Raw genomic sequence first — 144,179 nt, 5'->3', positions numbered from 1 at the left:
CGGAATATTCAGTGTAGCTTAATCGCCATATATAGTTTATAAATTACTAACTAGCTCTACCTACGTATTGAGCACTTTTGAAGTAAATACTTAAAGTTTACGCATAAATCTATACTTTCGTATATTAATTTTATGTGAGTAAATGAAGTAGTTCTCAATATGCTCAACTTAAGATAAGGAGCATTATAGTCATCCACACGACATAATCGCATTGACACACTGGTGAGATATTGAGTAAAACCCTTAAATGCAGAGACTAACACACGTGAGCTACAGGCAAAAGTCGGATAGACAGAAATTGCTACATATGTAAAACACATAAGAACATCATATGGAATCATATCATATGAACATCATATGAAAATTGGAACTATATAATTGTGTCCCTGCCTTTTGCTCCCTCCATTTTGTGCACGTGCCAGACCAAATAAGTTAGGACAGTCAAGGAGGATGGAAAGACCGAGGAGAGAAAGCCCTAGCCAAACCTCTGCTGGATGAATGCAAAGAGGACTGGGACATTGGGGAGGTTTATTGCCACTCAAATTTCAGTGCATATCAATGGTTGTTGCCGACAAAAAATCAATGGTAAGCGGCTGTTTCGATAACGCAAATTCTTCTGCAAAGGTTATTGAAAGAGGTGGAGAGTACTTGAAATCTGGGGAGACATGTTGTTGCTCAGACTCCAGACAAGATCACAAGTTATTCTCATGGAGAAATCTTGGATGATGGCCTGTGTGACTACTCCTAGTGGGTAAAAAAAAAAAAAATTTTTTAAATATATATATAAAATGATGATGATGATGATGAAGAAGAAAGAAAGCAAAATAAGAATTTATTAAACTTTGACGCAGTTCAAAATAAGATCCTCTTGCTGCTCCTCCTGCTCCTCGTAATGACTTACCCCACCTACTGTTCAAACGGAAAACTATTTTATGGCCTTAATGCCTTTTGCCAAAAATGAAAAAATAAAAACAAAATGGAATTTCCAACGACTTGTCTCAGCAAGACTCTTTTCAACTTGTTTTGTTGTATATTACCATGGGACATGAATGTAACAAAGCTTCCATACGCAATTGTGTGTGTGTGCGTGTGTGTGTGTGTGTATATATATATATATATATATATATATATATATATATATATATATATACAGGGTGAGCCAAAAGTAGGTGGACAACATTTTGAATAGGTTCATGTATCAAGTATAGTAATACAATTCTTTATTATAACTATGTTGCAGCTATGTTTTTACTGTTCATCTACTTTTGGTTTACTCTATATATCGATATGTGTATGTGTGTGTGTGTGTGTGTGTGTATAAATATACAAAGAGAGAAAGAGAGAGAGAGAGAGAGAGATATAAAAAAGGAACAAACCAAGTTATGTGTTCATCAACGTTTCCTCTTTGTAATTACATCAAAAATATATTTTCAAATATTTGTGATGGTGTTTTATTTTCTTAATTTTATTCATCCAGAGGAAATCTCGCAATAAAGGCGAAACGTTGATGAACTTGGTTTGTTCCTTTTTTTTTTTTTACCTCTTTATTTCGTCTGAATACTATTTCCATTATTCTCATCATCTCTCTCTATATATATAATGAAGGAATGAATGACAAAAGTCTATATTCTAAATTTTATGATGTTAACCATCTTGCAATTTATTCCTTTAATTCAATTGACGCTTACAATTCTTGACAGTATCTGTTCCATAGCAGAAAATCAATCACTTAATTATTATATCAGTCAAAATGGCGTAATGTAAGCAAACTATAAGCTATTTGCAGCTTCTCTTCCAATTTTCGGATTTTTTAATTATGTCCAAATGCATTTTATTATTATTATGATGGAACCGTAGGTCTTCCTAGATCATCTCTCTAGGAGAAGGAAAACTCTGATGCTAAACCTAAGAGGAGGAAGGCGTCTCCAGTCCTGGGTGACAACCATCCTAGAACTGGTGACTCAAGCAAATTACCAGTTTGCAAACCTAAACTGCTTAAGAAGTAGATAGGCTCTGTCTATCACTCAGTTTTCATACTTCTTCTTTGCCTATTAGCCAGGCGCAGAGGTGCTATCACAGGGACTCGACAGAGACATCCAGTGGTCAACCTTGTTTCCTGAATGCCATTTTCCCTGCTCACACCACATCCATTCCCTAAAACTGGGCACTTTGAGGGTACTTAAGTAACCATATATGCCTGTGCAATTGGATTGGGTTGACTTTTGTCTGATGGGCTGAGGGTACTGGATTGACAGTTTCTGGCTGCTGTTTATGACTGATAGTACAGGAACCCTAACTCTTTGGTAGCGCTTAGAGCAGCTGCTCCATCAACAGTTGTATAATATTGGGATGATTGTAGTGCCATGTTGCGCATGGAAAGGGGCCCTGCACCCATCTCTGGTGGGCTTTCCTTAGGTCACAATCCTGTAGATGAAGAGTCAGCTGATGGCCTACTTGTGCTGTATGTCTGGTATTCTGACTTGTTCAGCACCTCTCACCCTAACTGAAACTTTTAAATAAAATAAAATGAAATGACAGTTCAAGCAAAAATTACGTTTAAACCAGTCTTAAACTCCAACAAAACCAATTTGCCTCCTCCCTTGAGGCTTACATTTACGAATATCCGCGGGCTTAGAACTAATTTAGATGATGTTGAATCATTTCTTCTAGCAAACAGCCCGGATATCTTAGCACTAAGTGAAACTAACCTACACTCCGCCATCCCCTCTAACCACTATAACATGCCTGGTTATTTCCCTCTTTGTTGTAAGGAATCAGACAGACATATACATGGACATGAAGTCTCTATTCGAAATACTTTTCCCTTGACTAAAGAAACAAAACTACAATCAGATGAACAGGCCTTTATGTGCTTTAGACTTAACATGTAACATAACATTAGCTACTTACATTTTTTCTACCACTCTCCCTTAATCTAGGACTGTATTCTAATAAACAAAATCTCTGACAGCATAGATACAGCACTCTCCCTCGATACTAGCACACAAGTTCATGTATTTGGTGACTTCAATGTCCACCACAGTAATTGGCTTGGATTCTCTATTTACACAGACACAGCTGGTAGCATAACACATAGCTTCTCTATATCTCATTCCCTATCACAGACGGTTATGTTTCTGACATATTTTTCAGATCAGCATTATCAATATGCCTCACTTCTAGATCTATTTCTGACAACAGTTCCTGATAATTGTGGAACAAATGCCCACAGCACACTTGGGAATGCTGATCACGCAGTGATAATGGTAGAAATCGCCCTAAATTCTCTACCCAAAACTGAAGAGCCATTGCTCAAAACAACAAGGTATTATAAAAAGGCTAACTGGGAAGCTATCAGGGATCTCATCAGAGATGCCCTGTGGGGAAATATCTTTTCTCTTCATGCTGAACATTGCGCAAATGAGTCCACTGAATGATTCAAAATGGCAATTGAAGCACATATTCCCATATATATATATATATATATATATATATATATATATATATATATATATATATATATATATAGTCTTTGAAGTTTTTAACATTTGAAACCACACAAAAAATTATTTTTTATCATTCATTAAAAAAACATCTAGTCAGTAAGTCATTTAATCACCTGCAATCACTGCATCAACTCTCAAATTTACTATAATACCAATTTTTTTTTTATTTTATTTTTTTTTTTTTTATATTTTTCAAGGGATCATCAGTTGTTTACCATGAAACACTGTTTCGGGGATTTAAAAACAAAACAGTGTATTACATCATGGCTCCCCAGCAGTGTTGATCAAACACCACCACCCTTAATCTTAGGAAGAAGACAAGTTACAAAAATTTTTTTCCCCAATTTCCTATTCTTAATTGTAATTACTAACCTTTTCATAGTATAAAAATGAATTTCTTACCTGTGCGATTCATCAATTTCCACATTTAAAATGGATACATTTTTTAATTTTTTAATTTATCAGTCTTGTATTTATAAGATTTGGATTAATCCATTTAACTCTATATAAATTCTATAGCACTCTCCCCAATGGTTTAGTTCTATTAGTGCAGCTGCCATTGATCAAAGGCAGCATGCATACTGTAGATTTAACAGACATTAGTCCAGTTCAAACAGACAGAAGTTTATAGAAGCCAGAAGTGATAGAATAGCAGGCTGTGAAAATTCTACTGTGGGTAAGTTGATAGCATGCTTTTTTTTTTTTTTTTTGCATGATGTGGTCTCTGCACATAAATTTCTTAATTTTTTTTTTAACTACAAAGAATTTTATAAGATTTGAAAATTTGTGTGTTTTTATTTTATTTTATTTTATTTTTTGCATGACGCCGTCTATAGATTCAAACCCGGCACATAAATTTCTTAATATTTTTTTTTGTTAACTGGAAAAAAGTTTATATAAAATAATTTTATACAAGAAACAGTAGGTTTTCTAGAGTGCAACGTAGAATAACATATTTTGGACTAAGTTACTGCATGGAGGCATGTGAAGCTTCCTCTCAGATGATTTTGCGGATTTCATTGACAATAAAAATATAGGAATGTGAAATATTCGTTGATCATCATTAAATCCCGGGCAACGTCAGGTCTCCCTGCTAGTATATTTATAATTTATATCTGTAATTTATTATATCTGTAATTTATTATAGCTGTAATTTATTATATCTGTAATTTGCTATATCTGTAATTTATCATATCTGTAATTTGCTATATCTGTAATTTATTATATCTATAATTTATTATATCTGTAATTTATTATATCTGTTAAAAGAAAACGGTTGTTTTTTTTTTTTCAGGAAAGTTTCAAAGTGGTGTAGAAAACAATGCCTGAAGAAATAGTGAGAGATTTAGCAATAAAGTACATGCAGAGTCAAATGGCAAAACCAATGCACAATCGATTGATTCATGAAAGGCTAATTCAGAACCTGAAAAGATGTATACACGAAGCAGACGTGTCACAATGGATGACCCGGCATAATGTTATGTAATACATCAAACACAATAAAGTATTTATTAGTTAATAATCTGTCTGTCGATCTATCTATTTATCTATTTATGTATTATCGATATATCTCTCAATCTAGTTATCTATCTATTTCTGTATTTATTCATCTCGATCTATCTATCTATCTATCTATCTATCTAACTGGAGAGATAAACAAAAGATGAATATGAAGAATATTTATAAAAACTGTCAAAATATAACAAAGCTAGATCATAGACAAGTTTAGCAGAAGCATCTGGTCAGCTGACAGAACTATGTGTATGTTACATGGGTCAGGTTAGCTGTAGATCATAAGGAGTTGGAATTTGGACATTGAGCAGAGCGGACGGTTTAACAGGTCGTCCCCCCCCTCCTTTACTGGGGAAGGAGCTGACATGTGTCAGAATAGAGACCTAGAATTAAGCACGCAAGCAAAGATATTCACTTTCCATTCTTCTGTGATGAACACCTGGAAAGTGAATAAAAACTATATAAAACCAATCAGCGTTCTTGGAAGTGAATGAATATTTGTCCAAAAAGGCTCGAGCCTTCCCTTCAAGAACAAGATGAATTCCAGGTGGACAAGATCAACAACGCATGAAGGTATGTCCAGAATATATCTATCATATGCACACACTCGCATATGAACAATTAGATATAAATATAACATAAATAGACAGCAATAACATAATTCTAGCAGGTGTGTTCCAAACGGAACTTAATGTCAACCCAGGCAACACCAGGTATCCATGCTAGTATAACAGAAATAGACAGCAACAACATAATTCTAGGGTTCAGATAGTGAAGAATCAACAATAGACATTTAGCGGCACGCATACACATCATAATCAACCCAAGTACGCATATCATTGTATCTTTTTTTAGTACCCCATAATACAACAATAATCTAGATTAGATAAGATTATAATTAAAAACCCTGTAAAATTTTCATATACTCATTAGCAGTAAAGTATCTAATTTCAAACAATTTATTAATGTGATATCATAGAAGGAAATAACGCTAGAGCATACATAGGATCTATTGATAATAATTTTAAAACAGGGTATAGAAATCACATATTCTTATTCAAAATAAAATCGATGGTTGACTCTGATGATAACCCAAAATCACAATCTAAATATGTTAGATTACTATAAAATAAGAAAGTATTATATTGATTGAAACTGTCCATCATTGATAAAGCAAATAAATATGCAGCTGGTAAATTAAAAACATGCAACTTCTGCACTCTTGAATCTTACCATATAATAAAATCTATAAACAATTTGATTTATATAAAATGTGAAATCCTACAACATTGTATGCACTGTACTAGATTAGAATTTTACTGTTTTAGGCATGATTAAATATATTACAAGTAAAATTAAATAAGCCAATTAAAAGCTAAGTAAATATATTTAAAATAAACTGGTCATTGGGAGCATGCTGTCATGAAAACAGAATATAGAGCAGAAAAATAGAGAAGGTAGTCCTAAGAAAACAGTATCATGATTAACGAATGTATACTTTACTGTATCCTTCCCAAAAGTGCTTCAGAGGAATCATGACAAATGTTAACAATAAACAGCAAAAAATTAAATAAGAATAAACAGTTTTAATGTTAATATACCTTTCGTATTTATTCTTTTAGAAACATTAATAACACTAGATTATGGTAATTTAATTGTCTATGTGAAATGCCGAAATTGAGATTGGTCAGAAAAATATAGTCGCCGTCTTTATAAACATAGAGAAATATGCTAGCTAAGGAAGAACTATAACTTCCTTTCATAATTTTGTAGTTAAAAAAAAAAACATGTCTATAAGCGTGAGTCTTCGTCCTTCCTTAGCTATTTTTTTCTCGACTTGTTTAGATGGTACCTTTTTTCAGACTTAATTCTTACTCCTGCGTTAAACTTGGCATAATAAAAACTTGGTATAGCAACAAAAGAAACATTAGTTGCTTTTATTTTTATTTTTACTAAAACATGGTTTAAGTAAAAAAAAAAAATAACTTGTTTATGAGTAGTATTAAAACCTATTTCACTTTAAATAATTACTTACCTGTAATAGGAATGAATATTTTCAAACTATTGTTGATTATTAATAGAATATTATGTTAATTATTAATAGAATACTATGAAAAAATACTCCTTTTCTCATTTTATTCAAAGAAAGTAATAGTGCCCCACAAAAATTTATAGTACACATTTGAAACTGTCTGTTTTTTGTATTTGTAGCTTCCAAATGGTAATGAAACTTTTTATAAACATAGAAAATGTATTGAAACTAAGATAGGAGCAGTGGGAAAAATAAAAAATAATAATTTAACACAATGCGAAAAGCAAACTCATTAATTAGCAATGCAAAAGTTTACAACTTATTTACAAAATAATATCTAGTATTTTGTAGCATAACCATTATTGTTGATTACAGCATGCAAACGTTTTGAGTAATCTTCTACGAACTTCGTACATGTGTCTTGTGTTATTTTATTCCATTCTTCCACACAAATTCTCTTCAATTCTCACAGATTTGAAGGTTCTCTTCTATGGACCCGTAATTTCAATTCTCCCCATAAATTCTCTATAGGGTTGAGATTGGGAGATTGATTATGCCATTTTAAAACATTCACTCTATTTGAATTAAACCAATTTTGTGTGAGTTTCGCAGTGTGTTTTGGATCGTTATCATGTTGAAAGATTCAGTCCGATTTCAATTTGAGCAACTTCACACTTTCTTTAAGGTTTTTCTCCAAAATACTCCTATAAAGTGCTCCATTCATTTTTCCTTTTATCATTTCCACTTTTCCTACACGTCCTGCACTAAAGCAACCCCAGATCATAATGGATCCTCCTCCAAATTTTACTGTTGGAATGGTGTTTTTTGACTGGTATTCAGTACCTTTCTTTCTCCAAACTTTTCGGTATTTTTGGAGTGCCAAACAAGTAAATTTTGGTCTCATCTGACTAAAGCACGTTATGCCAAAACTTTAGAGGTTTGCTTGCATACTCATTTGCAAAATTAAGCCAAGCAAAATTAAGCCTTCTTTGGCTTAAGAATTTGAGTTTTCCTTGCTGATCTAGTGGAGATGTCTTTAATGTGAAGGGTTTTACTGATTATGTCCTTGCTAACTTTAATTTCACTGTTTTCTAAGTCCTTCTGCAGCTTTCCAAGAGTAATTCTAGGCGAATTCATAACCTTCCTTGTTAATAACCTTCCAGCACGTTTGGTTATTTTTTGAGGACGACCTGATCTGGCCAAAGGAAGGGTTGATTTGTGAGACTTCTAGTGCCGAATTATTGTTCCAACAGAATTCAATGGAACCATCAAATGTTTGGAAATTGTTCTATATCTCAATCCACTTTGATGAAGATTTACGATTCGTTTTCTGAGCTCTTGACCAATCTGTTTATTCTTTTCTATGATGTTGTTGCTTACAATACGGTCATTAGAAAAAGAATGACGCAATACTTTTACTAATTGCTTACTTCGATATCTATTTGTTGTGGGGTTCAGTTGGATCCACAGGAATGACACAGGAAAACATGTAGTAGGTGGTTTACAAGTGTATTAAGGAAAGGTACAAGGATATAGAGAAAGATGAAGAGAACAGTAGTAGTTGCAGGTATCAGTAAGATCTTGCTCTCCAAGGTACAATATCCATCGCTCCAACGTACCAGCCTTAGGAATTGATTATATAGGATCTGGGCGAGTGCATTATCGGGTGTGATCCGATATCACAACACTGTTGCGTATTCCTGAACATTCTAGAAGCTTCTAAGCATTTTACCATGATAAACCGTCATAAAATTATTGAGAAATCTAATGAATTTGATATGTGTTGTAAATTTCTGCGTTGCTAATTATTGAGTTTTGTCTTTGCGTTGTGTTAAATTGATTTTTTTTTTTTATTTTTCCCACTGTTCCTATCTTAGTTTCAATGCATTTTTTATGTTTATAAAAAGTTTCATTACCATTTGGACGTTAGAAATACAAAAACTGACAGTTTCAAATGTGTATTGTAAACTTTTGTGGGGCACTGTATATATATATATATATATATATAGCCAATAGAGTTTAGTTTCCTAGAAGTACATCCAATGAAACAACATGTGTCTACCAAAGAGTGCTCAATGAGTGAGCAGAGCAGGTATATTAAATTTATTTATACAAACATAGGATAGATAAAAAGAAAGGGAAATAAAAAAGAAGATGTTTATTATCTTCAAAGACCTCACTGGTCCCCCCACCCCGCTTATAACTCCCACTCAGGTTACATTCTAACTTTGTTAACGAAATAAGAAAATGTTTTTGTTTGAAATATCAGTTCTCAACGGTAATTCTTGGCCTGAAGACGTAATCCCCCAACGCGGGTGATTACAGAAACATGTATGCACATATGTAGCCATTAATGTTTGTATAAATAAATTGTGTGAGTATATATATATATATACATATATATCTCTATATATATTGTGAAAAAGGTTATAGACTATAAGATGACCAAGCATAGAATGGGATTTAGAAGCTGCTTACTAATTTTTATGAAGAAGAAGAAGAAAGAGAGAAATACATATACAGTGCCGCCAAAAAGAAAGTCTGCACTGTAATTTTTCAAAACCGCAAATTTAAGCTAAATTGAATGTAACTGTTTAAACAACCTATACCTCATTTGATTCGCTTTTTATTCCTCTATGATTTCACCTGTTCATATTTGAATTTTTTATTGAAGTATTCTAGTAATCACGTCAATTTAATAAATTAACTTCAAATAGAGAAGGCAAAAAGAAACTCTGCAGTATCTCTAATCATAAAATATCCACCTTTTAATATCTCTAATCGTAATTGCTGTCATTCTCAGGTTATACAACGTAACATTTAGTCCATATACCTCGAATCGCTTTTAGTGATCGTCAGGAGGTCATTAGTCTCTACCTTTCTGGTTTATTCAATCAAGAAATTGGCCGCAGATTGAAATTCGAGGAGAAATTGGTATGAATGACTGTGCAAAAGCACCAAAAAACCGTCAGTGTTTGTGATGCCCCTAAATCTAGAGTTACTTCTTACTGGGAAGACAATGTTATCAAGATCTGCAGCCTCAGAAACAGATTTGAAAAAGCAAAAAACAAAAAAAAAACACCACCACCACCACCACCACCACCACCACCACCACCAACAACAACAACAACAACAACAATAACAACAGTGTAATCTTGTTAAAAATTGCTCTCTTTCTACAGTTAAGAACAGATTGAAGGAATTTTATTTGCCAATCTGTGTTCAAAGATGCAATCCAACGATTTCTGTAAAGAACAGAAAGCATCATGATGTAATGAAGATCATGACTTCATATTAATCGAAAGATATTTTTAGTGATGAAAGCAAGTTCAATAGGCTAGGCAGTGATGGTAAGCAGTACGTCCGTCAAAGGAAGGATGAAGAATTTAATCCTGGGTGCACAGTTTCAATACTGCAAGGTTGTGGAGGTTCAGTTTTGGTGTGGGGCGTTATTAGTGCCAATGGTCCAGGGCCTATAGGGTGCTTGCAATATCAAATTAATTTGACCAATTACAATAATATGTTGACTAAGCATTTTCTACCCTACTTTGGTCGGAATTTGGATGATAATCTCATCTTGATGCAGGATAATGCTCTCATTCATACAATGAATACACACTCTATCAGTTTTGTTTCACTTTTATGGCAATGTAAAAAAGTTCCTTAAAGAGCATGATATTCCAGGTTTGGATTGTCTTGCACAATCTCCAGACCTTAATCCTATCGAAAACGTATGGCATTACATTAAGCAACAACTATGCAATGATAAAATTTCAAATCTGGAAGAATTTGGGACAAAAATTAAAGAGAATTGGGATGCTCTTTCACCAGAGTATTGTAGCTGACTTATTCAAGAGAATGCTCCAATATTTGCAAGCTGTCAAATTGCAGAAGGGCTATGCTACTAAATATTAACTAATTTATTGTGTTCCTGTTGTATTTGTGTTGCATTAATGTTTTACAGTTACACTTAAATAACGATTTTTCATTGTGTGGAGTTTCTTTTTGCCTTCTCTATTTGAAATTAACTTTTTAAATTGACGTGAACACTAGGTTACTTCAATTAAAAGTCAGATATGAACAGGTAAAATTATAGAGGAATAAAAGGCCAATCAAATGAGGTATAGGTTGTTTAAACAGTTACATAAAATTTAGCTTAAATCTGCGTTTTTGGAAAAAAATGACAAGTGCGGACTTTCTTTTTGGTGGCACTATATATATATATATATATATAGCTGATGATCCCTTAAATTAACATTAGGACTATTGTGAATTGAGAGAGCAAGTTGATGCATTGATTGCAGTTGATTAAATGGCTTACTGATTAAATAGTTTTCTAATGAATGATAAAAAATTTAAAAATTTAATAAGTTTTTTTATATATAGTTTTAAAGGTTCAAAGACTTATATATATATATATATATATATATATATATATATATATATATATATATATATATATATATATATATATTTCTTTTTCAATCATAACTAGTTTTCATATAATGCTGTTTCAATTAATGGCAATACCAGCCAATGCATAGCTTTGCTCTAATATTTATTTGCTAATATCTTTCCTCTGATAAGAAAAACGCATTTCTTTTAAACTCTGTGGATTAAGGAAATTTGGATAAATCTGTAAAGTCTTAAGTTTGTGTTCTTCTACACACACACACACACACACACACACACACACACACACACACACACACACTCTGTGTGTGTGTGTGTGTGTGTGTGTGTGTGTGTGTGTGTGTGTGTGTGGTTATCATATCCTGAGAAAAGGTGAGAAGCCTTGCTCTTAATAGATATATACTTAAACGTGCAACTGGCATATTTAGAGGCTTGGTTTTGAATAGCCATAAGAAGAAAACTAATATGAAATGTCAAAGACCTGCATATCATTTCCTAATAATTCAACCTAAATAATTTTATTACCTTTGATTGTTAAGAGAGTGAGAGAGGATGTGGGGGGGGGGTCGGAAGCGAGAGTAATAGAAACTGTATAACAGGATGGGGGAGTGTCAAATAATATAAAAAGGATGGAGAATTGTCCGATGATGATAAATAGAACCAATAAAAAACACTAAGACGTTGACCTTTCAGAACAATGCAACATAAGAATTGCGTTTTCAAACCCGGTATAACAATGGCACAATTGTATTAGTAGCTTTTTTTTTTTTTATTGTATTGGACATCAGTCATTCAAGTAAAGTCTTAAGAGATTTATATGTAATCCCAAATTTCCCGTCTAAAAATAAAAATAAAAACAGCTTATAAAAATATTCATCATTTATATCTATCATGTTAAACTAGCGCAATACTCGTCCCAGGACAGGTAAAATGAATTCCCAGAACAGAACAGTTTTGTTTCACTTTTATGTTCGCTTATGAAGATTAGCATTATTAGGTAAGGGTCAAGGGTAAGTGGAAACAAGTAATGGCCTCCCCTACATCTTGGTGTAATAGTTTATGAAAAAGGACTCTTCATATCATCATCGATTATGGTCGACCACTTTACTTAACATGTATGAGCCCTTTTCTAGTCTCGCACAAAAACACGCGTTCACATCTCAAGCCATATTTCTTGTCATACACATACGCGCATACAAACATACGTGCACATGTACACACATGTAGATATATTCAGGTTCACGTACATACACTCACATTCACGTGCATACACACGCTAACGTACACACATGTACGCACACATGGGCAACGTCACTTCCCCTTTGAAGGAAATCTACACATGTGCAAAGAACACCGGAAACAACTATAAAAGCAAGAAACCTAAGCTTTTACTCCCTTTTCGAACTAGCTTCTGACCTGAATGGTCGACGGACCAACCGAAAGGGTGCACGTCACATCCCCTGCTACTGTATGTGGGGCAAGAGCTAACAGACAGTACGTACACTTTATACGCTTTCTCTCTCCATGAACTGGATTGACTTTCTCACTCTTTTTTCCCTTTTGCTTTGGTCTATCAACCAGACAAGTTCGCGTCCACAGCTAGTGGCCTGAAGACATTTCCACATGGACGACTGCTATCATGAATGCACGGTTTGCTGAGGCCAACACACTCTGTCTCTCTCTTTCTCTTTCTACATGCGGGACTGCCATTTCTCGTCCTCTACTTCATTTCTTTCTTTTCCACGCGTGTAGTCGTCAACGGCTGAATGAACATTTGTTACACCTAAACCCTTTATTTTCGACAGAAAATAAACGACATGTTTATTTTATCCAGCAATTGAGTTTTGTTTCCTTCTTTCCATTCGTTTCATTATTTTCTTTTGTAGCGAGTTAGGATTATTATATCCTGGTCCGCAACAAACATTATTGTTGCTAATGAGCCAGGACACAAGACTCCATCGAGTTGTACCAAAGAGTTAACAAATAGTAGTTGATGTCTCTTTGCTAAACACTTAGCGGCGCTTCTACATTATTGGGACGAAATTTCGGAAATCGTAATACAGAATTTCACGTGAAAACAATGGTCTATAAGTGTTCCTTGTATTTTTAAAATGATTATATCCAAAAATTACAAAAATCGATAAGGTAGAAAATTATTTATTAAAAAAAATAAAAAATAGAATTCGATGAAAACGATCATAAGACACAGGAGAGTTCAAAAGGGAGATAATTTTCCGTTTTGATTTAAACAAGATGGCGGCAACTTTTCACCTGCTAACGCGATTAAAGTTGTTTTTTTTTAATAATTCAGTAATATTCAGGTAATTTCGACTGCATAATTTGGATGCTACCATTTAACTTTTTAGAATTGACAAAAAAAAACAAAAAAGTCAGTTGAAACCATTGTTTTTATCTGAAAACTCCATTTATCGACTACAAAATCTCGTCCCAATTCTGTAGAAACGCCCACTTAGCATTATTAGGTAAGGATCAAGGGTAAGTGGAGAAGTTCTGGAAAACAAATGATGACCTCTCCTACACCTCAGTGTAGTAGTTAATGATAAGGGACCCGTCAGATCACCATTGATTATGGTCAACCACTTTGCTTTGTTTCAAAGATTAAAAACAAAACATAATGCTATTATTCTAATTTTGGACATTATTTAAATCCCAGAAAAAGTCCAAGATTTAAGACTTAAGCTTAATGGGTCTTAAGAAGAGATTGAAATTCAAGGAATCTTGCATCAGTTATTCGTAAGAAGTGTAATCATATTGGAATTATTACATAGCACTTTTGTGTATAGTCCTAAAGACTAGTTTTCATGTAATGCTGTTTCAATTAATGCCAATACAAGTAAATGCATAGCTTTGCTATAATATTCATTTGTTAATATCTTTCCTCTGATGAGAAAAATGCATTTCTTTGAAACTCTGTGGATTAAGGAAATTTTAATATATTTTATTTGAGTATTCTGTTGAACAATAAATTCGTATAAAATATATTTACAGTCTTAAATTTGTGTTCTTCTATAGAAATACACACACACACACACACACACACACACACACACACACACACACACACACACACACACACACACACACACACACACACAGAGTCCTATGTTGAATTGAGAGGGCTAAGTCAACTTGATTTTATATGTATAGACACTGAAACATCATATAAAGATACATATATATCTAGGAGAGAACTTGAATGCCTAAGGAGAAAACTTGAATGCCTACTAGACACTATCCTCGAATGTCTAAGGTCTCTCTGTACAGGGGTTTGTCAGAACAACCTGGCATAAGGATAATTTTCCCCCACAAGTAAAACCTTGACCAAATATTCAAAATCACACAGCATTCGCAGCCCAAATAATATCTCCTTTCTATGGCTAACCTTTTATGAGGAATGGTGAACCTTCTCCAAATGATGTTACTTCAAGTAATAACACAAAACTGGATACTCCACCAGATTAGATAAATTCTTGTCCTGGAATCCAGTAAGACCAAAATGAAAAATTGTTCTTGGCCTTTTGGTCAAGATCAAAGTGTAGTATCTGTTCTTCAGATGCTGCACTTCTATTTCTTGTTCTCTTTCGGTGGAGGAGAAATCCTTCACGACTGAGACAATTTTTATTTTTGTACCTTTTCTCCACGTTAAAAAACGACCCTGGTGTCTAACTCTGTCCCGTGGGGAGGCATAGTAAATAGGTACAACATATGAAAATGGTTAATTGGGGAGAGTAAAATTATCTTCCCAATTTCTTTACTAACTCAGTATATTTACGTAAGAGATAAAAAACTTAAATGGAACATTCGAATATCTATGTATTTCATATAGAGTTCAAGTGTTAGCCCCAGGTAGTGGGTCCCTTGATTTCTGAGAACTTTGACCGAAGTACAATAAAAAAAAATTGAAAAAATCAAGGAAAGAGTATGGCATGGTCTCTGGCCTTGTTAGCACCATTTTGGAAGACGATAGCATGTTTGAGTTGTGCCGAGATTCACACCGGCAATGAAGGAAGAAAATAAATATATATATATATATATATATATATATATATATATATATATATATATATATTGCATATATAACAAGTGCTAACTAAAACATAAACAAAGTTTTGTAAATAAAAAAAAAATTTGGAAAACGAAATTTAATAACAAATCATTTTTATTTCTAAAATTATGTATGAATATAAAAATTGTTTATAATAAGTTAATTTATGCACACGCATGTTTGGTTAGTAATTACGAGGCTTAGAAATATGTTAATTTCAGTCATTTATGCAAACATGTCTTTGGTGAAGAAAGTCTTAGAATTATGTAAATCAATATGTTCATTTTGTGAACATGTGTGTGTAAGTAATATACCTATGTGAGTATTTGGCAGCGTGGCATTGTGTATGTGTGTGAGTTTTCCTGGTTCTTGTTAGTGCTTGTGTAGCAGTGAGTAGCAATTAATCTCTATTTGCCTTACTCTTGTTAGTGAGTACGAATGTGCGTGTGAACTGAAGAAAGCTTGTATGTGAGTCATTGAAGATTTCTTTTTCTTTGTTACTTGACTTCTCCAGCCAAAGACACAGGAGAGGGAGTTTTGAGCGATGTTCTTGAGTTCTGTTCAAGGTGTGGTTGTCTTGAGAATTCTGGACAAAAATGATTTTGTTGCCCAAATTTTATAGAAGTTTCAAAGTTTGCACTAGTTTATTACTTTCACATAGACGTGTTACTTTTGAGTGTTGAAACGATTTTAATTCATTGAAAATACTTTGAGTTAAAATTATTATAAAATATATTAATAACTCCATTTTATTTCAGTATTTTATTTATGTATTTCTGTTTTATTAAATGCTAGCTTTTTTTTTCTCGTCCATAAATGTTTATTTATCTACCGAGTTAATTGCAAAAATAGATTACGAAATTGTACTCATTCTTAGTTCGTGAGAGGGGAATCTATCACCATACTTTCCCTTAAACACGTCTGTTGGACTTTTATTAAGTAGAATACTTAATAATATATTGTTTTTTTTTAATGGAGAGTAGAAAACGCATTGTGGATGTGTTATCGGCAGCTCCTGTTACTCTCGCTTCTTCTTATTTGTCTCTCAGTCCTCATTTTTTAATGAGGGATTTTTCTGACAAAGGGAGAAGAAAAAGCTATTTTCTAGGTTGGCAGTATTTTGCGCGAACAGTTGGCAGAGATGGCGGAAATTTTCTGTTTCTATGTCTATCCTTGTAGCCATGTCACTAGTAATGGTGCTGGAGGTAAACGTTTTGTCTGGGCTGACGTTATCCGCCTGATAGTCAGGGACCCGAACTTTGGATTAACCACTAAGGAGGCTGTCCTATCAGCAGATGCAAAGTACTGGGGCTGCTGTATTGCCATTTGGTGAATGGATTCTGGACTATGCAGTAGCTTCTGGTGGGGCCTCTCGATGCCATACTAGTGGGTAATTGTTACCTTATCATTAGCTACAAATAAAAAAAAATTCTTTGTTTCTTTTTCTCTCTTAGTTTCCCCTCTCTGTCCTGCTCTAAGTAAATCTGACGACCTAGTCCACAAATTCCAAAATTTCATCATGACAAGTTTCAAGAAAAAATACACGATTAAACCCGGTTCTCCAATTTCCAACGTAGACCCCTACTACCATGTCTCCTTCTCCAACATCAGGGGTCTACGTTCTAACCTTCCAGAGGTTGAAACCCAATTACAGGAGACTAAACCAAACCTTTTATTTTTAACTGAAACTAGCATTGGACAGGCTATTTCCCTAGAAGAGTTCGCAATTAAAGGATACTCTAACTTAACTTCTAAATCTGACCCCCAAGATCGCCATGGGCATGGAATATGTGCTTATATTAAAGATAGCTTTCCATGTGGTAGGGACATCTCCAGGGAAGATCCTAACTTACCCTATATGTGCTTCTGGGTTGCTTTAGCTCACACTACTGCATTTATATTTACTCTCTATCGCCCCCACAACAGCGGAGTTACTATCTTTAAAAGCATATCTGAGAAAATTGACCAAGTCCTATCTGCTTATCCTTCAGCTAACATTCACGTATGTGGAGACTTCAATGTTCACAACGTCGAATGGTTGACCCACTCAAACAAGACCGATGATGAGGGGAGGTTCTGTCATGATTTCTCCATTGCCTATGACCTCACTCAGATTGTTCAGGAACCCATCCGTGTGCCCAACAATGACGGCCGGTATGCGAGCCTACGAGACCTTTTTCTCACAACTTGCCCTGAACTATGTTCAGTTTCTGTTCTGTCGCCTCTTAGATCTTCCGACCACTCTGTTGTATCAATTAAGATAAAAATGAAATGTAATAAGTCCCCAGACGTACCTCTCCATTGTACAGTATATCGATACACTAAGGCTGACTGGGATAGCTTCCGTACATTTATATCTGATCTACCTCTGCATTCCATGTTTAAAAAGGATGTGTCCACTATAGTATTAGACCTGACGGAATGGTTAATTGTAGGTATTGACCGTTTCATACCCTCGAAAAAGTTTCAGCAAAAACCTAACAGCCAGCCATGGTTTTCTCCAGAATGTGCTGCTGCCATTGCGCACAGAAATCACTTTTTCCACTGTTTTCAACGTAATAGATGTATGGAAACTAAAGCCGCTTTCAGGACTGCCAGCAACCATTGTAAGAAAGTAATAAAGAACGCAAGAGAGTTGTATGCTCAATCTGTTAAGTCCAAAGTAGCTGAGCAGCGGCTTGGTTCCCACCAGTTTTGGCAAATAGCAAACAGAATCCTGAATAGAAGTGTGTGCTCCATCCCAACTATCATCAATGGACTTGAGGTAATCTCGTCAGCATCAGACAAAGCCAAACTCTTTGTCAAGAACTTTGCAGCTAATTCTACCCTTTGCGATCAAGGCCGCCAACCCCCAATATTTCCTCCTGTATCAGAAAACACGCTATGTGATATACGTATATCTGTACGTGATGTTGCCAAGCTAATCAAAAACCTTGATTCCAGTAAAGCAACTGGCCCTGACGGTATTCCAATTATAGTACTCAAAAAACTTCAACCTGAACTAGCGCCCATACTTACAAAACTGTTTAAACATTGTCTTAAGGAGAATAGTTTCCCATCTCCCTGGAAAATTTCATCAGTATGCCCTGTATTTAAAAATTCAGGTGATCGCTCATCCCCCTCTCAGTACAGGCCAATAAGTCTCCTGTGCGTCATGAGTAAGTTGCTAGAATCTGTGTTAAATACAGAAGTAATCAACCATCTTAACAAAAATAACCTTCTTAGTGACACTCAATATGGTTTCCGTTCTGCTAGATCTACAGCAGATGTGCTTACAATTATATCTCATAGGATTAGCAAATCTCTCGACGGAGGCAACCTTTCTAGGGCAATTGCTCTTGACATATCTAAAGCTTTTGATATGGTATGGCATAAAGGTTTACTTCATAAGATCTCTAGCTATGGTATAGCTGGAAATGTCTTCTCAATTATTAAATCATTTCTTTCTGATAGGTTCATAAGATTAGTAGTTGAGGAGCAAAAATCAGAAGCTCACAGTATTAATGCCGGTGTCCCTCAGGGGTCCATCCTGGGCCCAACTCTTTTCCTGATCTACATTAATGATCTTCCAAATCACATCCTTACATCATTTGTAGACATTTATGCTGACGACACTACCATTTATGGTAGCACATCTGAGACAGTAAACGACCAAGTTCTCTCCAATTCTCTCTCCTCTGATCTTGAGCACGTAGTACAATAGGGAAAGGAGTGGCTGGTTACTTTTAATGCATCTAAAACCAAGCTTCTCTCTTTACATCATCAACATTCTGATCCACATCTGGCATCAATTGAAATGAATGGCTCTCGTCTTCAGGAGGCCTCAAGTTTTGACAAGCTTCTGGGCTTGACCATTACTCCTGATCTTAAATGGAACACGTACATCAAATCTGTTGCCAAGGCCGCTGGAAAAATGGTGGGATCTTTCTATCGATCCGGTAGATATCTCACTGCTGATGCTATTCTCTATCTATATAAGAGCCAGGTACGTCCAAGGATGGAATACTGTTGCCACATCTGGGCAGGAGCTGCTAGAAAGGACTTGTCCTGCCTTGATAGAGTTCAAAATAGACTTCGTAGCCTCGTAGGAGATGTCCCTTTTCTGTTCCTTGCAACCTCTATCTCACAGAAGAGATGTTGCGAGTTTGTCTCTGATGTATCATTATTTTCATGGAAAATGTTCGACTGAGATTCAATCTATGGTCCCCCCTCGCCAAACTTTCACAAGAAACACTCGTCTAGCTGTAAACACTATCAATAATTCCCCCCACTCTTTATCTGTGCCTAAACCTAAATGTAAATTCCATGAACAAAGCTTCTTTCTTAGAACTGCATGCCTGTGGAATTGTCTTCTGTTTTCCTGCTTGCTGACTGACTACAATATGGTTGTGTTCAAGTCTAACGTAAATAAGTTCTTGATGAGCCGTTCCATATAAGTTATCAAATTTACCAAATTTTCATTACTAATGATTACTATATTGTCCAATTTCTACTGTACACTCTTTAACCCTTATCCTTGAGTGGCCTCTTGGCCTTGATAATATGGTGATACCCATGTAAAAAAAAACAAAAAAACCCGTTCATGTACAACTAATTTGCCTTTAGAAGTGAGGAGGGAAGCGAATCGATGGGCTTTTGTTATGTTAAAACATGCAACAACTCCATACAAAAATAACAAGACCGACAAAGAACATTTAACGTTGGATAGCTTTTATGCGCGATAAAAGTTTGGTTAAAATTTGAGTCTGAAAAAGGTCAGATTTTATACTTGGAAAGAAAGAGAAAGGAAAGAATTGAAAGACGAGTGATTATTTTAAAAGGTATTTATTCTTTTTGCTAGGGGAATATTTTTCTTCAGTTTTGGTGTTTTTGTAATAGAGAAGTATAGTTGGTTTTAACTTTGAAAGCAAATCTTTTTCTTGTTTGCTAGGTCCCTCTTCTTTCTTCTCTTTTCTCTTTCAAAACTTCTGCTATTTATTTATCCCAACCTCACACAACATGTCGGCTCTTCATGCTTTATTTTATGTGTACACACTTCCTATTGGTCGGATTACGTGCTACTATTTTCCTTATTTCCTGTATACTGATACTCTATGGCTGACTGGGATAGCTTCCGTACATTCATATCTGATTTACCTCTGCACTCCATGTTTAAAAAGGAAGTGTCCTCAATAGTATCAGATCTGACCGAATGGTTAATTGTAGGAATAGACCAATTCATACCATCTAAAAAATTTCAACAAAAACCCAACAGCCAGCCATGGTTCTCCCCAGAATGTGCTGCTGCCATCGCGTACAGAAATCACTTTTTCCATAACTACCAATGTAATAGATGCACTGAGACTAAAGCTGCTTTCAGGACTGCCAGCAACCACTGTAAAAGAGTAATAAAAAATGCAAGAGAGCTATATGCTCAGTCTGTTAAATCCAAAGTAGCTGATCAGTGGCTTGGTTCCCACCAGTTTTGGCAAATAAAAAATAGGATCCTGAACAGAAGTGTGCGTTCTATCCCAACCATTATCAATGGACCAGAGGTCATCTCATCAGCATCAGACAAGGCCAAACTATTTGCAAAGAACTTTGCAGCTAATTCTACCCTATGCGATGAAGGCCATCAACTCCCCATATTTCCTCCTATAACACAGAACATGCTAGGTAACATGCAAATATCCGTGCATGAGGTCGCCAAGCTAATCAAGAACCTAGATTCCAGTAAAGCAACTGACCCTGACGGCATCCCAATTATAGTGTTAAAAAAGCTTCAACCAGAACTTGCTCCCATACTTACGAAACTGTTTAAGCGCTGCCTTAAGGAGAAGTGCTTTCCAACTCCCTGGAAGACCTCATCAGTTTGCCCTGTATTTAAGAATTCAGGTGATAAGTCATCTCCCTCTCAGTACAGACCAATAAGTCTCCTGTGTGTTATGAGTAAGTTGCTGGAATCCATATTAAATAGAGAAATAGTCAACCACCTCAGCAGAAACAACCTTCTTAGTGACACACAATGTGGTTTGAGTTGTCCCCCTTTGCAAATTGGCTGTTTGGAGAAATGGAAAACTAGATGCCTCTGGTTGATAGTCAATTTGCATAAGTGGAGAAATGGGCAGCATATAAACGGTACTTTTTTTTAAGCAGGGGTGAAGAGCACAGAGAGTGAAACGACGGTTGGAAGAAGTGACGGCGAATTCTTTTTGTGACGGTGAATTATTTTTGGACGTTGAAGAGCTCGACCTTTTGGAAGAGACAGCTGTGTCTTATATATATTTTTTTTAAATTTCTTTTTTTTCCTACTTCACTACAAGCTATTTCGGCGGGAACTATGGAAGCAAAGAGGATCAGTAGTGAAATGCTTAAGACGTTCTCTGGAGAGGGAGATGTTATAACCTGGCTGACCAAGGTTAAACTTGTCGCTAAGTTGCGGGACATCGCGGATGTAGCCAGCTTGATACCGCTGTATCTTGATGGTGATGCTCTGGCCCTATATCTGGAGATGCGGGAGGAGGATCGACTGTCTGTTGACGCCATTGAGGAAAAGTTGAAGGAAGCATTTACCGAAGGACCGTTTGTGGCATATGGCAAACTAAGCCGTATGGTGTGGACTGGAAAGCCTGTCGATGTTTACGCCAACAATATCAGGAGGTTGACGGGACTAGCAGGATTCAATGGAGGAGCCCGTCGACAGATGGTTAAGATGGCCTTTATCAACGGCTTCCCGGACCATATTTCTATAGCTCTGCAGCAACTGCCTGGTGTAAATACTATGGAGGTGGCGGAGTTGATTACACAGGCTAGGGTGCTGGCCAGGAAAAAAGAGAGTGAGCAGGGAATCGTAGCTGTCGCTCAACGAAGCAAACTGCAGCAGGAAATTGTGAAGGACGAAAAGCAGAGAGGACTGGGCAGAGACCCAGGTTCTCTGGCAGATGCTACCGATGCCAAGGCCCCCATATGGCGAGGGAGTGCAGGGAGCCAAAGCCAGAAGTCACGAGTTACTGCTGTGGGGAAGTTGGCCACATCAGCAGATTCTGTCACCAGAAACGAACAGGGGGAAGCCACTGCGCCGGTGGCTACCCCACTTATTCGATGAAGGCGCCTCAGGGTATGTCACCACAAGTACAGGTGACCCTAAATGGACGAAGTGCAAAAGCCTTGTCGACACGGGCTGTACTTCAACAATTGTCACCAAAGACATGGTTGACACATGCAATGGAACCAGCAGCATTACGGCAGTTGACGGCAGAGAGGTGAAGTGCAATGGCACAAGTATCGTTCGGTTGATGGTACGTGGGATGTCACTAACAATCCAGGCGATTGTTATTAACAAAATTGTCATGGGTGTCGATGTGGTGCTAGGGATAGACACAATTGCTCGACTAGGGGCGTTACGGTATATAGGAACTCCGTGAGATTTGGAGGACATCAAGGGGCTGCAGGTGTGCAATTCGAAAAAGGTGTCACAGGAACGGCCGGGTTAGACAAAAGTTGCACGATAGAGGACCAAGATTTCTCTGCACACTTTGATGGTGAGATATGGAAAGTCAAGTGGGCATGGAAGGGAGAACCTCCCATACCCCATACTGAACAACAGAGTGGAATGCTACGAGCATACGTTGCGAGGAGGCACAAGAGTTGAATTTGAGAAGGACCGATGGATCTCAGAGGGGATTTTAAGACCATGGACGGAGAAGGTGGAAGGTGTGCTGCTGTTAATGGCGGTTGTTCAGCCCACAAAACAAAAAGTCCGGCCAGTACTGGACTTCAGGGAGCTGAACGTACACGTTGCGTGTCACACGGGAGGCGATGTGATGGACGTGTGCGGAGAGACCATGCGAGAGTGGAGGCAGATTCAGAAGGCTGCGACGATTGTGGATTTAAAATCTGCATACCTACAGATCCACATTTAACAGGAATTCTGGAAATACCAGCTGGTCAGATACAAGGGCCAAACGTACTGCCTGACTAGGTTGGGTTTTGGCCTGAATTCTGCACCAAAAATCATGGCAGCGATCCTCAAAACGATGCTAAGCAAGGAGGACGCAGTCAGAAGAGCCACCAGTTCCTACAATGATGATATTTTGGTGGATGAGACGGTAACAACTACGGAGGACGTAGTAAAACACCTCAACAGCTTTGGGCTAATTGCAAAACGCCCGGAATCGTTGGAGGGAGGAGCTGTGTTAGGGCTCCAACTAAGAAAGGACCAGATAGGACGGTTAGTGTTCCGGAGGGGAAATGAGATCCTGGAGGTGTCGGAAAAATTGAGCAGGCGAGAACTCTTCTTAATATGCGGAAGACTGGTGGGCCATTACCCTATTGTAGGATGGCTATGGGCTGCATATAGACCAAGCGGAAACGGAATTGTGGAGCGGCATCACAGGACCATTAAGGCTATAGCTGAAAGGGGCCAGATTTCGCCGCCAGAAGCTGTCTTCTGGTATAATATGGCTCCAAAGTCAGGGCAAAAAGTGGAGTCAGTGCTGCAGAGGGCAGTCTTCAAGTACGAGTGGCGGCATCCCCGAACTGCACAGGTACCCGCGGAGGAAGGCGAGAAGCGAGCGACTGTGTGAGTGGGAGAGGAAGTGTGGATCAAACCGCCTGATGTTCGCTGTACCACACGCTAGGGGAGGGGCATTGTGACAAGTGTCCAGTCCCCGAACAATGTATCTATCGACGGCATCCTTTGACACATCCTTGATGTGCGGCCGGTAGTGGTGTCATCAGAGGAAGACAGCGATGTCGAGCAAGTAGCGACGTTCATGAAGAGGCTCCGTGGAGATCGCTGCGAGAGAGACGGCCGCCACGTTGGTCGAGAGACTACGTGATGGGTTGACGTGTGATGATCGTGTAGATCAAGGGGCGTGTGGTTGCAAATTGGCTGTTTGGAGAAATGGAAAACTAGATGCCTCTGGTTGATAGTCAATTTGCATAAGTGGAGAAATGGGCAGCATATAAACGGTACTTTTTTTTAAGCAGGGGTGAAGAGCGCAGAGAGTGAAACGACGGTTGGAAGAAGTGACGGCGAATTCTTTTTGTGACGGTGAATTATTTTTGGACGTTGAAGAGCTCGACCTTTTGGAAGGAACAGCTGTGTCTTATATATTTTTTTAAAAATTTCTTTTTTTTCCTACTTCACTACATGCAATATGGTTTCCGCTCTGCAAGATCTACTGCAGATGTGCTGACGGTTATATCTCATAGGATTAGTGAATCTCTTGACGAAGGCTTCCTTTCTAGGGCAATTGCTCTTGACATATCAAAGGCCTTCGACAAGGTATGGCATAAGGGTCTACTTCACAAGATTTCCAGCTATGGTATAACTGGAAATGTTTTCTCAATCATTAAATCATTTCTCTCCGATAGGCTCATAAGAGTAGTGGTCGATGGACAAAAATCAGACGCCTGCAGTATTAATGCTGGAGTCCCTCAGGGGTCAATCCTGGGCCCAACTCTCTTCCTGATCTACATCAATGACCTCCCTAAACGCATACTTAAATCATTCGTTGACATCTATGCTGATGACATGACCATCTACGGCAACACGTCAAAGGCTGTAAATGACAAAGTTCTCTCTGATTCTCTCTCCTCTGATCTCGAGCGCGTGGTTCATTGGGGGAAGACGTGGCTGGTTACCTTTAATGCATCTAAAACCAAACTCCTATCCTTACATCATCAACGCTCTGATCCCCATCTGGCATCAATTGGGATGGATGGTTCTCGTCTGGGAGAGGCCCCGTGTTTTGATAAGCTTCTGGGTTTGATCTTTACACCTGATCTGAAATGGAACACGTACATCAAGTCTGTTGCCAAGGTCGCTGGAAAGATGGTGGGATCCTTCTACCGCTCCAGAAGATATCTCACTACTGATGCAATTCTCTATCTATATAAAAGCCAAGTACGTCCAAGGATGGAATACTGCTGCCATATCTGGGCAGGAGCTGCTAAAAATAGCCTATCCTGCCTTGACGTGGCTTAGTGGGGGATGCCCTTTTCTCTACCCTGCAACCTCTCTCCCACAGAAGAGACGTTGCGAGCCTATCCTTGTTTTATCGTTATTTCCATGGCAGGTGCTCGTCTGAACTCCAATCTCTGGTCCCCTCTCACCAATCTTTCACGAAAAACACCCGTCTAGCTAAATCCACAGTGAAAAATTTCCCCCACTCTTTATCTGTGCCTAAATCAAAACGTGGATTCCATGAACAAAGCTTCTTTCTTAGAACTGCACACTTGTGGAACTCTGTTCCGTCTGCCTGCTTCCCACCTGACTACAACCTGTAGAATGTGTTCAAGTCCAACGTTAACAAATTTCTAATGAACCGCTCCCTTAAGTAAACACTTCATCAAATCTCCACACTAACGTAATGTACTTGCAATAACCCTTATCCCTGAGTGGCTTCCGGGCCTTGATAAGTGGTGACCACTGTGTAAAAAAACCCAAAACAAAACCCTGTTTATCAATGGAATAGAAGGCGATGGAACCTCACAAAATATCCAAGATTTTACTCAATAATTAAAAATAGGTTTCATATGTGATCTTGACTATTTATGTCTTCCTAACCTAATGGGAGCCAAACTTAGTTAAAAACCTGAGCAGTCAGTACGTCTGCCTTAAATAGTTTCCACTTCCTGTATATTCATTCAAGGGAAGTAACCCGTCTGTCTTCTAACATTAACAATTAGCAATTATGCAGTAAAAAGATAAAATCCAAAGGGTAGCTTATACATTTACATTTTTTTTAAATATGTAAATATGCAGAAGCTAAAATTATTTTTCTTTAATCATGCTTCATACTCAAACATTACAATATTCTTAGGAAGACCCAATGTTGCTCAGGTTTGAATGAGGATCACTACTATGTGATATTTCACTATGTACAGAACACCTATTATTTTGTTTTTATTGTCCCACCTCTCCTCCCATTTTTTTCCCCAAGTATAGTTGGAAGAAACTGAAATGTTAAAAAAAAACTCTCTGAATTAGTGATAATCTAAACAAAACTATGAGTATTTCATATATATAGGAAAAATAAGACAATAAAATTACAGATGAATAACAACAAACATTAATTTACAATGAATTGTTTAAAACGTAGTTATGCAAATTCGACAATTAAATAACTCTCTTTAGATCTTTCATCTGTATTAATATATAAAGTATGAACAGGACGACCTGGCGCTGCTTTAGATCGAATTAGAATTATTGCTGTGAAATATGCACTATACTCATAAAATCATATTATTTTTTTTGGGAGGTAATGATGGTCAAGTGGTTAACAACATCGACTGACGACCTGGGTGTTCCAGCTTCCAATCCAGTTTGCTCCACAAAAATCACTTTCATTTAGGATGTTGGCAACCTTTATGTGGTCCCACCTGTGAGCACTTGATGTCTTTTTAGAAAAGATTCTGCCTATAAAAGTATCGAGGAAACCAATGCCAACAATAGAATATTCAGATTCATCCGACAAGATGATGATTACTTTCTTTATTCTTACTGATCCGCTCTCTTCTCCTTGTATAGTTCGAAGAAGCTGAAATGTTAAAAAAATGTCAGCGGTAATAATGGTCTTACATACATGGTCTTAACATTTAATTCTAATGATAACTGGTTACCTTTTCTTTCAATGTTTTAATTATTTCCATTTTTAATATGCATGTTCATATATATGTGCTTCATTTTCTTCCTTTGCTAAAACTTTTATACCCAATTTATTTTAAATGTTGATGGTGTTCTTGGTCATACCTAAAGACGCTATTGTCATCCAAAAATGGTTCTACCAAGCCAGGGAACATGCCATAAATTTCTGTTTTCTGAGATGGGAGCTATCTGTATAATATTTATCATTTGCTAATTTTTGACCTTTAATTCGTATTTATTTTGGCGACTTACATCAAGTAGCTACATACCTTGTCTGGAACGATTTTCGTTAAAAAAAAAAAAATAATAAGTAGACCGGTAAATAATAGTTTTTTTCTTTTCTTTTTTTTTTTTTTTTTTTTACCTTAACGATAGAGGACAACACATTCCGTAGCCGTCTTAGGTGCTAATTTTCAATTTGACCAAAGTATAAATATTCAATTAATAATAAATTAAAAAAAAAAATGGTACTTTTGTAGTTTATGAATCATATTATTTTTAAAGAAGATTTTCAAGTTAAATTCAATTTTACAGTATCATTTGCTTATCAAATTCTTAGATGAAAGTACAGAATAGTTAACAACCCCTTACTTTAAGTTTTTAAATACTAAGGTTATTATTTCTGCACAGTCCATAAACTGCAGAAGTACAAAAAAAAAAAAGAAGAAATTCACTCGTTACACGAGAAACACACACACACACACACACACACACACACACACACACACGAAAATACTCACCGTTTTATTAATATAGTTTCTATTTAATTGTCTCCCTACGGGGCTGAGTTAGATACAAGAGTGGTGTGGTAAAGAAATCTTCCCTTTTTTTAATCCCTACGTTCTAATCCCTAACTTTTTTTTTTTTTTTTTTTACACAGTGATCACCACTTATCAAGGCCCGGAAGCCACTCAGGGATAAGGGTTATTGCAAGTACATTACGTTAGTGTGGAGATTTGATGAAGTGTTTAATTAAGGGGGCAGTTCATTAGGAATTTGTTAACATTGGACTTGAAGACATCCAAGTTGTAGTCCGGAGGGAAGCAGGCAGACAGAACAGAGTTCCACAGGCGTGCAGTTCTAAGAAAGAAGCTTTGTTCATGGAATCCACGTTTTGATTTGAGTTGCCATTTTTTTCATCGTGGTCACAAAGTTCGTGTTCAATTTAATACAAGGTTATAATTGAAAACAGAAGCGCCACGTGAAAAGTTATAAAAAATATTTTTTTCAATTTTTTTATAATCTGAAACTTACATCTTTAATCAAGGATATTAACAAAAAAGAAGTAAAAAAAAAACAAACCCTGGAAAATTGTGGAATTTAGAGGGGGGGGGGGGGAAGTCTCGACAACCTCAGCCCTGGATCGGAATAAAAATTGCCTAAATCTAATTCACTGACCAAGGATAGAAAAGATTAAATGCAACATTTTTTTTTTTTTTTTTTTATTATATTTTCACCCCAAACAAGGCACATTGCCACTTTGGTGTAGGGGGCTACTATCAGGGGAAACATCTACTGGGGCACTATGTAGGGATTAGGGCAGCGAGATGTTGGTTCACGTTGCACTTGAACTTATGCATGTCAGTACAGTTGGGGAAGCAGTGACCTGGAATGGAATTCCAAAGTCTAGCAGTTCTGGGGAAGAAACTACTGGAGTAGAACGATCTTTTACATCTAGGGATCTCTACAGTGTGGGGGTGGGATTTTGCAGCTTGTCGGGTCTGTCGAGGGTGTTCACGTCGTGGGGGCACAAGTGCTTGCAGTTCTTCAGAGCATTCACCATTATAATACTTGTAGAACAGGCAGAGGGATGCAACGTTTCGACGATGGGACAGAGGCTGAAGTTTTGATGCCAGTTTAGGGCCTATCAGATTTGCGACTCTCTTTTGAACCCTGTCAAGGAGAGAGAGACTAGTAGCCGATGCACCGGCCCAAATATGACAGCAATACTCCATACATGGGCGAATAGTGGCCTTATAGAGGTACAGGATACTTTCGGGTGTTAGAAGTTTTCTAGCACGGTAGAGAGAGCCCACCTTCCTCGCAGCGGCCCTGGCAATGCCCTCGATGTAATTGTTCCAGCTCATGTTTCCTGTGAACGTTAGGCCAAGGAGCTTGAAAGACGTACTCTCAGCTAAAGAGTTGTTGGCCATTGCTATAGGTGGTAGAGAAGGTTTCCTGTAATTATTGAATGAAACCAGTTTTGTCTTGGTGGCATTGAACGTTACCATCCATTTTTGTCCCCATTCCACTACTGATTTGAGGTCATCCTCCAGTGTTTCTGCCATTACTTTAGATATATGTTCATTTGTTTTCCTGTCGTGCCTGCTATAGAGTGTGGTGTCATCAGCATATATACCCATCTCAGAGGCAATTTTATCGGGGAGGTCATTTATGAATATCAGGAACAGCAGAGGACCAAGGATAGATCCCTGGGGCACTCCGGCATTTATATTATATTGTTTAGACGTACGACCGTCGAGGACAACCTGGATTTTTCTCTTATCTAAGAAGGATTTAATTATGTTAAGTATTCTACCAGTGATACCGTAAGATCTAATCTTCCTGAGGAGACCCTCATGCCATACCCTGTCAAAAGCCTTAGATATATCTAGAGCTACCGCTCTGCCCTCTCCCGCTTTATCCAGTGAATGGTATATGCGTTCAGAGATTACAGTGAGGATGTCTGCCGTGGAACGGGCTTGTCTAAATCCATATTGATGGTCGGTCAGAAGTTTAGCATCTGTAAGGTGCTGGACTAGAGCATGGTTAATTAAGGTCTCAAATATTTTGGCAAAAAGTGGGAGGAGGCTAATAGGGCGATAATTTAATGGGTCAGTTCTTTCGCCAGAATTCTTGAATACTGGTACCACAGAAGCAGTTTTCCAGCAGCTCGGAAAGCAAGATTCATTAAGGCATTTGTTGTAGAGTTTGGAGAGAACTGGAGCTACTTCGGCTGAGCACTTTTTTAATAGCACAGCTGGGATGAGGTCGGGTCCACATGCTTTGGAAGTGTCAAGGTTTTTTATGATAGCATGCACCTGAGCAGGGGTGATTTCCAGATCGTCTAGCTTGGCGTCTGTCCGCATAGGAAAGTCAGGTAGGGGGTGGTTTAAAGGGTCCAGTGTAGAGTTGGAGGCAAACCGACTGGCAAGCATGTTAGCCTTCTCGGTTGCTGAGCAAAGAACCTCGTGATTGTTGGTTAGTGGGGGAATCGTTGATTGCCCATTATTTACTACACTGTTGTAGATTTTCCAGAAGTCACGAGTTCCTAATTTTTGTGCTTCGATGCGTTTTTTAGTGGTTTCCGTAAATTCCCTCTTAGCTGTCGCTATTTCTTTCTTAACGTTACTTCTAGCTTCTATGTACTTTTGTCTGTTTGAACTGGACTTATGTCTGTTAAACCTTCGGAATGCATGCTGCCTTTGAGCAATGGCAGTTGCGCAAGTCGAAGTAAACCATTGGGGAGAGTGGGGCTTGCTATAGAATTTCCGCATGGGAACATGCGCTTCGATTGCAGTTTTGAACCATTCAGTGGTCTCAGTTGCACACTGTTCAGCAGGAAGAGAAAAAATATTTCCCCATGGGGCGTCTCTGATAAGATCTCTGATAGCTTCCCAGTCAGCCTTTTTATAATATCTGGTTGTTTTGAGCACTGGCTCTTCAGTTTTGGGTCTAGAGTTTAGGGCGATTTCAACCATTATTACCGCATGATCAGCGTTCCCAAGTGGGCTGTCGGATTTCGTTACACAATCATCAGGAATTGTGGTCAAAAACAGATCTAATAGTGATGCGTGTTGTTCTTCCTGATCAGGGAAGCGGGTTGGAAAAGTAACAATTTGCGATAGGGAGTGAGATACAGAGAAGCTATGAGTTGCGCTGCCTGCTGCATCTGTATAAGTAGAGAATCCAAGCCAGTTTTTGTGATGGACATTAAAGTCACCAAATACATGTACTTGGGCGCTAGTGTCGAAGGAGAGTGCTGTGTCTATGCTGTCAGATACTTTGTTTATTATGGTGCAGTCTTGGGTCGAAGGAGAGCGGTAGAGAAAGTAAAAGTAGCTAATGTTGTGTTGCATGATTAGTCTAAAGCACATAAAGGCTTGGTCATCCGTTTCTAGGTTTGTCTCTCTAGTCAGGGGAAGGGTATTACGAATGTAAACTCCAAGTCCGTGCATATGTCTGTCAGAGTCCTTACGGCAGAGTGGGAGATATCCAGGCATGTTAAAGTAGTTAGAGGGGATGGAGGAGTGTAGGTTAGTCTCACTTAGTGCTAAGATATCCGGGGCATTTGTTAGGAGAAATGCTTCAACATCAGCTAAATTAGTTCTAAGCCCACGGATATTTGTGAATGCAAGCCTCAAGGGAGGAGGCAAGTTGAATTTGTTTGACCCTAAGCCTGGTTTAAGCTTATTTTTAGATTGTACTGTCATCATGTTTTTTAACGAGTTTCAGTTGGGTTAGGGGAAGCCGAGCAGGAGGTTATGCAGAATATCACACATGCATCACAAGTAGACCATCAGCTGACCCACCATCAACTAGGACTGTGGCCTCAGGAAAGCCCACCGGGGATGAGTGCAGGGTCCCTTTCCATGCGCGCCATGGCACTGCAAACATCCCGATATTATTCAACTGTTGATGGAGCAGCCGCTCTAAGCGCTACCAAAGAGTTAGGGCTCCTGTACTACCAGTCGGAAACAGCAGCCAGTAACTGTCAATCCGGTACCCTCAACCCATCAGAGGAAGGTCAACCCAATCTAATTGCTCAGGCATATGTGGTACTCAAGCATTCTCAAATGCCCAGCTTTAGGGGTGGGGTGTGTCGGGAGTGGGGGAAATGGCGTTCATTGCCCTAGACAAGAAACAAGATCTACCAATGGGTGTGTCTGTCGAATCACTGATAGTATCTCTGCGCCTGACTAATAGGCAAAGAAGGAGTGTGGAAGCCGGGCGATAGGCAGGACCTATCTACTCCTTAAGCAATTTAGGTATTGCAAACCGGTAATTTGTTTGAGTCACCAGCTCTAGGAAGGCTGTCATCCAAGACTGAAGAGGCCTCCCTCCTCTTTGGTTTAGTTTCAGAGTTTTCCTTCTCCTAGACGGATGATCTGGGAAGATCTACTGGGTCCGTCACCACTGAGAGGGTTTGCTCCGCGCCTGGGTTCTAATCCAGGTATTTCTGCGACCCCGCGTGGTTAGATAATGTTATTGGGTTAGTTTGTAGAGGTTATATCTGCTAAATAGTTACACTCCTCAAAGTGGATTAGGGATATTGTTATTTCATTGCTACTGGATAAAGGGGTTGAGTAGAGCTCATGCAGTGTAAGCAACTATGATTGTAAGGATGCTTGTTAGGAGATCCTGTGGTTAGAGGCTTTCATTTTTGTTTATGAATATTTTTTTCATTTTTTTTTCTTTTTTTTATTTTTTTTATTTATTTTATTTTATTTTATTTTATTTTTTATTTATTTATTTATTTATTTTTTTTTTTTTTTTTTTTATTTTTTTTTTTTTCAAAACAGATATTGCACTTTACTTCTAGTGAAATTGTTCCTATTTACAATGCCTCCCCACGGGACAGAGTTAGACACCAGGGTTTTTTTTTTTTAATGTGGAGAAAAGGAACAAAAATAAAAATTGTCTCAGTCGTGAAGGATTTCTCTTCGACTGACAGATAACAAGAAATTGAAGTGTAGCATCTGAAGAACAGATACTACACTTTGATGTATTTATTTGCTTCCCCACCAAAGCAAATTAGGCACAAGGCCGTTTTTAATGTGGGGTAAAAACCAGCTCCCCTAAAAGTAGGCAAAAAGGGGGCACTCTGGTTACCAAAAATAATAATTGTCCCAGTATAGAAGGTTTCCCCTCCATTGACTGGTACAAATTATCTTAAGTGCAGCATCTGCAGAACAGATACTACACTTTGATCCCGGCCCGAAGGCCAAGGAAATTGTTAAAACATCAAAATGGAAAAAGTGATTATCTCCCTTGAATTACCAGAAATTAACGAGGAGACATTTCTAAATTTACACCGTTTCTTTGTTTTGGTGCGGAAATTTGAAGGTTTGTTGCTTGCTTTTAATTCTAAAAGAAACATTATTTCTTTTTTTTTTTTTTATCTGAATCGATTTTCCTCCCTTTTTCATCAACATACTTTCCTTTTAATCAGTTTTGAATGTTACTATGTGTTAAAAACACAAGGAAGACCCATTGCATTTACATCGAATTTCCCACGTGATAAACATTTGAAATTGTTTTCTGTTATATACAAAAGTCGGTACTCATGCATTTATTGATCCGTGCTGAAATAATAACGAGGGTATTTTGTACCTATTCTGTAATTTAACCTTACAATTGAATAAAAAACATCATAAAACTTTAATTAAACTTGGAAATACGATTTAAGAGTAGCGCTCTGATCAGTAAGTGCATTCATTAGCACCCAAAAGTCAGTTAATATAGACTTTAGAGGAATCCTAAAAGACCATTTTAATTTTTATAAAACAGTTATATTTGAAAATTTGGTACTTGTACAAAGAAAAGCGACAGATGGATTTAAAAAAATATGAGTGCAGAAACAATGGACATAACTCAGATTGCTTGAGTTTGTATTACTATACACTTAGAGTCGAAAAAGTTGCCAGAAAACAAATAAATAACATCAAAGGCAAGATAAGTTACTTTTCTACCTAACTGGATATTTTTTTAGTGTTTTTATTTAATGTAACATGTTTATTTAGATCGAAAAACATACAGTGTTTTTCGATGTATTGGAAAATTTAAAATGGCGCCCGACTCTCTCTTGAACACGGTAACTTTAGGAAAATGAGTTAAAAATAAAAAATCTATACAAAATACTGTTAGAAATTCGCTCAATATGTTACCGTGACATGGGCTGACGTATATAGGTGGGTTTGAAATTAGACCTTTCAGACGACAAATATCGAAAAATTTGCTAAAAACATTAATATCTTCACCTTCAACGAGGGGGATTTTCTACATCGCTTTTTTTTGCCGATATTTTTTTAAAGTTATCCTCTCCTTTCGATTATCTAGCCTTAATTTAAACATAAGTCACTTCCGGTTTGGCGGTGGTCGTAACAGCAAAGACGTCAGGTTTTTTTTCCCGTTCTTTTCCTTCTTTGCTGTATGGGTTCGAGCCTGCCTACCTACTACCTTTTTGGCTCAACATACACATCCAAACACCCGGGCAACGCCGGGCTGAAATGCTAGTATATCTATAAAAGTGAAAGTGTCTGTCTGTCTATCTGTGTACATTTCCCTACACAATATGTCAATCTTCAGTCTACAGACTCGAAATTTGATATACAGGATAGTGAGATTTGGGAAAATTTGAACATTTGAAATTTTACATGAAGAGTATTCAGAGATAAGGCAAGCTTTTTAATCGGTTTAGGTCGAAAATTTGAGCTACCAATATATAAATGTATGTTTGCCTAAAACTTTCGACAGGGGCGACGGATTTTCACAAGATCAGTATCGTTTTGAAGCTCAACCCTTCAGATGACAAATATCGAAAAATTGGCTAAAAACATTAATTTCTTCACCCTCAACTGGGCACTTTTCTACAGGGAGAAGTCGCTTTTTTCACCGATATTTTCGAAAGTCATCCCCTCTTTTCGATTGTCTAGCCTTAATTTAAACCTACATCAGTTCCGGTTTGGCGGTGGTCGTAACAGCAAAAACGTCACGTTTTTTTTTTCACATTCTTTTCCTCCTTCGCAGTACGGGTTCGAGCCTGCCTTCCTACTACCACTTTTTTTTTTTTTTTGCTCAACACACACCTCCAAATACCCGGGCAACGCCGGGCACCCATGCTAATTTGTTATATATTTGTTTTGTTTTACAACTTTTTCGAATCTATATGTATAGTAATACAAACCCCATCAATTACTGACTCAAAGATACTTCTGCAGTTTAAAGCCTGTTTTTCCGTTAGTCTCGCTCGGCAATGCCCGGCGAACGACGGAAACCGCCAGATGATACTGAGCGTACGGAAGTCAATAAAAAAAAAATCGAGCAAAAATGAAAGAAAATAAAACAGGCAACCTGCTGTTATAATTTCATATATTTTACTGTTTCATTCAATTATTTTTTATGGCAACTGTGTTTTTTTTCTCGTTTTTTTTTGGGGGGAGGGTAAAAGTTTTGTTTCTTTGAATTAGTGAACAAATTTTTTTTTGTTTTTTTCATGCATGGAAATTTATAAAGGTAGGTCAGCATTCATAGCCAACCCTGACTGACAGAGATCTACTATTTAAGAGAGAGAGAGAGAGAGAGAGAGAAAGAAACAGACTTCAGAGAGATAAATAAAAACCAAACTATAAGTAATTTAGTTTGGAAGTCAATTTCTGAAAGCTTTCTAATATAATCGTAGCCCCGCTGTCAACATGGCAAACGACGGTGGGATCTACTCAAACAGAATAATGGCGCACAGCGCATGTATGCTCTCCAACTGTAAAACCCATTTGCGCGTGCGCGGCTGTGTAAAGATTGTTTTACACCCACACAAATTTTGCGGGCATAAAAACTAAAACTCTGCCTTTTCACACGGACGTCTTACAAAACACCTTATGTCATGAAGATGTTGTTTTTATCATCCAGTCGGATTATGAAGAAAGCAAATTTAAAAAATATTTTTCTGACAGCTTTTGTTGAGCCAGTTTGAAATCTATAAAAAGGGCATTTTGCACGAAAACCAGTCAGTTGAGCCCAGCTAGTATGCGATAAACAAACAACCCTTTTCTTGCTCTTAGCTGAAGTAAGCAATTGATTTTTATGTTATTTACTTCTGAAAAAGGACTGGTTATTTCTAACCTAGAACTTTTATTTTTTCTACTTCAGTTTATTTTATTACCTCAGTCGCAGGAAGAAACTCTCAATCAAGAAAATTTCTGGTTTTCTCTTTCTACTTATTTACGATTTTGAGAACATAAATTTTGTATAAAATTTATTTTCTGCCTTGGTCATCTTTGTTTGATTGTTCAACTCCATTTTACCACATTATTTTGATTTTATTGTTTTTTGAGTTTGCGGGACTAACATTGACAGTTCTGCAACAATATAAACAAGCCAGTAATACCTAGTGTAGTATTTAACCTTGGGTAGACTATGTGGGCTTCCTCTGAAGGAGAAAGTTTGGCTTTCTTCTAACAAATCCCCGACACTTGCTGTAGGGCTGTCAGACTAAAATCAAACATAAAAAAAAACAATGAATCCAATACAGAATCATCCCCAAAAAGTTTTCTTATTTACTATTAAGATTTATTGAAATTAAAATGTATATTTTTGGGAATATTCTGTATTGGATAAATTTTTTTTTTTTTGTTGTGATGTTTGATTTTAGTATGACAGGCCTACAACAAACCTTAGAAGAAAGCTGAAAGTTTACAGAGAATATAAAATTCACAGGTGGTCCCCAGCTGCATGCATACCCCAGTCATGGAAGATGACATACAACACTTAGAATTTTTCAAATGGTGATTCAGCACCATTTATTTGGCCACTAGCGCCGATCACTGATACATGCTAGTCAGGATTCTTATTTCGATAATCAGTCCGTCAAAAATTGAGTTAATTTACTGGTTGTTTGTCTGGCAGGCTAAGGCATTCATTCTGAGTAGTCTTAGGAGATCCACCCTCCCAGGCCTTGTCTCATGTCTTTTGAGTGGACTAAGTTGATTGCTTAATGCATCAGACACCCTGACCGAGGGGATGCCGACAGTGTAACGAAGTGGTAGGCTCTCTTGGTAACATAGTGCGTATGGGTGTGTGTGAGAAAATCAGTAGTAGCAGCAGCTGTAGGATAGCTGATTAGTGTAAATATTAGTAGCAGCAGCCGTTAAAACACATATACAAATTGGCAAGTGTGTACAGCTGACGTTATGAAAGAAGGAGAGAAAAATAAAAAAAGACAGCATGTAGTCGAGCAAGAGATGTAAAGTGTATGCTAGGGCAGATGAACGTGTGAGTCTAAGGCAAGAATCACTGGCTTAGGCCGGCGTCAGGTGGTGGGGACAGAGTCTTTTAAAAAGCACATGTTATATGGTACAGTTTTGTGAAACGTATGTATGAAAAGATTTTTGAAAGAAAATGAAATGCGTTGTTTTGGAAGAATCACAAATAATTTTTTCTCTTTTTTTAATTACATTTTCACCCCAAACGAGGCACATTGCCACTTTCTTGTAGGGGCTACTATCAGGGACATAAGTATCAGGGGTACTGTGTAGGAAGTTGGGCAGCAAGATGTTGGTTCACGTTGCACTTGAACTTCTGCATGTCAGTACAGTCGGGGAAGCAGGGATTTGGAAGGGAATTCCAAAGTCTAGCTGTTCTGGGGAAGAAACTACTTGAGTAGAAGGCTCTCTTACATCTAGGGATCTCTACTGTGTGGGGGTGGGATTTAGCTGCCTGTCGGGTTTGTCGGGGGTATTTACCTCGAGGAGGCACAAGTGGTTGCAGTTCGTCAGAGCATTAACCGTTAAAGTACTTGTAGAACAGGCAATGGGGTGCAACATTTCGTTGATGTGACAGAGGCTGAAGTTTAGATGACATTTCAGGACCTATCAGATTGGCGACTCTTTTGAATCATGTCTAGGAGCGAGAGACTAGTGGCAGATGCACCAGCCCAAATATGATAACAATACTCCATACATGGGCGAATGGTGGCCTTATAGAGGTATAGGATACTTTCAGGCGTTAATAGTTTTCTAGCACGGTAGAGAGAACCCACCTTCTTCACAGCGGTCCTGGCAATATTCTCAATGTAAACTCATGTTTCCTGTGAACGTTAGGCCGAGGAGTTTAAAAGATGTACTTTCAGATAAAGAGTCTTTGGCCATTGCTATTGGCGGTAGGGAAGGTTTCTTGTAATTATTGAAGAAAACAAGTTTAGTCTTGGCAGCATTCATTTTTGTTCCCATTCCACTACGGATCGGAGGTCATCCTCTAGTGTTTCTGCCATTTCTTTAGATATGTGTTCATTTGTTTTCCTGTCGTGTCTGTTATAGAGCGTGGTGTCGTCAGCATACATACCCATCTCACAGACAATTTTGTTAGGGAGGTCATTTATGAATATTAGGAATAACAGAGGCCCAAGGATAGACCCCTGAGGCACTCCCGCATTTATATCATATTGTTTAGATGTACGACTGTCAAGGACAACCTGGATTTTTCTCTTATCTAAGAAGGATCTAATTATGTTATGTATTCTTCCAGTGATACCGTATGATCTGATTTTCTTGAGAAGACCCTCATGCCATACCCTGTCAAAAGCCTTAGATATATCTAGAGCTACCACTTTACCCTCCCCCGCTTTGTCCAGTGAATGGTATATACGTTCTGAGATTACAGTTAGGATGTCTGCTGTGGAACAGGCTTGCCTAAATCCATATTGCATTTAATTTGCATTTTTAAAAAATGCTGAGTTGCATTTTTATTTCTTTCCTTTTTTATTTGTGTGTTCATTTGTAACAGTACCAGACAACGTGCGGGTTTTAGAGGTTTGAAATGTAATGACACAGATAAAAAGTAACAACAACCTTACAACAGGACTGCCAAGACAATTTTTACAAAGCCAGATTGCTCTTCTTTTAGGAGTGCTGGCTTTACTTTCCCCATCTTTTGACCCTGTGTCATCTTCCTGTGGTGGGAAGGAAGTAAATAACATTTCTAAATAGTCACCCATCTGATACTAGCCAGGCTACACGTCACTTCAGTGATCTGACAAGTACTAGTGTGTCAACAAGATTATGCCGTATTCCAATGTAAAACAGACATTAAAGCCAATATGATGATGATGATGATCTGGCGTCTGAGATTCTGGCTTTTATTTTTTTGCTAAAACTTAGGTAATGCACATGTTGAAAGCATTATTTTTACTAGCGGAACCTGTGGAAATTTCACAACAGTATCTTTCATATGTAATGTATTGCTGCTGGTCATGCTGCGGATATTCAGCGTTAATGGAGACCCCACGATATTGTAATCCTTTTGTTAAAACTGTAAAAGTATTTATGTAAGTAATTTGGTTAATGTAGTGTTAATTTGGTTAATGTAGTGTACTGATTATTATGGTTTATATCCAATATCCTTATAGAAGTCTGTGACATATTTCCATTTTATGGACACCCGGTGTGAACAGAAACTCTGATATCATTATACCATCTTTAAATAGAACAAATGTTAAACTACTAGCCAGGAGACCTAGAAGGTATATTTTAGCCTCACGTACAGTCCAAAAGTGACACCATTTTTTTTAAATTTTAGTTTTTTTTTTTTACATTGCATCGTTGGTGATCGGGAGATCCTATTAATTAAAAAGGAAGATAGAAGGTGATAACATACTACGAACATTAAATTAGCATAGTATCTTTATACTAATTTAATGGTCGTTGTATATTATCACTTTCTATCTTCTGTTTTAATAAATAGGATCTCCTGATCGAATAATTTATAATCTGGAAACCATGACACATGTACACATATATTAATAGATTTTTTGTTTCTGTTTTGAAAATATGTTCTTTTTATTTTTTACACAGCTCTAAATACTTTTGTCTTTTTTTTTTAGTTGAGCCATGTTGGACTGTCCCGTGTGTGGTGAAAACAATTATGAAAATATTTCTGGATTCTTTTATTGTACAACATGTCAGACGCAATCGCAGGTGAGACTCTTGATAAAAATGAGTAAAATAAATTTTTTTTTTATAAGTTAAAATGTAAAAATTAATAATTAATTAGTCATACTTAGATTTGTGTGTTACATAGTAATAGTCATGTTTGTAGTGCTGCTACCGGTGATAGGAATGTCTGTGATAAGTGCCAAGGACATTGCTAACAATTTATATATGTGCATAGTTAATTTAACAATTTATATATATGTATAGTTAATTTAACAATTAATATATATGTATAGTTAATTTAACAATTAATATATGTGTATAGTTAATTTAACAATTAATATATGTGTATAGTTAATTTAACAATTAATATATGTGTATAGTTAATTTAACAATTAATATATGTGCATAGTTAATTTAACAATTAATATATGTGTATAGTTAATTTAACAATTAATATATGTGTATAGTTAATTTAACAATTAATATATGTGTATAGTTAATTTAACAATTAATATATGTGTATAGTTAATTTAACAATTAATATATGTGTATAGTTAATTTAACAATTTATATATATGTATAGTTAATTTAACAATTAATATATGTGTATAGTTAATTTAACAATTAATATATGTGTATAGTTAATTTAACAATTAATATATGTGTATAGTTAATTTAACAATTAATATATGTGTATAGTTAATTTAACAATTAATATATGTGTATAGTTAATTTAACAATTAATATATGTGTATAGTTAATTTAACAATTAACATATGTGTATAGTTAATTTAACAATTAATATATGTGTATATAGTTAATTTAACAATTAATATATGTGTATAGTTAATTTAACAATTAATATATGTGTATAGTTAATTTAACAATTAATATATGTGTATAGTTAATTTAACAATTAATATATGTGTATAGTTAATTTAACAATTAATATATGTGTATAGTTAATGGCAAAAATAATATATAAAAACATAATTGTTATAAGGTACCGGCAGTAGCCTTAAAATTGAATGGAATTTGTAAAAAAATGGCCAAATTTTTGTTATGTTCATCAGCATGTATCTCATTTGTTTGGATTCACATTTGGATAAAAGATTATCTCGTATAAAACAGTAAATCTTACTCTTGTGTGTTCGTTTTGTAATTGTTGAATAAAAATTCTATTTTACTGACGCCAACAAAGGTGATAAAAATTGTGACGCAAGCGTTTGCTTGTAATTTTTACGCTGCCAATAAAATCATACATCTTATTTAAAATCTTGTGCATTTCCGCCATTCAATCAATATAAAAATAAAAATAGCACTAAATTAAGCAAAGAATGATCTTTATTTGGGTATAAAAATTGTCGCAAATATACAAAAAGAATGAGTGTATTTCATTTTCAAAATTTATTTTTCATTTAATTTGCTACTAGTAAATTAACTATTCATATTAATCATGGCAAATATGATATCAAATTAAAGTTCATTCAGTTTCCTAAAAGATTGTATCTAGTTTTATTTGTGTAAATGTACCAAGCAAAAGAAAATACTCATACCGTTTTGAACAAAACTGAGTGAAACATGAACGCAAAGATTAGTGAGTCAATGGATGAAACTTGTTTGGCTTTGGTCTTCCGCCAAATAGATAACTCTAATGTTTCAATTTCAATATAAGTGATAAAAAACAATTCTGTACATTAATGTGTAAAAGTTATGTTTTAATATTTCTAACATTCAGAAATATTGTGCAACATGTGGTTAGCATGAGTTTAGAATGTAAGGTAAACAAAGTGAGTGATGTTCTGGATTGTTTTTGTATTTTTTTTATAAAGTGAAAAACAAAAATTCCTATCACCTATTTATCATAAGATTTAAAAACGCTGAAAATTTAATTAAATTTAATTTAATTAAAATGAAATAATTCTTAATGTTTAAAACCAACAGCCAAGAAGAAAAAAAAGCCGTCAAGCTGCTGGCTTGACAGTTATGTGTTAGAATGAAAATAGAATACAAAAAAAAACCCCCTAAATAAATGAGTTTTATATAAATACAAACAAAAAAACATTAACATTTGGGGTGGAGGGTGTTTTTTGTTTTTTTTAATTATTCTGAACTTTCAATAATAATAAACAATACCAAAAATAAATGTTAAAGCAATAGTACTTATGCAGCGAACACTAGTATTTAGTAACCCATTCTTAACATGTGGAGGAGAGTTTTTTTTTTTAACTAGTCTGTACTTTGATGTAACAATTTAATAAACAATACAAATCTTTAATAATTGTTAACTTCTGCTCATTCTAAGCAGTTTGTCTATTAGATATTACAAGAAGGGGTGTCCGGCATTGCCTGGGTGTTTGGAGGTGTAAAAGAAAAAAAAAGTTTTGGTAGGCAGGTAGGCTCGATCCTGAAGCCTTGAGGTGAAGGCGGAAAAAAAGCCTGATAACTTACCACGACACTACGAGGGCAGCGGAAGCGAGAATAGTTGAAATTAAACGATTAAAAAGTAAATTTAATGAGGTCAACCATCACGTCATAGGGGAATGAAATCCGCACTTAACTTTCGCTGCGAGGCAGTTTTTTGGTTTTGTTTCTCCAAGATGTTGGGGGGAAAACCAGCTCCCCATAAAAAGGGGAGTTTCCAAATGAATAGCAATTGTCTGATATGATAGGTTTTCCCTGCATTCATCAAAGCTCATTGCTTTCTGGACGTGCCTGGCAGGAAAGCTAACTGACTTCGTTTCAATTAGTTCCACTTTATTTATACTAAAAAGTCAAACAAACACATGTGACCATGAGATAGCGTGAATTTTATAAAATCACTCAAATAAAAGATAGACATGACCTCCTTTCGTAAATCGGGGATATTATAAAAAAGTTCTAAGAAACAATACCCCCCCCCTCCCCAAGCACCTTTGTGAAAAAAGTCTTTGCTAGACATACAAAAAAATTGCACGCACACACACACACACACACACACACACACACACACAAACTACATATCTTTGCTTTTATATAATAGACTAGTGGGCGTTGCCCAGGTGTTTGTAGGTGTAAAAAAAAAAAAAGTTTTGGTAGGCAGGTCGGTTCAAACCCGAATCCCTGAGGTGAAGGCAGTAAAAAAAGCGTGATAACTTACCTCCACGCTACGAAGGCAGTGGAATGAGAGTGGATGAAATTAAATTGTTAAAAAGTTAGGTGACAGGTGCGTGAATTTAATGAGGTCAAACATCACACCATAGCAGAACGAAATCCCATACTTAAGGCAGTTTTTTTTGGTTTTGTTTCATTTCCCTAAGATGCTGGGGGAAAACCAACTCCCCATAAAAATGGGGAGTGTCCAAATGAATAGTAATTGTCTGATATGACGGTTTTCACCGCATTGATCAAAGTTGTTTTGCTTCTGGACGTCCCCGACGGGGAAGCCGAGGAATTGCCTTCGCTTTATCAGTTTCACTTTATTTATACTAAAAAGCTGAACAAACACGTAACACAATGGAATAGCGCAAATTTTATAAAAGTTGATAAAAATAAATCTAGACACGACGTCTGTTCGCAAATCGTAGATATTATTATCTAGGGGGTATATAAACAGTTCCAAGAAATACTTATTTAAACTTAAATAACTCTGACAGATTCCAGACATTTTTATTTGAAAACTTAAAATGTTTTGGAGAGCATTTGTCATGTGCTGGTACTACAAGAGATAAACTGATAAGTCCAAGTTTGTCAAGATGACCAGAAGTAATTGCACTTACAAATGGCATCATTCTGGATTTAGTTTCCTTATAGAAGAAAGAGGTTCTGCCATCATCCTGGATATGTGAGGCTGCAGAGTATCTATCTGGATCTTCCATTCATTTGGGGAAAAGGTGAAGAAAATTCAGACAACATCTAGAAATTTCTGTAAATCTTGACATCGTAATCAAAATTATGAAGGAGACTGAGTATTCAACAAAATCTTACTGATGATGATGAAAGCAATCCAGAAAATTCACCATTGCTCTCTGGGTCAAAACCCATTCATATAAAAAAAAAGGAGAAATGTAAGATATTCAGAAAAAAAATTGAAAGAAGATCAACAGACCATGAGATATGTACTGACAGAAAAGATACATCTTCTCATGACCGTTTGAAGCAGAAAGATGAAGAGCTGAGAAAGAATAAAGATTTGTTGTTATCATTACAACAGCAATATAAGGAAAATAAAATTAAACCACCAGTTTAGACATGTGAACATGATATTAATATATATTTAAAGAATGAAAAAATTTACTTTTTTCTTTATAGACTCATGTTGATATGGACATTGAGGATGAAGATATTAGCCGTTACAGGTTTGGCCAAACGCTGAAAAAAGACAAGAATCGTGTTAAAGGTAAGAAATAATCTATTCCATGTGATCGGATCATTCAATGGCAGCAAAGGTTATTGTAACAATCCTCTGCTCTATAATTAAAAGCAATATGCATTTCTTTGTGTGTGTATATATCTATCCATATCTATATACCTATAAAGCTGATTTTTTTTCTCGCTCTGACATGAATAATAAAAGCCTACCTTTTCTATTTAAAAATTATTAAAACAAACTTCTAAATATACTCAGTTACGGATATATGAGCGACTACATGAAACGAGTGCTTGGAGATGTGCCAAGACGATGAGTCAAAGTTTTTTCAAAAGATTGATTACAAAGGATGAAACCTGGAGCTATCATCATGATCCAGAGACTAACGCCCAGTCAAAGCAGTGGACGCACTTGGACTCACTGCCTCATGAAAAGTTTTTTTAAAAGATTGATTACACAGGATGAAACCTGGATCTATCATCATGATCCAGAAACTAACGCCCAGTCAAAGCAGTGGACGTACTTGGACTCACTGCCTCATGAAAAGGTGTGTCCAGCCTTCCACTGGCAAGTTCATGCTCACAGACTTCTGGGATCTGGATGGATAGTGAGTATGGCTTTCCTGGCAAAAGGTACACAATTACAGGAGCATATTATGTTTCACTTTTGAAGAAATCAAAAGAAGCGTTGTAAGATCAACAAATGTATCCTCCTTCTGCAAGACAATGCTCTGGTCTACAGTGTGCATGTCACCAAATCAGAATTATGAGTGCTTGGCTATGAGATCCTCCTTCATTCTATCCTCCTACTCGCCTTACTTAAAACCCTCTGCCTATTGCCTCTTCCTAGCCATGAAGTTGTTTTTGAAAATAAAGCTTTTTCTGGATAATGCAGCCTTAATTTCTGAAGTCACATTGTGGTTTGAGGATGAACATAAAGGTGTTCTAGAAAAACAGTCTCCAAAGCTTCATTAAACAATGAGAGCAATATGTGACTCTGGATGGTTTCTATGTAAAGAAAATCTAATAACTGTGCTAAGTTTTGTTGTTTTACTGCTATGACAAGTGGGTTAAGAACATTACTTCTTGAACGCCCCTCATATTTTCATGAGACCTTTATTTTCTCTTTTTCCCTTTCTGCTTTCTATATTGATTTCTATGTTTTTTTCTTTTCCTATTTTCATTTTTATATCCTTTTTATTTTCTTCTATAAACATCCTTAATATCAAAATGAATTCATCCATAAGCTTGTAGAACTCAATGTACCCACTGGTTGGTGGAAGCAATGAGGTGACCAACTCCAGGCAGGGCTTGCGACTGTACAGGTAGACATGGAACTTGTATTCGTTCGAAATTCCATGCAAATTCCCGAGTTTGACAAGATACACCTGAAGACGGTCAGAGGTTACCTTAACTGAAATATGCGAATAACACTGATGAGATCAGTAGTCCAAATAATACAAATTATCAATTTATCTAAAAAATTTAGAAAAAGTTCTGAGTGCTTACTAACAATGAGTGAAGATTCACCTTTTAGAAACCAAAATGCTCCACTGAATGTTCGGAGTTACACTTGCTATTGAAAGTGCTATGACATTGCACGGATTGAGGGCAAGATGATGGAATGGTGGCTAAAATCGTTTATACATGTACTGAAGCATGTTCGGAATGACAAAATTTTGCTGATGATTTATGAAAAAATTACAAAAATTAGTTTAAATTACTGAGCCGTTAGTGACATCTTGTTGAATAATTACATGGTCTCTGAGCATTAGGGTTAGGGTTCCAGACTATGGTACACAATTTTTAAAACCAATTAAAAGTATTTTTCTTGCTCTTGTACCGTGTTGATTACAATATAAGGTGCAGATGACATGAAGTAGATTCATGAGACATAGATTCTAAATGTAGATATGAGTGATGGGATGATTAATCGGAATTAAAAAAAAAATGCCTATTTTCAGATGCCAATTTTTCTTTTTTTTTCTAATTTATCAATGCTGGTATCTGTGATAAAATGATATTTATTTTAAACTATCAGTAAAACTAAAATCTGTAGATCGCCTTCTCTATAAATGTAGTTTTTACGTTTGTGAAATATATATATATATTATATATATGGTGATCCAATTAAAAAAAACCTTTATAGCAAAATATTTAAGATTTCAAAAGAATTAGAATCGGTCATTGTATCAGAATCAGGAAAAGTTTTGGAATTTTTTTTTTTTTTTTTTTTTTACACAGTGGTCACCACTTATCAAGGCCCGGAAGCCACTCAGGGATAAGGGTTATTGTAAGTACATCACGTTAGTGTGGAGATTTGATGAAGTGTTTACTTAAGGGGGCGGTTCATTAGGAATTTGTTAACGTTGGACTTGAACACATTCTACAGGTTGTAGTCAGCTGGGAAGCAGGCAGACGGAACAGAGTTCCACAGGCATGCAGTTCTAAGAAAGAAACTTTGTTCATGGAATCCACGTTTTGATTTAGGCACAGATAAAGAGTGTGGGAAATTTTTCACAGTGGATTCAGCTAGACGGGTGTTTTTCGTGAAAGATTGGCGAGGGGGGACCAGAGATGGGAGTTCAGACGAGCACCTGCCATGGAAATAACGATAAAACAAGGATAGGCTCGCAACGTCTCTTCTGTGGGAGAGAGGTTGCAGAGTAGAGAAAAAGGCATCCCCCATTAAGCCACAAAGTCTATTTTGTACTCTGTCAAGGCAGGATAGGCTGTTTTTAACAGCTCCTGCCCAGATATGGCAGCAGTATTCCATCCTTGGATGTACTTGGCTTTTATATAGATAGAGAATTGCATCAGTAGTGAGATATCTTCTGGAGCGGTAGAAGGATCCCACCATCTTTCCAACGACCTTGGCAACAGCCCAGAAGCTTGTCAAAACACGGGGCCTCTCCCAGACGAGAGCCATCCATCCCAATTGATGCCAGATGGGGATCAGAGTGTTGATGATGTAAGGATAGGAGTTTGGTTTTAGATGCATTAAAGGTAACCAGCCACGTCTTCCCCCACTGAACCACGCGCTCGAGATCAGAGGAGAGAGAATCAGAGAGAACTTTGTCATTTACAGCTTTTGACGTGTTGCCCTAGATGGTCGTGTCATCAGCATAGATGTCAACGAATGATTTAAGTATGTGTTTAGGGAGGTCATTTATGTAGATCAGGAAGAGAGTTGGGCCCAGGATTGACCCCTGAGGGACTCCAGCATTAATACTGCAGGGCTCCGATTTTTGTCCATCGACCACTACTCTTATGAGCCTATCGGAGAGAAATGATTTAATGATTGAGAAAACATTTCCAGTTATACCGTAGCTGGAAATCTTGTGAAGTAGACCCTTATGCCCTACCTTGTCGAAGGCCTTTGATATGTCAAGAGCAATTGCCCTAGAAGCTAGCTAGGTAACATACAAATATCCGTGCATGAGATTGCCAAGCTAATCCAAAACCTTGATTCCAGTAAAGCAACTGGCCCTGAGGGCATCCCAATTATAGTGTTAAAAAAGCTTCAACCAGAACTTGCTCCCATACTTATGAAGGAAGCCTTTGTCAAGAGATTCACTAATCCTGTGAGATATAACCGTCAGCACATCTGCGGTAGATCTTGCAGAGCAGAAACCATATTGTGTGTCACTGAGAAGGTTGTTTCTGCTGAGGTTGTTGACTATTTCTCTATTTAATATGGATTCCAGCAACTTACTCATAACACACAGGAGACTTATTGGTCTGTACTGAGAGGGAGATGACTTATCCCCTGAATTCTTAAATACAGGGCAAACTGATGAGGTCTTCCAGGGAGTCAGAAAGCACTTCTCCTTAAGGCAGCGCTTAAACAGTTTCGTAAGTATGGGAGCGAGTTCTGGTTGAAGCTTTTTTAACACTATATTTGGGATGCTGTCAGGGCCAGTTGCTTTACTGAAATCAAGGTTCTTGATTAGCTTGGCGACCTCATGCACGGATATTTGTATGTTACCTAGCGTGTTCTGTGTTATAGGAGGAAATATGGGGAGTTGATGGCCTTCGTCGCATAGGGTAGAATTAGCTGCAAAGTTCTTTGCAAATAGTTTGGCCTTGTCTGACGCTGGCGAGATGACCTCTGGTCCGTTGATAATGGTTGGGATGGAACGCATTTCCTCACACTATTAGATATACCAAAGTACAAGGATTGTTCCAAAAATAAAACCTCCCTTGTTTTCTTTTGCATTTGTAGTCAGCAAGAGGTGACTGAGAGGAGGGCTGATTATAAGATGGAGAGACAGCCTACACAAAGATCTCTGTAACACAGGCCTTCATCCGAACCAAGCCTTTGATTGTCAAGTAGGGGCAAAAATCCATGATATTGCTAACTTCTGTGTAGGTCGGTATTAATGTGTAAGAAAAGAAAGATTAAAACTATAAAAAATATATACAAATAGTTTTTTTTTTCTTTGATTTTGATGCGCTAACTCAGCTAGTTTTCAATTTTTTATTTTTCTTAGAAAATAAATATGGCCGCTTGTGGACAACGACGGAGGGATTTCAGCTTATCATTAAGGAGCAGGTGAAAGCTTTGATTGGCTTGGGAGCAAACCCAAAGCTGAAGGTAAAAATAAACTTTTTTTCATAATTATATAAACTTAGCAAGGCTACCCGATGTTGCCTCGAGCAAAAATGTAACCTATTTTTATTAAAATTTTTATCTTTTTACCTCTCTCTTTCCCACTCGCATTTCTATACAGTACTGTTATTGTTTCGCCATGGCCCATACTTTGCATGAGAATAAAATGCTTACATTATGATTTTTTAGTTTGGGAATTACGTTTAGCTTGGCAATTTAATGGCTTCAAATTCAATTAAAACTAAAACCATAAACACAGGTGATTTTTGTCAAGAAATTGTTAGATATGAATTTGATATTTTAATTAAAAACATAGCATGTATTATCTATCTTTTGGTATATAAATTTGATATATTTTAATATTATAAATTTAAATTCTCATTTTTCAGATATTATATAATTTATTTTTCTTACTATATTCTTTTGACGTTTAGATTTATAAATATTATATTTTTTAGACATTGTATTTTTTATATTGACTATTTAAAAAAAATTATTTTACAAAAATTGTATTTTACATTGAAATTTTTTAGGATATTGTGTTTGATATTTGGGTGAAATATCTTCAAAAGACCGGCATTGCATTTTGCTCAAGTGACTCACAAAAGATACCTGTAATTCAAACTTATATCACAAGATCTCGGTATGTGTTTTACCTTTTTTTTATTACTCAATACAAACAAGATATATTTCCACTCACAAGGGACTACTATTTGGGATGGTGTTGAACAGAGGACTATGTGAAGTTGGACAGTACATTTAAACTTCTGCAAATTAGTGCAGTCAGGGAAGCAAGAAATAAGGAGGGGATTCCTAAGTCTAGTAATCTGAGGGAAGAAACTATTAGAGTAAAAGACTTTCCTGCATCTGTTGCGTTGCGGGGATCCATATTTATAATAGAAGCGATAGTGGAGATGTATAATAGACGTCATTTAAACAGGAGGGAGATGCATTGTTGAAGAGGAGGATACAGTCACCCTTTGGAAGGGAGTTCACATACAAAGTTCATTATACAAGATGATGAAAAACAAAACACATTACCTTGTGGTTGATGATAAATGAAGACAAAAGGCTTACATAACAAATATAAGACATTTATTCATCCAGCTGGTGATGGAAATTCAATGCCTGATAATGCTGCTGCAGTGTTGTCTTTTCTTCCCCTTCTCTTCCTAAAGAGTTTCTGTCAGAAAAAATTTGAAAATTAAAAGTTGAAAAACTTTTTATAATTTTAGAGGAGGAAATATTTTACCATGTCTAATGTGTAGCATGGTTTAAAAGTTTTAAGGTAAGACTTTTAAACCATGCTACATGTTAGACATGGCAAAATATTTCCTCTAAAATTGTAAAAAGTTTTTCAACTTTTTATAATTTTCAAAATTTTTTCTTGCATGATGGGATCAATAATGATCAAAACAGTCTGCACATTGTAGCAAGATTTGACTTTATTTATGCAAAGAAAATAAAAATTATATATATATATATATATACTAGCATTTCAGCCCGGCGTTGCCCGGGTGTTTGGAGGTGTATGCTGAGCAAAAAAAAAAAAGAGTAAATTTTTTTTTTAATTTGACCCCTATTATGACCCCTTAAAATTTATAGTTTCGGGCTCAAATCACTTTATTAAGTTAGATCCAGGTTCAAGGAACCTATATCTAAAATTTCAAGTGTCTAGACCCAAAATTGTCGGAGGAGTTTGGTAGAGTTCTTAAAGGTCAAATCGTTGAAATTTGACCCCTTAACAGCCAAATTTCTGGCTGACACCCGTCACATCGATTTTCCCAAATCTCAGTACCCGGTATTTCAAATTTCGAGTCTATAGACTAAAAATTGACAGAGTTATTGCGTAGGGAAATGTACACAGACAGACAGACACACAGACAGACAGACAGACACGTTCACTTTTATAGATATATAGATATATATATACTTTCTCTCTGCTCTCTGAAAAATGCACTAACCGCTTTCAATCCTTTTTAAGTCAGTTGATCTCCACATATGCAAATTAGTTATTCACATTATGTTTGATTTTCATGCATATTTTCTGAGTTCAAAGTAGACAATTTTTGGAGAGGAAAAATGTGCTGCGTGATTAAAAAAACGTTAAAGAGCATCTTGACAGGCATGTTCGACATGTAAGTGATATTTTGAAACACAGTGACGTGCATTGTTGGAAATTACTAGAATAAATGCTCTTTTTATTTCATCTAAAAAAAATGCTGAGTCATATTTTTCATGTCCTTTCTTGTTTGTTTGTTTCTGTGATGGTACTAGACAACGTGCGGGTCTGAGTGGTTAAAATTTAATGACACGGTTAAAGTGTAACGACTACTACACTCCTAGACTTTCGAAAGTGAGCCAATCGACCTGTGAGTCACAGAGAGATTTACAGCAACACTCCAGCTGATTGTAGCTAAAAACAAAAGACTGCTATCTGACCAGAAAAAGAAAGAAAGAGAGAAAAGATTGCGTTGTCTTTGAGTCTATTTTAAAAGTAATAACAACCTTACAATCTTTTCTTTTTGTTTAAGTCAGTTGATCTCTACATATGCAAATTAGTTATTCACATTTATGTGTGATTTTCATGCAGTTTTCTGAGTTCAAGGGAGACAATTTTTGAGTGTGAATTATCTCTCCTTAAAATGTATTCTTTGTCTCAGTTGTTAGTCACACTTTGTTTCTAAAATGAATGAATGCTACTCAATCATTCGGTTTTAATTTCTTCTTTTCCTTCTAAGATTTGAGACCGTTTTAATTTTGTTTCTTGTTGGACGAAGTTGCTTCAGAAAAGATTTTAAAACTTCTCTTTATTCACCCCCCTCCCCCCCATCCTTCTGAACATTGTTACCTTTCTTTCCTTTATAAGGTCAGACTTGTCTAAAAACTGACAAATTCCGGATAAATAAAAATAATAAACAATTACATGCAATACTTATACAAATTCCCTGAGTTCAAGGGAGATAACTTATTGCTATTTTCGTTGAAAAGATATTTTTAGTGTCAGTTCTTAGCCATGTTTAAAAACTGAATGAATATGTCATTTGACCATAAGAAAAAAGGGGTTGTCACAAAGGCATTCTAAATTTCAAACCGGTTTCAAATGCTACCAATTTCTCTACGTTCTCTGAAAATAGACTAACTATTTTTAATACGTCTATTTGTCTTTTTATATTAGTTAATCTCCACACATGCAAGTTAGTAGTTATAGTAGGCTAAATAAAGTCTCCCTACATTTTCTGCATGCCTCTTACTGAAAGCGATTGGGGCTCAGAACAGTCCCTTTTTTTTTTATTCAGTATTTTTATTTAGAAGTGATTTATTGAAATTTAAAATAAAAGCAAATTATTGAAAATTATACAAATAAAAATAACAAAATCATAAAAATAAAAGTTTTTTTAAGAAATAAAACTCTTTATTTGAAATTTTATGATAAATATGTTTATCAAATTATAAAAGTAAAAATCACGAAACTAGTCTTTATTTGCACTTACTTTTTTTGAGGTTTTTATAAATCAAACATAAAAAAAAAACATATCCAATACAGAATATTTCCAAATTTATAAAATAAAAGTTTTTTTTAAATGTGTCCAAAGTTTTATTTAATAAGTCTTATTTTGGTGATGTATAATTCCGTCACTTGCATTAACTTTATAAACTAAATAATTCATGAATTTTCAATAATTTGTTTTCAGTAATTTTTAATAGAGTAAAATAATAATTGTTTTCAATAATTCTTAATAAAAAAAAAAAGATTGCAAAAAGTTTTCAGAAACACATAATAATAATAATAATAATAATAATAAAAACAATAAAAACAATTGAAGCATGCATGGTCCCCCATGAGGACACAAATGAGGCAAAAATGACTAAGTTTAGCATTGCCCCCCACCCACTTCTATTTAACCCCAAAAGTCCCCAGAGGATGTCAAACTCTAGTGAAAATGAACAAATGGTCCAGTTTTAGGCCTTAACATATATAAATTTGAGTTCTGCACCATGCCAAAAAAAAAAAAAATGATTAAATCCATTATTGTAGAATGTTTTGAGCAGTGGCTCTTCAACTTCGGGTCAAGAGTTTAGAGTATTGTATCTCATTATAACAACATAGTCAACATTCCTGTGAGGTCAACGTGCATTTGTTTCATAATCCTTATGAACTGTGGTCAGAAATAGGTCCAGAAGCAAGGCTTGCTAGTCTTGATGATCTAGGAAATGGGTTGGGAACGTTACTGTCTGTATCAAGAAATGATATATAGAAAGGTTATGTGTATCAGTGTAGTTGAAGAAGTCAAGGCAGCTACTGTGGTGAACATTAAAGTCACCAGTTACATGTATTTATGTGCTAGTGTCTAGGGAGAGTGCTACATCTACTGATTGATTAGAGTACAGTCCTGGGTCGAGGGAGAATGATAAAGAAAATATAATTAGCTAACGCTATGTTGTAAAGTTAGTTTAAAGCACATGAAAGTCTGGCCATCTGATTCTAGTTTTGATTCTCTAGTCATGGGAGGGTGTTACGAATATAGACTCCCAAGTTTGTGCATGTGTGTATCAGAGTCCTTGTGACAAAATGGAAGATAACCAGACATGTTATAAAGTGGTTAGAAGGGACGGAGGTGTGCAAATTAGTTTCACTTAGCACTTAGATATCCAGGGAGTTTGCTAGGAGAAATGATTCTACCTTGTCTAAGTTAGTTCTAAGTCCACGGATATTTGTAAATGAGGAACTGAAGCGTTGTTCAAGTGTGTGTCTAGTTTGATAGTTATTTTGGATTGAGCTGCCATTTTTATAATTTAGGGATGCTAGGCAAAGTGGATGTGCATTGCTACCATCATGCAACACAAGTAGACCATCAGCCAACTCCTTGTCCACATTAAAATGTTTGCATGGAAAAACATTCTAAATATAACTAACTGAACAAATGGTACTTGTGCATAATTTGAACCAGACGTAACTCAGCATCCGATCGGCTTTGCTCGGAATATGACGTCATGCGCTCGGGTTTGATTGTAAGACGTCGATCAGCCAATCAATGCATTGCAAAGTAGCAGACGAACTTTTCGAAACAAAAATTGAAAGGAAATAAAAGTCATTAAATTTATTAAGCAGCACAAACCTGAACAGTTATTTTTACTAAAACCTGTGTAAACAAAAAAATGAATTTCTCCAGTTTGGAAAAATATTTGATGTCGCCAGAACAAGCGGTCCCATATTGTAAAGGAAAAAAAAATAATTAAAAAAAAAAATTTTCTTTTATTACATTTTCACCCCAAACAAGGCAAATTGCCACTTTGGTGTAGGGGGCTACTATCAGGGGCAACAACTACAGGGGTACTATGTAGGGATTTGGGCAGCGAGATGTCGGTTCACGTTACACTTGAACTTCTGCATGTCAGTACAGTTAGGGAAGCAGGGACCTGGAATGGAATTTCAGAGTCTAGCGGTTCTGGGGAAGAAACTCTTGGAGTAGAAAGATCTTTTACATCTAGGGATCTCTACTGTGTGGGGGGTGGGATTTAGCTGCCTGTCAGGTTTGTCGAGGGTGTCTACGTCATGGGGGCACAAGTGTCTGCAGTTCGCCAGAGCATTCACCATTAAAATACTTGTAGAATAGGCAGAGGGATGCAACATTTCGTCGATGGGACAGAGGCTGAAGCTTAGATGCCAGTTCAGGGCCTATCAGATTTGTGACTCTCTTTTGAACCTTGTCTAGGAGCGAGAGACTAGTAGCAGATGCACCAGCCCAAATGTGACAGCAATACTCCATACATGGGCGAATGGTGGCTTATAGAGGTACAGGATACTTTTGGGTGTTAGTAGTTTTCTAGCACGGTAGAGAGAGCCTACCTTCTTCGCAGCGGCCCTGGCAATTCTTTCAATGTAATTTTTCCGACTCATGTTTCCTGTGAACATTAGGCCAAGCAGTTTGAAAGATGTACTCTCAGATAAAGAGTCACTGGCCATTGCTATTGGTGGCAGAGAAGGTTTCTTGTAATTATTGAAGGAAACCAGGTTAGTCTTGGCAGCATTGAATGTGACCATCCATTTTTGTCCCCCATTCCACTACAGATTGGAGGTCATCCACTAGTGTTTTTGCCATTTCTTTAGATATGTGTTCATTAGTTTTCCTGTCGTGCCTGTTATAGAGTGTGATGTCATCAGCATATATACCCATCTCAGAGGCAGTTTTGTCGGGGAGGTCATTTATGAATATTAGGACCAATAGAGGTTCAAGGATAGACCCCTAAGGTACTCCCGCATTTATATCATGTTGTTTAGATGTACGACCATCGAGGACAACCTGGATTTTTCTCTTATCTAAGAAGGATTTAATTATGTCAAGTATTCTACCAGTGATACCGTATGATCTAATTTTCCTGAGGAAACCCTCATGCCATACCCTGTCAAAAGCCTTAGATATATCTAGGGCTACCGCTCTGCTCTCCCCCGCTTTCTCCAGTGAATGGTATATATATTCTGAGATTACAGTGAGGATGTCCGCTATGGAATGGGCTTGTCTAAATCCATATTGTGGGTCAGGTAGAAGTTTAGCATCTGTAAGGTGATAGACTAGAGTATGGTTAATTATGGTCTCAAATATTTTGGCGAAAAGTGGGAGGAGGCTAATGGGGTGATAATTTGATGGGTCAGTTCTTTTGCCAGAATTCTTGATTACTGGTACCACAGAAGCAGTTTTCCAACAGCCCGGAAAGCAAGATTCATTAAGGCATTTGTTGTAGAGTTTGGAGAGAACTGGAGCTACTTCGGCTGAGCACTTTTTTAATAGCACAACTGGGATGAGATCGGGTCCACATGCTTTTGAAGTGTCAAGGTTTTTTATGATAGCATGCACCTGAGCAGGGGTGATTTTCAGATCGTCTAGCGTGGTGTCTGTCCGCAAAGGAAAGTCAGGTAGGGGGTGGTTGGAAGGGTCCAGTGTGGAGTTTGAGGCAAACCAACTTGCAAGCATGTTAACCTTCTCGGTTTCTGAGCAAACAACCTCGTGATTGTTGGTTAGTGGGGGAATTGTTGATTGCCCATTATTTACTACACTGTTGTAGATTTTCTAGAAGTCTCGAGTTCCTAATTTTTGTGCTTCGATGCATTTTTTAGTGGTTTCAGTAAATTGTCTCTTAGCTGTCGCTATTTCTTTCTTAACGTTACTTCTAGCTTCTATATACTTCTGTTTGAACTGGACTTATGTCGGTTAAATTTGCAGTATGCATGCTGCTTATGAGCAATGGCAGTTGCGCAAGTAGAAGTAAACCATTGGAGAGAGTGGGGCTTGCTATAAAATTTCCGCATGGGAACATATGCTTCAATTGCCATTTTGAACCATTCAGTGGTCTCATTTGCGCACTGTTCAGCAGGAAGAGAAAAAATATTTCCCCATGGAGCATCTCTAATAAGATCTCTGATGGCTTCCCAATCAGCCTTTTTATAATCTCTCGTTGTTTTGAGCACTGGCTCTTCAGTTTTGGGTCTTTCCCGAGTGGGCTGTCAGCATTTGTTATACAATCATCGAGAACTGTGGTCAGAAGCAGATCTAGAAGTGATGTGTATTGTTCTTGCTGGTCAGGGAAACGAGTTGGAAACGTAAGCATTTTTGATAGGGTGTGAGATATAGAGAAGCCCGCTGCGTCTGTGTGAGTAGAGAATCCAAGCCAGTTTTTGTGGTGGACATTAAAGTCACCAAATGCATGTACTTGTGCGCTAGTATTGAGTGAGAGTTCGGTGTCTATGCTGTCAGAGACTTGGTTTATTATGGTTCAGTCCTGGGTCGAGGGAGAGCGTTGAAAAAAAAAGAATAGCAAAAAAACAAAAAAAAAAACTGCATTTTCTGTGGTGAGAAGTGCATCATTGACAAAAGGAGATCTGAGAAGAATGGATGTAGGTGGAGATGCACGTGCACCCAATGCATCCCATGTTAAGAAAGGCTTTCAGAATAAACATCCCCAAACTCCCCATGTTCTGAACAGCTTTCGGAATAAACATCCCCCAACCTCCTCATATTAAAAACGGCTTTCAGAATAAACACCCCTCCCCAACCTCCCCATATTTAGAATGGATTTCTGAATAGAAACCCTTCCCCAACTTCAGGGTGTCTATTTAGAAAGCCATTCTTAACATGTTAAGAATGACTTTCTGAATAAACACCTTTCCCTAACCTCCCCATGTTAAGAACCACCATTACCAAAAAAAAAAACTAATTCATTAATCTTTTTCTTGAAAAAAAAAATTCTTTAATTGTTACACAAAAACTTAAAAAAAAAACAACAAATTATTGTAAAAAACTTATATTACAAAAAAATAAAACAAAAAAACTTGTTACGGTAGGTCATTGTTTCTTGGTTCATTTTGTGTTTTGTTTATTTCTTCTGTTAAAATTATTACGTTTCCATGTTTCCTTCATTATTTAAAAATTCTTTTTTGAACAGCGTTTGTTACACTTTCATAATCGCCAAAGCTCGGCGATTAATGTTGTGTTCCGAGCAATGCCGATCAGACGTTGCGTTACGTCTGGTTCAAATTATGCACAAATACCAAAAAAAAAATTTTAAACTGTAAAAAAAAAAAAAAATGAAAATGAAAGAAAAACTAAATAATAAATTGAAAACTAGATAAATAAAAGTTTTTTTAATTAAAAAATCGTACTAAAAACTTTTGTCAAACTTGGTTTAATAAATATCTCATTACACCCTGCAATTCGCGTCACCTACTTTTCCAGAGAATTCATTGTCAGTTTTTTTTTTGTTTTTTTTTTGCTTTTTTTAAATAAAAATTAAAATGATTTATTTTTAAGAAAAAAAAAAGCAAACATACAAAATAGGAAACTAAAGTGGCCAAAAAGTGGGTGCTCACTGTCTGCTAATATCTTGGTAAAATAGTTATTTCTCTTAGATCATTGACGGCATATCCAACAGCACTGGCAAAAGTTTAGCCATTGACTTGTGATATGTGATTTCGTCAGGAGTCACACTTCTTTGTTTACAAAGCCATTCAGCAGAAGTGACGTCAGACAAATTTTAAGGTTCGGATGACCAACACTGTATATAATGTAACATTTTTTTAAGCAAATATAAAAATAGAAGTTTTGATAAATTTTTTCTTGGTTTCCACCCCAACATTTTCCTTTAAAATGACTTTTCGTTTATGCTGAAAACAAATATGGCATTTAAATTTTCTGCAAATAAGTAGTTTTCCAGATATTAAGCAATGTAATTCCTTATGTTATAAGTGTTAGCCATTGGTGTACGTGCAAGGGCGCATATTTTTGCCATAATTAGTATACTCACTATTCCATAGTTAGCCATAGCACAAACTGACCTAATAAGTCATGGGTAGTCCAGTATTAAACTAATTGCGACATGACAATTCGGTAGATAAAACTGCTTTCAGTTGAAATTGATGTAAAAAAGTAGATACCAATACTTTTAATGAAATTCATTTTTATGATTTTCAGATATCACTATTATAACAAAGAAGTGCCAAAAAAATCTGTATACGTGACAAAATAAAAATATTATATTCCAAAAATCATGTGAATTGACCAATTAGTTTTACTTTTATTAAGAAAATCATTTTTAAGCGATTAATTGGAATTCGTAGACATTGCAACATAAATCTTGCAAGTTTTGAATTATTGTTGCGTTATCTGGCGTGTTTTTATTTTTAATATTTTTTCAAAATGGCAAGTGAGACAGTCACCTCTCAGATATTCATAAAATTTGATTTTCTTGTTTAATATCGGACAAGAACCCATCTTCATTTTTAATATGATGCACAACCTTTTCCTCTCGACTTAACATTTGAAAGCTTTGGTTTTTATTGAATTTTGAAACTAAATTTTTTGTTAAGCAATTTGTGATCTGATTGAAAGAAAATATTTTGATTTTTATTAAAATGATTCTTTTGATATATTTAAAAAAAATGGTTACATTTAAAAATAAATAACATTTCTTTTGATAAATCAGTAATTAAAAAAAAGAAATTTAAACTTAATTTAAAAGAAAACATTTCTTTGGAGTATGAATGTTTTGTTTTGAAATAATATTGATGCTTCAGTCAGCTGCTGCTGATGCTAACCCTTTTTACATAAAATAAAATTAAAGTAAATATATCCGACATTTGGATGCCTTTACGCTTAGCAGCTGTGTTCTAAAATTCATAATTATTAGCTAATTAGTTAATGGGCGAATGATATATATATATACAAATATACAAGCATATCTAATTTGATATATTAAAACAAACATATAATGCATATTATTTTATTAGAAATTTAAAATTTCTGAAAAAATGTTAGCAAGAATATTTTTTAAAATATTTTGTAAAATAAAAATTAATGAACCTCTCTTTTTAATGTGATTTAAAAAAAAAATGGGGTGCTTATTCAGATTGGCACTTATGGTGGCAATAAAAAGGTAAAGAAAATACAGAAAAGGCTGAATGAAGATAAAATATTCCAAAACTCATGATATCAATTATCTTTTTCTTATTCAAGAAAATCAAATTTTAGGACTAAATCAGTTGTAGTGTTCTCATCAGCCATCTTAAATCCGATGTAATAAAAAAGAGGGGATAACTCAAATCGCAGTTGAGAGGAGAAGACTCAGCCTTATGTTCAATGCAGTTTAGTAGTAAAATCACTAAAAATCGTAAATTTTGATTTTTTTTAATTTTAAATAAAATACTTGATTAATTCATGTGATTTTTGGAATATGACATCTTCATTCTGTAATGAATACATACATCATAAAGACTTTTTTGCCTCCATAAGTGCCAATCTGAATAAGTACCAAAAATGGTGCCTGTATTTATTAGGCACAAGTGAAAATAAATGGTATACTTTGATATCAAGCAAAAATATCTAAACCAAAAATTAGGGAAAATTATTGAATTTTAATCTATATAAAACACTAGATGTATGTATGTATGTGTGTGTCTGTGGGAAAATATATAACCAATAAATTCTTAAACGCCTGATCACATAATATTGAAATTAATATAATTAACAGTAATCATACGTCAATGATGATTTTTAATGAGTAAAATCTTTGTTTGGATGGATGAATAATGCATACAGAAAAATGTAAACTATTCATATCAACTTGCAGACATATTTCTATTACTTTTGTGTCTGTGCAAATTCATTCATAGTTTGAAGTGGTTTGATTTTAAATCTTTTTTATCTATTTGGCAATAGCTCAAACAGTAGGGAATGTGGATAGAGCACTAAATAGTTTGGTTTTGATTTTAGTCAAAGTCATTTTTAAAAAAATAGACTTTGAAATCAGTAATATATATATATATATATATATATATATATATATATATATATATATATAATTTGATTAGTTTTTTTTGGAAAAAGAATTCCAGCAGAGTGCTCAATTAAAAGGAAAATCCAAATTTTAAGAGCGTACTTATATTTTGTGTACAGAAAGTTGTTAGTTGAGACAGGTCATTGGTACCGTCGGTTTCAAGCCCGATAATAAGGCCCGTTTAAGGTATCCTTATCAAGCTCTCTTCAGCCAATATTCGTATATATATATATAAACAAATAAATGACAAAAACCTATATTCCAAATTTCAAGATGTTATCCAAGTACATTGAATAAATTGTAAGATGGACAACATCTTGAAATTTGGAATATAGGCTTTTTCATTTATTTGTTATATGCACTGTAATTACATTGAACTTCATAAAATAAAGGATTGGTATAAATAAAAGATGAAATATAATTGAAAAAAAAACCCCTAATCTCCACACACATATATATATATATATTTCCCCAAAACCTCTGGCCTTAATGGAGGGGAGACTAAAACTTGCTACCATGGTATTGAATGATCTGAAATAACAACAAAGGGAGACTTGATTCCAAATATTTCTCAAATGTTATATCTCCCCTCTTTTGGAAATAAGGTACAATTATGAATATCTCCAGTTTCAAATAATCCTTACACACTGTGAAATTTACTTTATGTATGAAAACCAAAGAGGAGAGATATAACATATGAAAAATATTTGAAATCCAGTCTCCCTTTACTGTTATTTCAGATCAGTTGTAACCTTAGCAGCGAGTTTTAGTCTCCTCTCCATTGAAGCCAGAGGTTTTAGGGAAATATCAGATATTTCGTAATTCATATGCAAAACTAGGAAAACAAATGACTATGATTGAACATTTTATAGCATGTAAAGAAGTGCCAAAAATAAGCTCTGGATGGTGGATGATTCACTTAATGTGCGACCTTATGGGTAATGGTCACATAACCCTCTACATAATTCAGGCTATTACCTTTCCAACAAGCCTTTATTTGTTAAATTCTGATCAATAGTCGTTGAGATTTGGAAATTATAAAATTGCCTAAAAAAGTGGTATCTCTCCCCCCCCCTCTCTCTATATATATATATATATATATATATATATATATATATATATATATATATATAGCGATATCTATACTTGTAAAATTGAATATTGAAATGCTCATATCTTTGGTTCTATGGAACAAAACTACATGAAAATTTGCAGGCTTTTTGTAGATTATAATACTATGCTATGGTTAAAATTTTATGACTATTGGTAAAAATATTTTCAAACCAATAAAATATGCCCAAATTTACTTACATTTGTATATATAGTATACTGGGAGGCAGCTTCAGTTTTGCTGCTTCGGTTGTCTCCCTTGTGGCCTTGCCGAGCCACTAATATGTGATATTCAATAGAGAATTGGCTCTGTATCAATAAATACAAAATTTGCATGAATTAAAATATATTTAAGCGCATTTTACGACCAGGCAAGACCGCCCCCCCACCCCCTAGTTAAAACTAAAATTCAGTTTTAGTGTATTTTTGCCGATCTACCATTGATAAGAATGGAAATGTCATAAATCAAGATGAGATAAATCAGCCTGTCATTTCACCAAGTAAAAAATATGAATGGCGTGTAGACAAAATATGAAAACTGCTTAAAATTCTACTCAATAATTTTTCTTAATTTTTGGTGAGTTTGCATGATACGTAAGTATGCCAAGAAAATTTTATATGAAAACATTTTTACTTGGAATGCAATTTTCACTTGTGCCCATTGCTATTTAAGCACCAAATTTTAAAATTAAATGAAAGAAATATTTTATTTTTATTTTTTTCAGAGATGCTCACGATTTTACTTCTAAAAATCCGTACATAAAGCCTTTATGTCGCCGTAACAAGAGTAACCCAAATGAATTTCTTAACAAACTACGTTACGACCTCCATCACTACAGGAATTTGGAAAGAATGTCGATGATCAAGACAATTTCATTTTGTTATTTGGGTCTTTTATATACAAACAACCTTACCACACTCTCGGATATTATCAGGTGAGGTTTTTTTTTGTTTTTTTTCTTACAAAGGAGTCAAGCCCTGGAGGCCATTCGAGGATAAGGGTTAATGTGTGTACAGTAGTTAATGGCACAATATTGTAGTAATCATTAGTAGGGAAATTGGGTAAATTAGATTAAGGGGATGGCTCATCAAGAACTTGTTTATGTTGGACTTGAAGACGACCATATTTTAGTCATTTAGAAAGCAGAAAAATGGAACAGAGTTTCACAGTCGTGCAATTCTAAGAAAAAAACTTGGTTCATGGAATCTACGTTTAGGTTTAGGCACAAATAAAGAATGAGGTAAATTATTGATAGTTGTTTTAGCTAGACAAGTGTTTTTCGTGAAAGTCAGGCCAAGAGGGACCATAGATTTTAGCTCAGATGAGCACTTCTCATGAAAATAATGATAAAGTAGAGACAGGCTCGCAACATTGATGATGTAAAGATATGTTTAGTTTTAGATGCATTAAAATTAACCAGCCACCTCTTTCCCCATTGCACCATGTGCTTAATTCAAGCAGAGTTACTTGATGAGTGAAAGTGAGGGGACTTCTAAATATAAAAAACCTGTTTCTTTTAGAGGATGACCTCCGATCTGTAGTGGAATGGGAACAAAAATGGATGGTCACATTCAATGCTGCTAAGATTAAACTTGTTTCCTTCAATAACTACAAGAAACATTCTCTACCACCAATAGCAATGGCCAAAGAATCTTTATCTGAAAGTACATCTTTTAAACTCCTTGGCCTAACGTTCACAGGAAACATGAGTTGGAATAATTACATTGAGAGCATTGCCAGAAACGCTGCGAAAAAATAGGTTCTCTCTACCGTGCTAGAAAGTTACTAATGCCCGAAAGTATCCTGTACCTCTATAAGGCCACCATTCGCCCATGTATAGAGTATTGTTGTCATATTTGGGCTGGTGCATCTGCTACTAGTCTCTCGCTCCTAGACAAGGTTCAAAAGAGAGTCGCCAACCTGATAGGTCCTGAACTATTATCTAAGCTTCAACCTCTGCCCCATCGACGAAATGTTGCATCCCTCTGCCTGTTCTACAAGTATTTTAATGGTGAATGCTCTGACGAACTGCAAGCAGTTGTGCCCCCTTGATGTAAGTACCCCTGACAAGCAGCAAAATCCCACCCCTTCACAGTTGAGATCCCTGGATGTAAGAGAGCCTTCTACTCTAGTAGTTTCTTCCCCAGAACCGCTGGACTTTGGAATTCCCTTCCGAGTTCCTGCTTCCGCAACTGTACTGACATGCAGAAGTACAAGTGTAACGTGAACCGACATCTTGCTGCCTAACTCCCCACATAGTACCCCTGTAGCTTATGTCCCTAATAGTAGCTCCCTACAGCAAAGAGGCAATGTACCTTGTTTTGGGTGAAATTGCAATAAAAAAAAAAAGCCAAAAAAAAAACCTATCAGATCTGTTATAGTGATAAAAGGGGGAATAACTCTAAATGAATAAAGTAAAAGACTAGAAAGTTACAGGAGAGAAAAGCAACATGGTGGACATTGCTTGGAAATTCAATATCGTCTGTAACTAAATAATAAATTGTATTTAAAATACAATGAATTTGTCTGCTTGTTATTAGAATATCCAATGATTCTGACATCTCATTTCTCCGAACACAACAGGATCAATTAGGGTTTACGGACTCCAGCAGATGGAAGAAACGAAGCAACAGGTTTCGATCGATACCGGCTGACCTTAACCTTTGCACATGTACATGGCAAATCTAAACAAATATAAAAAATGAATTTTTTGCTTTTTTTTCCAACAAGATTTACTTTTTAATGTATAGTGTGTTTTTTTTTTTATTTACCAAACATTTTAATAAAACTATTTAAACAAAACGTTTTGATAAACAGATGAGGAAAAATTATTTTACATTTAATGTAGGGAAAATTCTGGCTCCCCCCACCCAATAAAAATTTTGTACTCTACATTAATTTATTCTACAAGCAGTTGTGCCCCCTTGATGTAAGTACCCCCGACAAGCAGCAAAATCCCACCCCTTCACTTCAATTTCCCCCACTCTATATCTGTGCCTAAATCAAAATGTGGATTCCATGAACAAAGCTTCTTTCTTAGAACTGCACGCCTGTGGAACTCTGTTCCGTCTGCCTGCTTCCCACCAGATTACAACTTGGATGTGTTCAAGTCCAATGTTAACAAATTCCTAATGAACCGCCCCCTTAAGTAAACACTTCATCAAATCTTCACACTAACATAATGTACTTGCAATAACCCTTATCCCTGAGTGGCTTCCGGGCCTTGATAAGTGGTGATTACTGTGTAAAAAAAAAAAAAAATAAATAAAAATAACCCTTATCCCTGAGTGGCTTCCGGGCCTTGATAAGTGGTGATCACTGTGTAAAAAAAAAAAAAAAAAAAAAATTCATTTATTCCTCTCACCTCTTTTCTTAAAAAGAAAAAAATAATCTGTATCTTAACAATCAATCTTCTAACAAAAAACCAAATAACTCTGTTTTTCTTTTCTTATTTAAAAACTAAAATGCTTACCAAAAAAATATAACTATTAAATTGTAAAATAGAGATGTCATATGTATGTGCAAAGGTCAAGGTCAACTGGTGGCAGCCAAAAGCTGTTGCATTTGTTTTTCTCATCTACTACAGTCTTTGAATCCTAACTGATCTAAAATACTGATCAGGATTAAATATCAAAATCTATTGTAAATACAACTATTTAAACTAGCGGGACCTGTGGAAATTCCACAGCAGCATTTTTCACATGTAATATATTGCTGCTGGGCATTCTGTTGATGTTCAGCGTGAATGGAGACCCCACAATATTATTGTAGCCCTTTTGTTAAAACTGTTAAAGTATACAGTTTATCTCCAATATCCCAGTGTGAACGGAAATCCAATGATATCATTATACCATCTTTAGACAGAACAGATACTAACTACTCTTGGATATTAGCCAGAAGACCAAGAAGGCATATTTTAGTTTCATATACAGCCCAAAAGCAACATCATTAAAAAATTTTTTTATTTACATTGTGTCTTCAGTGATTGGGAGATCCTATTTATTAAAAATGAGTATAGAAGATGATAACATACTACAAACATTAAATTAACGTACCTACATACTAATTTAATGTTCATAGTATGGTATCACCTATCTTAATTTTTAATAAATGGGATCTCCCGATCAAATAATTTATAATCTGGAAACAGTGACACACACACATATGTACGTTAAGGGTACTACAGTATTAACATAAAGATACATAGAGGGATATACCATAAATGACTATTGAAACAGAATTAAGTATATACCTTTTTATAAAAAATAAATTATTAATCACAACGATCGAAAGAACACGTGGTACATTTTCTTTGTTTCGCCATGTTTAGATTGTGTTTTTTCCTGTCCTTCTCAACCCACGTATGTAACACGTCTCTGTCTGTCTCTCACCACAAGGGCCCATGTTTTTCTCTTTTTATCACTTTTCTTTCCTTCTTCCTCACCGTGACATCTCGCACATGGCTCAGTCATTTGCATACAGTTGCTGCTGCTAACGCGTGCACATCTGCACTCTGCTCCACTAGCCTTAAAGTTTCCTGTTCTGCACATATCTCTTTGTATTGTCCAGATTTAATCTTCTTCTGAGCTTATCAGAACTAAGCCTATCTTTAAGACTCACATTGTATGATTCGCATTTCTCTCCATGCAACACATGTCCTCAACCCTCACTAACCAGATTTCATTTTCACACATCATCACATTACATTATATATATCTTTTTAGGTGGATTAACATTGGAAAGATCCCGTATATGAATGTCTCTAATTTGTTTCCGGAAGATATGAAATTTTTTGCTGAAGACACCATAACTTTCAATTCTGCGGTGAGTCACTAATTTTCTAAATTAATTTATATCATTTGCATAGCTTTTCTCTCCCTGCATCGCATGTCCTCAACCCTCTGTTGGCCAGGTTTCACTTCCAAGCATCATCACACTGCATATACATGCTCAATAGACTCTTTGACAAGCAATATGTCTCCACACTGACAACGCTGGGTGAATAAAGTTAGTTTATAAATATATTAGCAGGTCACCTGGCATTGCCCGGTTGTAAAATATTTTTAAATATGATATTTTAATTCATGCAGATTATGTATATATTATTATAGAGCCAATTCTCTATCATATTGTGCCTTTATGTAGTATGGATTTCATAAGTTAAAAACAAAATATCACTTGTGTGTCATTAGCTAGAATCAAAACATGTGGCTCTCCAGCATCTTTTGTTACCGTCAAATCTAAATCCATAACTGAAAAAAAAAAAAGTTGCAAAGATATAAATGCATATTTGTGCATGTGTAAAAATAACACGTTTAGTTGACTTATGCCTGCCAAGTTCCAATGTTTTTCAATTTTGATTCTTTAGTAGTTATTTTTAGCGGCTAAAAACCAAATCAAATATGTTCCACAGATCTGAATCCTCTGCATATCAAGTATATCGACCCAAACTTGACAGAGTAATTTTGTAGAAAGGTCACTTTTATATATATACTTAGCCTCTGAGCCACGCCCTTATGCATATATAACCCTTATCCCGAGTGGCTTCTGGGCCTTGATAAGTGGTGACCTCCATGTAAACAAAAAAAATATATATAAATTGTTAAAAAATATGATTGTTTAACCTATGAATGTAGGTTTGTGCATGTAAACATGTTTAGTTGACGACTCCTGCACAGGTCAACTGTTTTGTTTTCAATTTTGATGCCTTAGCTTCAATTTTAGCCAGATAAAAACCGAATCAAAAATGTTCTACAGGTCCAAATACCCTATATATCAAATTTCTACTCTGTAGGTCAAATATTCAGAGATGAACTTGGTAGAGACTTTTCGCACACACACTGACAAGGTCACTTTTATATCGATGTATACATAACATTTCCATGTGCTAAAAGTTTTCATCTTAAAATCTACACAATTATGCAGAATGTAGAAACTATGCATAAATAGAATCCAGTGTAATAGTGAAATGAAACCAATCATCTAATAAGAAACCATAAAAATAAATAATTAATTGCAACTCATTTTTTAAAGGAATTTACAAATTACTTGACCTTTATGTAGTCGCTCGCATATCTATGACTGAGTATATTAAAAGGTTTGTTTTAATAATTTTAAAATAGAATTAGACATTAATATCATTGATTGAGATTGTCGGACTGACTTCCTCATCTTGGTTGTTATAGTCACAACGTTTTGGCCGTTTTGCTCTCTGGCCTTCATCAGGTGTTTTATATCGAACTGGGGAACCGTTTGTTAGGAGTCTCGAACCCAACCCTTTATTATTATTACGGGGGTACCGTGTTCGGACTCCAGCTAGGCTCTGGGACATAGTTGCTAAAACACCTCATCTCAAAAATACAGACAATTAATATCATTGTTTAATTTCTGTAAATATTTCAATAAAACTCCTTCAAATTTAGGTTCATCTTAAGTAGGACAGTCCCTGGAGTGAATGTGGTATTGTGGTGACAGATATTTCTAGTTAAGAGTAGGATAGGTATTGGAGACCAAGGATGACCAACGACACCCATTATCCCCACACTTTTGATTGATCTTGTGCCTAATTTGTGCAACTTGTAATTTTTTATGTTTTTTTTTTCAAATAAATATTTCAATGTCAGAGCGAGAAAAAAAACTCCACTTTGTATAAAGATAGATTTATGTGCCTTTCTTTTTGGATTTGTAAACTGTAAATTGGCATGGAGCAGCATTTTTTTGATGAACTTAATTTATGAACATGCATGTATTCGTTGCACAAGCTGTGACCATCCCGCTCATTGTGTTGGTCCAAAGTTGTCATTAATTTCAGTCAGCGCTGTAACAAAGAAATACTTTCAACACAAGAAAATTATAATGTTCAACTTTTAAATTGATGTGTTCGGCCTTTTCATTTGTTGTGTAATTAGTCATTCAGTGCTGAACTCTGTTATTTCTGAAAATGCTTTTATACTTCAAATTCTATACATCTTCAAATATTTATAAATTAATTTTTGTATGCTATAGTTTTTAAGCAAACAGTCTATAAATGATACATTACATTAAACTCATAGGGTAAATCTAATTATAAAGAGCTACCATTGATAATTGTGAAAGGATATTTTTAAGGTAGAGTGCTTCCTAGGCCGTGTGTGTGATCGCGATAAATTCTGCTTCACACATAGAGAGAGATACAATCTGTTCCTTTTTAGATTTCCATGAAATAATAGGCCCATTTTCTCCGAAATCGAAAAACCTTCTAATTTTAGGGGATTTCTTGATTTTCTAAATACTAACTTCTGTTCTTTAGTTCCTTTTAAATAACGCAGGACTTGTTTAGCTCTGTTTAAATCCTTCATCGTCAGTCATGATAATTTTTGTGACAGTTTTGTTACTGTATAGCATATTCGGGCCTGGTTGCAGTCATTAAATATATAAGACTACCTATAATTTCGCGGTATTCTTTGTCATTTATTATTTCAGATTCTGTGTGTATATTTTTATTAATATCATTTTCGACCAGTGTAGAGCGTTTCTTGCACTTTCCCATTCCAAATTTTAATAGTATTTTGTCGATGTATCTCGATTGAGTCATTGTAACAAGTCCTTTGCTTTGAATAAATTCTATCCCCAGAAACCAGGATATTTTGCTGAGATCGGTCATTTTGAATCTTTTACTTAATTTGTTCTTAACATCAGTTAACATTATGTCACAATTTGATGCGATTAAAATATCATCGACCCACAAAACCAAAATCAGTAGTTTATCGTCTTTGTGTTGGGTATATAAAGATATAAAGAGAGGTCTACAGTGCATTGTCTAAATTGTTGTTTGATAATATAATCATGAAATACTGTGTTCCAACACTGAGCACTCTGCTTTAGACGATATAATGACTTGTTAAGTCGCCACACACTATTTTTATTTTTCATTATAAATCCCTCTAGAGGGGTTATAGAAATTTCACAGTCTATTGGGGCATTCAAATAAGCATTTTTTACGTCCATTTGATGGATGTTTAGGTCATATTGTGATGCGACTTGCAGTAAAATTCTGATTGTCGTTAGGTTTGTGATCAGTGAAAACGTAGAAAATATTCTATACCGTAAATCTGAGAGTATCCTTTAGCAACAAATCTAGCTTTGTACTGTTCTACGCCTGATGCTGTAGTTTTTTTTGTAAAGACCCATCTTGTAGAAATAACATGTTTATCTTTTGGGAGAGGCACTACCGTATAGGTATCATTTTCGGTTAAGGCATCTATTTCTTTTTTCATGGCAATTTTCCATTCATCACAATGTTCTGAATTAATTGCTTCGTTAAAGCTTTTTGGCACATTTTCCATTGAATAGCAATAGTCGATTTGATAATCTTTTATATTGTCGACCACAAAAAGTCGGGTCGCCTTCTATTTCTTTTGGGATATCTTTCAACTTTATCATCATCATCATGGACACTCTCGTCTCCGTCATTTTTATTGTTTTCGTTTGTTTTAACTATTTGAGGGAATATAATTTCATCTTCTTCATATGATGGGTTTTCGTCTGTAAAATTAAACGTGTCTGTGAATTTTACACATCGGATTCTTTTTATTTTATTTTTTTCGGGGAAAAATACTAAATTGGCTGGACTGTTTTTATCGTATCCAAGAAATATACCTCTGTCGGCTTTAATATTCAATTTACTCTTTTTATCTATATATGCAAAGCAAGTTGAACCAAATATATGCATTCTGCTTAAATTTGTTTTTTTACCACAGAAACATTCATATGGAGTTTTAGATAGTGTTTTGTTAAAGCACCTGTTGCGTATATAGGCTGCCACCATAAGTGCATATGTCCAGAGGTTTTTAGGGAGTTTTGATTCAATGAGTAGGCATCTTGCCATTTCAAAAAGTGTCTGTCACGCACGTTCAGCAGTCCCGTTTTATTGTGGCGATCTAGGAGCTGATGTTTCATGCCTGATATGATGGTTAATTAGTAAAAGTTCAAAGTCTTTATTGGTGAATTCCGTACCATTGTCAAAGTGAATACAGTTGATTTCACCGTAGGGAGCCATGTCGACTATATATTTTTTAGTTGCTAGCAGGGTATCAGATTTGTTCTTTAAAAAGTAAACCATTATTAAACCTAAATGGTCATCTACGAAATTCAACACATATCTATAATGTTCTCTGGCCATCGGTTCTACGGGACCGTTCAAGTCACAATGCACCATTGATAGGATTTTTGTGGCCTTTTTGTCTGGTATTTTGCTTTGATAGTTTGTCATTTTCCCTTGCGTACAGATGTCGCAGTTGAAGTTTTTGGATGTTTGTATTTTCATTCCATCAACTACAGTCGGCAACTTTTTGATATCAGGAATATTACAGTATTCAAGAATTTTATGCCATGTCTGTAGGTCATGGCAGGCAGTTTTCGATGGGACTATGCTATTTAAATAATATTGTCTTCCATTTTCTTTAATGTTGAATGCAGTTCCATTCGGGTATACCAGTATGATTTATTGGGGCTAAAGTTTATATTTGCACCTTGTTTTGTGGCAGCTTGTACAGAAAATATATTTTGTTTAAATTTTGGGATTAGAAGAGCGTTTTCTAGAATACAAAAACACAGTTCACCTTTATTGTTCTTTAGCGAGATTTTTGCATTGCCTCTTTTCAAAACGATATCATTTACTCGACTCCCGTCAGCTAGTTCTACAAAATGATTTTGTGGCTTAAAGTTGCGGTCAAAATTGATAAAATCAGATTCCTTTGTAATCATATGTGCCGTGACCCCACAATCGACAAGAAAATTATTATTGTTTGTTGAAGCATTAAACGTACACGAAAATAAAAATGCATGTTCGCTAACAGAGCTCTCTACATTTTTAATGGATTCGCCATTTTGAGTCCTGTATCTACATTGGAAACTCTTCTGGTTAGGTCGTCCACAATTATAGCAAATAATTTTTGTACTTTTCTTAGGAGAAAAATTGTTTTTGGCAAAGTTGCGGTTTTTATTCTTGGCATGGGTATAATTCAATTTTGGTGTTTTTATGTGTGTATTTTTAAATTTCATGATATTTGTGGATTCGTTTTTTCTGTGATAATTTTATCAATTTCTTTGTAACTTCTGAGTGCTACCTTGAATTGGCTAAAAGTCATGGGTTTTTCTTTCTGGGTTATCACGGTGGTAAATGGCTTGAAATCACTCGGTAATCCTTTAATGACCATGGAAATTAACAGACTGTCGCTTATAACTTCACCAGACATTTTTAAAGAATTTGCAGTTGTCTCGGCTCTTATAATATAATCAGTAATAGTTTCGGCTTCCATTCGTTTTAGAGAGGTCAGTTCAGTGTATAAAGAAATAATTTTGGGTTTTTCTTTCGATAAATAATGCTCTCTCAATATGTTAAATGCTTTGCAGCCATCGTCCAGGGCTTCTCTCATTACCAGTGACAGACTTCGGTCATCTAAACACTGTCTTAATTCTGCAAAGACAGTTGCGTTCTTTTCAATGAACTCAGGGTCGTTTCTGTTTTCAGGTTGTCTTTGAAGTACTTTGTGTAGCTTTTGGATTCGTAGATATCCTAGAAATTTAACTTGCCACAATTCGAATTTTGATTCGGATCCATCGAAATAAAGACGCACGCTGGGCCCATAACCTCTAGAAGTGTAAGCCATGTTTAGTTTCATAAAAGTTTCAGATGGTTCGTTGTTTTAAACAAGTCTTGAGAGGTGACTAGTTTGCAGTAGACAGAACAATTTCCGATGCTTCGTTGTTCTAAACAAGTTTTGAGAGGTGACTTGTTTGCAGTAGACAGTTCCACAGAGCAAAATATTCTTACCGTGTCGAGACGGGGAAGAAAAAAACACATGTGAAATTGCTCCAGAAAAGGTTTAATATTTATGAAGCAATTCTGGTTTCTGATTGGTTGGTAGCAGAACGTGAATTAATTCGATTCGTCAGTTCCTAGAAGCATCGTTTATAAATAGAATCGTCCGACTGTGTGGGATTATACCCCATTAGAAGTCCAAAATATTGCAACAATAGAAAATCTAAAGTCAAGTAATATACTTAAGCCTTTTTACAGTGTTCTATTTTTACATTGCTGTGTTCGACCTTTAACTTCATGATAACCGAATGTTTCTTCATTTATTGTGTAATTATAAGGCTTGCTATTGACAGTTTGTAGATAAAGAAGATATGATAAACTAATAACCTTAATATAATAAAGATGTACATTTCTTTAGGTTTAAAATCGTACTGGTTTTCTCACGCTAAACAGGAAACTTGGAATTTTTGCTTGACCAAACTATATGTAAGTCTGAGCAACACAATTCTTTTTTTATTATGGAAATCGCCTCAGACACGGCATAAAGCCACTTGATGTAAGGAGCTGGAAAAACGAATGCTACTTCAAGGTTCAAAATTTGCCAACAATAATTGTTAGATGAAATAGATTCTGACTCAGAAAACAGCAATTCTTCCTTTGTCAGAAACATCATTCATGGAATATGAGAACTAAAGGACAAAATAAGGGAAATGAGAATTATGCGGCTGCTGAAAGATCCACTTTCTACTCTCCAACCAAAGATATTTTCAATTCTCTGTGCCTCTCCTCGAACATTTATCACCTGCATCATCTGACATTCGCACGTACCAGTGTAAATATGCAGCCCAACGCATGTTTACACTGGTTGTTGTTTGCATTCATTTCTCCCCAATTTTTACTTGAACCAGGCATATACAAAATGAACACTTGAAAGTTGCCAATATCAACTCCAGAAGAGTATCACTTACAATTGAATTTTACCAAGTACTTTATCCACTACATCATGGGTTCTTTGTGGATTTTTTTTTTTTTTTTACAAAGGAGTAAGGGAGTCACCACTTATCAAAGCCTGGACACCACTCAAGGATAAGGATTAATGAGTGTACGGTAGTTAATAAAAAAAGGTAATCGTTAGTAGTGGAAATTTGGTAAATTGGATTACTTAAGGGGACGACTCATCAAGGTATTGTTCACATTGGACTTAGAGACAACCATACTGTAGTCATTTGGAAAACAGGAAAACAGAACTGAATTCCAAAGACGTACAGTTATATGAAAGCAACTTTGTTCATGGAATCCATGTTTAGGTTTAGGCACAGATGTTTTGTGAAAGTCTGGCCAGGAGGAACCATAGATTGGAGCTCAGACGATCACTTGCCATGAAAATAATGATAAAGCAACATGATGAGACAGGATCGCAGCATCTCTTCTGTGGGGAAGAGGAAAGGCTACAAATTCTATTTTGAACTTTTGAACTGTCAAAGCAGGATGACGTGCTTCTAGCAGTTCATGCCCAGATGTAACAACACTACTCCATCCTGGGACATACTTGGCTCTTATACAGGTAGAGAATTGCATCAGGCATGAGATATCTACTGGAGCTGTAGAATGATCCCACCATTTTTCCAGCAGAAAATTCTGTGCAGATTCTTGAGTTCGATATGGTCAGAAGTTACATCAACTGAAATGTTGCAAGAATAAGAATTCAGCAAAGAACTCTGAATAATCGGAATAATAGGAAGTGGATTTTTATGTTTTGAAAACTATTTGATGTTTTGGTGGCAATTTCTTCTCTTTTTCAGAACGTTCCTCCATGCAGAAATATTCGTAAAACCTGTGGATTACTGGCATGCTACTTAGGACTCTCGGACCTCCCACATATGCCGATAATGGAGTTAGCCAACAAGTATCTGTCTCAGTTGGATTTGCCCGGTATTTGTTACATGTTATTCATTTATATTTAACTAGCTTTGCAAACTCTCCTTTTTCTTGATTCAAGCTCTGTGGTGACCCAACAGATCACATTTATTACTAGTCGCTAAATAACAGTGTGACCTTCTTTTTTTTTTTTTTTACATTTTCACCCCAAACAAGGTACATTGCCACTTTGGTGTAGGGGGCGGCTATTAGGGACATAAGTTACAGGGCTATTATGTAGGGAGTTGGCCAGCAAGATGTCTGTTCACATTACACTTGAACTTCTGCGTGTCAGTACAGTTGGGGAAGCAGGGACCCGGAAGGAAGTTCCAAAGTCTAGCAGTTCTGGGGAAGAAACTACTGGAGTAGAAAGCTGTCTTACAGCTAGGGATCTCTACTGTGTAGGGGTGGGATTTAGCTGTTTGTTGGGTTTATTTACGTCAAGGGGGTACAAGTACTTACAGTTTGTCAGAGCATTCGGTTCTGGTAAACGTGTCTACACTCCACGTTTACTCACCTCTCTCTCTCTCTCTCTCTCAATCCATTCTGTAACACTTACAGTTTGTCAGAGCATTCATGATTAAAATACTTGTAGAACAGGAAGAGAGATGCAACATTTCGTTGATGCGACAGAGGCTGAAGCTTAGATGAGAGTTCAGGACCTATGAGGTTGGAAACTCTCTTTTGAACCTTGTCTAGGACCTTTAGAACTACTTCATTAAATAAAAAGATAAATGAAAATGACTTCTCCTGTTGTCAGTTACTAAGATTTTGGTTTATAATGAAGATTGTTTCAAAAGTAAAATCACGTTTTTTTTAACTCTAAAAGTTAAAGAGCTACAAAGATGGGAGTTCTTCTATTAAAATGAGCAACCTTTTGTGCTCCAGAATTTTTATTCTACATAGCACTACTCTAAAAGCACTTTTGCCAGGAATTCAATGATGCATCTCTGCTTCTGATACACATCTTTAACGGGAATTGCTTTCTTAGAGTTTCGCAACGTCAATATCTGCAACAGAGAAATGAGACTTTCATGTCATGAATGCATAAATTTAGTCATCATAACAATGTAATTTGCAATCCTCTCTGTTAATTTCTGAGTTAAAACAGTTGAATTGTCTGAGGTAAAGGAAAGTCTGTTTGGAGTGACCTGCTCTTGGTTGTTATGGATATAAGTTTTGAGGAAGGAGTACATAACAATCTCTTCCTGTTGTTAATTACTAAATTTTTTGCTTTATATATTATGATATTTATCATATAATTGCTTACACATCAAATTTTGTTTTGAAAACTTGAATGTTATCTGGGGAAGGCCTTGAAAAATCCTTGAAAATACGCATTAAAAATCTGTATAAACCATGAACTCTGGTGTTTTTAAAATAGTGCTATATTATTCTATAAAGAAAAGAATAGAGTATATATATATATATATATATATATATATATATATATATATATTTATTACCGTTTTATATATATATATATATATATATATATATATATATATATTTATTACCGTTTTATATATATATATATATATATATATATATATTATTTCAACCTTGAGTGTATTAACTTTATTGATTACAATATCTTGACTTTTTCTATGTGTGTGTGTGTGTGTATATATATATATATATATATATTTATATATCCACTTATACAGTTGATTTTAATTTATTTTTTTAATATATATTTGATTTGCTCTTGTTATTTAGGAGAGCTACATGCCATGCTGAGTAACTTGACTTTCAAAACCCCGGCCATTTGGGTTGATGTAAAAAAAAGTCGACTTCTTCCTCCGTACGAAACGATTGCGATGGCCTATATTGTTGTTATGTTGAAAATGCTTTTTGGACTTGATGACTCAACAGAAAGGTGACAAGCTTTCTTCTTCTTCCTTTGATACTTCCTGGCATAATAATGATAAGACTATGTTTTTTTCAGTTTCAAACAGTTAAAACAGAAATTCTTGGATTTGTTATCTCAGATGCCTGCTTCATCTAATGCTAAAACATATAGGTTAAAAAAGAAAAAAAACTACCCCAAAGTATTTATGTACATAAACGCACATGTGAAATATGGCAGTTGTAAATAAAATAAGAAAAATATTAAAAGAATTACTTGTGGTTAAAAAGTATTAACAAAAAAAAAAATAAGCTTAAACCAGGATTAGGGACAAACAAATTCAACTTGCCTCCTCCCTTGAGGCTCTCATTCACAAATATCCGTGGGCTTAGAACTAACTTAGCTGATGTTGAAGCATTTCTCTTAACAAATACCCCGGATATCTTAGCACTAAGTGAGACTAACCTACACTCCTCCATTCCCTCTAACCACTTTAACATGCCTGGATATCTCCCACTCTGCCGTAAGGACTCTGACAGACATATGCACGGACTTGGAGTTTACATTCGTAATACCCTTCCCTTGACTAGAGAAACAAACCTAGAAACAGATGATCAAGCCTTTATGTGCTTTAGACTAAACGTGCAACACAGTATTAGCTACTATTATTTTCTCTACCGCTCTCCCTCGACTCAGGACTGCTCCATAATAAACAAAGTATCTGACAGCATAGACACGGCACTGTCCCTCGACACTAGCGCACAAATACATGTGTTTGGTGACTTTAATGTCCACCACAAAAACTGGCTTGGATTCTCTACTCACACAGATGCAGCGGGCAGCACAACCCATAGCTTCGCTATATCTCACTCCCTATCACAAATTGTTACGTTTCCAACCCGTTTCCCTGACCAGGAAGAACAACACGCATCACTTCTAGATCTGTTTTTGACCACAGTTCCCGATGACTGCATAGCGAAGGCCCACAGCCCACTCGGGAACGCTGATCATGCAGTGATAATGGTTGAAATCGCCCTAAACTCTAGTCCCAAAACTGAAGAGCCAGTGCTCAAAATAACGAGATATTATAATAAGGCTGACTGGGAAGCCATCAGGGAACTAATTAGAGATGCTCCATGGAAAAATATTTTCTCTCTCCCTGCTGAACAGTGTGCAAATGAGACCACTGACTGGTTCAAAACTGCAATCGAAGCGCATGTTCCCATGCGGAAATTTTATAGTAAGCCCCACTCTCCCCAATGGTTTACGTCGACTTGTGCAACTGCCATTACTCAAAAGCAGCATGCATACCGTAGGTTTAACCGACATAAGTCCAGTTCAAACAGACTGAAGTATATAGAAGCTAGAAATAACGTTAAGAAAGAAATAGCGACAGCTAAGAGAGAATTTACGGAAACCACTAAAAAGCGCATCGAAGCACAAAAACTAGGAACTCGAGACTTCTGGAAAATCTACAACAGTGTAGTAAATAATGGGCAATCAACAATTCCCCCACTAACCAACAATCACGAGGTTGTCTCCTCAGCAACCGACAAGGCTAACATGCTTGCCAGTCGGTTTGCCTCAAACTCCACACTGGACCCTTCCAACCACCCCCTACCTGACTTTCCTATGCGGACAGACGCCACACTAGACGATCTGAAAACCACCCCTGCTCAGGTGCATGCTATCATAAAAAACCTTGACACCTCAAAAGCATGTGGACCCGATCTTATCCCAGCTGTGCTATTAAAAAAGTGCTCAGCCGAAGTAGCTCCAGTTCTCTCCAAACTCTACAACAAATGTCTTAATGAAGCTTGCTTTCCGGGCTGTTGGAAAACTGCTTCTGTTGTACCAGTATTCAAGAATTCTGGCGAAAGGACAGACCCATCAAATTATCGCCCCATTAGCCTCCTCCCACTTTTTGCCAAAATATTTGAGACCATAATTAACCATGCTCTAGTCCATCATCTTACAGATGCTAAACTACTGACTGACAAACAATATGGATTTAGACAAGCCCGTTCCACAGCAGACATCCTCACCGTGATCTCTGAACGTATATACCAATCACTGGACAAAGCGGGGGAAGGCAGAGCGGTAGCTCTAGATATATCTAAGGCTTTTGACAGGGTATGGCATGAGGGTCTCCTCAGGAAGATTAGATCTTACGGTATCACTGGTAGAATACTTAACATAATTAAATCCTTCTTAGATAAGAGAAAAATCCAGGTAGTCCTCGACGGTCGCACATCTAAACAATATGATATAAATGCGGGAGTGCCCCAGGGTTCTATCCTTGGACCTCTATTGTTCCTGATATTCATAAATGACCTCCCCGACAACATTGCCTCTGAGATGGGTATATATGCTGATGACACTACACTCTATGGCAGACACGACAGGAAGACGAATGAACACATTTCTAAAGAAATGGCAGAAACACTAGAGGAAGACCTCCAATCTGTAGTGGAATGGGGACAAAAGTGGTTGGTCGCGTTCAATGCTGCCAAGACTAAACTAGTTTCATTCAATAATTACAAGAAACCCTCTCTACCACCAATAGCAATGGCCAACGACTCTTTATCTGAGAGCCCATCTTTCAAACTCCTTGGCCTAACGTTCACAGGAAACATGAGTTGGAACAATTACATTGAAGGCATTGCCAGGGCCGCTGCAAGAAAGGTAGGCTCTCTCTACCGTGCTAGAAAACTACTAACACCCGAAAGTATCCTGTACCTCTATAAGGCCACCATTCGCCCATGTATGGAGTATTGCTGCCACATCTGGGCTGGTGCATCTGCTACTAGTCTCTCGCTCCTTGACAAGGTTCAAAAGAGAGTCGCAAATCTGATAGGCCCTGAACTGGCATCTAAGCTTCAGCCTCTGTCCCATCGACGAAATGTTGCATCCCTCTGCCTGTTCTACAAGTATTTTAGTGGTGAATGCTCTGATGAACTGCAATCACTTGTGCCCCCACGACGCGAGCACCCTCGACAAACCCGACAGGCTACTAGATCCCACCCCCACACTGTAGAGGTCCCTAGATGTAAAAGATCTTTTTACTCCAATAGTTTCTTCCCCAGAACCGCAAGACTCTGGAATTCCATTCCAGGTCCCTGCTTCCCCAACAGTACTGACGTGCAGAAGTTCAAGTGTAACGTGAACCGACACCTTGCTGCCCAAATCCCTACATAGTACCCCAGTAGTTGTTGCCCCTGATAGTAGCCCCCTACACCAAAGTGGCAATTTGCCTTGTTTGGGGTGAAAATGTAATAAAAAAAAAAAAATAAAAAATATGCTGAAATTTACAGAAATTAGAAAAGTTTTAATTAAAAATAATGAAGATAATGCAAATTCGTCAAATTTTGGCTAAGTTTGACATTATTTTTACAGTTTTAAATAATTTTAGTTATTCCTACTGTCTTTCTGTTTTTTTTCTTTCAAAAAATCATTTCAACATTTATTAATAAATTCATTCGAACTTCATATGCGTTTTGACAAACTTCAAGAATTAGTTGGAGTTATCTGCTCCTGCAACCCCCTCTTTGTAACTGAAATTTCCAAGATGGCTGTTATCACGATCGTCCTGAATAAAATTTGATTTTTCTCTGTAAAAAAAAAAAAAATACTTGATCAAATTAAGCGATTTTTTTTATGAGAACTTCATTCCATAACTGGCATGTACATCAATGATTTTTCTCTGTTTGTTTTATAATGTTTTTGCTAAACTTCATCAGCACCAAATACAAGAATTAAAAATAACAAGTTTACATTTGCTTTTATGTCTGATGATTCAAAAATGATCTACACAGGAATAAACTGCATAAGCAGACAGTTTTACTATATATGTTGTTTCTTTTACCAAATTATTATTAAAAAAATGGATTTTGAAAGTTATTATTAATTTATTAATTCAATAGTCAATCATAGCACAGATCATTTTTTATAAACGAGAATTACTCCAAATTCGCCCCCATCTCTGAAAAATAAGGCTCTTTATTCAACCCATTAGCATGATATTTTCATATGAAATAACGAGAAATCTTGGTACTTCACGAGACCCACCAGTGTACGATTCTATGCAGCAGCTTTTGTTTATATTTTTCTGTTTTGCCCATCACTGGATCTTCATGCTATATAAATTTGAGGTTTTTACTAATTTTTAACTTCTATTATTTATTTATAAACAGCGACCAGACATTTTATTATATATATATATATATTATATATACGTCTGTATAACAACGACTTAATTTTTTACTTTTCTAGGAACCTGTCACATTTTGCAAGAGTTTATTCTTCATATACATCTGGTGGTAAATATCTTTTATTCTTTCAAAAATTTGTTTAAAAATGTTTATGTTCATGAAATTATGAAATTTAACCCTCTGCAAAGATTGTTTTGTTTTTACTCAGATTAATTATGCAAAAATGCTGAGGATGACTTGGAAGCAAGTCCTTTGTTAGCTGTTCTCCAACCAACTATTTAAAACTTTTATTTAAATGACTATAGCTGCACTCCTGACTGGCCGCCTTACTCCAAAAACATATACTGTTTTTGTTTTTTTTATTTACAAAGGACAAAGGAGTCACCTCTTATCAAAACCCGGAGGTCACTTGAGGATAATAGTTAATGAGCGTATAGTAGTCATTAGGACAAGAGCATATTAATTGTTAGTAGTGGAAATTTGGTTTAATTTGATTATTTAAGGGGACAGTTCAACTAGAACTTATTTACATTAGATTTGATGACGACCATAATATAGTCAGCTCAAAAGCAGGTCAGTGGAACAAAGTTATACAGGTGGGGTGTTCTGGGAAATAAGATTTGTTTATTGAATCCATATTTAGGTTTAGGCCCAGATAGAGAGTGGAGGAAATTTTTGATAGTGGTTTTAGTTAGACGAGTGTTTTTGTGAAAGTTTGGCATAGATTGAAACTCAGACGAGCACTTGCTATGAAAATAATTATAGAGCAGAGACAGGCTCACAACATTTCTTCTTTGGGAAGAGAAAAGGGCATCCCCTACTAGGCTACAAAGTCTATTTTTTAACTCTGTCAAGGCAGGATAAGTGCTTCTAACAGCTCCCACCCAGATATGGCAGCAGTACGCCATCCTAGGACGTACTTGGCTCTCATACAGGTAGAGAATTTTATTGGTAGTGAGATATCTACTTAACCAGTAGAATGATTCAACCATTTTCCCAGTGACTTTGACAACCGATTTGATGTATGTGCTCCAGTGAAGTGAAGATCAGACCAATAAGTTTGTCAAAACATAAAGCTTTCCCAAGATGAGAGCCACTCATTTCAGTTGGGGCCAAACGAGAATCAGAACGTTGATGATTTTTTTTTTTTACATAGGCATCACCACTTATCAAGGCCAAGAGGCCACTCAAGGATAAGGGTTAAAGAGTGTACAGTAGACATTGGACAATATAGTAATCATTAGTAATGAAAATTTGGTAAATTTGATAACTTATATAGAACGGCTCATCAAGAACTTATTTATGTTAGACTTGAACACAACCATATTGTAGTCAGCCGGAAAGCAGGAAAACGGAAGACAATTCCACAGGCGTGCAGTTCTAAGGAAGAAGCTTTGTTCATGGAATCTACGTTTAGGTTTAGGCACAGATAAAGAGTGGGGGGAATTATTGATAGTGTGTACAGCTAGACAAGTGTTTCTTGTGAAAGTTTGGCGAGGGGGGACCATAGATTGAAGCTCAGTTGAACACCTTCCATGAAAATAACGATACATCAGAGATAAACTCGCAACATCTCTTCTGTGAGATAGAGGTTGTAAGGAGGAGAAAAGGACATCTCCTACGAGGCTACGAAGTCTATTTTGAACTCTATCAAGGCAGGACAAGTCCTTTCTAGCAGCTCCTGCTCAGATGTGGCAACAATATTCCATCCTTGGACGTACCTGGCTCTTATATAGATAGAGAATAGCATCAGCAGTGAGATATTTACCGGATTGATAGAAAGATCCCACCATTTTTCCAGCGGCCTTGGCAACAGATTTGATGTACGTGTTCCATTTAAGATCAGGAGTAAAGGTCAAGCCCAGAAGCTTGTCAAAACTTGAGGCCTCCTGAAGACGAGAGCCATTCATTTCAATTGATGCCAGATGTGGATCAGAATGTTGATGATGTAAAGAGAGAAGCTTGGTTTTAGATGCATTAAAAGTAACCAGCCACTCCTTTCCCCATTATACTACGTGCTCAAGATCAGAGGAGAGAGAATTGGAGAGAACTTGGTCGTTTACTGTCTTAGATGTGCTACAATAAATGGTAGTGTCGTCAGCATAAATGTCTACAAATGATGTAAGGATGTGATTTGGAAGATCATTAATGTAGATCAGGAAAAGAGTTGGGCCCAGGATGGACCCCTGAGGGACACCGGCATTAATACTGTGAGCTTCTGATTTTTGCCCCCTCAACTACTACTCTTATGAACCTATCAGAAAGAAATGATTTAATAATTGAGAAGACATTTCCAGCTATACCATAGCTAGAGATCTTATGAAGTAAACCGTTATGCCATACCCGATCAAAGGCCTTTGATATGTCAAGAGCAATTGCCCTAGAAAGGTGGCCTCCGTCGAGAGATTTGCTAATCCTATGAGATATAACTGTAAGCACATCTGCTGTAGATCTAGCAGGACGGAAACCATATTGAGTGTCACTAAGAAGGTTATTTTTGTTGAGATGGTTGATTACTTCTGTATTTAACACAGATTCCAACAACTTACTCATGACGCACAGGAGACTTATTGGCCTGTACTGAGAGGGGGATGAGCGATCACCTGAATTCTTAAATACAGGGCATACTGATGAAATTTTCCAGGGAGATGGGAAACTATTCTCCTTAAGACAACGTTTAAACAGTTTTGTAAGTATGGGCGCTAGTTCAGGTTGAAGTTTTTTGAGTACTATAATTGGAATACCGTCAGGGCCAGTTGCTTTACTGGAATCAAGGTTTTTGATTAGCTTGACAACATCACGTACAGATATTCGTATATCACATAGCGTGTTTTCTGATACAGGAGGAAATATTGGGGGTTGGCGGCCTTGGTCGCAAAGGGTAGAATTAGCTGCAAAGTTCTTGACAAAGAGTTTGGCTTTGTCTGATGCTGACGAGATTACCTCAGGTCATTGATAATAGTTGGGATGGAGCACACGCTTCTGTTCAGGATTCTGTTTGCTATTTGTGAAAACTGGTGGGAACCAAGCCGCTGCTCAGCTACTTTGGACTTGACGGACTGAGCATACAACTCTCTTGCGTTCTTTATTACTTTCTTACAATGGTTGCTGGCAGTCCTGAAAGCGGCTTTAGTTTCCATACATCTATTACGTTTGAAGCAGTGGAAAAAGTGATTTCTGTGCGCAATGGCAGCAGCACATTCTGGAGAGAACCATGGCTGACTGTTAGGTTTTTGCTGAAACTTTTTCGAGGGTATGAAACGGTCAATACCTACAATTAACCATTCCGTCAGGTCTAATACTATAGAGGACACATCCTTTTTAAACATGGAATGCAGAGGTAGATCAGATATAAATGTACGGAAACTATCCCAGTCAGCCTTAGTGTATCGATATACTGTATGATGGAGAGGTACGTCTGGGGACATATTACATTTCATTTTTATCTTAATTGATACAACGGAGTGGTCGGAAGATCCAAGAGGCGACAGAACAGAAACTGAACATAGTTCAGGGCAAGTTGTGAGAAAAAGGTCTAGTAGGCTCGCATACTGGCCGTCATTGTCGGGAAGCTTGGTTTTAGATGCATTAAAATTGCCATTTTTTTTTCTCATTGCATGACGTTCTCAAGATCAGAGGAGAGAGATGGTAGTGTCATCTGCATAAATGTCTAAGAATGATCTAAGAGTTTTGAACGTTTTCTTTTTCATCTTTATCGAGATTCTATTAATGTTATTAACCACAGAAAAAAAAAAGCCTACTTAATAGCCAAAGTTTATATCTATTATATAAAGCCAACAACACAAATTCAGACATTGTGGTCCTGGGTATGACCTTAAAAGACATCCAATTGTGAGGTCCCATTTGGGGGCTGTGAGAAATGTGGATTTACCTTTTAGTTACCATTTCTCTCAGGTTCACTTTCAGAGTTCGCACAGACTTGAAAAGTCCCTGAATTTTACTTTTGCCTTACTATTATTAGCTTTAAAAAAAAAATGGAAAATGTCTTGAAAATATAGGAAATGTCTTTAAAATGTTTTGAAAGGTCTTGAAAATTGTATTCTTTATGCCCAGTAAAAATTTTTGTTGAAATATGGAAAATAAAATCCAAATAAATACTATTAAATTATTTTTTAAATAGTAATAAAAATAACCATTAAAATATTTTTCAAATTATGTAAAATAAAATCGAAGTACATTAGTTTAAAATTGTATATTGTGGATACAAGAGTTACCTCCCGTTATCACAAAACCAAACAGGGATGTAAGTTTATTTTTTCGATTCCCGATGGCTTAGTTTTGAATAATCACATTTGGGGTGGGGGGTGTCAAATCTCTTTCTATTTTTGCTTTCATTTAGAATTTAATTTTTTTTAGAGCATGTGAATAGTGGTGGCTGCCATAAATAAAAAATGCCTGCCCCTCCACCGCACCCTTTAAAAAAACTTTTCTTCTGTAGACTCTCTACCCCCCCCCACACACACACCTGAAAAAAAAAAGCATGTGATGACCTGACTAAATGGCCAGTGGCCGGGTCGAAAAAAAATGGACAAGACGGTAGCTATCTTGGTTGGAAATTTAAAGGAGAGCTAATATTTGAGATAAAATAAAAAATTATTTAAAACTACTTAAAAACACCAAAATTATTCAGGCAGGTTACAAACTAACATTTATTGACTATGATAAAATTTAATTATTGACCACTTTTTCAAATCGCTGTGGATTATAAAACAAACCCCAAATTTTGTTTTGAAAACTTGAATTTTGTCTGGAAAAGATCTTGAAAAACTTTGAAAACTCCTCGAAAATGATCATTGAAAATCCTGACTTTAGTTCAGAGTGGTAAAACCTGTTGGGACATTTGGTGCTATCAGATCAGGTTGTTTGAAGATTCTGGCTTTCTGACTAAAATTGCACCAAACATTGTTGTTATTGTTTTTATCTTTTCCTTTGCAAAACTCAATCATGTTCTGTAAAGTCAGAAAGCCCCAGGATACAGTGGACCCAGGTACAGTATTTTCAGGTTACGATGTGGAATGCGATGTTTTTCTGGCCCCCTGGTTACGGTGTTATTTATAATGTTATTTGATTCTATATATGTGCATTATATACTGTACTGTATTTTGTTACTAATTTTTACTATGACTGTATATAATTTTACCTAGGCCCTGCCATACAGTGATTTCACTAACCCTGGAACAGATTAAATTGTATCAAGTGATGGGGGCCTTAAAAGTACATAAAAAGTCAATTAAAAGTCGTTTATAAACTGTTGATTAAAAATCTGAGTTTTAAAATCGAGTCCATGGGCGAATATTAGCAAAGTTTATGCACTACACCAAACATTTTAATATGATGTTGCTCTTCTCGAATGCAATGTTATTAGTAGTAGATTGTGTATATATACACTCACACAGGAGGACTTCTACGGGGCCTTCCAGAAGTTGTTGAAACGGTACAACAAATGCATTGCAGCCGGAGGAGATTACTTCAAAGGAGACTAGAGTTTCATGTGTGTACTATAAAAGTACCCAGATGAAAAATATATAACTTTGCACGATTTATAATATCCTGATCTGTCAACATGTTCGTTGTGTTTAATAGAAGCTCAAAATTTTGTAATTATTCAAATTTTCTTGACTTTTTTGCTTTTCAGAACAGAAAATGTTTATATGGGACGATTGGGTTATCCACATCAGCAAAAAAGTCCTAAAAATGAAGAATTATCGTGATAACCTTCAGCAAAAGTAAGTTTCTTGGGTTCTTATTCAGAATTTTCCCTATATTAGAAAACAAAAATAAAAAAATCTGTATAATGCATATACCTATGACAAAACAAAAATATCATATTCCAAAAATCATATAAATTGATCAAGTAGTTTTATGTTAACAAGGAAAATTCAGTTTTATTCGAGGAATAACCCAAATTTTGAAAAATATCTTGAAAGACGAAAGGGAGATAACTCAACAATAATTCATACTTACTAGATTTATATCGTAATGGCTACGAATTCCCATTAATTGCTTAAAAATGATTTTCTTTATAAAAATAAAACGTCTTGATCAATTGACGTGATTTTTGGAATATGTTATTTTACTTTCGTCATGGGAGTATGTACAACTTTTCTTGACTTTTGTTTTTTAATATCGGAGAAGAATCTTTCATTTATTTTCCCCCAATTTCATTTTCATCTTTGTCGATTAAGATGTCTTTAACACATCAGCTGTGGGTTTCATGGCACTATCCCGTTATTTTCTCTATGAAACAGTGATGAAAGTGTTTCAAGATTTCAGATTTTATCATATGGGAAATATAATCGAAGACTTCAAATTGAAAAAGAAAAGAAACTGGAGAAAGCATAACCCTAACCATGAGGTTCTGAAAATTTTCAACAGTATGTTGAGAGTTTTATAGTTTGTATTGCTTTTACTAACTTATACTGGCCAGCATTGTTCAATTGTAAAATATGCTAAATATGATATTTTAATTTATGTAGATTTTGTATTATTATACAGCAAATTCTCTATTGATTATTATATGGTACCCAATATATAGTAGTGGCTGCCTGGCATGGCCCAGTCATAAGATATGCTTAAATATGATATTTTAATTTACGCACATTTCATACTTCATATTATTATAGAACCAATACTCTATTGATTATCTGGTGCTACCAGATCAGGCTGCCTATTGGCTTCCTGAGACGAAACGCACCTACATCGATTTCTGTTTTTGTTTTCTATTCTCTTTTGTAAAACTTAATTATGTTCTACAAAAACAAAATAAAAACAACAGCCCCCTCCCCTTCCCCCCTCCTTTTTTCCTTCTCTACTTTCCGGTTGACCCTGTCGGCAGGGCATTAGAATACGCCGACTGTTCCTCCTGCAGAGGGTAAAAGTCCCTCAACGGGGCTACCTGTTGGCCGTGGGTGGCAACCCGTGATGCCTAGGAAAAGGATCCTGGTGGCTGAGCAACCGATGCCTAGGGAAAATAAAGGTACCTGTAGCAACACTCTACTTTGGCCTTGTACTAGGCTAGACGGGCGGTTGGAGAGGCCCGATCCAACCAATCGGCTAGTCATGTCAAGCCCTAACACTTACACTGAAAATGTCAATTATAACATCTAAATAAAATTAAAAAAAAAAAAAAAAAAAAAAAAACTTAATCCAAAGATAATACATTTCATTACTACAAACATAGACAAACCAGTTAAGTGTTAGAAGGCGATGGCAAGGGCCAATCAATTGATGAGACAAAAACCACACAACTGCTCCCTAACGAACGTTTCTATCAAACTGGGAAAGAAGAAACTAAAGGAGGAAACAGGAAATGATGGAACAAACTCAATCAATTGAGTATATCTCTTTTGTATCCCTGGGATGAAAGGGCGAATGGGTTTCCCCCCTTACATCTCCCAATTTCGGGCTCCGAGGAGGGTGGGGAGCAAGAGAGATGAAAATCTAAACAAACTTCTATGGATATAATAAACCCAAACAAAAAACCCAGAAATCAAAAAAATACTACAAAATCGAAAAGAACCCACTCTGACGTAACCAGCTCAGACAGTGAACAAGAATATAACTATGAAATAATTGATAAAGAAAAATATCCAAGATTCATAGTAATCGAAACCTTGGAAGGAAAAAAGATCAGCGATCTATCTCCATTCCTAATCGAAAAAATTCTGTCTCAAAACAGCAACCCAAAAACAGCAAAAAAAATGAAAAATGGCAATCTACTTGTCACAGTCGACAACTATAAAGACGCAAAAAACATCTTAGAGATGGAAAAATTCCATATCTATAAATGCAAAAGTTATGCTCACGAAAGACTAAACACATCAAAAGGTGTTATAAAAAGCCATGAATTAAGCTTGGCTACAGCAGAAGAAATAGAAAATGCCCTAAGAAAACAGGGAGTAATCGATCACGTCCGAATAAACATAAAAAGGAATGGTCAAACCATACCTACAAAAACCTACATACTAACTTTCAATACACCAAAAATTCCCAAAGAAATAAAAATCGGATACACAATAGAAAAAGTAGAACAATATATACCAGCCCCTCTGAGATGTTATAAGTGTCATAAATATGGACATAGCAGAGAAGCATGCAAAGGACAGAAAGTATGTGGAAAATGTGGCTTAAAAGAACCTAACCATACTGAAAGTGAATGCCCAAACGAAACAAAATGCCCAAATTGCCAAGAAAAACACCCAGCATACTCTAAAATATGCAAAATCTACACAAAAGAAAAAGAAATAGCCGAAATAAAATACAAACAAAATGTGCCCTTTCCTGAAGCAAGGAAAATAGCAAGCTCTCGAGAAAAAATAAACACTTACGCAGACATTACAAAAACTTCAAACCAAACAACCCAAAACCAAGACCTACTTAAACTAATCTCCGAACTCAAAAATTTAATTGAAACTTTAAAAACTAACCAAAACGAAAACAAGAAACAAATATCAGTATCTTTGAAAACTCAGTCAAATGACCTAAAACAAGTCCCAAAGAGCAAAAAAGAACCCGAACAGCAAAAACCACAAATAAACCGTGAAAGATCCAAATCACGTACAAGGACAAAAGCAGAAGATAAAAACACAATATCTGGAAAGATGGAAACAGAACGGGAAAACACAAATCCTCTTTCCAAAAACCAAAGTAAACAAAAAACAGAGACAATATTAATCGAAAATGAAAACAAATTTGAATTGATTGAAATCGAGAGTCACAGGAAAAAATCTAGCTCCAAAAACAGAACTGATCAGGAAGAGAAAATGGAGACTGAGGAACCAAGCAGTTCAAGTAAACACAAAGCAAAAACCACTCAAAACACAACAAACCAATAGAATAATAGATATAAAAACCTAAACAAAAACCAAACAGAAAAAAAAAAGGAAAAAAAATTAATAATTAAACGAACTTATGGAAATGAATAAAAACATCATACAGTGGAACTGCAGAGGCATAAAACCAAACTACGAAGAAATCAAACATATAATAGCACAATATGACCCCAGCATAATCGGCCTACAGGAAACTCTTCTAAAAGAAACGGACACCATCAACTTCAAAGGATACCACATCTACAATCAAACAAACAGATCACAAGCAGATAATCGACCCACAGGTGGCACTTCAATTATAATAAAAAAACAGATACCACATATAAAATTACAACTCCAAACAAACCTACAAACAATAGCAATTAAAGTTACACTTCACCGACCAATAACTATTTGTTCAATATACATTCCACCTAAACATAAACTAAACAAAACCGAAATTGAAGATCTTATAACACAACTCCCCATACCTTTTATATTAATGGGGGACTTCAACGCCCATAACAAAATGTGGGGAAGTGAGAATATTAATCAAAATGGGAAAACCATTGAATCATTACTGGAATCACCCGAAGTAACTATATTTAATGACAAAACACACACATACCTTCACCCAGGCACAGGAACGACATCAGCTATCGACCTAACACTATGCTCCCCCACAATATTTATGGACTTCCAATGGGAGGTACATAACGACCAGTGTGGCAGCGATCACTTCCCAATTTTTCTCAAAACCCAAGAACCTACAACAGAAGAATCAAAACCAAAATGGCAAATTAATAAAGCTAACTGGACTGAATTTAGCAAACTTTGCACAAATCTAATTAATCAAGAAATAGTTAACAAACCAGATCCTATGTTAGCTTTCACCAATACACTAAACGAAATAGCAACCAAGACAATCCCAAAATCTTCCACCAAACCACACCCAAAATCAACGCCATGGTTCACAATAGAATGTAAGCAAGCAATAACCAACAGGAAAAAAATGCTAAAACACTTCAAACAACATCCTACAAAACCCAACCTTCAAAAATACCTACAAGCACGAGCAAAAGCACGCTATATTATAAAAAAAAGCAAAAAAGAAACCTGGCAAAACTATATTTCCAAATTGAACAACAACACGCCATCAAAAAAAACATGGGAAATAATAAGAAAAATAACTGGAAAAAAACTTGGAACACCAATAAATAATATAAATACACCAAATGGTAGACAAACTATAGACAAAAAAGAAATAGCAAACATAATCGCAAATGAATTCAGCCAAAACTCATCATCCAACCACTACTCCCCCAAATTCCAAAAATACAAAAACAACGCAGAAAAAGAAAAACTCAATTTCACATCCAATAACAAAGAATACTATAACACCTCTTTCACTATAACAGAACTAAAAAATGCAATTCATAAAAGTAAAGATACAGCTACTGGTCCAGACGACATCCACTATCAATTTCTAAAACACATGCCAGACACATCTCTCAACATTCTCTTACAGATAATTAACAAAATATGGTGGACTAACAATTTTCCAAAACACTGGCTCGACTCCAATATCATCCCAATTCCTAAAGCAGGAAAAGATCACTCCAACCCTACCAATTATCGTCCTATCGCCTTAACAAGCTGTATATGCAAAACAACAGAAAGGATGGTCAATACAAGACTAATGTGGCATTTAGAAAAATATAACCTCATTTCTACGCACCAAAGTGGATTTAGACAAAATCAAGGTACTAATGACCAACTTATTCGGCTAGAAACATATATTCGTAACGGTCTAATAAGAAACCACCACGTGGTCTCAATCTTTTTTGATATCGAAAAGGCGTATGACACCACGTGGAGATATGGAATCTTGAAAGATATTCATAATATGGGAATCAGAGGAAACCTAGCAAAATTTATCCAAGAATTCCTATCCCACAGAACATTTAAAGTATGCTTAGGAAATACAACATCAGATCAACACACACAAGAAACAGGGGTACCACAGGGTAGCGTACTATCTGCCACCCTTTTTCTAATTAAAATCAACAGTATAATCGAAAATGTTAACATGGGATTCGAAAAAACACTATTTGTTGATGACTTTTCAATAACTTACTCATCACCAAATATGCCAACTATTGAAAGACAAATGCAACATTGCCTTAACAAAATAGACCTTTGGGTTAACCAAAATGGATTTAAAATGTCCAAAAGCAAAACCACATGTATCCACTTTTGTAGGAAACGAAAATACCACCTTGACCCACAGCTCAAACTAGATGGACAACCAATACCAGTAGTACAACACACCAAATTTCTAGGGATCATTTTAGACAACAAACTAAACTTCAAGGAGCACATTAACAAATTAAAACAAAAATGCTTAAAAGCAATAAATATCTTAAAAATAGTATCAAAACTAGATTGGGGAGCAGATCAAGCTACAATGCTCAAAATATATCGCTCACATATCAGATCCAAACTGGATTATGGTTGTGCCATATACAGCTCTACTTACAAATCCTACAAAAACAAACTACTAACAATACAGAATCAAAGTTTAAGACTCAGCCTGGGAGCCTACCGAACTTCTCCAATGGAAAGCCTTCATGTAGAAGCCCAAGAACTACCCCTGCACTTAAGATGGAAAAAACTAGCGTTACAATACACAACAAAACTACAAACCAACCCCGAAAACCCAACATACAAAACTACCTTCAACTTACAATGTACAAACTCTTATTCAAGGAAACCAAAAAGTATACCCTCCTTTGGACACAGAATTAAAGAAATAATACATCAAATCAATGAAAACCCCGACAATATAATTACTCAGAAAACAAACGACAGACCCCCATGGACATTACACAAACCAGAAACCGACATAACACTTACTACTTACAAGAAAAACATTACAAATAATATAACAAACAGAAGCAACTTTGGAGAACTAAGAGAAAAATATGCAGAATACATAGAAATATACACCGATGGGTCTAAAACTATAAACGGAACAAGCGCAGCATGCACAGATGGACAAAATCAATATCAAATAAGACTGCCCAACGAGGCTTCAATATATACAGCCGAACTGCAGGCCATCAAAATAGCTCTCAAACACATCAAAGACATCAACGAACAAAAAGCCATAATATATACAGACTCCCTATCCTGTATCATGGCCCTTGAAGTAAAATCTAAACATCCTTTTATCACAGAAATTATACAAGAATACAATGAAATAACCGAAAAAAACAATAAAAAAATTATAATAGCCTGGATACCAAGTCATGTCGGCATCCCAGGAAATGAAAAAGCAGACAAACTGGCTAAAGAAGCCACAAACCACCAAATGGAAAAAATTAAAATACCACACACAGACCTAAAAAGAAAAATCAACGAATATATAGAAAACATGTGGCAAGAGGAATGGAACAAATGCACTGCAAACAAATTGCATGAACATCAACCAATAATTAAAAACGAAAAACAAAAAATTTTTAAAGGAAGAAGAGAAGAAATTGTACTAAACCGAATAAGAATCGGACATACAAAATTAACTCATTCCTACCTAATCAAAGCGGAGGAAACACCAAATTGCACACTCTGCAATCAACAACTAACAATTAAACATCTACTGACAGAATGTAGAAAACACAAACACACTCAGAAGAAATATTTTAAAACAACAAACATTAGAAAAGTGTTCCAGGAAGTGGAACCCCAACAAATCATAAACTATTTAAAAGAAACAAATGTATTCAAACTCCTATAAAGCAAACAAGTAAAATTCAGTTCAGAAAAACAAATCTCTTACAACTAAAACAATTTTTCAGAAAACCTAAAACATCTTGCTTCAAAAGATAAACTTTTTCAAGAAACTTAAAAAATTTTTACAAGAAACTGAAAATTTATTATACCAACAAAACTTTTTTGGCATTAAATGACTCTTAGAGGTTGAAATGCCGTTAAACAAATACACTCACTCACTCACTCTATTGATTACTATATTGTACCCAGTATAAAGTAGTGATTTCAAAAGTTTGAGTGTCATCAGCCAAAATCGAAACCAGAACCTCGAACAACCAGAAAACTGTTATTTAGACATGATTGCACTTAGCACTTATATCCATGGTCTCATGGGTCCTTGTCAAGATACACCTGAAGAAAGGCATACGTCATATTGACTGAAATGTGAAAATAAAATCCAAGATAAGTAGTCTAAATAATCAAAGCTAATATAAATTATCAATCTTCATCTAAAAAATTTCCAAACATAACTTTTTTATTGTTTGTTTTTCTTTTTGTAGCGACACTTTTATTGTACAAGATCTAGATCGATTTTTGGATTACTGTGAACAAATGTCACGTAGCAACACCCGTACCTCAGTCTTAAATGAACGTAGAGGTAAGAAACACTTTTTATTCTTTGTTTTGACATGAATTTATTTTCATAAATTTTTATAAGTGCAGAGTTGTCTCATCTGACAGTTTTAAGAACTTACGGGACTACCTGTGATTATTCCTGCCTTTTTAATTGCTGAACTTGTGGAATGTGTATAGAATTTCAAGTGGAACCCATTTTGTGATTTTTTAGAATTTTTATCAATTTCAACATGGCACAGTGTTTTTAATTAAACTGCATTTTTTTTTTTTTTTATCTAATTATGATACACAAGCACCAAAAAAATTCCCAAGTTCAAATCATGTCATATATGGCCGATGAATAGAGCTTCTTTACAAGGGCTCCTCATCAGTGAAACACATTGCCAGGGGCTACTTTCTTGCTGATTACAACTTGATCATCTTTAAGGCCAATGTCAGTAGATTCTTATCTAGAACTGTCTTCATACGTATTGAAACTTGATTCTGACTGATGACCGGGGTGTCCCAAGTTCTAATCCAGTTCATTCCACAAAAAAATCACTTTTATTTGGAAACCTTTATGTAGTCCCTCCCATAATCATCAATGTCTTTCTAGAAACAATTCTGACTAGAAAAAATATCGGGGAAACCAATGATCACAATAGAATCTTTAATCATATGATATGAATGGGTTTTTGACTTGATAAGTAATAACCATTTAGTAAGGAAAGAAAAACATTGTGAAAATAACAAACAAGATGAAAATATTATTAAAAAAAATATAAATTAGCGATCATCTAAAAATAAATCTGTGATTTTGTAATTTAATTAAAAAATATATTTTTTTTATTTCTGTGATGTTTTTAATATAATGAAAAAAATATTTATTTAATTTAATTAAAAAAATATTTATTTAATTTAATTAAAAAAATATTTATTTAATTTAATTAAAAAAATATTTATTTAATTTAATTAAAAAATATGTTTTTATTTCTGTGATGTTTGTAATTTGGTTAAAAATATATTTTTTTTATTTCTGTGATGTTTGGAATTGAATTAAAAAAATGTTTTTTATTTCTGTGATATTTGTAATTAATTAAAAATATATTTTTTTATTTCTGTGATGTTTTTAATTTAATAAAAAAATATTTTTTTATTTCTGTTATATTTGTAATTTAATTAAAAAAATTTTTTTTTTTTAATTTTAGTGAATAAGGAAGATCTTAGCAATTCAATTCGTAATATTTTTAATCTCATCACGGATGAACTGAAAGATTCCAATCCTCTTTACAAGGAGACTCTTCCGAACACACCTGATGATATAATGGATAAGAAAATCGAAGGAAGTGAATTCCGGAAAGCTAGTGTCCGATTTATAACACATCCGAAAACTTTTCTCAACATGAATCCATTCAACATTACCGACTCAACGATACATTCAGTACAGGCACATCATCACATAGAAAGCAGAGAGTCTGAAGAACAAGATGAGGTTGACTCCGTCACATCTTTTGTATCAAACTCTTCTGCTGTTGAAGAATCTTCTGATTCTAGCAAGAAAAGGTTGGACAGAATCAGGCACTTTGTGATAAGGAAAGTCCACGGCGCCAAGCGGCAAAAAATTGATCTTGCTTCTCGAAAGAAACTGCTGAATCTGCTATATATGTCATACAAGAATTATGTGATGCTGCCCGACGAGAGAATCACGTCAGATACGAACACTCAGAAAAGTCTTCCTTTCACCTATCTCTGGCTTTTGTACATATGCACTTCTATCATTGAAGGGAATTGCTCGGAGCTAGACTGTCAAGTCAAGAACATTGAAGGCCTATACCATATACGAAAAATTAGCAATTTTCGAAACCGTTCTATACGGAATATGCGACGCTATTTAAAACAATCATAATAAAATAAAGAAAAAATATTTTGTCAATTTTGTTGTGATCTTTGTACATGTTTTTTACAGCTATATCATATGTATTAGCTTGTCTGGAAAGTCCTTATTTAAAAAATCACAGATGAAACTTAGCATGTGCTATGTATGTTTTTACATTGCTGACAAAATTGAACTTATTTGCTTTTAGATATATGCCTCATTATGACAAAATTGATTGCAATATGTTCAGGTTGTGCATTTTTCTTCAAAAAAAGAAGAAACTGCTATTAAAACTTTCAAAGAGATTTGTGAAGTGTATGGTGACAATGCTTTAGGAAACTCAACTGTTCTGAAGTAGTTTGCAAAATTCAACATGAGAAATATCACAGTGGGCGACCCCTAAAATTTGATATTGATGTTTTGAAGGCAGAAATGAAGAAAATTACAAATATCATAACTAAAACACTTGCGCAAGAGTTGAAAGTTTCTAAAAGTACAATTCATAACTATTTTCATTGTATAAATTTTGCTAAGAATAGAGAAGTCTTATTATTTCTACCATTTTAAGACAGTTAAAAATGCTCAGAACTTTCTGGGCAACCTAATATATATATATATATGTATATATATATATATATATATATATATATATATATATATATATATATATTTACTAGCAAACTGTCTGGCATAAAATGAGCTTAAATATGATATTTTAATTTATGAAGATTATTATAGAGCCAAAAATCTATTGATTATTATATTGTACCCAATATAAAGTAGTGATTTCAAAAGGTTCAAAAAATGACTTGGGTGCCATCAGCTAGAATTGAAACCAAAACATTTAGCACTCGAGCCGTTATCGTTATAGTGTGAGCTATCGACAGATGGATAAGAAAACGTTACAAAATGACTTGAACGTATAAATGTATATTTGCGTATATGGAGAAGTAACAGATTGACTGACTTCTACTAACATCCGTTTTTTTCCATTTTGACCCCTTAGCAGCTATTCTTACTGGCTAAAAATGAAATTAGTTTTACAGGTCCAAATGCCCTCAAATCAAGACCAAAAATTGAGAGAGGAGTTTAAGAGATCGTTCCACACACCCATAAATAAGGTCACTTTTATCTATACGGTAGAACCCCAGGATGTGGCAATAATCTATTCTAGGATTGGGATCGTAAGGTGAAATTGCTGTATGGCAGGGCCTAGGCAAAATTTTATAGAGTACATATTAAAAATTAGTAAAAAAATGCAGTACAGTATATAATACACATGTATATAATCAAATAACATTATAAATAATACCATAAAGCAGGGCAAATACCATAACCCGGTGCCGGAAAAACATCATATTCCACAATGTAACCTGAAAAAAAACACATCCTAGGGCCACCGTATCCTGAGATTCTACTATATATATATATATATATATATATATATATATATATATATATATATATGCGCGTATGCTAGAACGTTTTCATCCTAAGTACTACACAGAATGTAGAAAATCTGCATAATAGAATTAATTGCGTAATAGTTAAATGTAACCACTTATCCAATAAGAAAACACAAAAAATGAATAATTAATTAATGAATGCTCGTTTTTTGAAGGAATATGCAAATTAGTTAATCTTGAAGAAGTTGCTTGCATATCCATGACTGAGTTAAGAAGCTTGATTTCATAATTTTTAAATGAAAAAAGTCTTTTCATATGATAAAATTCAGGCTTTTATCTTTCTGGAAAAGAAAGTTACTCAAAAAGAATGGATTTTAATTCGTTTAAAAAAAACGTCTGGATTTTTCTTTCACTTTTTGGTCGTGCCTATAAAAAAATAAAATTTGTTGATTATTTACTTAAAAAATGTTTTTAAAAAGAATAGAAACACGATTCGATACTGAAACTTGACAATAAGGAAATAAATAAAAAACAAACAATGAATAATTTTCAAAAATTAAAATCAATTTTAATAAATCGAACGATAAATATTTTTTAATAAAAACAAATGATAAATATTTTTTTAAAATATAAACAAATGATAAATATTTTTTTAAATAAAAACAAATGATAAGTATTTTTTAAATAAAAACATGATGAATATTTTTTTAAATAAAAACAAATGATAAATATTTTTTTAAATAAAAACAAATGATAAATATTTTTTAAATAAAAACAAATGATAAATATTTTTTAAATAAAAACAAATGATAAATATTTTTTTAAGTAAAAACAAACAATAAATATTTTTTAATAAAAACAAACGATAAATATTTTTTAATAAAAACAAACGATAAATATGTTTTAATAAAAACAAACGATAAATATTTTTTAATAAAAACAAACGATAAATATTTTTTAATAAAAACAAACGATAAATATTTTTTAATAAAAACAAAAAATCATGACAAGTTTCAAGAAAAAATACACGATTAAACCCGGTTCTCCAACTTCCAACGTAGACCCCTACTACCATGTCTCCTTCTCCAACATCAGGGGTCTACGTTCTAACCTTCCAGAGGTTGAAACCCAATTACAGGAGACTAAACCAGACCTTTTATTTTTAAGTGAAACTGGCATTGGACAGGCTATTTCCCTTGATGAGTTTGCAATTACAGGATACTCTAACTTAACTTCTAAATCTGACCCCCAAGATCGCCATGGGCATGGAATATGTGCCTATATTAAAGATAGCTTTCCATGTGGGAGGGACATCTCCAGGGAAGATCCTAACTTACCTTATATGTGCTTCCGGGTTGCTTTAGCTCACACTACTGCATTTATATTTACTCTCTATCGCCCCCACAACAGCGGAGTTACTATCTTTCAAAGCATATCTGAGAAAATTGACCAAGTCCTTTCTACTTATCCTTCAGCTAACATTCACGTATGTGGAGACTTCAATGTTCACAACGTCGAATGGTTGACCCACTCAAACAAGACCGATGATGAGGGGAGGTTCTGTCATGATTTCTCCATTGCCTATGACCTCACTCAGATTGTTCAGGAACCTACCCGTGTGCCCGATAATGACGGCCAGTATGCGAGCCTACTAGACCTTTTTCTCACAACTTGCCCTGAACTATGTTCAGTTTCTGTTCTGTCGCCTCTTGGATCTTCCGACCACTCTGTTGTAACAATTAAGATAAAAATGAAATGTAATAAGTCCCCAGACGTACCTCTTCATCGTACAGTATATCGATGCACTAAGGCTGACTGGGATAGCTTCCGTACATTTATATCTGATCTACCTCTGCATTCCATGTTTAAAAAGGATGTGTCCTCTATAGTATTAGACCTAACTGAATGGTTAATTGTAGGTATTGACCATTTCATACCTTCTAAAAAGTTTCAGCAAAAACCTAACAGCCAGCCATGGTTCTCTCCAGAATGTGCTGCTGCCATTGCGCACAGAAATCACTTTTTCCACTGCTTCAAACGTAATAGATGTATGGAAACTAAAGCCGTTTTCAGGACTGCCAGCAACCATTGTAAGAAAGTAATAAGGAACGCAAGAGAGTTGTATGCTCAATCTGTTAAGTCCAAAGTAGCTGAGCAGCGGCTTGGTTCCCACCAGTTTTGGCAAATAGCAAACAGAATCCTGAACAGAAGCGTGTGCTCCATCCCAACTATTATCAATGGATCTGAGGTAATCTCGTCAGCATCAGACAAAGCCAAACTCTTTGTCAAGAACTTTGCAGCTAATTCTACCCTTTGCGACCAAGACCGCCAACCCCCAATATTTCCTCTTGTATCTGAAAACACGCTATGTGATATACGTATATCTGTACGTGATGTTGCCAAACTAATCAAAAACCTTGATTCCAGTAAAGCAACTGGCCCTGATGGTATTCCAATTATAGTACTCAAAAAACTTCAACCTGAACTAGCGCCCATACTTACAAAACTGTTTAAACGTTGTCTTAAGGAGAATAGTTTCCCATCTCCCTGGAAAATCTCATCAGTATGCCCTGTATTTAAGAATTCAGGTGATCGCTCATCCCCCTCTCAGTACAGGCCAATAAGTCTCCTGTGCGTCATGAGTAAGTTGCTAGAATCTGTATTAAATACAGAAGTAATTAAACATCTCAACAAAAATAACCTTCTTAGTGACACTCAATATGGTTTCCGTTCTGCTAGATCTACAGCAGATGTCCTTACAGTTATATCGCATAGGATTAGCAAATCTCTCGACGGTGGCAATCTTTCTAGGGCAATTGCTCTTGACATATCTAAAGCCTTTGATAGGGTATGGCATAAAGGTTTACTTCATAAGATCGCTAGCTATGGTATAGCTGGAAAAGTCTTCTCAATTATTAAATCATTTCTTTCTGATAGATTCATAAGAGTAGTAGTTGAGGGGCAAAAATCAGAAGCTCACAATATTAATGCCGGTGTCCCTCAGGGATCCATCCTGGGCCCAACTCTTTTCCTGATCTACATTAATGATCTTCCAAATCATATCCTTACATCATTTGTAGACATTTATGCTGACGACACTACCATTTATGGTACCACATCTAAGACAGTAAACGAGCAAGTTCTCTCCAATTCTCTCTCCTCTGATCTTGAGCACGTAGTACAATGGGGAAAGGAGTGGCTGGTTACTTTTAATGCATCTAAAACCAAGCTTCTCTCTTTACATCATCAACATTCTAATCCACATTTGTCATCAATTGAAATGAATGGCTCTCGTCTTCAGGAGGCCTCAAGTTTTGACAAGCTTCTGGGCTTGACCATTACTCCTGATCTTAAATGGAACACGTATATCAAATCTGTTGCCAAGGCCGCTGGAAAAATGGTGGGATCTTTCTATCGATCCAGTAGATATCTCACTGCTGATGCTATTCTCTATCTATATAAGAGCCAGGTACGTCCAAGGATGGAATACTGTTGCCACATCTGGGCAGGAGCTGCTAGAAAGAACTTGTCCTGCCTTGATAGAGTTCAAAATAGACTTCGTAGCCTCGTAGGAGATGTCCTTTTCTCCTCCTTGCAACCTCTATCTCACAGAAGAGATGTTGCGAGTTTGTCTCTGATGTATCGTTATTTTCATGGAAAGTGTTCAACTGAGCTTCAATCTTTGGTCCCCCCTCGCCAAACTTTCACAAGAAACACTCGTCTAGCTGTAAACACTATCAATAATTTCCCCCACTCTTTATCTGTGCCTAAACCTAAACGTAGATTCCATGAACAAAGCTTCTTTCTTAGAACTGCACGCCTGTGGAATTGTCTTCCGTTTTCCTGCTTTCCGGCTGACTACAATATGGTTTTGTTCAAGTCTAAAGTAAATAAGTTCTTGATGAGCCGTTCCATATAAGTTATTAAATTTACCAAATTTTCATTACTAATGATTACTAAATTGACCAACTTCTACTGTACACTCTTTAACCCTTATCCTTGAGTGGCCTCTGGGCCTTGATAATGTGGTGATGCCTGTGTAAAAAAAAAAAAAAAAAAAAAAAAAAAAAAAAAACGATAAATATTTTTTAATAAAAACAAACGATAAATATTTTTTAATAAAAACAAACGATAAATATTTTTAAATAAAAACAAACGATAAATATTTTTTAATAAAAACAAATAAAATTTTTTTTAATAAAAACAAATAAAATTTTTTTTAATAAAAACAAGCAATAAAATTTTTTTATAAAAACAAACGATAAACATTTTTTAAATAAAAATGAACGATAAATATATTTTTAATAAAAACAAACGATAAATATTTTAAATAAAAACAAACAAAAATCTTTTTAATAAAACAAACGATAAAATTTTTAATTCAATTTTAAGTAACTAATAATCAAATTTTATTTTTTTACATCCATGAAGCAACAAAATGTTCATTTATATTTAACGCAGAAACACAACTTTTCCTTTTGAATTAATTCTTGTTTTTAGTTTTTATTTCAATTTTAATTCCTTATTTTCTCTTTAATTGATAAAAAAGTTTACGTATTTTTATATATTCTTATTCTAAGGTGGTGAAAAAAATAAACATAAAATATTGTATTCATTTTGTGCTTCCATACCTCAATTGACAGACGTGGACGCCCCCCTGTCGGCGTGTTTGAAAGTTAGGGTCCAGTTTTATGCACAATTACCAACTTTACAATCACCGGTATTAAGTTTTGATTTCTGTAATAGAAAATTTATATAAAAACATGTAAGTTTAAAAATCACACACATACAAAAAAAAAATTATTCCAAGGGAGGCAAATCTTTATTATATATTTTTGATTACCTCCCTTAAATTTCTTGAATGAGTTCTGATACGTCGGCGTTGAAAAGCAAGGGAGACAAGCGAGGATTATTTGACATGGAGTTATCTCCCTTAGTATTCTGTTTTGTCGTTTTCTTTTTTTTTCTTCTTTTTCTTCCTGGATATGACCTAAAACTATATCCGATGGTGAGGCCCCACCTTGCGGGCCTTGGGGAGTGTGGAACCACCCTTTAATTGCCATTGCTCCCAAGTCCACTCTGACCCGGAGTGGTAGTATCTGTTAGGGTCCCAACTATGGGTTAAATAGAATCTGACTTAAAAAACAAATATATTCCATTAAATATGGTTCCTCAAATTAACTAGATTCGGCATTAAATAACTTGAAAAAGGTTGATATGCCGTAAAACAAAAACAACCAACCAACCAACTTAATAGTCGCATAAAGACGACATTTTGTATTATTAACGTTATCAACTTTGTTACATTAAAAAAATATTGTTGCAGCTTTTTTTTTTAATGTTTTGATTTAATAAAAAAATATTGTCAGATCGAGCGTCCTAAATTATAAGATAAAAAATAAACGAATCTCTTAGTAAGTAACTAGTAAATGAGAGTTGTCTCCCTCTTCACAATGACAAATTGTAAAACAGCACCGTTTTTTTTTTCTTTCAAAAACGAAATCAAATAATTATGACATTTTTATAGGTTTTATAACTTACTAGTGGGGGTGCCCGGCGTTTCCCGGGTGTTTGTTGGTGTGCGTTGGAAAAAAAAAAGTGTTCGTAGGTAGGTAGGCTCGAATCTGAAGCCTTGAGGTGAAAGCGGAAAAGAAAGAGAAAGAAAGGTGACATCTTACCACAACGCTAAGAAGGCAGAGGAAGTTTGAATGGTTCAAATTAAACGATTAAAAAGGTAAGTGAATGAGTCGGCACAAGTGCATAAATTTAACGATGCCAAACATCACACACTTAACTTTGGCTGTAAGCCAGTTAAGCTTGAAGCTTTCTGCGTATTTGTTTGTTTCCATAAGATGTTTGGGAAAACCAGCTCCCCACAAAAAGGTGAGAGGAAAGAATAGTGGGAATTTTATAAAAGTCGATCAAATTATCGTAGATATTTTTATAAAAAGTTCTAAGAAATAGAATTCCCCTGAGCACCACCTCGAACAAAGCCTTTGCCGGACATACAAAAACGCGTGCGTACACACACACACACACGAACACACATACATTTTTGCTTTTATATAATAGATTAAAATAATACTGACATTTTATTTTTATATTTGATTAAAATCATGTGTTTGTTAAGAATTAATAAAAGAAAATGACGGTGGTATTTATTGGATAGGTTTTTACCAATATGTTTTTTAATTTTCGATTTTTGAGTTATTATATATTTGTGGTATAGTTTTTTTTTAACTGCTTTCTCATTTTGTTGTCAATACTGTAAATGTCCAAGATATTATTAAAAAAAAGAATGCATAACTCAATTTGGAGGATTTTTGCTTTGTCCATCCTCTTCAATAGTCAATCATTGTTTCAAATATCCTCACTGTTTCACCATCTACCTTAAATCCTTGAGTGTCCTTTGAGCCTTGATTAGCGATGACACGTCAGTAAAAGCAAAAAAGAAATTTCTTTCAATTTAGATTTAATTAATTACTTATCAAATAAAAGATTCCAATAATTCGGAATTTTAACCAATTGGTCTAAGGGAGGTAACTATTTTATCAAAAAAATTGTGAGAAATAATTTTTTTCCAGTTATATTTAATGTAACCAAGTTTTATAACATTAATATATATAAAAAAAAAAAAAATGTAAGATGCAACAATATTGTATTCTTTGATAATCATGAAGAAAGACTTCTTTGTCTAAGGGACGTAAGTCTATTTTTACAGAGAACATTTGAGTACATGTCAAGAAAAAATGTAAAAAAGAAAACAATAAAATTATCTATTTCACACAAATGTGTTACTTCATCAACTACGTTATTTAAAGTAACAAAAGAATTAAAAAAAAATGACATAGATAATTTGTTAGCTTGTTGGAAGACGCAACAAAATATAATGTTTTTACTAGGTACATACAAAATGAATGGTCAATCCCAAAAATGCATAAATATTTTGACCCCTCCCTTCATTTAAAAATTCACCGAAATTCAGAAAAGCAACCAATTTTAATGAAATTTTCGGTATTTATTAATTAACAATCACAAAATATTTTGAATCCATTATTTTCTTTGGAATTTTAGTAGAAAAACAACAAAACACCTTAAGGTTAAAGTTTTAAGTACTAATAAAAGATGTATGAATTTCTGTTTGCTTTGTTTATATAAAAATAAAACATTGTAGATATTAAGAATTAAAAATATATTTTTAATATTTCAGGAACATTACGAAAAAAGCCCCTAAAGTCCGTGTTAATGAAATCAAAAAACCATGAAGAAAAATTAATTTCTTGAACTATCAAAATTGTCATTGAATTAAGCATTATTTATTCAATATTTTCACAAAAAAATAATATAATTGAAGAAGAAAGAAAAAGAAGAAATCATATGATTTTAATCATAACAATTCTCACAAAAATTTCAAATGTAATATTATAACATTTTTCTTGTATGTATAATTAGCGTAAGATTTTTTTTTTTATAATCCTGAAAAAAAAAAATAATTAAAAAAAGTAAATATTATTTTTAATAATGATTAATTTAGATAAACCTGGATGGGCAAAATTGTAAAAAGACAGGATTTTGCATTCTACCCACTGTATTCTCTTTAATTATTAATAAATTGTTTTTGTTTTTTAGTGTATGAATTGTCAGTGTAATCAGTGATTTTAATTGGCATTTTTTCACACTTAAATGAACTTTAAAAAAAAGTAAAATCCTATATAATGAACATTATTATTGTTTTGTTAACTGTTATGTAGAAAAGGTATGCAGTGAGAACGTTATTGAAACAAAGGAATGTTAGTAAAATATTTAACTTTGAATAAAGAAATCCCAGAATTTGAACTTGACGGGAATGTAGGTTTCCAAACAACTGAGAAACGTGAATAAATCAAGTATCAGAAACGTGTTTGGAAGTCATGTGTCAGGTTATTGAAGTCAATGACGTAATAGGATCTGTTATATATATATATATATATATATATATATATATATATATATATATAGTCATCCACATACAGTACTGTTTCGCTGTTTCACAGCTCATCAGTGCGGCTATATATATATATATGAGTTAGTTACAGAGCCAAAGAGAGTCCGGACAGAAGTCCAAAGGGGAAAAATCGAGGAGAGACAGTGGGACATTTGAGTCCCTAGTGATGCGCCTTTGGGTCTGGTGTAAGGGAAGTAGATTAAGACCAGCATGCAATCTTCGGACACGGAAACATGGTGAAATAAAAACTAAAATATAGCCAAAGAGTCTTGGTTGTTTCTTTGGAAGAAATGTTCATTTCAATTCACCAAACAAGACACGGACAAATGAAGGTATGGTTTTCTATTGGCAAGACTGTGTCCCATCATTATTTGTGTATTAAATGTTATATGTTGGACTGTATTATATGTCACACACACACACACATACCCACACATACACACACAAGAGAACGATTAGGAACCACTAGATGGCAGTGAGAAACAGCAAGAAATAAACACTTAATTATATAAACTCGATTACATGAACATTAAATATACACTGTTATATCCTCCCACTATGTAACATATTGGTCCTGGTGCCGTATATACTCGTTTATATAAAACCCTCAAAATGTAACAAGTTTCCATACACTGCAATGCATAAACACATATGACGCCAGCCGAAATGAACATGTTTGTTCAAATTTTTAGAGACAATACGACTTTTAGTTATGTGGAATGTTCTAAGACTTTTGTATTAATTATATTGTATTGATTATATATTTTGTATTGATTATATTAAATGTTTGTATTCGTTCTTTTCAAACTTTTATTTGCTCTTAACAATGCATGATGCCTCATGGTAGTAAGAGACTACAATGTAAGGCCACACCTACAAGGGAACTATGTGGGGAGTTGAGCGGCGAGATATTTGTTCACATTACATTCAAATTTCTGCATGTTAGTACAGCAAAGGAAGCAGTAAAAAGGAAGGGGATACCAAAATTTAGCCATTTGAGAGGGGAAACGATTACAGTAGAAAGCTTCCCAGTATCCGTGAACCTCTCCAGTAAAGTGGTGGAATCTTGCTTATCGGGTTTGTTGGGGGTATGTACGGAGAGGGGACACAAGTGCTATGAGTTCGTCAGAGCACATTTCATTAAAGTACTTGTAAACACCATAGAGATGCAACACGGTGGTGTAGCAGAGCCGCTGCTGCTGATAGTAGCAGCAGCAACCTGCATAAAGATATGCTAATGACGAAGCTGGCTGCATGAGATTATGTCAAAGTGGAGATAAAAAGACACACGTGTTCGAGACATGTGAGTGATGTCATAGGAGAGACTAAAATTCACACACGGCCGGAAAAGTAAAAACGAATTGTTTAAATGTTTAAAAAAGAATATGTTGTTGGAAATACCAGATATAAAGGCTTTTGTAAAAAAAAGAAAGTGAGTCGAGTTTCTTTCCTGTTTTACTGTTTTCTTGTGATGTATTTATAATATTATGTATTATATTGTGATGTATTTATAATAATATAAATAACAACATTACTGTTGAAGCTTGGTTGATAGTGCGACTCTCTTTTTTTTTTTTTTGACCCTATATAAGAGAGAGAGACTAGTGGTAGATACATTGGCCCAGATGTGGCAACAATACTCCATTCCATCCAACTACCAACTCATTATTTTTTATTCTTAACAAGTTTTCAATAAAATGAATTGTTTTATAGAAGTAGATGTGGCCATTCTTTCTTTTGGTATTTTCTTTACCTCTAAAAGCCTTGATAGCCTTGATAAGTGTTGGCTCATAAGTAAAAAATAATCTATATAAATAAAACAGTAGATATATGTATGGATGTACGTTTTTGTGAAAATATTTAACTGATAATCTCTTAAACTACTGGTTAAATAACACTGAAATTAACAGGAAATAGTAATCATTCATTAAAAATGGTTTATAACGAGTAAAATCTTTGTTTGGATGGATAACGTGTACAAAAATATGTTCGCAAGTTGAAAAGCAAAATGTTCATGTCACGTTGCCAACATATTTTTATTAGCTCTGCACATGCACGAATTCATTCATAGTTAGAAGTGGTTTAATTTTAAATATTTCTTATCTATCTGTCAATAGCTCAAACGGTAGGTACACATGGCTGTTTTAGTTTCGATCCTAGTTGATGCCAACCAAGTCAATTTAAGAAAAAAATGAGATTCAAATAATATTAGGTACAATATAATATTAAATAAATAATTGACTCTGTTATAATAAATACGAAATCTGCATAAATTAAAATATATTTAAACATAGTTTATGATCAGGCAAGATCGGGCGACCCCCCCCCCAATAATCGTAAAAAGCAATAATCAAAAGTATATAAATATAATCGCCAACATATGAGTAGATATATTTCTCTTAGTTTGTCTGTCTGTCTGTCTGTCCATTCTATTTTTCCTAGGAAACTACTGGGGGGATCTATCCAAAATTTTGTATGGAGCTTTGTTATAATAATGTGCAATGAACTAAGGATTTTAGTATCCGTCCGATGCACATTTAGTTATTAATAGGGATTAACAGGTATTAGTAACCATAATACCACATTTACTCAAACTTTTTTTGAAAACTACTGGGTCGATCTGGTTGTAATTGAGTATGGATCTTTGTTATAATAAGCTGTTACAAACTCTTATGGTATCTGTTCGATGCGCAGATATTAATAGGAATTTATGTATTCAATGCAAAAATGAGTACAAATTGAACCATATTCAACCATCCATTTTGGCATGAAGCGCTCATTCTTAATCAACAGGATATAACTTTTTCCCGTTTTTAATGGACTGAAACGTCCAGTATTTTGTATTTCAATTATATAAAAATGTTCTGAATTTTATTAATCCACTTCTGATGATTGGACGATCCATGAAATTGCAGTAACGTGTTAAGATAAATCACATTTATTTATTTATTTATAATAATAATAGTAGTAGTAGTAGTAGTAGTAGTAATAATAATAATAATAATAATACAATAAAAGAAAAAGGAAAAAGGAATACGAAAGTTCAGAGTGTCTTAGATCGTTCCACGTAAACAAAAGTTGCATTGTCTGTAAAGAAAATTTGAGTGAACATGTTGATTTTGGCTAGCGCCATATATGTTTACACATGATGGTGTGTGTGTATGAGTTTGGCCCTGTTTTGTAAGGGAGCCAGTGTGTTCCTCTGTGAACGTGTGTGTGTTATCATTTTTAAAATAGATTCAAAGGAGGAGGGGGGTGACTGTGATTCAATGGTTAACAACACGAACTGATGACCTGGGTGTTCCAAGTTCGAATCCAGTTAGTTTCACAAAAATAGAAATGGGGAAAGCAAAAAAAAAAAAAAAAAAAAAAAGAGGAAAGAAAGAGGTGACTAGCACTTTCACTTAGGGATGTCGGCAACTTTCGCGTGAATCCTCCCTTAATTACCCGATGTCTTTTTAAGAATTCTGACCAGAATAATTTCGGGAAAACCAGTGCCAATCATAGAATCTTTGGATTCATATGATGATGATGATGATTGTAGTAAAGCTCAATCTGAAGTCATATCGACCCGCTTGTACTAAATAAAAACGAATATGTTTTCTAGTCTTCATGTAATAATGTAGATCATGAGGCCAGCAAGTATGCACTCAAATGTCATCTCAACCTATGATGGATCAAATAGAGGAATAGTAAGAGAGTTCGTTGAGAAACTTTTGAGCTGATAATTTCATAATAAAGCTGTCGGCTCAAAAGCTAACCAACGAACTAGCTTACCTTTATCGCTTTTAGACTTGGCCTTTTGGTCAAGATCAAAGTGTAGTATCTGTTCTTCGGGTGCTACTGCTGCACTGCTGCACTTCCATTTCTTGTTCTCTTTCGGTGGAGGAGAAATCCTTCACGACTGAGACAATTTTTATTTTTGTACCTTTTCTCCACGTTAAAAAACGACCCTGGTGTCTAACTCTGTCCCGTGGGGAGGCATAGTAAATAGGTACCTTTATCGCTTTTTGAGACAAGTGACGTCACGTCTGCTTCTGACTATGCAGATTCAGGTCTCATGTGAATGCATATTCACTGACCCCATGACCCAGGACCCCGGTTTCCTATGTACGTGTGGATGCTTTTGAGCGGATAGTCTCATAAAACTGTGACCCCCCCCCAAAAAAAAACAAACAAACAAAAATGCTACATTAAGAATTGGATTCTGAATTTTTGAGATTAAATATGAACGTTTGTATTGTTTAGATTAATCGACAAGTGTTCTTATCTTGTGTGTTATCTGTATAACGTTTCGATCGATGTAACCTCCGATCCTCATCAGGAGAAAAGGGGAGTAGCTCTGCATCTTAAGGTTTCGAAGTTTTGGATCTTATGGAAGTAAGTTTACACGCATTATAAAGATAATTTAATTATCATGGAACCCTGGGGTGTAATTTTAACGTATTATTAATTTTAACTTATTAATATTAACTGATTATTAATTTTAACTTATTATTACTAATTTTTAAAAACTTAAATCCATCAACTAAGTTCTTAGAAACATAATATTTACGAAACTAAGAGGTTGATGGTTTCAGTATGATTAATAGCATGTTATCCTTTATTTATTTCTTTATTTTTTAAAACTACATGTAGTTAAAAAATGATAAGTTATCATTATGACTGATAGAAGATAAAAAGTGGGGAAAGTAAGAAAAAAGGGGGATGAAAGAAAAAAATTGACTTAAAACGAATACTGATCAGTACAATATTTGCACTGTTACTTACAGAAGGTTACGTCACCAACTTAATAAATTTCAGTCCAGATTTTTCAATCACGGGAGGAGCAGCTACACGAGATAGGATCCAATTGTGTTGTTGTGATTTGAAGTGATAACAAAAACTTTATTTGAGTGCGACTAGCCAGATATCGGACTTCCCCTCAGAGGAGTGATATATAAAACAATTGGACGATCCATGAAACTGCAGTAAAGTATTAAAATAAGTCACATTTGTTATTTATCATTGTTTTAAGGCTCAATTACAAAAAAAAAAAAAAAAAAAAGCGTAAATAGTAAGAGTTCGTTGAGAAACTTTTGAGCTGATAATTTCATAATAAAGCTGTCGGCTCAAAATATAACCAACGAACTGGCTTACCTTTATCGCTTTTTGAGACATGTGACGTCACGCCTACTTCTGATTATGCAGATTCAGGTCTCATGTGAATGCATATTCACTGACCCCATGACACCGGTTTCCTGAGTACGTGTGGATGCTTTTGAGCGGATAGTCTCATAAAATTGTGAAAAAAAAACAAAAAAACAAAAAAACAAAAAAAAAAAACAAAAAACAAAAAGCCCTAAAAAACAATAAAAAACCAAACAACAAACAAAACAAACAAATAATAAAAATAAAAGCAAACAAACAAAAATGCTACATTAAAAATTGGGTCCTGAATTTTGCATGTCAGTTGTCTTGATTCCAATTTTTTAATGAATCCATTTTCATGTTATAGCTTATTAGCAGAAATATGCAACAAGAGACCGCATATTTTTACCACCCCCAACGGAAAAGGTAATCCCTGGGAGAATATTATAATAATCACAGAATAGATACTACAATATCCCTATCTCACCCAAAAATAACAGAAGAGGCCATTTTATCCTGACGAACAGAAAGATACCATACAACCCCTCCCAATAAAGGAGATAATGCCAGGGAGTATGATTTCATGACGAACAACATATGCAAACCTTTTAAAAAGATTTTTTGCTGGTCTGTTACAATTACGTCTGAAGTAACGTTTTAGTTTATTCATCACGTTTAAGTTAGGAATGAAATGTCCGTCAGACAGTAACGCTTATGTTTTACCTAGCATTTTTATCGGCTTAATTTGATCTGTCGAGCTTAAGTTTGAAACAACCATTGTTGTTCTGGTGCTCTTAAGTTTTTAAGTGCGTTTTTTTTTTTTTTTTTTTTTTTTTTTGTATTTTCTTGTGCCATTAAGTTTGAAGTAACATTTTTGCTAGTCAGTCACGTTTAAGTTTGAAATGGCGTTTTCGTCGTCAAGCCCGCACATGGAATGGACGGAGGCTTTCCTATATACGCTAAAATATCTCTATCACAGATCATGCAACGTGATAGACAGACGGACCAACTCTCTAATAGAGATGCAACAACATATCTAAAAATAACCAGCGAAAATAGCGATCATTCGAAGACATAACAGTTTATTAACAGCTGAGGCTATTCCGTCACGTCAAAAATGGCGTCGTTAGTACTCTGACAAAAGGACACCAGTCAATTGCTACTTACCGCGTCATTAGAGAGAGAGAGAGAGAGAGAGAGAGAGAGAGAGAGAGAGAGAGAGAGAGAGAGAGTAGCCTACGTAAGGAATGGTGAACTCTGAAGTGCATATGTTTACTAATCTATTAAATTATTATTTCTTTTTTTAATTCAATCTATCAATTTTATATAATCTTCTTTAGGAAAAAGAAAAACTTCTGCGTTGTCGACTTTTATTCAGGATTCTTAATATCTTCATTAGATACGTCCTAGTCTCTCTGTCCGCCCAGCTGGTACGCGTCACCGTGAAAAAGAGTCTTCAGCACTAAACGCGAACTTTAAATGGATGCAAGAATATCCATTTTGTTTTCTTTTTATCTTCTTACTATTTCAGCAGCGTTTCTCGATTTTCCCGCCAACTTTTTATACATTTGTTTTACTGTCTCGAAGGAATAAGATGAGGAGTTGGAGTTATTGTGGATACTCGTGGGACCGGCGTCACTGTGTGTCGGCCGTTGATAAAGTAGCAGTCGTTTTTGTTCACGGGTGTCAACTGGACGTGAATCTTTAATAGCGTATATTGTCATATTTAATCGGATCTTAAGCGAGTGGTTTAGGGACAACTGCGAGGCGACAAAAGGAATTAATTAGAGACACACAACTTCGATTTCATCGTTTCGAATACGAAGCGAGAAAATTGATATAGAAAGAAAATGGCGTTTGGCTTAAATCCTGTTTTTTTGCCCTCATGGATGGACGAGGTGAGAAAGTGAATTGGCGAGAAGAGAGAGCAAGGGAGTGAGTGAGAGAGATAGTGAATAAGGACAAGCGAAAAAGAAAGAGAGCGAGAGGAGCGAGTAATAAAGCCAGAAAGAGAGAGAGAGGTAGAGAGCGAGCGATAAAAAGAGAGGGAGAGAGAGTGGGTGAGCGAGAAAAAGGGAGAGAGAGAGAGAGAGAGAGAGAGAGAGAGAGAGAGAGAGAGAGAGAGAGAGAGAGAGAGAGAGAGAGAGAGAGAGAGAGAGAGAGAGACAGATAAATATTGGGTTGATTGTAATCAATATTTTAATACGGGGACAGCTGACCGAATCAACAATCTTTCTCGATCAATTCTATGTTGAACCTAAATCCCCTAGAATTCTGCATGGTGATCGTTGTTTTGTTGTGAAATGTACCCCCCCCCTTATCGTGCTGATGAGGAGCTTATACTTAAATAAACACTACACCGTATCTGAAACGATCGTATACTATCCATGGTTGTTTTTTTTATTGACTTCTTTGAACATGTAAATTAACTCGTAGATATTCGGTGAACTGGCGTCACTGTCAATCGGCCGGTCGTCGTCGTCGTCGTCATCATCATCATCATCATCATCATCATCATCATCATCATGTATAAATCCGAAGAATCTATTTTTTTGTTCGTTTTCCTCGATATTTTTCCAATCGGAATTCTTTCTAGAAAGACTTCGAGGATTACAAAAGGGACCACGTGAGTTTTTTTTTTTTTTTTACACGGTGATCACCACTTATCAAGGCCCGGAAGCAACTCAGGGATAAGGGTTATTGCAAGTACATTACGTTAGTGTGGAGATTTGATAAAGTGTTTACTTAAGGGAGCGGTTCATTAGGAATTTGTTAACGTTGGACTTGAAGACATCCAAGTTGTAGTCCGGTGGGAAGCAGGCAGACGGAACAGAGTTCCACAGGCGTGCAGTTCTAAGAATGAAGCTTTGTTCATGGAATCCGCGTTTTGATTTAGGCACAGATATAGAGTGGGGGAAATTTTTCACAGTGGATTCGGCTAGACGGGTGTTTTTCGTGAAAGATTGGCGAGGGGGGACCAGAGATTGGAGTTCAGACGAGCACCTGCCATGGAAATAACGATAAAACAAGGATATGCTCGCAACGTCTCTTCTGTGGGAGAGAGGTTGCAGGGTAGAGAAAAGGGCATCGCCCACTAAGCCACGAAGTCTATTTTGTACTCTGTCAAGGCAGGATAGCCTGTTTTTAGCAGCTCCTGCCCAGATATGGCAACAGTATTCCATCCTTGTACGTACTTGGCTCTTATATAGATAGAGAATTGCATCAGTAGTGAGATATCTTCTGGAGCGGTAGAAGGATCCCACCATTTTTCCAGCGACCTTGGCAACAGACTTGATGTACGTGTTCCATTTCAGATCAGGAGTAAAGGTCAAACTCAGAAGCTTGTCAAAACACGGGGCCTCACCCAGACGAGAGCCATATATCACAATTGATGCCAGATGGGGATCAGAGCGTTGATGATGTAAGGATAGGAGTTTGGTTTGGCCACATTCTAAGTGAAAGTGCCTTTTGTGGAACGAACAGGACTCGAACTTGGAACACCCAGTGTGTGCGTGTGTGTGAGAGAGAGAGAGAGGGAGAGAGAGAGAGAGAGAGAGAGAGAGAGAGAGAGAGAGAGAATAATGTGTAGACGAAGCAAAGTGCTTTGTTTCCTTGCATTGACTGAGGATATAGACCATAGAAGAGAGAGAGAGAGAGAGAGAGAGAGAGAGAGAGAGAGAGAATAAAAAGGAAAATAAATGAACACGAAGTTATTACATATACAAGCAAAAGATAAAAGTATTGATAAGAAAGAATGAAGCCGAAAGATGAGTTTGGTTAATTCCTATTTCAGTCACATAAATTATTAGTACTTTAAAGAACACAATGCGCGCGAGACATTGTCTAAAGTCTCTCTGTACAAGGGGTTTGTCAGGACAACCTGACATAAGGATATTTTTCTCGAGAACCAGATATACAAAATCAAATAGATTCGCGACCCAGATAAGATCTCACGACGACTTACCTACACTGGCTTTTACTCTGAATTATCTTCTGAACTTCCTTACTCGAGAGGTAAGGAGGAACTTTAATGAAATATTCGAATATATATGTATCTCATACAGAGATCAAATGTTAGCCTCAGGAAGAAGACTGCTTAATTTTTTAGAACTTCATCTAATGTAAAATGGAACTAAATTCTATTCACGTGGAGAAGCGAATTCTTTTCTTCTTTTTTAACATTTCATTAACAATAAAAATGTCTTCGCTGTGTTTATACACGTTTTTCGTTTCTTTTTTTACGACGTAACTTTCGTTTCTTTTCATAGAGAAAGACACAAAAGAGACGTTCGCTGAGTTTTCTTCAACGTTTTATTTAGAGAGAATGATCTTTTTATGGAAATTGCCCCACCACTTGATTTAAGGAGCTAAAAGTAATAATATAAATAAAATACAGTACTACTTCAAGGTCCAAAACTAGCAAAAAATAAGTGTTAGCTGTATAGATTTTTACTAAATAAAAAAAACAGTAATTCTTTCACCGTTGTCAGGAATATTGCTTATGGAATATGAGAATTCAATGGCAAAATAAGTGAAGCGAGAGTTACGAGGTTGTCGAAAGTAAGATCCACTTTCTATTCTCCATAAAACATATTTAGGATATATATATATATATATATATATATATATATATATATATATATATATATCTTGTGTATATTTAGGCAGCATTTTCTCATTTAGACAAATATTATTGAATAGCACGGAATTATTCCGTTTTACAATTTTCCTTTTTATCTTCTCCAATGTCCGAATAGTTCTTTTTGTGTTCTTCTTGAAATTGTATATGTTGGATCAATAATCGCGATCGCTTTCGACAAAAGTACTTCTATCATCCTCAGGCATATTGTAGAAATAAATGTAGAGATTGTATTTTTAATTTACTTATATATACATTTTTTCCTAGTCACGTGGTAATTTGTTGCAAGTTAGGTGGACGGACTTCTTTTTTTTTTTTTTTTTTTACCTATATTAAACACATTTATATATATACAAACACATATACATTTTCAAACATTTATCCCAAACATTTCAAAACGTTCCGGCTGCACTCATAATTAATATTATTTATTTGAGTCTTCTTTGTTTTAATGTACAATACTTCGAGTATTCTTAGCCTATTTACATTTCTCTCACTCTGCAATACTCTTGTATTTTCTACCATAATTCTTTGAAATTCCGAATGTTGGCAGCCATGTCCCTTCAAATGTTGTGATATGGAGCTAGAGTCAGAGAGGCTGAGAGTCAATCTTCGCGACAATGTGTTAGTTGTTGAACCAACGTAGCTACTAATATTGGAGATACACTCTCCTATTGGGCAGCTAAATTTGTAAACTACATTGGTCCTTTCCAACAGGTCATTTGTTTGCAAAATGTTGTTTTTCATTACAAGGCTTGTTGTCTGTATTTTTTTATAATATATAATAAATTTTATTTTTTTAAAATTATTTTTGTGAGCCACATATCTACAGATTATACGTTATTGGCTGTGGTTCGTTCGCACGACTTTCATTTATGGACTGATTTGAAAACCTTAGTTTTTCTTTAGCTCGTAAACCGTGACATCATTCGTCATCATTCGAGGGAGGTGACGGTGTTCTAGTGATTAACAACACGGACTGACAACCTGGGAGTGCCAAATTCGAATCCAATTTTTAATTAGGATATTGTTAATCTTCACGTAGTCCCTCCTGTAAGTACCTGATGTCTTTCTAGAAATAATTCCAACTAGAAAGATATTGGGGAAACAAATGCTAACAATAATAATGTGATTCATACGAAAAATGAATGATGCCCAACAGTAAAAACAGGAGCAGCAGGAGTAGAGACTCCTCCCGAAAATACAACCGTTATTCACCGTAGTAGACAACATGATAATTTCAGAGCTTTCAGAGCTCTGATGAAAATACAGGAGTCGTCATCAGGATACGCCGTCCTCTGGTTATCTTTGCCTCTGTTTGAGGCAAACAATGATGTGTTAATATGGAATCGTACACCAATAAGACGAAAATGGCAGCGTTGCTTCTGCGCCAGTCATTTATGTGTTCAGGGACAAACCTTTCCCGACTTCACATGCAACCACTGAGATTTGCTTTTCTCAGTGTCGAAGTTAAACCTTGAAAAACATCGCACGAAAGGAAAAACAAACCCATTTTTTATAACAACGGACGAATTTATTCAATTGACTCCATCGTTTGGTGTAGGCGGAAGAAAATTCTTTGGATCTCAGAAAGACTATCAGTAGTTATCTTCAATCAAAGACGGTCGATGCTTGAGTGTCTAGTGGAGAAGGACAGGTGAGAGGAAAGGGACGTTTTTTCTCATTGCTTACCAACTGTAATTCCCAAAGAGGTTGAAGTAGTTCATCAAGGCATGGATGCAATCAATGCACCCTGCTAACTGATTTGTCAGTGTAAGACCAAATTGCCTAGAAATGACATTTCTCCAAAAGTTAAAATTTATTTATGACTATTATAGAGTCAGCATCAGGGTTCGTCGTTCTCTGGTCATTTCTGTCTCTGTGTGTGGCAAGCAAAGATGTAGAGTCGGCATCAAGGTCCGCCGTCTTCTGATCATTTCTGCCTCTGTGTGTGGCCAACAAAGACGTATCAAGGCACACCAATAGAACTAAAGTGACAATTTTGCTTTTGCAGCATTCGTTCGTGTGTTCTAGGCCAAACCTTCCCCGACTGTGCATGCAGCCGCCGAGACTAGCGTTTTTCCTGTGCCAGAAATAACCCTGCAATCCTACAGTCTAACGAATTGCTGTGAGACGTCATAATCATGCACTTTGTAATATATGCATAGTTGTTATTTATTTATTTCCTACTGAACGAAGACGTGACATAAGGTCGGAAAATTGGGGGAGACTCAAACCAGCTCGCCTAGCCTTTCAGAAATTGCCTGAGCAACCCCGTCGGCATTTTCTGGTTAGGGCGCCTCTGGTAGTAAGCAATAGATATACTCCACTCGAAATACAGAAGACACAGCCTGAGAGAGTAAATCTCCGCGAACCACCCAGAATGGATGCCTCATCCCGACAGATAAAAGGCTACTGAAACGACCTAATTTCTACCGGACTGATTGTCGAGATCGAAATGTTGACTGGCATGTATCAGCGATTGGAGTAGCTAACATTCACAGCTTGTCACAATCTTACGAACTCAGTCACTAATCAGGTGTACACACACATATTTTTACTTATATTTACTCCAAACATGTCCCAATGACTTCGGAGACGCAGGGGATTACAGTGAATTAAGGACCAGATTTTTAGGGGCAACCTAAGTCGGGAGTTGAGCGGAAAAGGGTCTTCTCACATTGCACTTTAATTTCTGCATATTGGTACAGTCGGGGAAACGGGGAACAGAGCAGGAATTCCAGAGGCTAGCAGCTCGAGCAAAGAATAAAAAAATGTAGTATCAGAGGACCTTTACAGTGAAGAGGTGGGATTTTTCTGATTGTTGGGTAAATCGGGAATATCTATGTCGAAAGGAAAGGAGGTGCGCCAGAGAATGTTACATGATAAGGGTTGTCCCCTTTTCATGTAAGTATAAAAATGGAGAATTTAGTTTAAAATGAAAATGAAATAGCAATAGACAAATTCGAACCTCGTAATTTAGTTTAGAAATAGATTACGTGTGAGAATTTAAAAATGTAAAACAAACATTTGTTTAGAATATAGATAAATATTTCAAGGAAAGAATGTGAACTCTCAAGTTTGTTATGAAATTTTAAATTGAAAGAATGCACCTTATAAAATAATGTTTTTAACATATTGAATATAGGTTAAAATTCCTTTTGTAGAAATAGGAAAAGTATTGGACACGTATGTCCAAAACACGTGAAAGAAGGCACATGTTTTAACATGTGTATGACGTCACGGAAAATAGAAAGTTCTAGGAATAGAGAAAAAACTTTAGAGTTAGAGTCAGTGAGAAAACTCAGAGGGAGGCTGTCGTCTAGGAGCGAGACGTCACTTCAAGAAAAAAATGTGAATTCTTGGTGATGAAACACGGCCGTGTGACGAAATAAACCATCAAGTGTTTTTTGTAAAGCTCGTCTTGTCTTATGATTCTTACAAAAAGGTAAAGTCCAATTGTATTATATATTTGTGTTATAAAATGTCTTTACATACACGTCCCAACATCATCATGTCTACACAATGTCCGAACTGTCTGAACACTATCCCTTCACTCCAAGAGTTTCTTCTTCTACACGTCTAAGGAATGAACATTTTAATATATAAGAATGTCTCCTAACATGAATAATCTCTCTAAGTCTCTCGTACAACAACTTATACAACTTCTCTCTCTCTCTGAGTCTTACAACATCCCTCACTGTAATAAGACTCTTTCTAAGCCTCTCTCTCTCACAAGAAAAAGCATCACTTATAATAAGACTCTTACTTTATCTCTAAGAATCTCTTTTAATGAGACCCCCTATATAACAAGAACATTCTATTGAAGTAGTTGTAACGTCACATAATTGCAGCGTTGGATTATGTGTTTTAAATGTTAAATTTCATCTTTTTTAGCCGACGGAAGATATATATTTTCTTTTGTTTTAATTATCGCCGAGGTGAGAGAACTCGCAGAGAAAAAGAGGCTGAACCTATAACGAAGGAAACAGAGAGCATAGGGAGAAAGAGAGAGGATAAGAGAGCCGAAGAAAAGGCTTAATAGGTCTCGACACTTCTCCACCCCGTAAGGATGAGTCGGCCATTTTACAAGGTCGCAGAGAACTGGCGTACCCCGTGACCCTTTTGGTTCCGGTATGCTTACTGCCAAAAATGGACAAAGAAAAAAAAAAGACAAGCAAAATACGGACGAAAAAGGAGAAAAGAGAAAAAGAAGTAAGAAAGAAAATAAGAAAAACATTTTTTTACACATTTCTAAGCAAGCAGTCATGGCGATCAGACGATGATATCCTATTCCGGGTAGTCAACAAAACTGAAGATAAGATTTGGTGGGTATGAAAAATTAAACTGAGAAAACTTGTTTACAATGGATAAAGAATATTAACGCAATAACCAAAACAAAAATATGACTTGCAAAATTAATAAGTCAATATTAAATTGATCTCGATAAAGATTGTGTTGTCAGAAGAACTGCTTTCGTCGAAAGACATTTCAATGGTGAATTCAAGAAGCCAATGCGAGCTGAAGATTGAGTGGAATATCGAATTTGTCGATGAAAATGCCTGTGGATTGAGCAGCGAAGGAGATAAGGGTGACAAGACGCCCAAGGTTATGGATGTGTGTTTGTGAACACAATGGAGCCAGGCTAACCAATACGGCCAGGACGAAAAACTAAAATAACGAAATCTGCCGAAGAAATCCCACATAAAAAAGAACGAACAGTAAGTCTTCTCTCTCTCTCCTCCCTCTCTCTCTCTATTGCGATGAATTAACGTTTCTTTTTGATTTCCTCTTTTTTGTTGTTTATTGATATATATATACATATATTTTCCGCTCGGCATTTTTAGACAGTATCGTAAGACCCCCCCCCTCATCCTCATGATTTATTTTTATCTAATCTCACCTTCTTTTCTTTTCCTCCCCCCTCTTCTCATAGTCGTTCCGTTTCTTCCACTGTGCTGTTCATTCGTCCATTCCATATTGTACGGGGTTGAAATGGTTTTCCCTCTTGCTCGACGCAATATATCGAACCCAGAGAACCTTTTCATTTTTTTCCTTATTTAAAAAAAATGTTACGTGAATGCTTTTATGTAGTCCTGACATGAGGCGTGATCGTAATAGTAAGCAAGTACACGAATGCAATGTTGCGGTGATGGGACAGGCGCTGGAGCTTGGTAGAACATGTGGGACCTAGAGGTTCTTTTTTGACCCTGAGAGAAAGAAAGAAAGATATATATATATATATATATATATATATATATATATATATAGAGAGAGAGAGAGAGAGAGAGAGAGAGACATTAATTCATATGTAGTAACAATACGCCATGCATAGGCGAATGGTGTTTTCTTTTAGAGATATAGAATACTGGCAGTTATGAGAAGTTTTCTAACTCGGTAGAGGGAGCTTACCTTCTTTGCGTACAGAAATAAACTACGTCTTCACTTGCAAAACCCTATTATCTTTTACATTTGGCTATTCTTCTTAACTGTTGGCTGTTGAAGTCTTGTAAATCTGTAACGTTTACACACGTGTTAACGTATAGACACTTGGGACCCAACACGTTGTACACTCAGTCGCAAAAAAGACCATGACAAGGAATAACTCGATTCTTTTTTTATCCCGTTGAAACAACATTTATTTCCGGGTATTTTCCCGAATGAAACGTGATCCTCAGTCTGCGCACCTTTTCTTTTTTTTTTATATCTTTTTATTTTCTTCCTCGCCGTGACGTCACTTCGCACGCAGCTCGGTATTTGCATACGCGCGTCCCCGCCCTGTTACAAATGATTTATCACCATTAATCTCAGAGGTCAAAGGTCAACAACATTTTTATTACCAATTGGATAAGTTTCGGACATTTTCGGATAAAGTTTGGTCATTTGGATTTTTTAGATCATTCCAACTACTTTCCTCATCGCAAGGATCTGTGGCGCAACGGATATAAGTACTGTTACACTCTGTTGAGAATTGAAAGTTCAATTTTCAGTGCGGGCGATACTTAGAACTCTCTCTTATTTGCTCGTTTTCTATCTCTTTTTCTTTCGCTCGTTCGCTGTCCGTCTGTTTGTCTGTCTCTCTCTCTCCCTCTCTCTTGAGCTTTTCAATACAATTGCGAATTTCTTAGGACTTCTACCCGGTCATGGCTGACACAACGAGAGATAGCAACCTCCCTGTGGATTACATAAAGGGTTCCGTTGGAAATTCCCTGCAGATTTCCGAGTTGAACATGTTTCGCAGTTTTTTAAGATGAAGATTGGTCCTTTGTATTAATGGTTTGGATTATTCCGACTATTGTTTTCACAGCAAAAAATAGAGTACCAAGCTTCTACCCGTGAATTTTGATCAAGTCTTTTGTCACATTGTGTTGTGCCGATCTTTTAACTTCATTCATGAAAATCCTATATGGTCGCCATCTGTTTGCGATAACCTCTTTTGTGTCGGGTTGCTTTTGTAGTAGCACCCCATTACTAGACTATTTTTTCTTTGGCATAACGGATATAAGTGCTAAGTTTGATCAGTTCTGAGTGAATCCTCATCTGGAGGTTGAAAGTTCAAGCTTTAGAATGAACGACTCGGGGAACACAACTACGAATTACTTATGAATTCTGCCTAATCATGACCGACGGCACGAAAGCAAGCTAGCGCCCTTGATTAAATAAAGGGTTCCGTTCGAAACTGGTTCCCGAGTTTGATATAAGTATTCCCGAGTTCTGAAGAAGATTGAAGATTGCATCGGTCGAAATATTGTGAGAATAACATCCAAAGTTAAGTAGAATAATCCGAATAAATAAAATAATACAATAGAATAGGTCAATGTCTTTTTTTATAATGGCAAAGATGTCTTCTTGTTTTCGATCAAAAACATTTTATTACAAATTGAATAAATTTCAAAACTTTTTTTAGGTGGGATTCGATAATTTGTATTGTTTCTACTATTCGAACTACTGTTTTTTATCGCAAGGATTCGTGGCGTAACGGATATAAGAGCTAAGTACAACCAGTTCTTAGTGATACTCTTCTGAAAGCTGAAGATTCAATCCTCAGTGGAAGCGACACTAAGAATACACTTAAAATGTACTTAAGACTTATATCTGGTTATGGCTGACGGAATAAGACCAAATAACCGCTGTGGATTAAATAAAGGGCTCGTTCAAAATTCTCTACAGATTCCCGAGTTTGACATAAATATTCTCGATTCTGCATAAATATTCTCCAGTTCGACAAGATTCACCCGAAGAAGGTACGTTATGCGAATAACAGGAAACACGAGAAGTCCGAATAATCCAAATAACGCAATCGAATAAGTCAACGGTATTTCCTTAATAGCAAAGATGTCTTCCCGTTTCGGTTGTGCTTCTTTTATCATCCCAAGAAATAGATCGTCAAAACGGTAAAATTTATTGAAACAAAATCCATTTGAAAGGATCGGTGTTTTCTCACAAAAACAGCCGCTGTCATTCCTTTCTTGCTATTTAAATAGACAACACGTCTTTAAATAAATCGATGTGATTTCGATTCCTTTCTAAACGTAGTCCACGAACAATTGATTTTTTTCTATCCTTCCCTTTTTTTCTCGGGTAACATCCAGGGTGTTTTTTCCTTGCAATTCCGGAACTTAATGTTTCCTATTACGGAATTTGATCTGCAAAGTCGGAAGATTAATTTTTTTTCCATTTTTTTTTTAATTTTACAAAATGCAAGCAATTTTCTTCCCCACCCCCTCTTCCCCAATCACACGATGCATTCGTTTTCGAAATAACTTCGGGCGTCTTTTTTCAAACATTCGATTCGCTTTCTATTATTTTTTTTCCCAGAATGCAATAGCGATATTTTTAAAATGCTGTCCCTTCCCTCTTTTCCATTCATCAACGTCGAGTGCAATTGATGCGAATAAAATTAGAACACTTCATTTAAAACGAGTAGAATTCTGAATTACGACGAATAAATAAATAAAATTACAAAAATATTGGAGGTGATAATATTTGTGTGTAACCTTTTTGATGAAGGGTCACCTCCGTCCAAAATTGTCACCCATGGAATCGTTAATAAAATTTCACATAAAATGCAACTATATTTCGTATATACTACGATCTATGACTGACTTGTCTACCAAGTTTCAGCCATAAACCTTCAACAGGTTCAGTTTTATCGCCGTCCAATGAAACTTGGCAACACTTTAGTAATCGTTTTATTAGTAGTAGTTCATTAGAAATGTGATAAAAAACTGTCACCTGAGCTTAAGCTGTTCGATTTTGATTTGTGTGGTTATCTCAAAGATAACGTCTCTAAAAAAAATCTCCATATTATTCTGGAACTGAAGAAGGCCATCACCAAAATCGAGTCAGTTTTGCGGAGATTGTTCCACACAGCTAATAGAATTTTGAAAACTCGAAATTCGTAAACTAAAATACTCACTTTCAAAGTTGCACGGTTCAAGTTCCATATTTACAAAAATATTTGCAAGTTTAAGCAGGCTTCTAGATTTAGTATGGTCCACTGATAGTTCATCCTTCAATTGTGGCAAGTTGTAGGTTTTATAGTTTAGCCATTTATCTTACCGGCTAACTATTTTTATCCTCGACCCCCAAAAGCAACAGGAAATTAGACCATTCCTGTAATAACCTGGTTTCTATTAATTGCGGTGTAATACTGTTCCTAGGATGTCCACCACCCCAGGACTTGCCTTCTCTCTTTGAGAAGGGGCTAGTTCATTGCTAATCGCTTAACCGGAGAATGTCGACAGAGCTGACCAGGCACTTTTGCAGGTCAGAGTGCCCCTATTCGGGGGCGCTGACTTCTCAATCCCACTTTCTGACCTTAGTGTCTATATTCTTGCAGTGGGAGAAAACTAAAAACCTTCTGTTATCGCAGAAAGCTGAAAAGTTCAAGTTAGGTTCTTGGCGGGTGATACATTGTGTAAAGTTCGCGAACAGTGAGAAACAAAGTCTTTCTAGACCGAGGAAGGAAGGGTACGAATCCTAAAGAATCGTGATTTACATGATTGTAACAAGTTGAACGTATAATAAGGTCCATATATGTTTACCAAACGGTAATATCAATATAGATCCCATAATAGCAGAATATTTTCCCTAGATTGGATTTTGACTCGATACAAATAGACTCCTACTGTCGACCGTAAAATCCTTTTTCGAACATAATCGTCAGCAACTCAATTTTTGTGCTTTTCTTTCAAATCTCGTTTGAAACAATATCTCGGGTCATTTCGTCTGAATAAAAGAAGAAAAACAGGTTTCTAATAAAATTCCTAGCATGCAACTGTAACGCATTATAGCAGTTCTAAGAAAAGTCATTGATAAGTTTGTATTTCGTATCGACATGTACTTTGATAAAAAAAGACTGTTAAACATTCATGACTGAAATCTGGTGGACAAGTCATATCTAAGTGCTCTTAAAGATTTAATGGAATTTTTGTTTTTATGGAAATCGACACCGGACAAGGCATGAAGTCACTTAATGTAAGGAGCTTAAAAAAACTACTGCTTCAAGGTCAAAAACTAATCAAAGATAAGTGTTAGCCGGGTGGATTCCGATACAGAAAATAACTTTGTCCAAAACATCGCTCATGGAATGTGAGAACTAAAGGATAAAATAAAGAAGCAAGGGTTACGAGCCTGATCAAAAGGTTTATTTCCTTACTCCCCTGAAACTTTCTTTTAGATGATTCCTTATAATATTATATTCCAAAGATTCAGACTCAGATAGGGATGAAGAAATCCTAGACTTGGAGTTTTTTTTGTTTTAATCCATATTGTCCTTTTGGTAGGCAATTTTGCCGATCATTAAAAATCAACAATGTGTCTGATTTTACTCTCATGAAGATGCATTTGGAAGTTTTAGGAAGTGACGGTGGTTAAGTGGTAAACGACACAGTCCGAAAACTGGGTGTTTATTCCGCAAAACCGCTTTCATCAAACCTACACTTGACGTTGTGTGTAACCCCCTTGAAAAAGGTGACTAAAATTGAAGGAAAAACTCCTTTTATCCTCACTCGCCATCTTTTTTGCCGATAGAAACCACCGTTCGTGTCGTTGACATGTAGCTGCATTATTAGATAGTGGCGTCTCTCAACAGGGCTGACTATATGAGCAGAAAGGGTCTTGGTCTTTTCTTCTTTTTCTCTGTTGCTGAAATAATGGAGAAAAAAATGAAAAGAAACAAATATAACTCATATAATAGCTCTGCAATTAGAGTACATGCATGCATATGGAAAAATGACATCTTTCCATTATAAACAGTAAAAAATGGCGAAACATTTTGACGCCTAACCCACAAGAATAAAATTTCCATGACACAACTTCCGGTAATGTCAATCGGTTAATCTTTTCACTTTCTATTTAAAAATTTTTTTTTTCTCAACCCCTGTTTTTCTGTCACCTTCGATATCTGTGACGTCATCATCATATCTTTATTTCTAAGTTGATTTAACCTCACACTACTTTAAAGACTTTCCTTCATGTCTGTTTCGTGAAAATAAATTTATTTCCAAAACTTCGTGTCACTTCCATATGCACTTAGTTTGACTCTTGTCTAGATAAACATAGCACTAGCTGATGTGGCCGCTATCCGATATAGAACCATTTATAATATAAAATTGAGAAGAAGAAACTCTCTAGCTTCTCTGTAATGTACTTTTTACCATGAGGAAACATTTTATACACGTAAGCCTAACTTACAAATTTCCTACTTTAACTTAATTTTTACACTCTAAATATAGTTTTTTTTATATGAAATTTAAACAGTAAATTCTCTAGTTTTATCATTTTTATTTCCATCTCAACGCTATCGGAATTTGGGAATTTTCCAAAAACAACCAGATTTTTGATCTGCAAAAATAAAAACCAGAAAAAGCATAAAATTAACTGCGAAAAGCTTCTGGTAAAAAGCAGAAAATAGTTTTTTTTTTCATATGAAAATACCCTAAACTGCAACACATTTAAGCTTGCATATAATTCCAGCGAATATTCCAAATATGCTAACATATACAGCAAAAAAGGAGTCATTCAATTTTCCCAAATAAAATATTGTTAAATCTAACAAATAAAATATTGTTAAATCTACCAGAGAAAATATTGTAAAATCTACCAGAGAAAATATTGTTAAATCTACCAGAGAAAATATTGTTAAATCTACCAGAGAAAATATTGTTAAATCTAACAATGAAAATATTGTTAAATCTAACAATGAAAATATTGTTAAAGCTAACAATGAAAATATTGTTAAAACTAATGATGAAAATATTGTTAGAAACTAACAATGAAAATATTGTTTAATCAAACAATGAAAATATTGTTAAAAATAACAATGAAAATATTGTTAAAACTAACAATGAAAATATTGTTTAAACTAACAATGAAAAAAATTGTTAAAGCTAACAATGAAAATATTGTTTAAACTAACAATGAAAAAAATTGTTAAATCTAACAATGAAAATATTGTTTAAACTAACAATGAAAAATATTGTTAAAGCTAACAATGAAAATATTGTATAAACTAACATTGAAAATATTGTTTAACTAACAATGAAAATATTGTTTAAACAAACAATAAAAATGTTTTAAAAACTAACAATGAAAATATTGTTAAATCTAAAATGAAAATATTGTTTAAAAACTAACAATGAAAATATTGTTAAAACTAAAGATGAAAATTTGTTAAAACTAACAATGAAAATAGTGTTAAAATTAACAATGAAAATATTGTTAAAACTAACAATGAAAATATTCTTTAAAAACTAACAATGAAAATATTGTTTAAAAATTAACAATGAAAATATTGTTAAAACTAACAATGAAAATATTGTTAAAACTAACAATGAAAATATTGTTTAAAAACTAACAATGGAAATATTGTTTAAACTAACAATGAAGATATTGTTAAAAATAACAATGAAAATATTGTTTAAACTAACAATGAAAATATTGTTTAAACTAACAATGAAAAAAATTGTTAAATCTAACAATGAAAATATTGTTTAAACTAACAATGAAAAATATTGTTAAAGCTAACAATGAAAATATTGTATAAACTAACATTGAAAATATTGTTTAACTAACAATGAAAATATTGTTTAAACAAACAATAAAAATGTTTTAAAAACTAACAATGAAAATATTGTTAAATCTAAAATGAAAATATTGTTTAAAAACTAACAATGAAAATATTGTTAAAACTAAAGATGAAAATTTGTTAAAACTAACAATGAAAATAGTGTTAAAATTAACAATGAAAATATTGTTAAAACTAACAATGAAAATATTCTTTAAAAACTAACAATGAAAATATTGTTTAAAAATTAACAATGAAAATATTGTTAAAACTAACAATGAAAATATTGTTAAAACTAACAATGAAAATATTGTTTAAAAACTAACAATGGAAATATTGTTTAAACTAACAATGAAAATATTGTTAAAACTAACAATGAAAATATTGTTTAAACTAACAATGAAAATATTGTTTAAAACTAACAATGAAAATATTCTAAAAGAAAAAATGATTTAATCAAAATAGGAAAATGTTCTTCTTTATTGCAACAAAATTAAAAAAGAATCAATATTTAATTTCAGTTGATACCAATGCTATCTACTAAATTGTCATGTTATAATAATGAAAATATCCAAAAATAACGAAAGACGATAAGGTATACAATTATTTTTTAATGAAAACAGTTTTCGAAGACAATAAGCAAAAATTAAGTTTTGCTGAATCGACAAAAGATTTTCAATTTTCAGAAAATATTTACCTCCCTTTTTTCAATTAGAACTTACCAGTTTCTTTTTTGCCAAACTCAGTTTTTGCTAATTTTCTTCAAAAACTATATTCATTAATAAATTATTTTCTATCTTATCATTTTTCGTAATTTTTGGATATGTTCATTACCGTGACATGTCTATTCAATAGATACCATTGGTTTCACTTGAAATTCAATAGTTCAATTTTCTAATTTCGCTACAATAACGAAGGAGAACCTAATAAAATATAAACATGCAAATTACTTATAAAATATTTTCTATTTAAAGGAAAATCACTTTGTAGCCCAAAGTTATGTCCCTTGATGAGAAACTTTTGGAAGCATTTATTGATTTGCCAAGAGTAAACTAACTCTGATTTGATCAGACGACAACAAATCAGAGAAATTGAAATGGAATATGCGGACCGAAATCAACTACATGCAATTAAAATCTAAGCAGCATCACATTAATGCGAGAATGCTCTAGACCACTATTATCACATTAATGCGAGAGTGCCTTGGGCCACTATTATTCCTGATATTCATAAACGATCTCCCTGATAATACTGTGTCCGAGATGGATATATTCGCTGATGATAACGCTCTATAAAATACACGAGGGAAGAACGGATATACATAAATCTAAGATAATCGTTAGAGAATCATTAGAAAATGACCCCAGACCGTAGTGGAATGGAGGCCGCAAATGGACAGTAAAATTTAATGCTAGTAAAACTAAGCCACTCTCCTTCAACAATTACAAGACGCCTCTCCAACCACTGATATCCATGACAACACCATATTTGAGAATTTTACCTTCAAACTCCTCGACCTAACATTCAATGGGCAATATGTACTGGAACAAATAGATTGAGAACATTGCGAATGTTGCTACAAAGAAGATGGTTCCCTCTATCAAGCTAGAAACTACTCACACCTGAGAGTATCCTGTGCCTTTACAAGGCTATCTTTTGCCCGTGTATGGAGTATTGTTGCCACATCTGGGCTGGTGCATTAGCCTCTTCCTCTTGGTTGGGGTCCAACAAAGGGGTTTCAATGTAATAGGTCCCACTTTATCAACTAAGCTCCAACCCCTGTCCCATCGCTGCAATGTTGCATCTCTGTGTCCGTTTACAAGTATTTTAATGGAATGTGCTCCGATGAAACCGTTGTATTTGTTCCTCCTTGACTACATATCCTCGACAAACCCCCTTAGCAACAAAATCTCACCAATCTACTGTTGAGGTCCCTAAATGCCAGATAGATTTCAACTCTAATACTTTCTTTCCTCGAACAGCTAAACTTTGGAATTCCCTTCCTGCTACCTGCTTCCCTGACTGTACTGGCACGCAAAAGTTTAAATATAACGTAAACCAACATCTTGTTAATATTTCCTAGACATGGTCCGAAATGGTAGCCCTTCACATCCAAGTGGAGATATGCCTTGTTAGGGGTGAATTTCAAATTAATTTTCCCAGTTGTAAATTGTTAAATAAATCATTTACTTTTGTTGATGTGAATAAAATCGTTTCCATCCATTTACTTTTTGGTCTCCCGACAAAAGGAAGGTGTACCTGTAAATTCACCCTTGTCTGTTCACCCGTTCGTCTGTCCGCATTTTTCTCAATAACTACGTCTTAGAATTTTTTGAATTTTTGCGCAAACATTAAACATGATATGAGTAATAAGAGTAACAGAACGGATTTCCGGGAAAACTCCGGTTGTCCCCTAGGAGTGCCTTTCGGGCTAAAATGACTAAAATTAACACTTTGTGCTTATTAAAAAAAGTGATGCCTTGGATTTTTATAAAACTTTCTGAAAGTTGTAACTGATTGATTCCTATATAATTTTTTTTGTCTATACTTCGTGATAACTCTTGGGTGTACCCCAGGGGCTCTTTTAGGGATATCAAAAACACTCAATTTTTAAGACTATTTTACCATATTTGTGAAAAATTTTCTGTGGATGTCTATTTATTAGCAGTTTTGCATGGTGCTGAACTCAAATTTAAATATGTTAAGGCCTTGGGGACTTTTGGGGCTAAATGGAGGGTGGGGGCAAATGGTGGACTTAGTCATTTCTTTTTTTGGATAGTGACAAACTCAAATTTAAATATGTAAAGGCCTAAAACAGCACCGTTTGTTCATTTTCACCATTTTAAAATTAAGCTTCACAGACTGGCAAGAAATGATAATTTAAAGTTGAACGACATAAGTTTTATTTCAAAGTTACTTTATACACTAACATAAAATTTATTTCAAAGTTGACACACCGACGAACATGTTATTTAAATGTTGTATTCGATAAATTTTATGTTTGAGTATTTATTTTTTTAATTTTTAAAATTTGTTATATTTTTTTGCGGATTGTTATCCTCATCTTCATAATTGTTGCTTCATTATGTTTCAGCCAACTTCTCATCTGCCCTTCTTCAGGTAGTTAACCGCGACAGGATAGGAATGCTGTCTAAGAATTATCCCCAGTAATTACTTCCTTTCATAGTTTTTGTTTTCTCACCAGGTTTTGGCCAACTAATCGTCTGGTCTGCTTTGGGTAGGATTGAAACCCACATCTTAAGACAATGCTCACCTGAACCATAGGGACTCAACATCTCTATCCACTGGGCCACGGGATAAAGAGGACAAGTTGGCCGAAATGTGATGAAACAACAACAACAACAACAACAACAACAACAACAACAACAACAACAACAACAACAACAACAACAACAACAACAAAGATGAAGATAACAGTCCGCATCTCTCTCTCTCTCTCTCTCTCTCTCTCTCTATATATATATATATATATATATATATATATATATATATATATATATATATATATTGCTTTAAAGAAAATAGCCGGCAAAGCTCTAGGGGTCCCTTTCACCAACAAACTCATCAGGAGTTAATCGATGGCCCATGCAAATAAAAAATAAAAAATAAATAAATAAAAATATCACGTAAGACCAGAAATTTAATGAGGTATGCGTGTAAATTTTATCGAGAGAAAAATATAGAGACAAATGGGAATACGAATAAAATAAAATATTTACAATTATATAAAATATATGTATAGGTGACGACAAAGGGGACAGTTAAAATATATCCCCAAATAAGTCTAATAACTTGACAAATTCTTTCTGTCGACAGAGAGAGGGCCTACGTGAAAGAATGGAGACTGACTCCAATATCCGCAAGTTATTCTAAAAGTCAGCCCGGTGTAAAATTATAAAACGTTCCATTTTATAAACATTGGCACACACTGGATTTTCTTGGAGGTGTTGGCCAATGGCAGATTCCAAGGTGGAAGAGAGTGGCGGTGAGAGCGGCAAGGCCTGCCCAATCTTATTTTTGCTGATATATGTTGGTTAATTCGAGTCTGCAAATTTAAGGAGGTTCGATCCACGTAGTCAGCGGCACACTGACAATAAAATTCGTAAATTACATTACTTTTTCTGATCCTAACAACTAGGAGAAATGCAGACTTCATATCAAGACCAAACGCAGAGAAACAGACGGGTAACAATCTGATACAGATTTGATGATTCGATTATCCCAAAACTGACTGGTATCCCGAATCCAAGGAATCTTGAGTAAACAAGACGCTTTGAAGGATTAAAGACTGTAGGACAATTGTGTGTTTTTAACTTTAGTTTTAATAATATATCATCAATTAAATTCTCCGGATAACAGTTGTGAATGAAAATGTTTTTGACGGTTTTCAATTCGCATTCTACTTTACCGGATAAACAACTTCTAAGAGCTTTATACACTAACGTCTGAATAAGCCCTATCTTCCTGGAAGTAGGCACGAATAAACGCCAGTTCATATATAGGCCGGTAAATGTCGTTTTGCGGTAGACTGTCGTAAGAAAAAAAAAACTCTTACCGAGTTCAACTAAAAGATTCAAGAAAAGGCAAACAACCGCAATTCTCGTTCTCGACGGTTGCTTAACACATTCATGAAAACGCTATTTTAAAACTGAACTTGATACGCTGATAATTGCTAATTTACAGTTGAGCTTGACACTCCAGAGAAATCATTATTTCAATGTTGAGCTTCACACAAATGCAAATAAATAAATATATAAATAAACAAATATCAAAGTTGAGCTTTACACAACGAAAATAATAATAAAAAAATACCATTTCGTGATACTGAAAAAGAAAACAAAAACAAAACAACAACAAAAACAAAAAAACAAAACAAAAACCATTTCAAAGTTTAGCGTGAATCAAAGACAAACAAAAATGCTATTCAGAAACTAATATAGACATATAAAGAAAAATGCCAGTGCAAATCATAGCTTAAACCACCGACAAGCATTTTAGTTACAGGTTGAGACGAATCAACAGACGAATATGCTATTCCCAACTTAAGAGTGACAGATCGCCGAAAATGTTATTCCAAACTTAAGTATGTGTGAAGGAGGGACGCAAAGATAGAAATGCGTGGGAAAATCTAAAAACTAGTTTTATTTTTCTCGTGTTTATGCACCAGCACCAGCAGATAAATGTGAAAACTTCGTGAAGATCACGCTCACAATTGTAAAAGAGCTTTGAGAGTCTTTCCAACTGACCATTTGGTCCCGAAGGTCACCCCGTGACATATCTTAATGTGTGTGTCTGTCCTGTATATTAATATTTAACGAGGTAAGCCTAATCCGATGCAAGGCGACAGCTGTATAACGGCTTACCTCGAAAGGATTGACCCCACTCTGCTAACAATGACTTGCGAGACTAACTAATCGTAATCCGCAAGCATGCATATCATGTATGCAGCAATATACAACTCATGCACTCATGCAATTCACATGCACTTATATATATATGAGTGCATGTGAATTGCATGAGTGCATGAGTTGTATATTGCTGCATATATGATACATGATATGCATATATATATATATATATATATATATATATATATATATATATATATATTATAATTTATAAAATATATATGGCGATTAAGCTACACTGAATATTCCGCGTTTCATTTACTCTAGGATTCGCCAGGCTTATGCGCATAAGCCTGAGGAGTCTTAGAGTGGATGAAACGCTGAATATTCAGTGTAGCTTAATCGCCATATATATTTTATAAATTACTAACTAGCTCTACCTACGTATTGAGCACTTTTGAAGTAAATACTTAAAGTTTACGCATAAATCTATACTTTCGTATATTAATTTCATGTGAGTAAATGAAGTAGTTATATATATATATATATATATATATATATATATATATATATACACATTTTTTGTGTGTATTGATATTCATATAAAAACCTTTTTCTATTTATTTAAAAAAGAAAATAACAACTTTGTTATATATGAGTCGTGGAATTACATTCATCTTCAAAAGATCATGCTAATTTGCATATTCTTTTAAACATTCATTTTAATTTTTGGGTTTTCTTATGGGATGACCATCTATTACATGTAATTACATTTATTCAGATATTGTACATGATTTATACTTGCGTAATATTTGCGTAAAAATATCAAAATCTACTTCTACTAGAGAGCTCAAACCTCTTTCTATACATATTCATGTATGCGTATATATATTTGTTTAAAAATTTTTGCCTCTGTCAGTTTTTGGTCTACAGACATGATATTTCATATATAGGTTGAGCTCCCCACTGGTGGGAGGCTGAGACTCCCGAAGTGCTGGGAGAAACTGGGCAGATATGATTTTTTATTCTTTAATTATAAGCGGCGTGCCCGGGCGACAGCGAGAAACCCTGCTGAGAGAAAAGATTAGGTTTGTGATTTTTATTGTTATGAAAATCGACAACAATGTCATTATTTGAAATTTGTACCCCGAAACCGGAATGACTTAGGGTTCTAAACTGAGGATGTTTATAATTCTAGTGCAGTACGCCGACCCAAGGGGTCACGGGGATGACCTCACGGGGCCATGAGAATGTTTGCAGATCCACAGGTGCACTCGTGGAGGGGGGAACTTCCCCTGGGGTAACGTTGTGGGTACGATTGGTCCAGGGAACAATCCCGATTTCACCCCTCCCCTGAGTATATGAACGATTGTTTTATTTTAATAATAATTAGAAAGACTTTGTAAGAATCGGACCATTTTTTAGATGAAACTAGAATATTTTTATAGATTATATTGTCTTTTACTTTAGATGTTAAGGTTAAATTCAATTCTTATGGTTTCTGTTGTTGATTACATTTTAGATGAAACTACAGAATAGTTTTTTTTGTTCCAATAAACTGTTGAGAGTTTGAGACAGATACAACTTGTAGAAAATCGCCACACGCTTCCCCCTCTTCCCACATCAACCTCACCGCAATATCAAAGAAAGGAATGAAATCTACTCAGTGGAGTCTGACATTGAACATTGAAATGTAAGACAATTGTACATAATTATATATTTGTATACCATTTTTCTGAAAATTTATCGATTAAACTAGAACACTGAGTGGTTTTCTTTTGTGTGCATGAAATTGCTTTTATTCTAGCGCGACAGAACGGTGAGGCGACAGCATATCAACCAAATTAATCAACGGGATTTTGCCACACGAAGAAGTTATATTTAGTCGCTGATGACCGGGAAACAACTCTTACGTGACCAGGGGTCCATTGGCAAGGGATCCTATCTCAACTGAACCCATGCGAAACTTTATATTTGGGCTTTAGCCGGGGAAAATCAGTGCAAAAGTATGAAAATTTAAAAAAAAAAAAATTGCCAGGTGAAGGTCGAACGACAGCATTACGAATATGTATCCGTAAAGTAATAGCTATTGGCTCATGTTTTAATTTTTAGCCTTGCAGCAAACGTGTCTTCATGTCTCAGGCATTAACGTCAAAGGAAAAAGTAATTCATAAGCTAAACGTTTTGGTTTCGATTCTAGGTGGTTGCGCATGAGTCATTTTTTTTATTAACTTTTTAAATTATTACTATATATTGGGTCCAATATAATCTATATATCTATAAAAGTGAAATTTATTAGGTTAATGTTATTTGCTTTTTTTTTTAGTTTTCCATAAGTTTATGCAAAATTAACATTTTGTATTTCATGTTTTTGATTTTTTCTAATCTGAGATAGCTATACCATATCGGCTATTTCGCTTGTATTGGCTATAATCGCCAAGGATTTAGTCGGGGAGAATTGTATATATACACACACATTACATCTATCTATCCATAAGTCTATCTATCTATCTATCTATCTATCTATCTATCTATCTATCTATCTATCTATCTATCTATCTATCTATCTGAGTGTGTGTTAAAAACAAATGCAAAAAATACAAATTAACCACAAGCATAAATCGTAAAAATGAAAGTCTTACCGGTTTCTTCAAGTGAATGTTTTCATAAATGAAACGAATGTTGGTAACGCTCTCGTTTTTTATGATTTAATCCTGTGTATAATAGTTTATCCTTTTGTTACTTTTCCCACGGCCTGTCTCTACGACAGTTTATATATATATATAATCAAGAAGCAAAAATTAAATTTACAAGCCAAATAAACTTAAAGAGATTATAAATATATATTTATATTATCCCAAGGAAATATAAAAAAGCCCAATACAACCAAAATATGAAATAAAGCTTTTCATACAACACAATTTAAGACTGTAAATTATAATTTACAAGAATTTATTGTTTGACAGGATACGCATATATATATATATATATATATATATATATATATATATATATATATATATATATATATATATATATATATATATATATATTCTTTTGTGGAGCGCTTATTAGGAAAGCCTAAACTCTCTACAAAAAAGGTATTGCTTCTCATATGAATGGAATTTAAATGACAATTTCCACAAATTTCTAAAATTCAAACCATTTCTCTTTTGTCCCCCGCCTTTTCTTCGTCCTTTTCACTACCGCTGTTCCTTTCTACCTTTTTTTCCTGTACTATTTCTCACAACGCACTCCATCTCCTTCTCTCTCTCTTTTCACCCTTTCTTCCATTCGTCAAATTCAAACAGCCACAGGCAGAAAACCAATCGTCGTGGACGCTAATTACTGCTGATTTCCACATCTCCTAAATCGATGCCTTGTCAATGAAGAATCGTACGCGCGGCCATTATCGCATTTTCACGACGAGTTTTCAAATAACCGGATTAAATCGACACACGACTCAATAATACGAAAACAGCAATAATGGCTTAATTACACAAGAATTGTTTAATTGTTTATTGTTGTTCTTGTTGTTGTCATACGAGGGTCTTGTATTGATTATTCCATAGAAGCAACAAATAAACCAACGACAGAATGAGAAGAGAAGGCAGCAGCATCACCAACAGCAGCAGCAGGGCGGTGTCGGTGGCCCAATGGTTAATAACCTGAATGTTCCAAGTTCAAACCTAGTTCGTTCCACAGTAGCACTTTCATTTAAGGATGTTGGCAACCTTCACATGGTTCATCCCGTAAGTACCCGACATCTTTCTAGAAAGATATCGGGGAAACGAATGCCAACAAAAATGATCATCAAGAATGTTCAACAACAACGATAGCAGCAGCAGCAGCAACAACAACAACAACAGAACCGACAGTCAATGGAGTGAAACGGGCAACCTTCTTTACGCGTCATTTCTTTGTGTGCTGTACAGGATTGAACGATGAAATTGTCACCCTAGAAAATACGACATGATTCCATTTCCATTTGATGTAAACTGGTGTTCTTTTATTGTTGCAAACCATCTACTAGTTAAGCAGTTGTGTACAAATCTCAAGAGCAATAGGAGCCTTCTATCATGTCAGAAAGTGACACAATGTTCAACGAAAGAGATCGGAGATGTATCGCTATACAACTCATGCTCTCTATCGATCCAAGTAATGACAACATAACCATTGCAACACCCTCAAAATGCATCGTTAGATTGTCACGAATAACAAGTGCGTGCTCAAGGTTGTGAAAACAAAGTTTCTGGCCACGGTTATGATCTTTGGTGTGGTTTCAAGTGAGGCCCACATCATGCTACCCTACATCTTCGAAGTCGGCTTGAAAGTCAACATCAAAGTGTACCTGAATATGCTGAATAGTGTGTGGATCCTCAGGTGCAATCAGGTGGCCACTGTCAGACCTTGGGTGTGGTAACAGGACGGTGTCATCCCACAAGTCTAAAGAGACCCAGACTTGTCTTCAGAAGAAGTGCTACGACTTTGTACTCTTCTCTCACTGGCCCTTCTCCTTCTCCGACCTGAACCTACTGGACTATTTCGTTTGGTCATAAGTCAAAAATATCACCAGCATAACCTCCCACAACACCAAAGACAGCCCGTTAGCCGCCATCTGCCGAGTATTCGCCGAGCTTTCACCGGCGCGTGTGGAAAAGGCATGCCCTCAGTTCCGGACCCGTATCGAAGCGGTGATTGAGGCTGAATTCGGCTACATTGAATAGATGTCAGCACTACTACATAATAAAGTTACCTGAATTGATTTTTTCAATAAAAGTTCGAAAATAAAACTTTAGTGTTGTTCTCTTTTTATCGTTCCATCCTGTGGGCCAAACTGTCTTCGCCTTCGCAGTCAACCGCTGAGTCTTGCTGTTTCTAGTGTCGGGAGGGGCATAAACCTACAATCTTGAAAGTAAACAAATCACTGAGAATAGCGAGGCAACACCGAGGCACGATATTCGTGAGCTCTCTACAGCAACCTAACAGATTTACAACGGTTTAAGATAACTAGCATTTTTTTTGGTTAAATTCATCTCAAATAAGGTACAGTGCAAATGAGATGAAACGGGCTATCGAGAATAAGGGGCAAAATTTATTGCAGCTTTCTGAGTGGGAGTGCTGCAATAAGATACTTGCTTGGATTACATTTAAATTTCTGGGTGTTGCTACGGCCAGGGAGGCGGTTTGAGGAAATAAGCTATTAAAGTGGAATACTTTCTGGTTTTTGGAGACCCTTACCTCTTTCCCCTCTCTTTCTATATGCTTGCCTGCCCGCCTGTCTGTCTGTCTGTCTGTCTGTTTGTCTCTCTCTCTTTCTCTCTCTTTATATATATATCAATTCTCTCTCTCTCTCTATATATATATATACATGTATATATATAGAAAGAGAGGAGAAAGAGAATAAATTCCTCGAATATACATATATATATATATATATATATATATGTATGTCTGTATGTATGTGTGTGTGTTTGTGTGTGTGTGTGTGTGTGTGTGCGCGTGTAAATATAAGTGATCTTGTCTGTTTACTTGAGGAATGGTTCCTAACAAACGTCCCTGTCAATTTTTGGTCAACAAACTTGAAACTTGACATATATTTGGTGATTCGGGCCTGTGGAACAAATCGAATTGGTTTTTAGCCGGTAAAAATAGTTGCTAAAATTAAAAAAGAAATAGAACTTGGTAGGCGTAAATCAACTTAAAGTGCTCTTCTCCACTTGCTCAAATATATATCTATAGATTTAACAAGGCATTTAAAAAAAACTTCATATTTTTTTTTTACACAGTGATCACCACTTATCAAGGCCCGGAAGCTACTCAGGGATAAGGGTTATTGCAAGTACATTACGTTAGTGTGGAGATTTGACGAAGTGTTTACTTAAGGGGCGGTTCATTAGGAATTTGTTAACGTTGGACTTGAAGACATCCAAGTTGTAGTCCGGTGGGAAGCAGGCAGACGTAACAGAGTTCCACAGGCGTGCAGTTCTAAGAAAGAAGCTTTGTTCATGGAATCCACGTTTTGATTTAGGCACAGATAAAGAGTGGGGGAAATTTTTCACAGTGGATTCAGTTAGACGGGTGTTTTTCGTGAAGGATTGGCGAGGGGGGACCAGAGATTGGAGTTCAGACGAGCACCTGCCATGGAAATAACGATAAAACAAGGATAGGCTCGCAACGTCTCTTCTGTGGGAGAGAGGTTGCAGGGTAGAGAAAAGGGCATCCCCCACTAAGCCACGAAGTCTATTTTGTACTCTGTCAAGGCAGGATAGGCTGTTTTTAGCAGCTCCTGCCCAGATATGGCAACAGTATTCCATCTTTGGACGTACTTGGCTTTTATACAGATAGAGAATTGCATCAGTAGTGAGATATCTTCTGGAGCGGTAGAAGGATCCCACCATTTTTTCAGCGACCTTGGCAACAGACTTGATGTACGTGTTCCATTTCAGATCAGGAGTAAAGGTCAAACCCAGAAGCTTGTCAAAACACGGGGCCTCACCCAGACGTGAGCCATCCATCACAATTGATGCCAGATGGGGATCAGAGCGTTGATGATGTAAGGATAGGAGTTTGGTTTTGGATGCATTAAAGGTAACCAGCCACGGCTTCCCCCACTGAACCACGCGCTCGAGATCAGAGGAGAGAGAATCAGAGAGAACTTTGTCATTTACAGCCTTTGATGTGTTCCCGTAGATGGTCGTGTCATCAGCATAGATGTCAACGAATGATTTAAGTATGTGTTTAAGGAGATCATTGATGTAGATCAGGAAGAGAGTTGGGCCCAGGATTGACCCCTGAAGGACTCCAGCATTTATATTGCAGGCCTCCGATTTTTGTCCATCTACCACTACTCTTATGAGCCTATCGGAGAGAAATGATTTAATGATTGAGAAAACATTTCCAGTTAGACAGTAGCTGGAAATCTTGTGAAGTAGACCCCTATGCCATACCTTGTCGAAGGCCTTTGATATGTCAAGAGCAATTGCCCTAGAAAGGAAGCCTTTGTTATATGTGTGGTGATGTGGTTCAGAGGGTAACGAATAAGCCTAAGAGCTATATATCTTGGTTTTGCTTCAAGCTGATGGCACCCAAGTCATATTTTAAAATATTGGGTACAATATAATAATTAATAGAGAAGTGGCTCTATAATTATAAATATGAAATCTGCATGAAGTAAAATATATTTAAGGGGTCTGTTAGTATATATATATATATATATATATATATATATATATATATATAAGTAGATTGTAGTTTGCTTGAAGCATTGTTGAAGAAAATTATAAGGTAAAATTAAAAGCCAAGAATAATGCGAGATTTTTTTTTTATATATAGACTAAAATTAAATGAAAACAAAATAAATAAATTTCTTTTTTTTGTTGTTTGTTTTTTCTTTTTCACACAAATTTTAACTCTAAACAACAGTCATTTGTTTTTCTGTTGTATTCAATGGTGTTATAAATCTCAATATATTTCAGACCTATTAGTCCTTTTTCAAGAGAAGACAAGATATTGAGATTTATAACACCATATATATATATATATATATATATATATATATATATATATATATATATAAATCAGTTGGAGAAGATTTTTTCCCTTAGAAAAAAGGGTGACGGAAAAATGTTGATAAAATGAAACGGAAATCTTTTAAAGTTCACAAAATCATAAGAATAACAAACAAACAAACAAACAAACAAACAAACAAATAAAAGAAACGTTTACTTATTTCAGAGTATATAGGCATTTTCGAAGAATAAAATAGAATTGAATTGAAAGTTCACGAGGAAACATAACTTTTTGGCGTCATATTTGATTGATCAGATCTCAGCATTACTTTTGAAGATTTCGTATTTAGGTTCAAAATTAAAAGCAAGCCGTCATTCAGAAACTCCAGATGCTATTCGCAAAATATTAATAAAAACCCCCATAAATTTAATCTTATTTCATTGTGTGTGCATATATATATATATATATATATATATATATATATATATATATATATATAACACACGTTGGTTTTTATTATCCACACCAGAGCAAATATATATAATGATAAGTGGCTCTTAAATTTTGACAAACATATAATACATACACAAAAATGAGTTTTATATAAACAAATAAAAATAACTATTAAAACGATAGAATTTCGAAAAGTTAAAATGCAATTCTGAAAGGATATTTGAAACCAAGTCGTTTCTAAAGCACGTGGTTAAAGGCTTAAAATCCATTTCATTCTTGAACCAGGTAATCATTGGACAAGCGTAAACATAGTGACGCACGCACGCAAACACACGTACACGCGTAGAGACACACAAGCGCGTACTTACATGCATAAACATAGACATATGTACTATAAAGTCTAGTCATCTATTCCCATCCCATCATAGCAAAATGTGGCCCAAAACCGGTAGGTGAGTGGTAAGAAAGGCCAGCACGACATAGAAAGTGCACTGTAGAGTCTACAAAGAGCAGTATACCTTGCCTCTTCAGCATTCCTCGGTAGGGCCGCTTTAGGCGATTTGCAATTAACAAACAACCTCTCATAATGAGAAGATAAAATATTAGGAGGGTCCACCTCTTAGAGCTAAATAGAAGCATACCTCATTGTGATGTCACAGCGGTTGACTCTGTGTTAGACTTGTTATCGAAGACGTACTCGTGGTTGTTTTTTTCATACCAAGTCGATAATATGTCCTCAACAATCAATTCAGCTGAGTTTGAGATATTTAATCTAGCTCACACATTCTCAACCTCTTCTGTCGACTTTATGTATTTTCCCCTTTACCTCTGACTCTCATCCAAAATAAATAACTATCATGAAGTGACAGAAAAACAATGTCAAAAAGAATCTTTTTATTGTTTAGGCTTTAGGTTTTGCATAAAAACGAAAATAATATCTATATTGAACATATGAATCCAGGTATTCATGTTTCTTAGGCATGACTTAATTTGAACAGAAATAAATGTTTTTTAAATTATCAGGTATTTCAATTATTTACCCCCGATTATATATATTTTTTTACCCCTCTAGGGTAAAATTTACCTCTGGTTGAGAACTTCTGATCTAAGTGGATTTTGGAGTATTTATGACACAATTACCAGCAACTTCTTGTCTGGATTTTCTGGCAGATTACATAAGCAACCAGAAGATACTGAAGCGAAGACTACCAGATGATTAATTCAAAACGCAACCTTCCCCCTTTCCACATGTTAAGAATGACTTTCTTCCTTTTTCTACATGTTAAGAAAACCGTTCTTAACATAAGGAAACGGGAAGGACTGTAACGTTACACACGTGTCAACATATGAACACAAACGCAAGGAAACCAAGACAAGACTCCTTTTTTCCAGTTGAAACAATAAACATTTATTTACAGATATTTTCTAGAATAACGTATCGTCTCTTGTCCAAAATGAACGTTTCGATAACGTAGTACTCCATCCCTGTCTGGTCATGTTAAACACCCGACTTTTTCTACGCTCTCTATATAACACGTCTACTTCGGTCACGTTTTTCTTTTATATATATTTTTATTTCCTTCCTCCTCGCCGTGACACTTCGCAAACAGTTCGGTCATTTGCATAATGCTGCTGCTGCTGTCATACGCGCGTCCACGCTCTGTTACAGGATTTCACGTTGACTTAGCGTGTTGAAGTTTTTGGTTTAAAATGTTTTCTCTTGATTTAATGAGTTTTTTTTTTAATTACATTTTCACCCCAAACTTTGTTGTAGAGGGCTAGTATAATGGACACAAGCATCAAGGGCACTGTGTAAGGAGTTAGTCAGCAAGATGTCGGTTCACGTTGCACTTGAACTTCTGCATGTCAGTACAGTTGGGGAAGCAGGGACCCGGAAGGGAATTCCAAAGTCTAGCTGTTCTGGGGAAGAAACTACTGGAGTAGAAGGCTCTCTTACATCTAGTGATCTCTACTGTGAAGGGGTGGGATTTAGCTGCTTGTCGAGTTTGTCGGGGGTATTTATGTCAGGGGGGACACAAATGCTTGCAGTTCGTCAGAGTATTCACCATTGCAGAGGGATGTAACATTTCGTCGATGTGACAGAGGCTGAAGTTTAGCTGACAGTTCAGGACCTATCAGATTGGCGCTCTCTTTTGAACCATGTCTAGGAGCGAGAGACTAGTAGCAGACGCACCAGCCCAAATATGACAACAATACTCAATAGATGGGCGAATAGTGGCCTTATAGAGGTATAGGATACTTTTAGGCGTTAATAGCTTTCTTAGCACGGTAGAGAGAACCCACCTTCTTCGCAGCGGTCCTGGCAATGTTCTCAATGTAATTGTCCAACTCATGTTTCCTGTGAACGTTAGGCCGAGGAGTTTAAAAGGGAAGGTTTCTTGTAATTATTGAAGGAAACAAGTTTAGTCTTGGCAGCATTGAAGGTGACCATTCATTTTTGTCCCCATTCCACTACGGATCGGAGGTCTTCCTCTAGTGTTTCTGCCATTTCTTTAGATATGTGTTCATTTGTTTTCCTGTCGTGTCGTCAGCATACATATCCATCTCACAGACAATTTTTTCAGGAAGGTCATTTATGAATACTAAGAATAACAAAGGTCCAAGGATAGACCCCTGAGGCACTCCCACATTTATATCATATTGTTCAGATGTACGACCATCAAGGACAACCTGGATTTTTCTCTTATCTAAGAAGGATCTAATTATGTTATGTATTCTTCCAGTGATGCCGTATGATCTGATTTTTTTAGAAGACCCTCATGCCATACCCTGTCAAAAACCTTAGATATATCTAGAGCTACCGCTCTACCCGCCCTCGCTTTGTCCAGTGACTGGTATATACGTTCTGAGATTATAGTTAGGATGTCTGCTGTGGAACGGGCTTGCCTAAATCCATATTGCAGGTCAGTCAGAAGTTTAGCATCTGTAAGGTGATGGCCTAGAGCTTAGTTAATTATGGTCTCAAATATTTTGCCGAAAAGTGGGAGGAGGCTAATGGGGCGATTATTTGATGGGTCAGTTCTTTCGCCAGAATTCTTGAAAACTGGCACTACAGAAGCAATTTTCCAGCAGGCAGGAAAGCAAGATTCATTAAGGCATTTGTTGTAAAGTTTGGAGAGAACTGGAGCTACTTCTGCGGCGCACTTTTTTAATAGCACAGCCGGGATGAGATCAGGTCCACATGCTTTTGCAGTGTCAAGCTTTCTTATGATAGCATGCACCTGAGCAGGGGTGATTTTCAGATCGTCTAGTGTGGCGTCTGTCTGCAAAGGAAAGTCAGAGAGGGGGTGGTTAGCAGATTCCAGTGTAGAGTTGGAGGCAAACCGTCTGGCAAGCATGTTAGCCTTCTCACTTGCTGAGCAAACAACCTCGTGATTGTTGGATAGTGGGGGAATTGTTGATTACCCATCATTGACTACACTGTTGTAGATTTTTCAGAAGTCTCGGGTTCCTAATTTCTGTGCTTAGATGCATTTTTGGGTGGTTTCAGTAAATTCTCTCTTAGCTGTCGCTATTTCTTTCTTACAGTTATTTCTGGCTTCTATGTGCTTCTGTCTGTTTGAACTGGACTTATGTCGGTTAAATTTGCGGTATGCATGCTACCTTTGCGCCATGGTAGCTGCACAAGTTGAAGTAAACCATTGGGGAGAGTGGGGCTTGCTATAGAATTTGCGTGTGGGAACATGTGCTTTAATTGCCGCTTTGAACCATTCAGTGGTCTAATTTGCGCACTGTTCCGCAGGAAGTGAAAAGATATTTTGCCATGTAGCGTCCCCGATGAGATCCCTGATGGCTTCCCAGTCAGCCTTTTTATAATATCTCGTTGTTTTGATCAGTGGCTCTTTAGTTTTTGCTCTAGAGTTTAGGGCGATTTCAACCATTACCAATGCATGATCGGCGTTCCCAAGAGGGATGTGGGCATTCGTTATACAGTCATCGGGAACTGTGGTCAGAAACAGATCTAGAAGTGATGCATGTTGTTCTTGCTGGTCTGGGATACGGGTTGGAAACGTAACCATCTGTGATAGGGAATGAGATATAGAGAAGTTACGTGTTGTGGTACCAGCTGAGTCTGTGTAAGTAGAAAATCCAAGCCAGTTTCTGTGGTGGACATTGAAGTCACCAAATACATGCACTTGTGCGAGGGGAAAGTGCTGTATCTATGCTGTCAGAGACTTTGTCTATTAGGATACAGTCCTGGGTCGAGGGAGAGCGGTAGAGAAAATAAAAATAGCTAATGTTATGTAGCATGTTAAGTCTAAAGCACATAAAGCTTGATCGTCCGGTTTTAGTTTAGTTTCTCTAGTCAAGGGGAGGTTGTTTCGAATGTAGACTCCAAGCCCATGCATATGTCTGTCAGAGTTTCGCGCTTTTATTAAAACTTGTCCTCTGACAGGTGATTGAATAATCGATTCGGCATCTAATCGATCAGACTCTACCAAACTCTCTTTTTCACATGTACGTTCTCGAACTCTTTATTCCTTTCAATGTGTACGAGGTATGGAAGCTTGCTTGCGC

General features: G+C 35.5%; 1 protein-coding gene and 1 pseudogene across 2 annotated transcripts; both read left to right on the top strand.

Moving 5' to 3' along the window:
• The first annotated feature begins 14,986 nt into the window (after positions 1-14,986).
• LOC145284317 (U2 spliceosomal RNA) lies at positions 14,987-15,119 on the top strand (annotated as a pseudogene).
• A 17,980-nt stretch (positions 15,120-33,099) lies between these two features.
• LOC145283493 (TATA box-binding protein-associated factor RNA polymerase I subunit B-like) lies at positions 33,100-95,134 on the top strand. Of its 2 annotated transcripts, none has more exons than XM_080132318.1 (13): positions 33,100-33,227; positions 39,757-39,850; positions 44,099-44,186; positions 48,649-48,752; positions 49,301-49,410; positions 61,931-62,140; positions 65,931-66,030; positions 73,810-73,939; positions 75,644-75,803; positions 80,046-80,092; positions 85,641-85,731; positions 93,147-93,244; positions 94,410-95,134. In XM_080132318.1, the coding sequence occupies exons 2-13, from the start codon at positions 39,764-39,766 to the stop codon at positions 95,105-95,107; spliced, it is 1,923 nt and encodes a 640-aa protein (XP_079988444.1). In that variant the 5' UTR covers positions 33,100-33,227; positions 39,757-39,763; the 3' UTR covers positions 95,108-95,134. The 2 variants fall into 2 exon arrangements, with proteins under 2 accessions (XP_079988444.1, XP_079988445.1); XM_080132319.1 differs by lacking the exon at positions 33,100-33,227 and adding an exon at positions 35,925-35,946.
• The last annotated feature ends 49,045 nt before the right edge of the window (positions 95,135-144,179 follow it).

The sequence above is a fragment of the Euprymna scolopes genome, chromosome 8 (assembly GCF_053919585.1).
Source record: "Euprymna scolopes isolate OS-2025 chromosome 8, ASM5391958v1, whole genome shotgun sequence".
In the NCBI taxonomy this organism is placed as follows: Eukaryota; Metazoa; Mollusca; class Cephalopoda; order Sepiida; family Sepiolidae; genus Euprymna; species Euprymna scolopes.
The sequence above is the reverse complement of the archived record's forward strand: the minus strand, read 5'-3'. Positions and strand labels throughout refer to the sequence as shown.

Coding starts and splice junctions, on each gene's coding strand:
- LOC145283493 (XM_080132318.1), top strand. CDS start 39,764: ATGTTGGACTGTCCCGTGTGTGGTGAAAACAATTATGAAAATATTTCT. Junction 62,141..65,930: donor ACACTCTCGGATATTATCAG/GTGAGGTTTTTT, acceptor ATATCTTTTTAG/GTGGATTAACATTGGAAAGA. Junction 80,093..85,640: donor TTCTTCATATACATCTGGTG/GTAAATATCTTT, acceptor TTTGCTTTTCAG/AACAGAAAATGTTTATATGG.